This window comes from Urocampus carinirostris, chromosome 12 (assembly GCF_059441175.1).
Source record: "Urocampus carinirostris isolate Australia breed hairy pipefish chromosome 12, RoL_Ucar_1.0, whole genome shotgun sequence".
NCBI classification, from domain to species: domain Eukaryota; kingdom Metazoa; phylum Chordata; class Actinopteri; order Syngnathiformes; family Syngnathidae; genus Urocampus; species Urocampus carinirostris.
Genome location: NC_142360.1, coordinates 24,490,496 through 24,612,391, shown reverse-complemented (window position 1 = coordinate 24,612,391; position 121,896 = coordinate 24,490,496). Strand labels below are relative to the sequence as shown.

At 39.7% G+C, this 121,896-nt stretch overlaps 2 protein-coding genes across 2 annotated transcripts; both read left to right on the top strand.

Moving 5' to 3' along the window:
• The first annotated feature begins 564 nt into the window (after nt 1–564).
• uhrf1 (ubiquitin-like with PHD and ring finger domains 1) lies at nt 565–16,289 on the top strand. Its single transcript, XM_088349160.1, has 17 exons — nt 565–713; nt 4,092–4,254; nt 4,369–4,635; nt 5,184–5,335; nt 5,504–5,719; nt 5,971–6,086; nt 6,173–6,359; nt 6,428–6,551; nt 9,349–9,456; nt 9,597–9,701; nt 11,488–11,594; nt 11,674–11,836; nt 11,915–12,052; nt 13,175–13,271; nt 14,616–14,764; nt 14,973–15,071; nt 15,140–16,289. The coding sequence occupies exons 2-17, from the start codon at nt 4,102–4,104 to the stop codon at nt 15,284–15,286; spliced, it is 2,328 nt and encodes a 775-aa protein (XP_088205286.1). The 5' UTR covers nt 565–713; nt 4,092–4,101; the 3' UTR covers nt 15,287–16,289.
• Nucleotides 16,290–16,503: 214 nt separating this feature from the next.
• On the top strand, nt 16,504–55,101 carry kdm4b (lysine (K)-specific demethylase 4B). The gene is made up of 22 exons (XM_088349372.1): nt 16,504–16,638; nt 25,595–25,989; nt 27,230–27,405; nt 29,761–29,875; nt 30,186–30,379; nt 32,331–32,380; nt 35,004–35,107; nt 36,450–36,587; nt 41,673–41,869; nt 41,940–42,190; nt 42,291–42,451; nt 42,559–42,679; nt 43,205–43,359; nt 43,498–43,699; nt 43,774–43,850; nt 44,407–44,462; nt 44,706–44,814; nt 45,729–45,917; nt 46,510–46,695; nt 48,113–48,232; nt 52,656–52,748; nt 54,394–55,101. Exons 1-22 carry the CDS (start codon nt 16,548–16,550, stop codon nt 55,099–55,101), a joined length of 3,888 nt encoding a protein of 1,295 aa, XP_088205498.1. The 5' UTR covers nt 16,504–16,547.
• Nucleotides 55,102–121,896: the final 66,795 nt, after the last annotated feature.

The following is a 121,896-nucleotide window of genomic DNA, read 5'->3' as shown; positions in this document are numbered from 1 at the left end:
TTTCCCTCTCTCTCACACACTCTTGTCTGTATCTTTCTCTCTCTCTACCTTTGTCACTTTATATGTCTTTCTTTTCCCTCTCTCTTTTTCTCTCTTGTCTCTCATTTTCTCTCAGTCTTTCTCTTTCTTTCTTTGTCTCTCTCTCCCGAAGGCACTCGTAGCTGGTCATTACGAGTAACGGCATCTCGGTATTGTTTGCTTAGTATAAAACAATGTAACATTTAAACTAGGTAAAAGTTCACTGTGTATTGCAACAATAAACGTTCTTGAAATAAAGTAGCATAATACATTTTCAAGATTAAGTTATTTGGTTCCTAATATTTCAGTATTCTTGGGAACATATCATTGAAAAAAGAAAACAAAAAAGCCGGTTCTCGAAAATAGAGCCGCAATTCACCGCGTGATCTCGCGATAACAGCAAGGCAAAGCTGCGCCCACGAGAAAGTAGTTTCGCGCGCTGGAACTGAGCGCCATTTACTTCAAAGATTGACGGGGATGCTCAGCCAATGAAACAAATAGAAGGAGAGACAAACATCCAATAGCGGAAGACATCCTGAAAAATCAGGCGGGATCTCAAAGTCTTGAAGAATTACTCATTGAAAGGAAGCCAACAAACATATGAGTTGTGTTTGTTGAGTCTGAAAGAGAAGTTAGCAGGCAAAAATAAACAAGTTTGCAATTTTCCTTTTTTTTGGACGTGGACGCACAACCAGGTACGCTCTTTTTTAATTTACTTTAGATCACTAACATTTGTTCTCGCTATTTAAATCCCAGGCCGAACACAGTAAGGTTAGCTAACTTGTCACCCGCGGTAACTTGTGATATTATCACCATGTCTTAACACGATGGACGAAAGTAAAACTGAATGCAAGTTTTCCCCTTGTTTTATGCACATTTTCTCTAGTTGTAAGATCGTTTTTTTAAATGAAATACCAACTGCTTTTAAACTTTACGCTATTATTCTTTCGTAATGTTGAGACACTTTATTATGGTGATCGGGTATCCTATACTATCGCACGTTGTTTTATGATGTTTATGGCTATTGTTGACGACGCTAACCGGCGGCCACCGTGTATGCTTGTCGTTAAAACGAAACGGTAAGCTCATCAAAAGGGTGAGTTCACCCCCCCTCAGTCACTCATCAATGCATCCGAAAATTTCTTCTAAATGCACGCTCAAGTCCGTGATCGAGTTATTCCAGTATGACTATTCTTTAGATTGTTATACTTGAATTACTAAAGGCAAGGTGCCAAAGTACACTTTTTAAAATCGTAAACACCATCGGGGGTCCGTACAGAAACGGTCACTCCCTTGATAGTTGTGATAACGTGTTGTAATTAGCATGGACATTTCTGTTTTAAATTCCGTTTCATTGTCAGGGAGACGCCACATTGTTAGCGTTCCCTCCGGATGTGCTTGGCTTTAAAAGAACTGGGCGTGGCCTCGGCGGTTTCCCGCACTGTATTTAAATGAGGTTGTTCCCTCCCTTTGTGATATGCACGAGCGATAACCTTTTTTCCTTTTCTCTTTTTCACTACTCACTTGCGTAAAACATGTTGTCCAATTATCAAGCTGGGGTTGCAATATCTCGATATGCAATTATCTTGGAGAAGTTACTGGCTACTGATCGCTGCATGACTCTGTGGCTAGGACCTTGACTCGGCCTCTTGGCTGAGAGCAAGTGTCTCGGCCCCTTGGCTTTGTAGCGTATTATGATTTGGCCGATAACGGATGATGGATAATTGATAAAGAATACAGAACAATAAACCGCTGCGTCTATCCTCTTTTATCTTGCTTTGACATGCTGTGTTTTGGGCAGCACGGCGGCGCAGTGGTTAGCGCGTGTGTGGCACAGTTCTGGGGTCATGAGATCGAACCTTCCTGTGTGGAGTTTGCATGTTCTCCCGGTGCTTGCGTGGGTTTCCTCCCACATTCCAAAACATGCATGTCAGGTCAATTGGCCAGTCCAAATTGTCCCTAAGTGTGACTGAGCGAGTGAGTATCTGTGTGCCCTGCGACTGTCTGGCAAGCAGTTCTGGGTGTCCCCTGCCCACTGCCTAAAGATAGGTGGGATGGGCTCCAGCACCCCCGCGACCCTACTGAGAATAAGTGGTGCAGATAATGGACAGATAGATGCTGTTTTTGGTGCGGAACACGGAAGGAAGAGGAATGGGTTGACGTCATGTTCGTACCTGCGGATTTTTTACCTTATTATTTGTAGCATTCTACACTGCATAAATGCACAAGCAACTTTCATCAATCACGGAAAACACTAAAAGCAAGAAAGGCCTGCTTCAAGAAAAGCCGAAAGTCCAACTCAAACCCCAAGAAAGACAAAAAAAAGGAGTTTATTAGAGCACTACTAAAAACGATGTTGGAATATGGTCGACAAAGGAATCCAGCAAGAATATGCATTGGACAGGCTATTGGGCCATGGAGAAATAAATAAATGAAAACTTTATTTCGAACATTAAAATAAAAAACAGACAAAAACAATGAGTCAACAACAAAATAATGTCACATAACATGTTCGAAAAAGGGTAGTCAGAAGCAGATGCTCTTTTTCCCTACCCCTTTATCTTCCCTATTAAATACATTTTACAAATCCCCTTCTCCTCTTGTGTCTAATATAACAAAATCTCATGGATATACTTATTACATAGGTCAGATATCAATAATTATAATAATTACAATAATCACATATTTTATACACGAATCTTCGTAATACCCATCCCTCAACGTCATAATGCCACTAGTTACCAAATATCACTGCGTCACCAATAATAATAACAACAATAGAAATAAATATAACATTTATGATAAGTTATGATTTAATAATAGCAACAATAACAACAAGTTAACCATAGTTTTAAACGCAGTATTTCCAATCTCACTCATATCCCATTTTCTTCATCCCTGTATTTCGCCAGTAATGTTTTTTTGTATTTAAATTTGAACACCTTTGAACACATGAATAGTTGGACATTGTTTGATCTCATCTTGTAAATTATTCCAAAGTTTGACTCCACACATACTTTTCCTGGTTGCTCTCACCTTCGGGATGGTGAATTAACTACAGCCCCTCTATAACAATAATTTCCCTCTTTCCGAGTGAATAATTTTTGGATGCTTTCTGGCACCATCTTTTTGTTGACCTTAAATAACGGTTGTGAAGTGAAAATTTTTATTAAATCGTCCAATTTTAATAGTTTGTACTGCATGAATAAAATATGAGTGATCCTGATATCCTACCTTGTGTATGGTTCTTATTGCACGTTTTTGAAGGATAAAAAGGGGCTGTAATTATTGAAATGCTCTTAGAAAATCTTGATTTGTCTTGCGATTACCAAAGAATATTACTTTGGTTTTATTTAAATTTAAAGATAATTTATTTATATCCATCCATACTTATAGGTTAATTAATTCACGATTAATGCAGGTTACCAAATCAATATAGTTATCATTTGAATAGAAAATGTTAGTGTCATCTGCAAATATTACTAATTTTGATAGTTTTGAAATATTAAAAATATCATTAATATATAAATTAAATAACTTTGGACCCAGGATAGAACCCTGTGGTACTCCACAACAGATGTCCAAGTATTCAGATGACAACTCTCCCATTTTCACATCGCTTCCTTCCCGTCAAATAACTTTGAATCCATTGCAAAGCCAAGCCCCTGATACAATATCTTTCCAGTTTTTGTAATAGTATATTACACCCTGAATGTTGGGCTCCGTTCCAACACTCTGAATGTTTACCTTGAATGTTTAACGTAAAGCTAACTCAGGCTAATCGTACGTTCGCGTTATCGTACAAAAGATTACGCTAACATGAACGTGTAAAAATAGAAAAAAGGATAAAGAAAAGAATTATGAATAGGATTTCTTACCTTTGTAGTGGTCAGCAGAAGGTGCAGGTGGACGGTGGGGAGAGGAAAATCATCAAAAGTTTTTCAACCTCTTCCAAAACTTGCGGCTGTTGCTTGCTTTATAGCACCCACTCCCTTAGCCACATCACTAGATTTGTTACTGGGCAGTAAGTGTAAAATATTTGTAAGTTGTTGGTTCTTTTTTCTTTGATGCAGGGCAGCTGCAATGTGGATTCAAGTGCGAACAATGGATGGCAAAGAGACCCACAGGGTTGATTCGCTGTCCAAACTTACCAAGGTGGATGAGCTGCGTCTAAAGATTTTTGAGCTATTTAAGGTGGAGCCAGACAGACAGAGGCTGTTCTACCGTGGAAAGCAGGTGAAACAAAATAACAATACTTCAAGAATTTTTAATTTTAGGTGCTTGAACGCATTGTCTATACTGGATTATTTGGTATAAGTATTTTGCTGAATCTTAAGGTTTTTTCCTTAGATGGAGGATGGCCACACAATATTTGACTACAACGTTGGCCTCAACGACATAGTACAGTTGCTTATCAGACAGAACGTGCCCCATGTTGAGGTTAAGAAGACCAAGGAGAAGGAAGCAGATCTTTCTGACTCTGATTCCGGCTGCAGCTCAACCCAGAGCGAGTCAGACAAGAATTCAACTCATGGTGAAACGGAGGTGCAGACCGCGGGTACCTCTGCCCAGGCGAACTCTTCACAAATCCAGGAACCCGGATTTGGATTTTATAAGGTAGCTTTTAATCTTTAAATTGTATATGTATTCTCTTGATCATAGTCCCCATGCGGACCTCTTTCAACCTCCCCTATAATGGGAGATTGCTTTTTCTAACACATTGCAGATAATGTGCAACATATGGCGATTTTAAAGCGTGGCAAAACATAAATGGTTAGAGAACACTCCAGGGGGATTAAGCTCCATTGGTTAGGTGTTGTGGTCTTCAACAATATATCACATATTCACATTAATGTTGTATATAGCATAATCATCCACACAACTACCTGTAGAAAAAAATAATGTATAAAATGGCAAGAATGTGGGCCTTCTAACACACCTTAACTAAGATTTTTTTTACATTCAATTTGCTCAGTAAATGAGGAGAAATTGTCTTAAAATGAAATGGTTCTTAATGCAGTCTCATACTTCTTTGACTGTATATTGAAATTTACTAATCAATTACTGAATTTTACTGGGCTCTAATCCCCATAAACCTTTTTCAATGCTGTGATCTTCTCTTAAGAATGCAAGTCTAAATCTGGTTTCTATACATTCTTTTTAAGGTCAATGACTTGGTGGATGCGAGGGACTTGAATATGGGGGCTTGGTTTGAGGCCCAGATCGTGAATGTCACCAAGACCCCGAAAACCCTCACAGAGAAAGTTGTTGAGGAGCAGGAAGATGAGGACATTCTGTACCATGTGAAATACGAGGAGTAAGACCAAATATGAAATGTCAACCCTATTGTTTCTAATTAATTCTTCTTTGTCATTAGATTTTCACATTTAGTTTTTTTGAAAACTATATTATCAATAAAAACAATTGTTGTTCTGTTGGGGAGAATTGAACTACCTGTAAGAAACTGTCATATATTCTACTACAGTTACCCAGAGAATGGTGTGATCGAGCTTCTGGGTAAGGATGTTCGCCCAAGGGCCCGGTCTGTGTACGAGTGGCACGAGTTAAAGCCCGGTATGATCGTGATGCTCAACTACAACCCGGATGATCCCAAGGAGCGCGGCTATTGGTATGACGCCGAGATCCTGAGAAAAAGGGAAACGCGTACCCTGCGAGAGATTTACGCCAAGATTATTCTGGGGTGAGTTCAATGACGGAAGTATTCGTATTATGTTTGAAAATGATTGATTCATATTATTTTGTACAATGGTAGAAAATCTGCTCCGCACACAATAAACATACTTAATCACTATAAAGAGAAATGCGGGTTACTTAAAATATCAAACCTGGTTGCTGATCTTTAAGTTGCTACACATGGTGTTTTAAATTTGTACTTTTTTACTTTTTGCAAACAACTGAGATGATGTATATATGCTTTTAATTTTTTTTTAGAGATGCAGGGGACTCCCTCAATGACTGTCGGATTGCGTTTGTGACTGAAATTTATAAAATTGAAAAACCTGGGTCTCAAAGTGACGTAACAGTCGGATCTGAGAGCCCAACGAAAAGTAAGTAGTACCTACTAATTATTTATTTTCTTTTTCTTTCCCCCAATGTATCTGATTTGCAGAGTTAAAATCAATTTGTCTTCCAGGAACAAATGGACCAGAGTGCAAGCACTGCAAAGACGATCCTGATAAAAACTGCTGCTGGTGTAACTGTAGCATCTGCGGCATCAAACAGGATCCCGACAAACAGCTCCTGTGTGATGAATGTGACCTGGCCTATCACACATACTGCCTGAACCCGCCACTCACCACCATCCCAGAGGATGAAGATTGGTCAGTAGAATCAGATATTCTCATATAAATTTGTGTCATTTTGTAATCGTCCTCTTAAACTTTAACAGGTATTGCCCAAAGTGTCGCATTGATTCGAATGAGGTCGTGCGTGCCGGGGAGAAACTGAAAGAGAGCAAGAAGAAAGCCAAGATGGCATCTGCCAGTTCTTCGAGTCAAAGGGATTGGGGGAAAGTGAGTCCATGACTTTTAACCCTAACTATTGGAACCAAAGGTTGCTACATTATTTATTTTTGTTATTTTAAAAACAGTTGTTTGGTGACAATAAACATTTGGTAGGCTACAAAGATTTCTTTTAGGGATGAAAATTTCTCGTGTTTTGGAAAAATTAACCGTTTGAAGTCAAAAAGGGTGTCCTGCCAGAATTGTATAAATTCAAGGAGAAAATGTTTGAAGGGAGGAAAGGGGGGTTCGTGATATTTCGCAGAGAATGAACCGGACGTTCAAGGTGGTGCATTCGGGCAGTCAGTAGTAGTTGTCGTTTGGGCTGTGCAATTGTTACGTTAAAAGAATAAACAAACTAGGATGCTAATTGCTAAGATCCATCATTGCAGTTCATGGAATCCCTACATTGTGCACTAAAATGCCAACACACTTAGTTGAGTTATTTGGAGAGTTTGTCTTTTTAATGTATTGCCATGTGGATCTATATGAAGACGTTACAATAGCAACCAGAACATGTTGCCCAATAAAGAAATCGAGGTTAACTGTATAAGTGCAGCTTGAACTATTCTGGCCGGCACATTTTTGCTTCATCGGGTGCATCTTTGCCAATTCTCATTTTTTTCTTTTGGTGTTTTATTTAATTGATCCTTAATAAAGAAAATACATCTCAGACAAGGGAACAGATGAATGGGAATTGGATCTCAATGTATACTACGTATACTACACTTGTCCAAAACGTCATTGAACGCCATCTTTGCAGGTTGTTGCTTCACTTATTAGCATCTCGGAAATGGCTATAATATACTTACCGTATTTTCCGCACTATAAGGCGCACCTAAAAGTCTTGTTTTTTTTCAAAAGCTGACCATGCGCCTTATAACACAGTGCGCCTTATATATGGCTCAATATTAAATTCGCAAGGTCTCGCAACTACGAGAAACAGCCGCCGACTCCATTTTTCGCGCTGTGCATACTGGGAAATATTAAACGATTGGTAGTTGCCGGGGCTCGTGTTGTATTTGTTTACTAAGTGGCAAAATGGCTACCCCATTAAACTGCTTAATTCATATTCAACAAATACAGTATTTGTCTGAATCCAGGGTTATGACTGGTGAAGATGTAAAGCACAATTTACCTTAAACAAACGCAGAATTATTCAGAATGTCACGTTTGAGAGAGAGAGAGAGAGAGAGAGAGAGCGAGATTCTCTTTCATACGTGCATTTGTATAAGAAAATGGCTCCTGTTAAGAGACACGCGTACAACGCCGAGTTTAAACTCAAAGCGATCAGTCACGCAGCACAACACGGCAATAGAGCGGCAGCGAGAGAGTTAAACTTAAATGAATCGATGGTACGGAAGTGGAGAAAGGATGAAGATAAGCTCCGCCAAGTAAGGAAAACTCAACAAAGTTTCCGTGGCAATAAAGCAAGATGGCCAGAGTTAGAGGAGACACTTGAACAGTGGGTTGTTCAACAAAGAGCGGCAAGCAGAAGTGTCAGTACGATAACTATACGTATGAAGGCAACAGCGCTGGCACAAAAACACCGGACGTGTTGGATGGCCCATTCACTGAGATATGGTCAATTCGAACACAGCAGAAGAAGAATTCGAGGGATTCGTCGATGAGGAGCTTATAGAGTGATCTTTGTTTTTCTTTTGTGTGTTTACGTTTTACATTTTACAGTTATTATGTTATTGCTTTGCACTCGTTGTTTTTGCACATTACGAGTGTCACTTTATTGCGATTGCACTAACGTTTCATTTAAAATAACAGTATCAGACGTTTTTTTCTTTGCGTGTTGACTAAATGGACAAAAAATAAAATGATATGTCGATGTTGTTCAAAGATGTCAAAGATGTGTCACGAAAATGCTTTACCTCAGAGAAAATAATAAAACGGCTGTTTATTTATTTTGGGAGTGAATGGAGTTGTGGAAAGCTTGTTTGTTAATAAAGTTTGACCTTTTTGAATATTTTGTTGACATTCCCTTGAGCGTGGCAACATCTAGAGGTTGCATAAAGTAACTACATTCTCTACTGTAGTCAAGTCGTCACATTTATTTACCGTAAATAGCCCTTAATCCCAAAAATGTAGGACTGCACAGGATTACAATTACAAAATTGCACAATTACCTGATCTTAAACCAGCATGCACTTATAGCGCCTTATAATGGGGTGCGTCTTATGTATGGCATAAGTTTTAAAATATATCATTCATTGAAGGTGCGCCTTATAACATGGTGCGCCATATAGTGCGGAAAATACGGTAATCATCAAAGATCTGGTGGCCATTATACAAACATTCTTAATTGGCATAGCAATAAATCACATTGCCTGACAGCAACAAATTACTACTTGAATGGTCACATGCTGACTTTTAAGATTACACAGTAAACAGTTTAATGAAATGATAATATAACTTTCTCGTAAAATTGTAAGACAGGGTTTTTAAGATAATGCTACTTATTAAAAAAGTCTGAAATGTTATTACTCCATTAATATTTCACATGATACAGAAGAAATGCCAGATGTATCTCTATATCTTGGAATGCTTGTTAGCATGGTCAGGAGCAGGCTAGCTTTAGAGACTAAATCACCACAGTAGCTGAGCTGAGCTAAACGGAACCTGCTCTCATGCAATGGACTTGAGGCTAAATTCATCCAAGATGATGAACATCAATGTTTTGTTGGTTGTTGCGGTATACTGGAACATATCTCCTCCACACCCGTCTCACCTATTTGACCGGTGACCCATTTTCATGGCTGTTTATTTTGACACCCTGTTGACTTTGTTCTCTCGCTAGGGAATGGCTTGTGTTGGTCGAACCAAGCAATGTACTATTGTTCCATCAAACCACTATGGCCCAATCCCCGGAGTACCTGTTGGCTCATTGTGGAAGTTCAGAGTGCAGGTCAGTCCACCAACTCCAACTGAGGAAGTGCTGGTGCACTTTAATCAATAAGTCAATTCGACCCAGAGTTTAGGTTCTAGTTTGTTGTTGTTTTTTTTTTTTTACCAACAGTTGTTGTCCTTCTGTTTGGTTGATTTTAGGTCAGTGAGTCTGGTGTCCATAGGCCACACGTCGCTGGGATCCATGGCAGAAACAATGACGGGGCCTACTCTTTGGTCTTGGCAGGAGGCTATGAAGATGATGTGGTATGTTTATAAGGCTTGAATGGATTTTACAGGAATAAGACTATTATCTAATTATAATTTTATTTTTTATAAAACATTTAATAATTTGAAAATATGCCAAATATATTTAACGTACTTTATTTACACCCAAAACTAACTTAAAATGATTCAAGGGCAGCTTAGCATTAAAAGAGCACTTCCTAAGTTTTGTAGTTGAATGCTGGCAAATTGCAAGGTGGTTGACTTGTTGGCATGTCCATCTCATTGTTAAGAGGTTCCAAGTTTGAATCCAGCAAATGGCCTTCCTTTGCAAAGTATGAATCTTGTCCCTGTGCCTTTGGGGGCTTTCTCTGGGCACTTTTTTCCTGCCACATTCCAAAAACATGCATTGCTGGTTGATTGGTGACTCCAAATTGTCCTAAGGTATGGATGTTTGTGTGAGTGGGTGTATGTCTATTTGTGCCCTGTGATTGGCGGGGATCAGTCCAGGGTGTCCCCTCCCTGATGTCAACTGGGATGGCCTCCAGCGCCCCCTTAATGTTATTTTAGTTAATTAAAATAAATAACACAAACGAAAGCACTAAATGAAGCCCCCAACAACCATTACCAAGGGATTAAAAAGGAGCAATATGAAAATGCCATCAAAGAGCTTTTAAAATTGCTCTGACCCTGGCCTTCAAACAGTAAACATTTAACGATGATTTGATGGACCATTAATGGTAATAAATAAAATAAACTTTTTTTTATATGTCAGCTTTTATAGATGAATAGAAATCATTCAATGAATAAATATTACGTACATCATTTGAATGCACCTCGCTGGTCGCCTTTTGCTTTATTTTCCTATAGCTGACTATCTGATAATGCTGCAGCTACCTTGTCACTAGAGGTGGAGTAAGCATGGGTATTCAAAAAAGGATCAACACAACAAGTGCTAGCTGTACTTGAGCTGCTGCCATTTACCGGCCTCTCGCGCTAGCTAACCACTAATGCTAGCTGTTGTATAAATGAAAGCATTTGCATTAGCTGCAAGGGTTCCCTTCTCTTTATGACGGTGAATCATTAGTTTATTGCACAATACAGACGCTGCCCCACTTACGAACGAGATGGGTTCCGGACGATCGTTCGTTAGTTGAATTTGCTCCTAAGTTGCATCAGTGCTATATTTTATGTTTAATGTTTATATAAGTTCTTTAGGCTTGTATAAGTAACCTGTATTCTTTTGTACTAAAAAAATAAACATTTCATTTAATAATATGCTCTATAAAGTTGAGTTTAACTTACTCTTGGAAGATGAGCTTCAAGAGTTAGGCGACTTCCTACTCCGTGGTAAAAAGTGGCACAAAAAAGCGAGCCAACCATTTTATTTAAATATTTAAATATTAAAAATGTCAAAGATAAAGTCTAGAATGTTTACACAAACACAAAGTAGGATGAAGAACCGTATTTCTTCTTCGGGTGGATGCTTGGTGAACTCTCATAGCGCGACCACATGCCGGTAGTGGCGGAAAGAAGCGCTACAGGAAGGTCAGGTACTCGGAAAAAGTTGCACACAATACAAAACCTAACTTACAGAAATGTCCGGATATTTTTTGACATCCCGTAAAAAATGTTTGTATGTACCGTTATTCGTGAGTCGAATGGTCGTAAGTCGGGAGCGTCTGTACTTATAATCATCACCTTTTTAAAAAGACCGTTTTTACGCCACAAGGACCTGTTAAGCTGAGACTCACTACTAAAAATGTTAATGGCATGTAAGATGTGATTTGATACTGTTTTTTTAAAATATTTTTTACATGCATTGTAGGATGATGGGAATGAGTTCACTTACACTGGTTCTGGAGGTCGAGATCTATCAGGGAACAAGAGAACTGCTGAGCAGTCATGTGATCAGACACTCACTCACATGAATCGGTATGTTGGCTGTTCACTCGTCCTCTTAAAAATATAAATCTGAATCGATCACAATCATAATTGCTCTGCTCCTCTCCAGTGCACTTGCTCTGAACTGCAATGTTCCAGTCAACAACAAGAACGGTGCTCAGGCAAAGAACTGGAAAGACGGCAAGCCAGTAAGAGTGGTTCGCAGCTGGAAGGGTAGCAAGCACAGTAAATACTGCCCAGAGGAAGGAAACCGATATGATGGGATTTACAAAGTAAGTTTTAGCAAGCTGCTTGCATTTGTTAATTATCCAATGAGCTGTCATTGAATATTTGTTTGTCATTGACCTCAGATTGTAAAGTACTGGCCAGCCAAAGGCAAATCTGGCTTCTTAGTTTGGCGCTACCTCCTGAAACGGGATGACGATGAGCCAGCTCCGTGGACTAAAGACGGCAAGGAACGCATCAAGAAACTTGGTCTTGTCTTGCAGGTAATAATCCGTTCATGAAATATCCAGCCAATTTTAACATAGCTTGTGTTGAAAGTCTTTGGATTTTGGGACTAGTAGCTGTTTTTATGTTGCGATTGAAATAATGCACACAATCTGTGAATGTGGTCTCTTTGAATTTAATTGAATTGTCTTTATTGTCATTGATATCAACGTTGTGAAAAATTGTATTCAAAAAGATTAGACATGGCACTCCATGGTAATCGGTGAAGGAGATACAGAAGAACATTTAAATCTTTTTTAATTCGGCTACTTTTGATGCTGATTATTTGTAAGTGTTCTGTAATTTAAAGAAAAATATAATATTTTCCTTTACATTAAAGTATGGTTCGGTGAATGCACATGTGAAACTAAGGGGGTTTGGTAGCTCCAACAGGGTTAAGAACCGCAGGGAATATGCAGTGCTGTGAAAATATTGAGAAGGTTTTTAGTACTACCGTAGGAAGGATTCGAACAGGGTATGATGATTGTATGACATTTATCAGTCCCAAATAAGACTTCCAGAATTGTAATTAACTCAGTGTTCGTACCGGTGCTTTAAATCCTTGAAATGTCTTGAATTTTAAGGTTGTGTTTGCAAACTTTAAATAGCGCTTGAATTTTGGGTGAAGTACCTGTATATGCATCATGGTACAGCAGTAGCTCAAGAAGTCGCAAGTTCGATTCCCCGCTCCTCCGTGTTACGTCGAAGTGCCCTTGGGCAAGACACTGAATCCCTCATGCCCCCGATAGCATAGTTGCCTCGCATGGCTGACGCTGCTATCGGTGTGTGAATGGGTGTGAAGCACCTTGTAAAGCGCTTTGAGGGGTCTTCATTGACTTGAAAAGCGCTATATAAATGCAGACCATTTACATTTCATAAAGACTTCAAAGAGAAAAAAAGATTAAGGAATGTCAAGGTTGAATAAGCAATAAATAACCAATAAATGCTTTGAGGCTGGCCTAAGTTCTAATAATAGTTCCGCCCTGCTTTATTCCTGGACCCTGGCTATTTCAGCTGAAAATGAAAATCTCCATTCTGATCCCTGTATATATAAATGTATGATTTTGTTTTAGTTTATTTTTATTTTGCATTCACGTTGAATCCACACAATTTTGTGACAGTACCCTGCAGGTTATCAGAAGGAGAAGGAGAACAAAAGTGAAGTAGAAGAAGAGACACCCAGCAAGGCAAAGAGAAAAAGACGGTCACAAAGCATTGGTAAGATTTAATTTCTTTCCAAAAAACGGTGTCCAGACATTTTTCTATGGAGCTCACATACAGAAAAACTGAAGAGTACAAATTAGTCTGATCTATTTATGTAATTCTCTGTCTGTAATTCACAAAAGAAAAAACTCCAGTTTTTTTATTTTCTTATTTTTGTGTCTGGTGTTTGTTAGTGCATGTTTGGATTTTTGCGGTTTTTTAATGTTAATTTTGCTAATGTGTTTTTTTGTGTGTTTTTTTTGTCTTCTTTTTTCCTGTTCTGCTCAGTTATTTAACAGAACATTTTTATATATTCTTAAATGCTCCATAATGTCTAAAACACATTTAAAAATGTATTTTCAGTATAAGGATACTGAAATGTGGCTGGCGAGTCAGAGTTGCCTCCACTAGGCGTAGTTTGGATGCCCCTTCTGCAATGACGCTTGCTTGGATTGAGGAATTTTATACATTTATAAAACTATGGTGCAGAGACTTGGAGCCTGAACACAGATTTGATAAGGAAATTAAATGTTTTTGAGATGAAGTGTTTGAAGAGTGACAAGATTGGATAGATTGAGAAATTAAATTGTGAGAGACAGAACTGAGCAAGCGTGTGGATAAGAGAATAGTCTGTTGGTTTGGACACATGGAAAGGATGGATAAGGAGGGAATTTTGAAAGAGGATCTACAGAGCAGAAGTCAATGGAAGGAGACCAAAAGGAAGGCTGCGATTGACATGGATGGATGGTGTTATGAGTGCACTGCAGGAAAGAGGTCGAAATATAGTGGGAGCTAGAACTCTTGTTGGTGATAGGAATGAGTTGGAGATGTGTTGTAAAAGTATAGTGGGATGTTTAGATGCGTTCTAAGGGATGGGCAGGGCACCCGTATGATGGGGCAGGGGTAAACCAGTGAAAGCTGTCGGGCCCTGCTCTTGAACAGAAGTGTTGTGTCATCCTGACCCTAGTGGCATGGCCGCTTTCTTGTGTCCCGTTTCATCTGGAGAACGAAAGCATGACCGACTTAGGTGCCGAGGTGCTTAACTTGTTTGGGTTTTTGGGCATTTGTGTTGGCCATGGTCCAAAAATGTTTGTGTGTGTTTTTTGCTACTTTTTCCCTCTTTTATTTTCTTTGTTCTTCTTCTATGTGTTTATCTTGCTGCCGGTCACCCTTGAGGGATATGTCCAGGGTTTATGGATAGATAAAAATCAAGACATTTACTTGGAATATGTATTGGTGTATCAATAGCTCATTAGGGAACTTAGTCCTTTTTATAAAAACGGTTAGTCAAAAAACATTTTTAGTGCCCCCACATTTTAATGTATGGAGGTAAATAGAATCCTTCTGTTGGTCTAACAGAATCCACAAAGAACTCTCCTGCAAAAAGTCCCAAGAAAGTGAAAGTAGAAGTTTACAAGCTCACTGGAGAGCAGAAGGGACTCATCAAGGACGATACGCAAAACAAGAAACTGTGGGATGAAGCCATGGAGTCGCTGTCACTTGGTCCGGTGAGCATTTTTAGTCATTTCTGATGAATGTCATCTGGGAAAATATGAAGTTGTTATGTCAACAGGACACCTAGGTCCGGTAGTTGGTGATAACAACTAATGGGTTGAGATGCGGATTAAGTTTCTCTTTGACACTGGGAGTTGCAGATTCATTGTAAACCAAAAAATGTGTTTCAATTATATTGACATAACTTTTTGGATTCTGTAGAAATTCCTGAACAAAGTTGAAGAGATATTCCTCTGCATTTGCTGCCAAGAAGTAGTCTATCGGCCCATCACCACTGAGTGCCAACATAACGTGTGCAAGGTAAAAATAAATAATTAAATGAAAGCTTTTAACACTTTACTGACCAAACATTCATTTTGAACATCCAGGAATGCCTCCAGCGGTCCTTCAAAGCGGATGTGTACACTTGCCCGGCATGCAGACATGACTTGGGAAAAAACTACTCTATGACTGTGAACAAGCCTCTGCAAGAGATTCTGATTCAGTTTTTCCCAGGTTACAGCAATGGCCGATGATCAAAAAACCCTCTGACTCAGCCATGATATAAACAAGGAAAATCGTAAGGGCAATTTTCATTACGAGATGATTAAGAATTTGTCTCTTTAATATATTTTAATGATTTACAAATCTACCATTCTTTTGGACTTGAGTATTCCAGGTGGTTCCTAAACAATGTGTTGGTAAGGATATATTTTTCTTAAATCTCCCGCCTGTATTCTTGAGCTGTGTCCTCCTTAAAATGTGATATTTGACAGTTTTTGGGGTTACAAACTTAAGCCACTCAGATGGAAGTATCATACTGTGTTTCACTTGTAGTTTCAAGTTATCTTACCTTGAGGGATGGCTAAATCATCTTCCAAAATATTTCCAAATGTATTTTTATAGCATTTTGATAACCAGGCAATTTTTATCATATAATGTCTAAAGCACAATCATTTCAGAATTGGGTATTTTTTGGGGGGGACATATTTTATTTTTAGACAGTCTTTTCAGGCTGTCAAATACGGTATTTTTCCCTTTTGAAATCACTTGAACTCAATTAGAAAGGAATGTGCTTTTAAATGTGATGTTTAAACTCCTTTTTGCATATATTTTCTTGAGCTGTCTAGAAGTGTAATGTACTTTTCCCCCTCTTTTTTTTAACTTTTTGTGAATTTTTTGATTCTTGTGTCAATCGTGTCCTACAACAACCTGACCAATTTTCAAACTACGAAACATTCTCATTTATTGTTTGATTTCCATACAGTGCTTTCTGTCTTGAATCAATTGTATGCAATTCATGTTATAGCTTTCATGATGTACTGCATTTAAATTGTGGTTTGTACATCAATTAACTACCTGGCAAGATGACCTTTGTCGTTAGAATACACTCTTGCAGAATGGGAATCACATTTTCCCAAATTGTACACAGCAATGTCATTTTAATCTTTGTTTTTTGAAATGCCTGCACGTGTTGCAAGTCTGTCGTTGTATTGTTTTTCAATAAAAGGGGGCAATTTGTTTCCATTGTCTTTGGAATCGTCGAGTGAATTTTGAAGTCTTTATCTTAAAGTGCTTAAGTACGAATTGTGTACGTGCCTACTTTCTTGTTGAGTAGACCCGGAACAAATATGGTATACCACAAAATGGCATATGATTATCGTTTCTCATTGGGTAGCTCTTCTGTCTGTAATCCAGTGGGCCAATCGTATGGGTGGATTTACGATCAACGGGCAATTGGCCTATTGCGAGGTGCGGTTTGTGAAGGGGGCGTTACGCATAGCCATAGCCTTCTGAATGCTAGTAGGAGCTCCTGCCATTAATTTTGTAGAAAAGGACTCAAAATCGACCGAAAACTACGGAAAGGTTCGACACGCCAGTGCAGGAGGTAAGGATTCTCTAAATACGAGTGCAATTTTTAAAGACATGTATCATTTTTCCTCCATTTACTCGTCGTGTAGTCGACGAGGTGTTGTGTTTTTTTCCTCCATTTAACTACTAGCGAAGCGGTGCTAAACGGGAGCTAACCTCCCTTCGCCTACAATACCTTTCATGTTGTCCTTTCATCCCTGTAAATCACAATTCTCGACGGGTATGCGGGATGGGATTAAAATTTTTGGTGTTTGAGCTCGGAAAAACATCGATTTTCCTTGACGGTAAAATGGAGACTATAGTAATTCACCCTGCTAACCTCGTCGTTAGCAACTGGATTAAGTGACGTCTACTCAGCACAATAATCAGATTCTTGGTGCAGAATCCCCATCGTATAGCGCTCTGAATCATTTCACGACGACTACGTAATTCACGATGCATAATAATTGTTAACAATCTATAAAACTAATGGTCTAAGCTATTTGTTTTTTGTGTTAAATATTTAACAATGGTGTCACCGCTGCTGAAGAATACGTGCGGTGATCCACAAAATATGAATGCACTATTGGCTTACACAAAAATAATTGTATGTCTTTTCCTCAGGGTTTGTTTTATTGATTATTGTGGCGTCTTTTTTTACGACTAACGCGTCACGCAATTTTTTCGAAGTTATGAGTGAAACTGGAATTACAATTGACTTTATTGTCATTGATATTAACGTCGAGAAACATTGCATGCAACGAGATTAGACACGGCACTCAAGGGTGAAACTTAATATACTTCCATAAAGTAAGACTATCGGGGTGAATAGGCCCAAAAAATAATTAAGACATAGTGCTTGGATAAACGGGCCTAAATTATGATATTAATACTAATGCAATGAAAAATAGTGCATTGTAACAATAATGCAATGAAAACAAGTGCAATAACCTTGAGCAGCTGCAATTATAAAAACAATAGTATAATACACAAGGTGTATAATAATTTTTTTTTCAGTTTTGTGCAATATTTTTTCAGTTTCATCCGGCAACAACTAATAGAGAAAAATAAAACCACTGAACTGTCATTAAATATCGATCCATTATCTGGACGGCTAATCAGTAGGGTTGCGGGGGTGCTGGAGCCCATCTCAACTATCTTATCTCTATCAGTGGACTGAACTGGTTTCCAGCCAGTCGCAGATCATTAAATATGTTATATCATATTTTTAGACAGTGTCCTTCTTCTACTAAGTGATAAAACAGGGATGTCATACTCAATTTGGCTCTGGGCCCAGATCCGGACTTTGTGTTCTGAGGCTGGCCAGATACATAAAATAATGTCAAATTTTTAGCTTTGTTTTTCAGTGTTATCTATAATCGTTCAGCCTACATTAGTAACCTACCCTACATATTTTAATTATGGACGACGAGTGATCTTTTCTAAAGAATACACATTTAATCACAAACAATGGGACAAATATATTTATGTTTTGCATTGAATGCGTTAACTGGTTTATTTTAGCTGTTGAGTGAATGCAGTTTTACACCGAAACCTACTCACCATGCTATACAAACTCAACACTGCAATCTAGTGGCTGGAGAGAACATTTATTTTTATGAAAATCATAGTTTTTGATCGCAATGACCTCGGGACTCACTTCTTTTTTTGACACACTCAGAAATTTATGGTGGGCCGTACGCTTGACATGCCTGAACTAACGCTTTATTCCGTTTCTGTTCTCGAAGCTATAAACAAAACTGGAAAACAGTCATTAGTAAATATGTTTTATCATTTTTCATACTCCTATTTGTATGATGTGATAAAACCACAACAGTTGTCAGAGGGAATTAGCAGGTTGCTAAAATTTAGTCCATCCATTCGTTGAATCAGACCACAAGCATTTTAGTTTAAAATATTCAACTATTTGACCTTCTGAGAACTCGTAGCAGACATGTAGTGTGATCATATGCTGCTTTAATGTGTAATTGTGTGCTGTCAGATACATTCCTGTGTTTAGCCTTGTAATTTCTTCTCTCTACTGTATTTTATCTTGTTTTATACTTACCGTATTGTCCGCACTATAAGGCGCACCGGGTTATAGGGCGCACCCCGAAAAAATAGTTTTTGGTCCTATTTTTGACATACATAAGACGCACCGGATTATAAGGCGCTACAATGGGAACGTCGACAAAACAGTCGGATAGTTCAGTCAAACTTATTACCCCCTTAACATTCCCAAAGCTTGCAAAGACGCAAATACGTGTCGAGAACACGTGCGGATGCGGTGTCTGTACGATGTCACTCAAATGCATCGTTCCATCATTCGGAAGGTTCAAGTCTTGGGATTCAAGAAATGCCATCCATTCCTTAGTTTCTATTTTCTTTTTCGCTCGCAACTTTACTGTATATATGACAATAAACACTTGAGTTTAATTTAAAAATAGACACTCCATTCCATCCATTATCTGCACCGCTTATCACAGAAACATCGAGTTCAGTCTGAAACAAGATACAGGGATAATATAGAAAGCTGGAGTAGCTCACTGAAGTCGTTGTGTTCATAATAATGTGCAGCCGTGGTCCTCTTATAACCGTGAGTTTAGTAAATCCAGGAGAATAAAATACTTACAAATACAAAATAGTAAAAAAATGCTTTCTGTATGCCGTCAGCCACGTGCTATACGCATTCATCTTTTTCGGCCAATTGCAGGCTTTGTTTTGCCGTTTAAGCCAATGCCAGCCTGTAAATGACAAAAAGGATCCGCCTCTTGACCTCTGAATAACTTTTGCCAATAGTGATCGATTCAACTGATGATTGACACGTATTTTTGGGCCAATTGCAGGCTTTGTTTTGCCGTTCAAGCCAATGGCAGCCTGTAAATGACAAAAAGGATCCTCCCCTTGACCTCCGAATAACTTTAGCCAATAGTAATCCATTCAAATGATGATTGACACATTGGTTAGCCAATGAAACGCCGGTAAATAAATCCCAGCATACACCGCGGACTACTTGGCGTTCGGGGGAAAATCTAGTCGGCGGCGGCAAGTTAGTTGCAAGATTTTGCGAATGAATATTGATCCATAAATAAGGCGCACTGTATTATAAGGCGCATGGTCAGCTTTTGAAAAAAAAAAGGCTTTTAGGTGCGCCTTATAGTGCGGAAAATACGGTAACCAGAATATGTTACGCACGTTATTTCACTTTGTGACCTTGCTTTGGGAAAATTAAGTACAATTTATGGTACGTTTCATACCTCTTAAAAGGCCACTCACATTGCTGTAAAAACAAACATAAATGTACATGAAACACCTGTTTTTCTCCCCACTCAATATTACAGACACTCATGTAACTGAGCAAAAAGTTTGTGCAGGAAAAACATGGCAAGGCACAGTTCAACCATGTTTGGAAAGAGAGCTAAGGGGAAGACTGATACGCACTGATAAAGATGCTTGCAGATGCCCCCAGAAAGGATGGTGCAGCCCTTTTGAGACTTTTTGTAATTAATGGCTATACAAATAAATATGACTTGAATTAACCTGAGTAAATATCTGGGTAAATTAGCTAGCTAACGCCCATCCCAATGCAGAAGCGGTGCCTTGAAAAAAATACAATGATTATGTTTTTCTCATGTGGAAAAAAACTAAGATTAAGGTAAATAATTACACACAAGTTCTTCACACATTGAGAGGTTTTACAACCTATTAAATTCAATGTATTCATCAAGTATTTCTACTAAATTGTGTGCATGTTTCTCAAAGCCCTTTTTGAGGAACAATTTTTTAAAAAATTCAAATAAAATGCTGAGACGCGCGGTCCCTATAAAAAAGCTTATAAAATATAAAATCAACACTGCCCAGAAAAGCATTGGCTGCTCTCTGCCCATTCTGGTGGACATTGCCAGCTCGTGATACATTTTCAACATTATAAAAGACTCTTTTCACCCCGGCCATCACATCTTTGACCTGTTGCTTCATGTCCCTTCAAATCAAGGACTAACAGGCCTCAGACAGTTTACCTCCCTTAACATGCATACAAACGGTGAAAAATGTATGGCTTTCCAGTTAAGAATTTTATCTTAATTTTCTCTTTAATATTTATTATGTGTTTATCCTAGTGCTCATGTCTAATCTCGTTGCAAACAATGTTAGTACATTTTTATGAATGTCAATAAAAACAATTACATTTTAAGCAAAATGGAAGATAACCGTTATATCAGTAGCAAATAAATAAATTAACTTGCTGAGTAAATTAGATGAGGAATATTTCAAAAGCTTTCACTGCAAGTCCTCGTGGGCATGCGAAATACCACTAAATAGCTTTAAAACTAATGACAAATGGGTCTGCTAATGACATCAGAGGCAAACAGTAAATGACGCTGTGATAATGACAATAAAATCCATTCACTTGAATTAGAGGAATATATTGGGTTTTCATATGGGGTAACTGTCTACAAAAAATGGTAATTCACAACCTGCACTGTTTCTTTAAGCATCACTTCAGATCAAGGTAAGTTACTACTTCTCGGTGGCCTTAGGGCTGGGCGCCCGCCCCGTGGCTGGCAGGTCATGGGTTCAAGCCTCTACCGAGTCGAACCTAAAACTTAAAACATTGGTACCCATTGCCTCTCTGTTTGGCATTAGGTGTTGGAATTGGGGGGCTTGGTTACCTAGTGAGAAAAAAATGATGTCCTTATGTAATCTCTTAAAGGAACATCACGTATCATAGGCAAATTCACACATTACACTTAATGCAAACGAGGTTATGTTTTTTTGTCACTAGATGGAATTAGCTGCACATCTGACTGTGGTTACTGTCACACTATTTGACAAACCTTTTAAACCAAGGGTGCGCACACTTTTTCATCATAGCAACTTACAAAAATACCAAGTCCAAATGATCTACCATCTGCAAAACAGCAAAATATGTTATTATTTTCAAATGTACTGAATATTCTTTTGTTTTTTTGATTACCCACAAAATTAAGTAAAATAGATTGTCTAGAAAAAAACTTTCCTAATTCGTGAGGTTTAATGGTTCCCAAACTTTTGCTGGCTGGCGCCCCCTTGGCTCCCCAGTAAATTACTATTACTATTCTGTTCCACGTCCTCTTTGTCAAAACCAAAAATAGGTCCAAACAAGTGATGTACCGCCCTTTTTCGGTGCAAGCTTCGTTTCCTTCTCATTTGTTAAAACTGGGACCATGTTTACGGAGTCCGCCATGACACTCAATGAGCTCACACGGTGGGTGTGGCATAGTGTGGTGATTGTAAACTTTGAATGGCGTTTATTGGCTAGCACTATTATTAAAACTTGCCTCTGATTGGTTCGCGCTTTTAAAACTTGAACAGTAACAATTCTGGTTGGCCAAAACTCCGATCACTCACTACCTAAACCTTGAAAAAAACACAATGTTTTGCGGTTTCACAACCGCACTATGTCATATAGCGATGTCGATTCGATTTTGGTTAATCGTGCAGCCCTAACATGTTGTGTACATATTGTCAAACAAACGTTATGACTTCGGATTGCCACCACCCTACCGCGCCCTTCCTCCTCACCGCCCCCCCGGATCTTTCCACCGCCCCCAGGGGGGCAGTACCGCCCACTTTGGGAGCCACTAGTGTAGTTGAATGCTGCAGGTGGCACAGTGGATGATTGGTAACCATGTCCGCCTCACAGTTCTGAGATCTGGATTTTGGGGGGCCGGATTTACCCTCCTCTCTGTGTGGAGTTAGAATTTTCAGGTTGACTCGTGACTCCTAAATTTTGTCCCTCGGTGTAGATCTGGTATGACTATGCCTATGTTTGCCCTGTGATTGGTTGGCAGTCAGTCCAGGGTGTCCCCTACCTACTGCCTGTCAGCTGGGATGTGATTCACCACCCCCATGACCCTATAAATATAAAAAAAAACTGACAATATTTCTCAGTGTACACTTAAATTAATCAATCAAATATTATTAATCATTGTGAAAATGCATAAATATCGACCAAAATTGCTAAATTAGAATAAATATCAAAACCCTGACTCAATTCAAGTCATCCTTTTTAGGGATGGTCTATAACTGTTTCTTCCTACACATACCCAACAAAATTGTGATATTTAAAAAAAATAACATTTTTTTTACTGCATGCTATATTTTGAAAAAATAAATAAATTAAAATACACTTAAAATCCAACTATTGTGTCTTTATTTGTATTTACAATTACAATAACATACTTCCTCTGCAGTAATGTTGAAGAGACTACACTTTTACTTCATGTTGCTCTACTGCGTGTGTGAGATGTGGTTTTCTTTACGACATTTTTTCAAAGTATACTCTACATATTTTAATGTGTGCCTCTATAAGATACCTCCATGGCCAAAACCGGCCAAACACGGTTTGCCTGATGTAGATTCCCATCTCTGCATCAGTATATGTATGTACAGTATTTTGTTAATTATTGCACCTACTTATGGGTACAGCTAAGATAATTTTACTTGATTAAAAACTGATTTTTCTTCATCAAAGCATGTGGTACATTTAGCAATGGAGCACGTGTATAATGTTAAGTTGTGACAAATGTTTACAGAATGAACTCTTAATGGTTCATAATGAACCACAATCAAGTGCACTTACTGCAATATGTGTCAGTGTAATGGTGTTCTTAACAATATCCAGTCGTGATAACTATTGCTTTCAAACTAAATATTGATTATGTTAAGCTGTAGTCTCTCCACTACTTTTGGAAACATGTTTACCAAAGTTGTATGGTTTGGTGGTAATTTTTAACAAAATAAGACACTCATGAAAATAATTTGATTTTGGATGTTTTTATTTTGTCCTAAACTTGCCATGCAGGAATAAATAGGCTTCTGTTAGCAGTATCAATCTCCAGTAGCGGGATTTTATCAGTAGGAAAAATTAATTGTTCATCTCCTAAAAGTAATGGCACATGACATGGCCAAAGGGAAAATGAGCGTCTACTTCTTACTACCCCCTTTCGAACATGTTATGTTAACATTATTTTTGTTGTTGAGTGTTTGCTTTTGTCCTGTTTTTATTTTATAATGTTTGAAATAAAGTTTTGATCCAAAGTCACTCCTACTTTTGTCATCCTCACCATGTTTGCACTCTTTGTGTTGTGATAACATGAGCCTTGTGTGCTGAATTTAGTGAGGCACTGCTAGATAGAAGAAACCCAAAATATGTGTACATTCTCACCCAGTTCTGACGTTCCACACAAAACCCTTGCGGGAATACATACATCACCAATAAGATGGAAAATAATCAAGAATTCCTCAAACTTAGTTGAAGTCATAGAATCCTGGTGATCATATTGCAATTTTTATGATATATGGAATTCCGCTAACTAAAAAACTATTCCATTCAACACATTTTCTACTGTGCAATAGAATAGCTCTATAGTTCCATGTTTGTGTTTTTGGAGTGTATGGCCAACCACAATTTTCTGTTTTAAACGGCACCGACCAGTCAGTGACTGGGAATGTTGATCATATTCCAAGATTTAACAAAAAAAAAAATTATGACAAAATTTTGAAAAGTGGGTTTAATTAAAATTTTGGATATATATTTTTTGTGTATATAAATTGTAACACATAAAATGAATTGTATTGCTCTTTCTTTTTTTGTTTTGTCTAAGTATAATATCATCTTTGGATATGATAATATAAAAAAAAGTATCTACTTTTCTTTGTATTTTTGTTATTTGTCAAGTTAATTGACAAACACTTGTTTACACTTATAAAACACGTTTTTTAAAATTGTTTTATATTACAGAATATCCTGTTGTTTTGTGCACTATTTTTCTACCCGTCCAAAACTTCATTATTTTAAAGAGGAGGAAACTAAAAATGTCTTTGAGAAATCTGTTTAATGGGAAAAATAATTGGCCGATTCATCGATTATGAAGTTAATCGTTAGCTGCAGTCCTACTCGCATGCACGCTTTGAAAAATGCCCAGGGCCGTAATTAGCTATTCGCAGTGTTTGCTCGATTAAGTTTACCGTTTGCACATTGGTATGTTTTTTAGTCTTATTCATTTTAGCTCCGAATGTGTACAGCTAAGATAATGCAATGATTGATATATTTTTTAAGGCATATATGTGCCATCAATATTAGATGATTATATATAATGTTTAAAGGTGACATATTTTCACATTTTGAACACATAATATTCACTTTAAATACCTAATATTTTTTACGTACGATTCACTTTCTGCAATATCTATATTTCAGTGTTGTGCTTATTAAAAAATATTTTCTTAGTCATATTTATTACTTACAAAGTAAGAATTCATCAAAAAATTGATAAAGTGAAGCTTTAGTCTAGGCTTGTCAAACTCATTTGGTTCTGGGGCTGTACCCAGACTTACTGTTCCGAGGCAAAAGAAGGTCATTTTTAGCTTTGATTTTCAGTGTAATGCCTTATCATTCAGCCTGCATTAGTAACTTACCCTGCATATTAGAATCATAGATGACAAGGGATCTTTTCTAAATACAACACATTACTTCACAAACAAAAGAAAAAAGATTACCATGTTTGACATTGAACATGTTTACCGGTTTATTTTACCAGTTGAGAGAATGGAGTTATACACCGGAACCAACTGCGCAACTATACAAATTCAAGGATTTGGTTCTTGGTACCATTCTATAGAAGCAAGATTGTATAGTCATAAAAAACAGCAATGGTGCAGCTCGTAAAAAAAGGCTTGGTTAGATTTCCCCCAATTTTTTAGGTGAATTGACATGGAATGACAAAAATGAAAGACGCTCAATTGACAAATTGAGCAAACCTGCTGTAGATTTCAGCTCTACATTTTAAATTTTTTTAAAACTTAATAGAGATTATTTTGACTCAAGGCATTAACTTTTACTATGGGTGTGCTTTAAAATTGATCTTGCATTGGCTGTATTTTAACAAAGATTTATTGACAATTGACTACTTAGAGAAAACAAATCTAAATACCTCCATTTTCTTTTTTAGGTTTACCTGCAATCCTTGAAAGCATTCCAATGGCAACCGACATAGTCATGGATGCGATTCTTCCCCTTCAACCTTTTCCTGCATCCCTACCTACAGCTCAAAATGGGACTCCCATCCAGGAACCTGTACTGGCTCAAGTACATGAGACTATGGCAAACCCCATTCCTGACCAGGCTATTTCACAGCCTCAGCCTCCACTAGCACATAGCTCGGGTGATGTTACCCCTAATTCCGAACTGCCTCAGATTCCTCTGATTCCACCACCACCATCCTGTACTAAGAACCCCGAATGCAAAATCATGACCTTTCGTCCGACCATGGAGGAATTTAAAGACTTTGCTAAATACATTGTCTACATGGAAAGTGAAGGAGCGCATCGTGCTGGCCTTGCCAAGGTGAGCGCAACAAACTAAATTGTTGGATTCCTTTGACTACTATAACATTTTGAACATCTAGGGCTGCAACCAATGACTATTCTACTAGTCGGCTAGTCACAGACTATGAAACAATAAGTCAAGTAATCCAATAGTTATTATTTTTCTTAAATTTAACATGACTGTGACTTAATAATGTTGAAAATAACACAAGAAAAATGGGTATCCTGATTGAACATACTGCATATTCGTACAAAAAAGAAACATAAATGCAGAAAAAAACAATTGGGTACAGTGGTCGTTCAGTAGAGACATAAATCCATAAATCCTGTTAATCTTTTAGGGACAGGCAAAGAAATGATAAATAAAAATCAAGTAAAGGTTAACTATCCCTTTAAACCAAGAATGGGTTTATTATCAGTATCGGTAAAAAAAAAATGTGCGTTTGGGAAGTACATTCAGTGGTAAACTGCAAAGTTTTTAACAAAAAAACAACCACTGTCAACAGTTTGAAATCAAACCGTTTTAACTACTTTTGTTCTTCATGGTGAATATATTTCTGGGACAATGCTTAAGCTCTTTTCTAGCGAAATATATGCAAAAAAAAGGGAAAATGATATGCCATCAAAACAGTATTGGCTTGAACGTTCAATCTTACCAAGGCGAGTCAGACTCCCATTTTCTTTCAGCTAGCTGTCCAGCGTGCGCTTTAAATGTTTTTGAGTCACTGAGCTACTTCTATGATTCGCAAGGTCTGCTTTGCAAACTTTGCTTGTAGTATTTTTATTCTCCATATCCTGGCTAACATTTTCCCAGACTAATGAAGTTTTGATACGTGTATTAGATGTTGATGCCGCTATTTCATTATGTTTATGTTATAGCTCGAGACAGAGACCCTATTGCGCATGAACGGCTCTCAGCAGAAATTTTATTTTTGTAGATTGACTCACTCGGGTGGAAAAATTGGAATGCATTGTTGACTATTTCTATGACTGACTTTTGACGACAACGTCGACTAATCGTTGCAGCCCTAGTGAACACCTATTAAATAATGATGAAATAACTATGTTGCTCCAGGTAGTATATTTTGCTAAAAGAACTGTACTCCAAAATGTTCTGTACTGAACTTGAAGTTGTCCAGGTTTAGAGTATCAATGCATCCTCACATGTAGACGATGAGCAATTTTATTTGTTGCTGTGTGAATATTCTTTCTGCAAAAATGTTTAATTCTGATAAATATGTAAACATTTGAACACCCAGGTGATTCCCCCGGAAGGTTGGAAACCACGGAAAACCTATGAGGCCATTGAGGAAATGGTGATCCCAGCTCCCATCATGCAAGTTGTGACTGGTCAATCGGGTCTGTTTACCCAGTACAACATCCAGAAGAAATCTATGACAGTGAGCGAGTATCGCAAGCTGGCCAACAGTAAAAAGTGAGTAACAGTGTCGCAAACAGGAAGTGAAATATAACTAGATATTCTTCATTGGTTGTGGATACCAATTTCTTTCAAACAAACCTGATTTAGGGTTCCCTCCCTTTTTCAGATTCAGATTCAGATCTACTTTATTGTCATTCTAGTACACGTGTATACAGAACGAAATGTCGATACATCTGACCCGCACAGTTTCCTTGAATGTACAGATATAAATAAAATGTTGTATTGAGTTGTAGTATTGAGTGCTAATAATATACTAAATAACTATGGCTATGTATAGTATTTTACAGTAGCGCAAATAGTGCAAGAGGAGTAGCTAACCAGATGTGCAAAATGTGTCGTCAGGTAAACAAGTCAGATAAACAGAACAATAACACTGTAACAATAACGCTGTAAGTACAATAGTGCAGAGAAACAGATGTGCAAGGAGTGGCTAGCTATAAAGAACTCCCAGTAGTGCAAAAAGTCAAACAAAACCCACAGATGTACAGATTAGCAGCAGTTTAGATTTACTATGTGTTTGAGTGACCATTTAACAGTCTAATGGCCAGGGGGACAAGACTATTGTGGAACCTGGTGGTCCTGCACTGCACACTGCAGTACCTCTTCCCAGAGGCTAGCAGAGTGAACAGTCCATGATGTGGGTGAGAGGGGTCCCTGATAATGTTCTTAGCTTGGGATAGGCAGCGCTTCTGGCCAATGTCCTGAATGGAGGGAAGAGAAGTCCCGATGATTTTCTCTGCTGTCCTCGTCACCCTCCTCACACTACCCCAGTCGGTAGCGCTGCAGCCTCCACACCACACAGAGATACAGCTGGTCAGGATACTCTCTATGGTGCCCCTGTAGAATGTGATGAGGGAGGGTGGGGGCAGGCGGGCTCTCCTCATCCTCCGCAGGAAGTACAGGCGCTGCTGTGCCCTCTTAACCAGTGATGCAGTGTTCACGGACCAGGTGAGTTTGTTTGTGATGTGCACCCCTAGGAACTTGATGCTGCTGACAACCTCCACAGCCTTGTTGTTGATGAAAAGTGGGGCATGGTTGGGCTGTTTTTTTCTGAAGTCGACAATGATCTCTTTAGTTTTGTCCACATTCAGGACCAGGCTGTTGTCCCTGCACCAGCCCACCAAATGCTCCACCTCCTCTCTGTAGGCCAGGTCGTTGTCGTCCCTGATGAGGCCCACCACTGTTGTGTCGTCCGCAAACTTCACGATGTGGTTTGTGGCGGACCTAGGGACGCAGTCGTGTGTCATCAGGGTGAACAGCAAGGGGCTCAGGACACAGCCTTGGGGGGAGCCCGTGCTGAGGTTGATGACATCGGAGATGTTCTGACCAATCCGCACTGACTGGGGTCTGTCAGTGAGGAAGTCCAGCAGCCAGTTCCGCAGGGGGGTGTTGAAACCAAGGAGTCTCATTTTGTCTACCAGGTGTTGTGGGATGATGGTGTTGAATGCTGAACTGAAGTCCAGGAACAGCATCCGCACATGGGTGTTCTTCTTCTCTAGGTGTGTCAGGCTCAGGTGAAGCGCAGAGGAGATGGCATCCCCGGTGGAGCGGTTTGTCCGGTAGGCGAACTGAAAGGGGTCGAGTGAGGAGGGGAGACTGGAGGTGATGTGCTCTTTAACCAGTCTCTCAAAGCACTTCATTATGATGGGAGTCAGTGCAACGGGCCGGTAATCGTTGAATGATAAGATCTGGGGTTTCTTTGGCACTGGGATGATGGTGGCAATCTTGAAGCATGATGGTACTGTGGCTTGGTCTAGCGAGGTGTTGAAAATGTCTGTTAGTACACAAGCCAGCTGATCGGCGCACTCCCTAAGGACCCGCCCTGGAATGTTGTCCGGGCCTGGAGCCTTCCGTGTGTTGACCCTTCTCAGGGTCTTCCTCATGTCAGTTGAGTCCAGGTGGAGCGCTCTTTCGTCCTGATTTGGAACCGCTTTCGCTTTTAATGGGAACTATAAGTTATAAGTTTTGAGTTTATCTTTATTTAATTTGTTTGATGAAATTAATATGTTTTACTTTTTACCCAGGACGTATGTTACACATTCCTGTGCAATTTTGGCACACAGAATGTTACAGAACAAAGTTTAAAGTATGATAAATATGAACCTACTGACGTATTATTTTGGTGACTGAATAATAATCAATTCATTGGTCCACTTTTAGTTAAAAGCAAATTCCCTTTTAGGTGTTTCCCAAACAAAAGCATTCTATAGTCTTGTTGCAATAGAATACATGTAATTATTTGTTTGCCATATTTACACACCCATTATATACTGTACATCTTGCCGTGACTCCTGACTGTAAGAGACCGTTTAAACCATCTTTCTTTACATAACTTTTCTCCTGGTTTAGGTACTGCACACCACGCCATAAAGACTTTGATGACTTGGAAAGGAAGTATTGGAAGAACCTAACTTTTGTGTCACCCATTTATGGTGCGGATGTTTGTGGATCTATCTATGATGAGGTTTGTAATGGGACAATGGGAATCCTCTGTAGATAATGGTTTACCTTCACACTGGTCTTGGGTGGCTCATAGGGCGGCTTGTTGTTTAGTGGGCAAATATTTATAATCCCTTCATACACACAATTCCTCTATTCAGAACCCACTCTTTATTCGATTCCTGGCAATTAGCACCACCTTGTGGTGTATTTCAAATGTGCATGGTAGAAAGTGCTCGTATGACCCGAACTACATTTAAAACAAGATAATTTATTTACTTTATTTGCTTAAGATTTGTTTGAGTGTATTTTAAATTCATTTTGTTCCTAATTAGGATATTCAAGAATGGAACATTGGCCATCTGAATACACTGCTTGATATGGTGGAGCAGGAGTGTGGAATCGTCATTGATGGTGTGAACACTCCTTATCTGTACTTTGGCATGTGGAAGACCACCTTCGCTTGGCACACTGAGGACATGGATCTCTACAGCATTAACTATCTACATTTTGGCCAGTCCAAATCATGGTTAGTACCTTTTTCTATAGATTTTATTCCTACACATTTTGTAAAGCTGGGTTATATTTAACGTTGTTATAATAATCTAGTAATTGGTCCATAGCAACACAATTAGATCCCTCAGAATTTTTCGTATTTACCAGGTAACATTTTGACCCCCCGTCTTATCTAGTGCTGTCCTCACAAATGTAAACTGCCTTTGACATTTGAAATATGTCAAACTATAATCATCATAAATCTGCCACACTCTTTCTCCTCTTTCATGGTTTGTCTCAGGAAACAAATGCACAGTGAACCATTCCTCTTCGCGGTTAATGGCGGGTTTGAACCCTGAGTGAATGTTGAAAACAGCGATGTGGACTATGACATTACTGTACATCACATGTATTAGTAGATGTATTGAATCATGTAACAGTTTCCTTATGGACGCAAACTCTACGGAATGTACACTTACACGATGTCTCCCTGTGCATGGCTGGAAGAAGAGACAAGGGAGAGCTTTACTTCTCTCTTAAGAAGACTTTTCCACTTTGTGTGCACGCAACTGCGGCCAATGATTTCCGCATTTTGAAACCATCCAGCAGTTTAACTTTATTTGTCATTTTACAATGCTGTGTCCGCGTAGGCAGCGTTTGGGATAACTTAAACAAATTAAGCACTGAAATGGCTAGCGATATTTAGAACTGACTAACCAGAAAACACCAAGTGCTAGTGTCACGAGTGCTGTCAGGGTCACCCAACCAGTGTACAGAGCACCAACCTAACATTACGTAATGTGACATTCATAGGGGTCCTGTTAAGGCTTTTTTTCTGCTTCCTGATGGTTGTTCTTGGATCTTTCAAAAGTATTTTACTTAATTTTAATGATTGCATACACTGTATGTTTTAAATGTTATTGAACGATTTAAAAAAAAAACGGGATTAAGAAACATGGAAAGCTTTCGATACAATAATTCACTAAATACTTAAAAAAAAGCAATATTAAAAGGAATTGCTCAACACTTCCTAAAGTAATATCTTTCAAATAAATTTTAACTTGTATATAGTTTAAGATTTAGGAGTATTAAATTTTGAGGTCCTCAAATTGTCTATGTTAGGACTTTATTGTTTTTATTGTATATAAATAATTAGTGAACTGTATCAATAAAACTGTATTATTGGCAGATGACACCATAATAATCTGCTCTGGTATGAATTTACAAGGACAACAGGCAAGAATTATAGTAGATCTTGAAAAGTAATGGTTTGATTAAAAACAAACTACCATAAATATATCAAATACAAGAGTGATGGTATTTGGGGAACCCCAAAAAGGTTGTTGAAATCCAAATTAAACTGGGTAAGGTATAAAAAGAAAAGAAAATAGTCCAAGTTTGTGGGAGTGATTCTTAGCCATAAAATTAATTGATGCCTCATATAAAACGTATACTATCCAAATTAGAAAAGAACATTGCAGTGACGAGTAGATACAGCCGTACAGTATATTCAACAAGAAAACCTTTCATATATTATATAAACGCTTCCCCAGAAAATGTGGATTTATTTAAAATAATATAGAAAATAATAATAATTGCATCTAGGTGGCTTTGCAGAAATTTAAGAAGCTTTAGCTACATTCTACAATTATATAGAATCTGACAGCAAAGTTCCCATATTCATTTGAAAAACAGAAAGACTTGTAAATTATTTAGTATATCATTTAAAAAAGTATTTGTAGGCTATTTTTTACATCCCTGAATCAAAATTAAGGCACACTTTTTATGCCATTAATTTATTAGTCCGGCCCCCGTGAGAAGCTTTTTTTTTTCTACCATATGGCCCCCTTCTTAAGATGACTTTGACACCCATGCACATTCTTCTGCTGTATACTGTTTACAGTATTTAATCAACAAGCATTGAAAAAGGATGAAGTTAAAGTGGTTTAGCAGCTCATAAAAGTTTTGGTCTCTTGTCTCTGCAGGTATTGTATCCCGCCAGAGCATGGGAAAAGACTGGAAAGACTGGCATCGGGTAAGGCGACATATGTACATTTTGTTCTTATTCTTAAAAGTCTAAAATGTGTGACGAGTCAGGAAGTTACTGCATTGTGGATTGTAAAATGTTGAAATAGTTTTGTAGCTACTAAAAAACTTTAAACTAAGTAGTTAGTGTTTGGGCTGATACACACCCATTCCTAAGAATATATTTAATCTCACATAAATGTATCTCACAGCTGGCTGATGCAGTGCAACAAGTATATATTATTTGGTAAACATGCTATAAAAACGTTCCCTTTTTTGTTTTGTGTCATTGAGGAAGTTGCATCTATAATAACCAAAAATATATTTGGAGTTTGGAACAAAGACACATCCTCGAGTCTTTCTGTGTTTATAATACCTGCTCTGTGTTTAGCACTGAGATATTGAAAAAAAAAAAGTGTATGTAAAAACTGTCATCGCAGAGGCAACTAATAGGGAAAAGTCATCCATCATCTTAATTGTGACATGTAGTCCTGCTTTAGCAAATCATACTTTTCATAAATTTGCTTCACATGTAAGTAAGTAAACTTGTCTTCTGTAATTTTATTCCACATTTAACTACAAATGAATTATTTGTGCGTTTTAATAGTGCGTTTCGGTTTCGAAATGGCAACATTGCAACTGTCCTCACCGTATTGTTCTTCCAATATTCATGTTAGCTTGCTTCGCTTACGAAGCGAGCTAACGCTGTTTGCATTTCGTAAGGTCAGTATGCGAATAGTTTGATTCGTAAATATTTTTTTTGTTGTGACTAAATTGAACGCGCTGAATGTGTTACTTTAGTAATATTTTTCTGTTTTTTTTATTATGTTAATATTTGGAATACTCAAAAAGCCATAATAAATGGGCGTGTAGCCATCATGCTAAGTTAGGCTACTAGTAATATTCTTTTTGTCAAATGTCCCTTAAGAGTAAGTGGTTACGTTCAATTTGTCAACTTATACGTTTAATAGTATGTCAACAGTAATAGTCTGTGGTCTGTGCAGCCCATTGAGACCTCTTGTGATTAAGGGATATACAAATAAACACGACTAGACTAGAAATGTCATCTTTTTTCAACTTGTAGTGCCCCATCACTTTTGACCTGAGGAGTAGCTTATGTGTTCCATGTCGCGCTGGAGATGACATGAAGGGGAAACGTTAATTGTTGCGAAGGCCAAATTACTTTTAACTAAGCATCGACCGATATGGGTTTTTTCAGGGTTGATACAATACTGATTTAGTATTAAGAGACCAATATTTGGAGCGTATATTCATTTGCTCTTAAAAGCTTTAAAAATTGGTATAATCAATTTTTAATAATGCAAAAAGAAACAAAGAATATTTATTATAAATTCATTTAAAACGTAAATAGCGCTCTAAAACCTTTTACACTAAATAAAATAGAATTTCAATACAACACAACTAACATGACTAATAAGCGTGTTATTCCTATGTAGTCTCCCATAGCCGCAGAACACAATATGTTTTAAGTGTGTCTTACTTTGCAAACAGAAGTTAGTAAAATTTTAAATTAAATTCAAACATTTGTTTACACCTGGAAATCCAATAAAACCAGGGTCTCATCAACAATTATTCTCTGCTTACAGCAATCAGTGAATAACTGTGTACAATAAACACGCTTTACAAAAAGTCTACTATAGCACGCTATATAAAGCCTACGTGTGTACAACTACTTGTGGTTGTAGATATTTTGGCGTTAAGCTATATTGGGTCGCCTTCAGTTTTGCTGAGGTTCGCAGAAATATGTCTCAATAAAGTCATTATATAGACAACGATCACATTTTTGTTTCAATCACGTTAATCAATATTTCTTAATAAACACATTGTACCGGCTACGATAGCGGCACTCGTTCTATCAAAAGCGACCTATTGAGAAGCATAGGAAAATCAGAGCTCCCGTTTATATGAAGGGGAGTAAGACACAGGTTTTGTCTTTTTCCGTGTGTGCGTTGCTGCACATTGACGACATTACTTTGATATTTCAACCAAGGGTACTCACAAAGGGGGTGGAGAGAAAAAAGGCAGTAAATGTGAATGTGAAAAATATTTGCGAATATAAAAAATATTAGCGAGCCCTAACTCTCACTCCAGTCTGCAGTCTGTGACTGCACACTGTACAAAATAGGCTTCCTGCTTCTGTGGCTCTGCCCCCAGCAGTTTATCCAATCAGAAGGCGTTGGGATGTAGCGACAGTCTTGATACTTGAAACACCTTTTTGAGATTAGCTGTAATGGCATTTATTGCTTTGTTCTTCCTCCTTACATTTTATCTTCCTTCATGTTGACTCTGTCCAATCAGTTGGCTGAATTTCACAGAAATTGGGAATTGGCGCTGGTGATTTTCCTCTTTTGCTTTTAGGCCCAGGTGAACAAAATGTGAATCTTCATTTAAAAGTGATGTAAAAGAGAGGAGAATATTCTCGTTTTAGAGTGTTTGCTTTATGGTCTCACAAATACATGTTAATCCCCTATGGAGGAGGGAGCATAGGAAGTGCAAGCAAAACAACTTCTCACATTTGACTAGAACTTGTATAATAAAAATGTTGTTTTGATTCATTAATATGTCCATTGTAGATCTTATTTTTTCATTCTAATATTTCTGCCTCCTTTTAGGTTTCTTCCCTGGAAGTTCCCAAGGGTGTGATGCATTCCTTCGCCACAAGATGACTTTGATATCTCCATCAATCCTGAAGAAATACAGCATTCCCTTTGACAAGGTGAGCAGAAGACATTATCAAGTTACAGGTACATTTAGTTAAAATAAGGGGTATTTTGCAGTATTTTTTTTAACTATATATCTTATACATAGTGCACCGGTAACTTTAATCACTGATACAAGAGAGACAGAGAGAGATTAGGTTTACACACAAGCAGGAGTTACGTGCGTGAACCATTTGCTGCGTAGATTCTACATACAGCACCTTATCCATCAAGACATGTTTCTCAGGATGTGCTGCAGGTAAAAGCACTTTTCTTTTTATTCGAGGTCGACTATTAACGAGCGGGCAGATTATCGGCACCGATATTGGGGAATTTTATGGATATCGGTATCGGCATATTAAAAAGCCGAGATTAGGACGATATTTAGCACAACACCGAGCAACAGCCGAGCCTTTTGTCCTGCCTTCTCTCTTTGACACCATTCACCCAGTGCCTTCTTTTTGGATAAGCCAATGGGGGCGGAGCCTCCAAGCAGAAAGTCCCCACTCTGCACTGTCTGCAGTTGCAGATTGGATCGAAAGTTAGGGCTGTCGTGAATATTTATATTTGTGAATAATTCTCACATTTCCTCTTTGTGACTCCCTTTGACTGAAATGTCGAGTACCAAGCACTCAGAGTCTTATCGCTCTCCCTTTTCAACAACAACCACTTACAAACACCTTTCACCTATTAAACATGTTAATTCAGTCATTTAAAACAATAATAAATAATAAAATAATAAATAATTGTCATTATATGATGAAAATTAATTTAGCTTAGCAAATATGTTCTTTTAATAGGTTTAGCATCCCCATTTCAAACAAGTAAAAACGTTTGTCGAAATTAAGAATGTGAACTATTGGTGTGTTTTAAGCAAAATAGGGTTCTTAATGTCTTCTAATGTCTTCAGAGGATATTTTTTCTGCCATGTAAAAGAGAACGTTTTATTTTTGTTTAACAAACAAGACCATATGGTTAAAATTTGAGCACATTTTTGTAGGACTACAAGACACTACCCAACATTGGTTTTCTCCAATTATTTTTCAAGGTTACATTGTTCATATATGAAACACAATTTAGTTATTTTATTTAAACTGCTTTTTTACTAGCATATTTGGTATCTTAGCAATCCAAAAGTAATTAAAAGTAACCCAGGTACATTACTTCAATACTACAGTATTCGTTTTACGTTCATGATTACATTTTTCAGCAGGTAACTAGTGACGTTATTACATTTTCAAAGTAAGCATCCCGACCCTTTATATACTTGTACCCTTTTTGGTTAATTGTGTAAATATTTTTGTTTTGTTACGCTATGTACAACCAGACATTGTGAATACATTGCCTTCCTGTAAACAGGTTACACAGAATGAAGGGGAATTCATGATAACATTTCCATATGGCTACCATGCTGGCTTCAACCACGGCTTCAACTGTGCTGAATCCACAAACTTTGCCACTCTTCGTTGGGTCGACTATGGCAAAACAGCTACTCAGGTGGGATGGTTCAAAATTCAAATAACTACTTATAGGTAGGCGGCACGGTGGCGCAGTGGATAGCGTGTGTGCGGCACAGTTCCGGGGTCATGGGTTCAAATCCAGCTACCAACCTTCATGTGCGGGGTTTGCATGTTCTCCCCGTGCTTGCGTGGGTTTCCTCCGGGCACTCTGGTTACCTCCCACATTCCAAAAACATGCATGTCAGGTTAATTGGCTGGTCCAAATTGTCCCTAGGTGTGAATGAGCGAGCGAATTGTCTGTCCCTGTGTGCCCTGCGACTGGCTGGCAACCAGTTCAGGGTGTCCCCTGCCCACTGCCCGGAGATGGCTGGGATGGGCTCCAGCACCCCCGCGACCCTACTGAGGATAAGAGGTGCAGATAATGATGGATGGATACTTATAGGTAATCCACACGCGGTGACGATAATATGCAATGACATGTTCATGGGTCAGCTGCAATATTTTCCACATAGGGTTAACGATGGTGACTTTGATCCAAATTAATTAAGAAACAATGATTTGCAAAAACAATTTAAACTTTATGCGGCAAGCTTGCATTTACCATTCAAAACTTTTTTGATGCGTGTGTGTGCTTATTATGAAATGAAAAAAGTATTTCTACTGTTTATGTCTAAAGTTTTTACCTTAAAACACAAGTCATCAAACTGACATTTTCTTCACTTTGTAATGGGAAAGGTGAAATGGGTATTAATAATCAAAATTGCACTGGGGCAGGCTCATGAGATGCGTTACAGCCCAAAGGCTTCTGTGGTCACACAGAAGTCAGTAAATTGCAAATTTCACTTGAAGCAATTTTAATTTGCAGTTTCCAAAATGAAACGGTCCATGAGATCATCTCATGAGAAACCACGAGGTCTGCAGAGAAATCATTTTAGTTTCTAAAATTTATCTGGATTGGGGACTAGGGATACATTTAAAAGTCTTATTTGAGGTGTCAACTCTTTAAGAGAAATAAGTTTCATTTGCGTGGCCTACAACCCCATCATCCCCAAGACAATATATTAATTATGTTCCCATTCAAGTGGTATGCAAATGCAATGTAGCATGTTATCTAACCCCTAAACGTTCTGATGGCCTGCCGTCGGAATGTTTAGAGGTAAATGCATGTCTGTACAATGTTAACAGTCACTGAAATACATCATGCCACATATCATTGGAAAGCCCAAACTCTTGGGGTTCAAGATTTTAAAAAGTATACATCACAGAAACATCACGATCTGTCTGAAACAAGATACCCAAAAACTAAATGGCTCATCAAAGACGTCATCTTGCTGCCATCAAATTCGATGATAGTACGTAACCATGGCTTCCTTACAGGGAGTGCAGAATTATTAGGCAAATGAGTATTTTGACCACATCATCCTCTTTATGCATGTTGTCTTACTCCAAGCTGTATAGGCTCGAAAGCCTAATACCAATTAAGCATATCAGGTGATGTGCATCTCTGTAATGAGAAGGGGTGTGGTCTAATGACATCAACACCCTATATCAGGTGTGCATAATTATTAGGCAACTTCCTTTCCTTTGGCAAAATGGGTCAGAAGAGGGACTTGACAGGCTCTGAAAAGTCAAAAATAGTGAGATATCGTGCAGAGGGATGCAGCACTCTTAAAATTGCCAAGCTTCTGAAGCCTGATCATCGAACAATCAAGCGTTACATTCAAAATAGTCAACAGGGTCGCAAGAAGCATGAAGAAAAACCAAGGCGCAAAATAACTGCCCGTGAACTGAGAAAAGTCAAGCGTACAGCTGCCAAGATGCCACTTGCCACCAGTTTTGCCATATTTCAGAGCTGCAACATCACTGGAGTGCCCAAAAGCACAAGGTGTGCAATACTCAGAGACATGGCCAAGGTAAGAAAGGCTGAAAAACGACCACCACTGAACAAGACACACAAGCTGAAACGTCAAGACTGGGCCAAGAAAAATCTCAAGACGGATTTTTCTAAGGTTTTATGGACTGATGAAATGAGAGTGAGTCTTGATGGGCCAGATGGATGGGCCCGTGGCTGGATCGGTAAAGGGCAGAGAGCCCCAGTCCGCCTCAGACGCCAGCAAGGTGGAGGTGGGGTACTGGTATGGGCTGGTATCATCAAAGATGAGCTTGTGGGGCCTTTTCGGGTTGAGGATGGACTCAAGCTCTACTCCCAGTCCTACTGCCAGTTTCTGAAAGACACCTTCTTCAAGCAGTGGTACAGGAAGAAGTCCGCATCCTTCAAGAAAAACATGATTTTCATGCAGGACAACGCTCCATCACACGCATCCAAGTACTCCACAGCGTGGCTGGCAAGAAAGGGTCTAAAAGAAGAAAAACTAATGACATGGCCTCCTTGTTCACCTGATCTGAACCCCATAGAGAACCTGTGGTCCCTCATCAAATGTGAGATTTACAAGGAGGGAAAACAGTACACCTCTCTGAACAGTGTCTGGGAGGCTGTGGTTGCTGCTGCACGCAATGTTGATCGTGAACAGATCAAAGCACTGACAGAATCCATGGATGGCAGGCTTTTGAGTGTCCTTGCAAAGAAAGGTGGCTATATTGGTCACTGATTTGTTTTTGTTTTGTTTTTGAATGTCAGAAATGTATATTTGTGAATGTTGAGCTGTTATATTGGTTTCCCTGATGAAAATAAATAATTGAAATGGGTATACATTTGTTTTTTGTTAAGTTGCCTAATAATTATGCACAGTAATAGTCACCTGCACACACAGATATCCTCCTAAAATAGCTAAAACTAAAAAAGCCCCACTCCAACTTCCAAAATATTCAGCTTTGATATTAATGAGACTTTTGGGTTCATTAAGAACATGGTTGTTGTTCAATAATAAAATTAATCCTCAAAAATACAACTTGCCTAATAATTCTGCACTCCCTGTATATCTGCAATATTCTAGTGAATCCACCCTTGTAAAATATTTACAAAAAAATGTTTTGGGGGCGGCAGTAGCTCAGGAGGTAGAGCGATCGTTTTAGGATTAAGGGATCCCAGTTCGAATCCCGGCTTGTCCGTGTTACATGTTGAAGTGTCCTTGGGTAAGACACTGAATAAGCAGGTTAGCGCCTTACATGGCTGCACAGATCACGGCCGCTATTGGGAAATGTGAAGCACAATGTAAAGCGCTTTGGGAAGTCATTGACTTGAAAAGCGCTATATGAATGCAGATCATTTCAGATCATTTCATTTCATTACTCCAAAAACCACGATAATGCCGACAGATAAAAAATAAATCCGCCTAAAAGCATCTCGGCATCGATGGACGTTCTTTGTTGCTAGCTATCTGTTTAGCCCCATAATTCTTGTTTGCAAAAAAAAAAAAAAAGCGCAGTAAAATTATTTGCTATAGGCTCTGAACTTTTGATTGACACAACTTTCGGCCAATTGGAAGCCTTTTTTCACAGTACGCATTAGCCCATACGGGCCTATATTGATAAACAGGACAACGCCTTCTTTACCTCCAATCAATTTTAGACAATAGTGACCAATTCAAATGATGATTTACACATTGGTTAGCAAATAAAATTCTGAATGAATATGAAGATGTACCTGTTTTACTAAAATTGGACCCTGATTTAAATGTGTGTAACGCCACTAATGATTCATTTTTACGCACCATTTTTAAGATCAAGTGTGCACAACAGTGATCAAGATGGGGAAAGAGAATTCAAACTCTTTCAAAATTTCCAAAATATTGGGCAAAGTAAAATAAACATTTGCAAAGGTTTTAGTGTTGTAAACTGGTCGTCTCCAAATGGCCACTTTTGGAAACGCCTTAACCTACCCTTAGAAAAAGGTTTAAAATACGACGTTTAGCTTTCAGATAGTGATTACATTTGACAAGGTCCTGGCAAGGCTTCAAGCGATTGTCCCATCTGTTTATCAACTAAGATGCCCGTGCTATCCTCATCTGCAGGTATTGAATAGCAAAATAGATCAGGCAATAATAAAAACCTTATATTTTTATGTGTTCATATTCTCCAAATGGTTCAAAAACTGCATTCAATTTACTCTGGGTACGTCTTTGAATGGGACTTTGAATACGTTAAAGGGTTAACTGTTAAAGCGGTACTCATTCTCTTTTTCAGTAATTGAAAATGAGACCTGTCGCAATGCTCATAAAATGATACAAATTCAATATTACTTATTGAGAGCCGGAAATCAAAATATTTTTGTGCACCACATACACTAAGTTATTCAACTTTGACCAGTGCTGAACAATATTTTAATATATATTATGGAGTTAATCTTGATTGAATCAATATCCACTCAATTAAAATACATATTTTTGACTGCTGGGTCAAAATTTGGCTTCCACTAACTTTAACGTGAGTTTAAACTTAATCTTCACCCACAGACGCAAAGACTTATTTCTAAAGTACCATATTAATTTGTTTATAACGCACACTTGTGTATAACATGCACCACAAGTTTTTGATAAAAAATCTCTAAAATGTTGTTTCATTTTGCTACACAGCTCAAACTAAGCATTGCAGGTCCCAAACATGTGGAATATTATCACAATGGTAATCGATATTGAATCGTGGCAGTGAGAGAGCTGAATCTTATCCACCCGACCACTAGGGTTATAGATGACACAGGAAAAAAAGCTTTAGATTGTATCTGATCATCAAACTATTTTACACACGGCACCACATTGCTAGATACACGGGGCCATGATTAAAACCATTTTTCGACACTGAATCAGACTTTGAACGACATCAAAAACATTGTTTTTTTGGGGTATTGTGTTGACAGTAAAGAAAATTAATCAGTGATGAGTAGACATTTTCCTAAGTCGTCTATAACGCTCGTGGTTGAAAATAAGTGCTCTTACCATTGCGATCTGGGTTCAAATCCTTTGCGACCAATGTTGTGCAAATGTGGTCCGTGATATTTTTTGACAGATGAATCATTGCTCAAATACAGTAATGTACTACCATAAAACCTCATGTTGTAATGCGCACCCAAAATTAAGACATTTTTGGGGTACAACAAAAAGCGCATTATACCTGTATTAATATGATAGTTAGTTCAACGGTTTGCTTCTCCCGTCCCCTCTTCCAGTGTACCTGCCGTAAGGATATGGTGAAGATCTCCATGGATGTTTTTGTGCGCTGCCTCCAACCAGATCGCTATGAAATGTGGAAGCAGGGAAAAGACATAATTATGTTGGACCACAATAGGATGACGGAGCTCAGCAGTCCAGAACTGGAGCGCTGGCGACAGAATCGTATCACATATAGAGCCAAGCTTCTGCGCAGGTAAGCGCAACATCTGTTTTTGCACTGAAAAGTCAAGTGGTGTGGTTTAACATGGTTTTTATTATCCCAGGGCCATGCATAAAATGAAACTGTTCCGCCGTCTTAAGTTGGACGAGGTAAAGGTATTGGCAGAAGAGGGCATAGAGTTTAATACTGCTGAATACCAGAGTCGGGTAGAAGAGCGGGAATCCCAACGAAAGCTGGAAAGAGAAAAGCGTCTTGCTAGAGAGACCATGTTGACACTTGCAGCGTTGGAGTGTGAGGAACTGAAGGAGGCTTCTGAAGCTGCCTCTGAAGAAAATGAAACCTCAACTCAAGAAGGTAAGAATTTCGAAAGTTTAAGAGCTCATGATTTAGTTATTTTTTTCTTCTTGTCATGATTTAAATGTGCTGCTGTTTTTCCTCCTGTTATCTATATCAGACCCAGAGGCTCAACATCAAAGCATGACAGAGGATAAGGCCGAAGAGATTGATATAAAGCCACAGAGTACCGCAATCACTGGATTTCAGGCCGCTTTTGAACAGTTTGCTGTGTCACGGTCTGTCATCTCTGATGACACTGAAAAAACTGACTGCAGCAAGGTATTTTACAACTGCAAAATGGAGCAGTTCTTACATTTACTGAATATATAGTATTGTTAAATGTCTTTATGTGGTTGGTCATACTGTACATGAAAACTGTTTTTTAGGAAAGCTACACCGACATAAACGAGCCCAAAGAGGTCAAGAAAAGCCGTCGCCACCCGCTTACAAAACCACCAATGCGCTCTCCTTTGTCTGTTGTCAAGCAAAAGCCCACTGGGTCCAAAGGTATCATGATCTTATCCTCATATGAACCTTTTTTGTTTAATTTTGCTTTTTTTAACATCCTCCACAGTTTTGCTTAAGAAATTGGTATTTCAGCTCTATTGACTCTAATCACTCCCTTACTCCCTTCTTTTATCAAAACCAAGGCAAGAAAGACTGGGCTAAGGCTCCCTTTAGTCATAATAAATTCAGACCTTTCCTTTTTTAATCTTTTTAAAATTTTTGACTGGCAATAGATCAATAGATCTAGTGATCAAAGCTAGTTAAACTCTGACATTGGAGACCTGACTAAAGAGTTGCCCATCACAAAGGGTGAAAGAATTTCGAGAAGAACAGAAAATGTTGGCTTTAGGAAAAGTGTTATTAGAATGAAACGTTTAAGAGCGCCCAGTGTCCTTTTCTGAGCTGACAAATTGTCTGGATCAGGAGTTTCAAGAGATTCACTGAAAAATTGAATTTGAGTTATAACTGCACTTTTGTTGTTTAATCATTGACAATTTACAGATTCTTAACATTCTTTACCATCAGATCTTTCCATACCTGTGAAGCTGGAAAGCGGTTCGGACAAACCCTTGTTGCAGAATCGTTCCTGCAGCTTCTTCACAGAGAAATCTTTCAATTCTACTGTATCAGTGCTTCAGCCATATTGTGCCGTCTGTTCCCTCTTCTGTCCATATAAAAAGGTATCCCCAAAACGTTCTACATATTACATGCTACAAGCAAAATATTTCAGTATCAAATATAGAATATTTAAGTGATGTTCATGCAATTCAGTAGTGTAAACATTTATATCAATGTTCTTCTTTTTTCTGTCTTTTTAGCTTACCTTTGAGTCCAACAAGGCAAATGATAGCCAGCGCACGACCCCCTCCCATGGAAGTCGAACTCGCCCAATAGTCCCTGAAATGTGCTTCAGTTTTGGCACAGGCAATGCAGAGCCTCCCCCTACAAGTGACTACCTTTTCGATGATGGAACCAGCCTCTTGATATGTTGCTCCTCATGCAACATGCAAGTTCATGCCAGTAAGTGTTAAAAGTAAAGCATCGTGAACAACCAGATTCAAATTCTCCTAAATAGTTTTTTTATTTCTTGTTAGGTTGTTATGGCATTAAACCAGAAACAGTTCCCCCAAAATGGACGTGTTCTCGTTGTGTGGCAGGTGCCTGGGCGGTGGTACGTTGCCTGTCTTACTTCATTCCTTATGTCAATTTAAACTATCCCAAGGGTTTTCTTGATAAAGTCAATTTGTAAAACATCGTATCAGTGGTTCTTAATCTGGGTTCGATTGAACTTTAGGGGTTCGGCAAGTCAGTCTCAAGGGTTCAGTGGAACCTTTGCCATGGAAGTCAAGACACAACCGATTCATGTTTATATGCAATGACATGTCGCACTTTCAACGGATACTTCCTTGTACGAGATCGTATGCAGCGTGAGTGAGACGGGCATTTACGTTTGATATTGAGGCAGCAGAAGTCAATTATGAATACTTTGAAAAAAATATTGAAAATCAGCAGAACCAGGTTAAACAGCGACTCTTCGGAATAACAACTTTGTGCACCAGTAGAATATAATTTTAAAAAAACTAATAATTTTTTTTTACACTAAAGTAGGGTTACGTGAATACACACATGAAACTGATGGGGTTCGGTAGCTCCAACAAGGTTAAGAACCACTGCATTGGATGTCACATGTCGATACATTTGCCCTGGTAATGGTTTGTTATTTTCAGGAGTGCTGCCTTTGTAATTTGCAAGGAGGAGCTTTAAAGATTACGACGGACAACCGGTAGGTTGTGGCTTTTATTGTCCCATCTAAAGCACTATACACTTCTAGGCGTAAGCTTTTAATAACAGTACTTTTTGCAATGGTTAAAAAAAGAAGCATTTTATACTGTAAACCTCTTTGAATGGATAATGCAATTTCAAGCTAGACAAGGATGTTAGCATCAGTTGTTACAGAGCCACACTATCTTTTTCCATATTATAGTCTGTTGTTAAAGTTCTATTTCTTTGTCTGCATTTGAACCAGATGGGCGCATATAATCTGTACAATTGCTGTGGCTGAAGCCCGCTTCATTAATGTCGCTGAAAGGGAGCCTGTGGACGTCAGTGCTGTTCCTGAAAAACGAAAAAACTTGGTAAGTTAATGCATAAATGCAGAAATTAAAACAATTGCAACAAACCAGGCAGAGGGTGGATAATCCCGATGTATAATATAGGTTCTCTGCACTCATTGCTCACTCGTTTTTTTTTCCCCGGTGTTAGTTTGCTTTCTATTTCTTGCCTAAACAAATGCCCACTCTGCCCACTTTAGAATTTGATCACATTTACCATGACTCCATCTATTCATCAGGTAACCTTTTGGAGTCCTTAAACTGTAGGAAAGATAGGAGTTATTAGATGTACTTAAGGATGACAATTTTCCTAAAGGACATGTTTCAATGAACAAAAGCAATCTCCTTTCTTTCGTTTGTGATCCTGCTTGTTGCTCTTTTTCCATTAACATTAATCCACTCACACAGCACATGAAAATGACCAAAAACTGGTGAAATGATTCATTTAATCGAAAGGCATGCCCATGCTGTAACACAGATAGTAAAACAAGTGTAATGGATGGGCTGTATTAAAACAATTTTTTTTGTCGGTAGATGTTTATTTATTGCAATGTCCTATTTCTATCTGTTTTGAATGTTTTAAACCATTCAGTTCACACGGCATGTGTGTTTTGAGCTAAAAATGATGCGTTCAATGCGCCAATAGATTTCTGTCGATTAGGAATAGGGAGTTATTACATGCATACAGAAATTGCTATCGCTGAATTCATAATTGGGGCAGACAATATTGGACGGAAATGAAGCAATTTGCGGGAATGGACACTCTCTAAGGGGTGTTTGCAAACTTGCGCAAGTGCTCTGATCGGGCAAGTGATGCAAGGCTCCCAAATGAACGTCAAGATAAGAAAGCTTTCCCTCCATTAAATTCATATAGTGGCCCTCAAAAGTCCTTTCAAAACATCCGCTGATATTGCGTCTTTGTTTTTGTCTTCCCCAAGCTGTGCGTGTTCTGCCACAGCAAACGCGACAACAAAGATCGCGGTGCATGCATCCAGTGTTCCGAGGAGAACTGCACCACTTCGTTCCACGTGACCTGCGCTCAGATTGCTGGCGTTGTCATGACTCCAGCTGACTGGCCCTACGCTGTGTCAGTCACCTGTCTCAGTCACCGAAAAGGGATTCAGAAGGTTAGTGGAAGCAAATGCAGCAGTTTACCTTATAACCCTCATGTTGTGTTAGGAATTGGCACCACTAAATGTTGTTAGCGCGTCAATTTTGACTCAGGGTCTAACTCAGTCTTGACCACCAAAAAGAAAGTAAAACCCCTAATATAGTTAATACAATACTTTAACTATCATTATATGCATCCATTACCATATACCTTGATTGTAATTTGACAGATTATTTATTACATTTTATAACCTTGTAACGTGTCACTGGGGACCCCAACACAGCACAAGGATTTATTCAGTAGAAGGGTTTAAGGGACTATGTCACATCGTCATATCGATTCGATTTCTGTTAATCGTGCAGCCCTAAAGAATACCTATAATTACTTTGTGCATTTTCAATCTTCTCCACCGTATTTTGTGGTACATACGGCACACCAGGTTATAAGGCATACTTTCAAATTTCTGGCCAATATGAGTTTTTAGATGCGCATTATAATTGGGAAAATTTGGTACAATCAAAGGAGATGCAGAAATAAATGACACATACAAGACAGGTTCATTAAACGAAGTGAATATTGAGGATTGTGTGTTTTTGTCTCTTTTTTAGCAACTACGGACACCAGCCCCAAAACCACCAACTACCCCGTTGACCCTGGGACAAAGAGTAATTGGCCGCAACTCTGATAACTGGTTTTACCACTGCATCATCATTGGCATGGCCACACAAACCTTCTACGAGGTCAACTTTGACGAAGGTTCATACTGCGACAACATATACCCGGAAAACGTAACAGTGAGTGCCTCATACATTAATGTTAGATCCAGATATGTTACAGTGTCTTGCAAAAGTATTGCCCCCACCTGAGAACTTTTTATGATATTGCCACATTTCTGGCTTCAAACTTAAAAAAAAACATGTGAGACACAAGTTACTTTAACATTTTATTTACAATGAAAAAAAAAACAATATCGGAAAAGTAGGTGCCCCTGTTCTCTCAGCTCAGCCAACTGACTTGATAGGCTTCCTGATAAACAATCCAATGCTGACCTAAATTATGTAAAATGACCCAGTGCAAGTGTGTGTCATTAAGTCTGTTTAAATGTACCTGCTCTATGATGTGGGCTCAGAGGTCTGTGAAAGAATTCACTGGAGAACAAACGGAATCATGAAGACCCCAAAAAAAGTTGTAGAAAGGTTCAAAGCTGGAATGGGATTCAAAATTTTGCTACATTTACACATCTCACGCTTACTCTGCAATAATAATATAAAAATGGAGAGAGCATAAAACCACTGCTAACCTACCACCACCTGGTCGTTCCGCTAAAACTTTGGGCTAATCAGAGAAGCAACCAAGAGGCCCCATGATCAAATCTAATGACTTGCAGGCATACAGAGCTAAGGTGGGTCAGTCTGTGCATAAGATAACTATTAGTCGTAGTTTGCATCAATCTGCCCTTTATTGAAGAGTGCTAAGAAGAAAGCACTTTCTAAAAGAATAACATAAAAAGGCCAGTTTGGCGTTCGCAAGAAGCCACATTGGAGACACAAATAACCTATGGAACAAGGTGTTCTGGTCAGATTAGACCAAAATGTGAACTTTTTGGGCTGATAGTGAAGCTTAAATCCCTACTGTCAAATGTGGTTGTGGCAGCATCATGCCTTGGAGTTGCTTTTCTTGTTGATGGAAAGGTGGATGAGCCCAATACAGGGCAATTCTGGTTGAAAAAATCAGTTGGTATCATCCAACAGGACGACTCTAAACATAAAACCAAATCTACAATGGAATTGTTTAAAACTAACAATATAAAAGTGCTAAAATGGCCAAGCTAAAGTCCAGACCTCAATCAACCATTTGTGGAAAGATCTGGATAAATGCTGTGCACTAATTTTTGCAACGCCTACTTTTCATTATTCCATTTGGTAGCACAATACAAAATGTTGTATAAATTAGCTTTCTTTACACAATTGTGTCTCACATGTTGTTTATTCTTAGAAAATATTTTGAGTTTTCTATTAAAAGGTTTGACGCCTGAAGTATGGCAGTATATGAAAAGGTTCTTGGAGGTCCTATACTTTTGCAAGGCACTGAGTGTGCAAAATAATATTGAGAAAAATATATTAATCCGACTTGTCGTCAAATAAATGCAAACTGTTCACTTCTTGTTAAAGGTGACCCTAATCAACCGATCTCTCTTTAATTTTTCTCCAGAGTCATGACTGCCTGAGCAAAGGTCCCCCTGAATTGGGGGAAGCAATCGTGGTCAGCACGCTTGACGGTCGAGACCTCAATGCTTCATTTATAAAACAACACACCCACATTGTTTACCAGGTAAACAGGGAGGAGTAAATCGTGTTCATATTATAAAATTCATTTTTTGAATGATCATAGAAAATCGAAGGTTCATATTTGTGAGGTAGAGTGAAACGTTTCCTGGCAATAGTTTATTTGCAATGTAATGTTATCGGCACGTTGTATGAAATGAAATGAAATGTTTATTGAAGGTATTGTTGGATACATTAATCAAAACATGACACAAAAAGAAAAACTAATGCTGAGAGTGAGCATGGCCAAATATGGTCACCTTACGCCCCCTCCCCTAAGGAAATTTGACAGATCTGTTTCTGCCAACCTTTGCTTAAAGGTTTGCACCGTATTTGCACTAATAACCCGGTCAGGCAAAAAATTCCAAATTTTTGGTATCCTGAAAGAAATATAGTTTCCGTGCAAGTTGCTGGCAGGTCTAGGCACCCGTAACTTATATCTGTGGTAGAGCTAAGATTCATGGCCCGAGCCCGAACCCGAACCCGAACCCGAGGCAATTTCGGGCCGGGTCGGGCCTGAAATGTCAGTCATACGGTCGGGTCGGGTCGGGTTCGGTCCTGCTTTTTTTTTTTTTAATTTTTTTTTTATTTTTATTTTTAAATTAATTAATAATTATAAATATATGTTCATTAAAAATATATACTTAAACTATGTATGGATACTAGACCAAGGAATACTTGTTATAAAATAAATAATTTGGATAAAACGGAGAAGGAGCTGTAATTGCTTTTAACGGAGCCAGAGCATGCTCTGTGCACGTGACGTGACGTGAATGCTGTCCTCTTAATAATCTTCCCCTCCGCAAATTCGCGTGATTTTGGCCTGGTATCCCCGATATGGAGTCGGACCAACAAGAAGTTAAGGATAAACTCAAGAGAGGAGAACTGACGAGGAAAACGCACTCTGGTAAGAGTTTTAATAAGCGTTTTATATAGAATACGATCAGGGGGGGGGGGGGGGGGGAATTTGCATAGGAGTCGGAAAAGGGCACAACACGTCAACACCCCCTCAATGATAGTGCCGCGCTAAAATCTTAAGGACGTACTACTACTGCTGCTGTGGATTATGGCCCAATGATCAAGTCGTCAAAATGTCGGACGCCCTTAAATGTTTTCGCTACCTCAAAAAAAAAAACCGTCAATGACAGATTGTCGCTTAATGTAACATCTGCAGTGCAGACACAGAAATATAAAAGATGTAAATGTTTATACAGTTTTATTTAACTTAGGCCTATATGTTGTAACAAAAGGCAGAGTTTAATTTGTTATCATAAATCACCCCTCCTTATAAATAAAATATGTAATTTCGGACCCCCTCGGGCCGGGCCAGCAAATCCAGTTAATTAGTCGGGCTCGGTCCGGGTCGGGTTTAATACCCCTCGGGCCTGCGTCGGGCTCGGGTGCTTTTTTTGGGCCCGATCTTACCTCTAATCTGTGACCACGTAAACCATCAACACGACAGAACTCGAAAAATTGATCAAAAGGCACATCGATCATTCCATGCAGTACTTTGAACACAAAAATTAAATCAAATCGAATTCTACGGAGCTCCAAAAAGTCCAAGTTCAGTCTTTGTAGTCTTTCCGGATATGACAAGCTGTGCATCCCAGGTATCCGCTTCCTATACCGTCGTTGAACTCCTTCCAGTAGGTTAATGTCCTTGAGTAAGTAAGGGTTCCACACAACGCTGTTATATTCTAACCCGGGTCTAACATAAACGCAAAACATTCGAACTAAGAATGCTGGGTTCTTTTTGTAAAAGTGTCTGTAAATGTTTGATGCTATGTTATTGGCTTTGTTGGTAATTTTGGCGATATGCGTGATAAACTTTAGGTTTGAAGTAAGAGTGACACCCAGATCCTTATGTTCAGTAACAACATGCAAATCATGATCATTAATGTTATGCAGCGTAAAAACGACTGTGCTAAGCATTTATGAGATGACAATTGCAGTTGCCACTTTTCGGACCAAAGAAAAACTGATTTAATGTCATTTTGGAGAGAATCAATTGTTCCTGTCACCTGGGTTTTTGGTAAGAAAGCCGACAGTTTAGCATCATCGGCAAAAATTGAGATGTCACTACTTTGAATGGCCTCAGGTAGGTCGTTCACAAAAAACAGAAATAATAATGGTCCTAGTACTGAGCCCTGCGGTACCCCACTACAAACTTCCGACCACGCTGAAAGAACATCATCAATTTTTACGCATTGTTTACAATTTGACAAATATGCTGTTATCCATTCAAGCAGTTTTCCCCTCTAATACCATAGCATTTCAGTTTTTGTAAAAGCTTGTTATGAGACACTTTATCAAAAGCCTTGCAAAAGTCTAAGTAAACAACATGACCAGCCATATTGTGAACAAAAAACATACTGGTAATATTATTCAAATGAGCTATTAAGTTAGTCATGGTAGAATGTCCGGACCTAAACCCATGTTGTTTAAACGTAAAAAGATTGTGCTCCTGTATAAATTTCCATATGGCATCTGAGATAATTTTCTCAAACACTTTACAGACGCAGCTAGTCAAGCTAACTGGTCTATAGTTGGCTGCACTTGTTGTGCTCCCCCCTTTAAAAATCGGTATGACAATAGCACTAAGCCAGTCCTCAGGCAGCTGTGAATCCTCAAAAGATCTAGAGAACAGGTAAAATAATGGTTCACATAAAAAGTCAGCTAGCTTTTTAAGCAAGAAATTTGGAATTTTGTCATAGCTCTCAGTTTTCTTAGCTGCAGAGCCAGTGATGTACAGTAATCCCTCGGTTATTGCGGTAATTGGGGACCAGAATCCCCCCGAAAAGTGAAAATCCGTTAAGTAGCTTTGCACCTTCATAAAAGCCCCCAAGGGTTAAACTTACCATGAGATGACATCCTTATCACTGAGAGTTTATGACTGAAACAAAATAAGAACTTAAGATCTACAAATAAAATGGTCTTAATTGTCATTTTGTCTCAACAAAATTGGAGGGCTTCTCCTTTCAGTGGAAGAAAGCCATCTAAAGGGTGGCTAGCTAGCTGCACGTTAGCATTAGGCAACCGCAAGTTCAGCCAGGTCTCCGCCTTGAATGTAGTGGTTTCCCACGAGTTGTAATACCAGGTCATTCGTTTCATTAAAGTATCTATCTATCTATCTATCATTGGTAATAGAGCTGGTGTTGGTTTAAATACAGGCAGGGGTGGCTTAAGATAGTTGTTAGCCCAACCATAGCTGTCCGCCTCGTCAATGCCTCCTTCTGCTGCCGCCTCAGTCGCTTCCCTGACTCGATAACAATCCACAGAGCCCCCCGTGGTAATCACCATTTTTTTGCGCTCTTCTGACTTTCCTCTGAGTTCCGATTTAGTTGATGAATTTTTTTTCAATGTACTGAGCCGGTAAAAGCTAGCTGTCGCTGTTCTTCCCAGTTTGTTTTCGGTGAACACATTGAATTGTGTGCCTGCCCCTCTGTTTGAGTGACAGCACACACCAGCCTATCACAGTTGCGCACACAGACAGTCATGCCCACCAAACACACAAAGCCCTCTCCGCTATAATAGCATTTGCTGTGTGCAGTCTGCTCAGAACACAATGAACGATACATTGATATCAATGACAATAAAGATGATTCAATTCAAAATCTGCAACCGAAAAACGATGTTGAAATGACTCGAAAAAACAAAACAAAAGCGAAGCTCTGCCAATCTTTTACCACTGAAACCGTTTTCTTTGAGGTTCGTTTGTCCCTTATCTCCAGACAGAAGATAATTCTTCATTTATTTCACTGTGTGACGTTTAAGGATTACATCAAATATGTGAAATTTGTCTCCCTCCTGCAGTTACTTATAATCACTGGAGTTTATTTTGACCGGCATTTTTGTTATAAATTACAGTTTCAAAGCAAGGTGTGAGTTAGTTATTTTGTAAAAAAGTCAAGAAAATACTGCAAACAAGAAGGACACAAATGTATTTACCTTCAGCTATGCAACTAGGTCACAGTTCTAAACTTGGAATTCCAGTGGTCATTCTTTGTCTTCCATTCCCGTTTACAGATGCAAATCTTGAGACATCTTCGAAATCTACAAATACTCATCTTAAAAATCTAATTGCCCGTGATTGAGAATTTATCATTTTTTCATAACTAACTACCAATTTGAAATAAAAAATAATTGGGAAATGTTAAAAGGCGGATGTCAAACTTGCATGCGTGTTCTTATAGATCTCATTGGCTAAAACACAGCACAACATTTTTCCTACCAGCCTTAAAGGTAGAAAAGTGCTACAGCGCTCCTGCCGCTAGTGGTAGAAATGCGATATTACACTCTAGCCCTCAAGGCCAAGCCAAAGGTTCCCAACCCCTAATTCGGTGCCTAGTTTTTTATTAAATTAGGTACCATTAACCAGAAATGGAAATTTCAAATGCCAACAGCCTAAGGAAATCTACTTGTATTTGCAGGTTGAGTTTCAGGACAAAAGTCAGCAGTTGCTAAAACAATCCGACATCTATCAGTTGAGCCAGGAGCTGCCCAAGAGGGTCCGGACTCGTCTTGTGAGTATTTTCTGTTCGCCCTTGTTCGTTTGAATTGAAAGGGGATTTATCAAACTTTTTCTGTACCAAAGACCGGTCCATTGTCTGACAATATTTTCGTGACACGGCTCAAGGTGCAGCATTCAACATTTTTGTACTTTTTCTAAAATAACACTACAATTATGATAACGATTATACCATTTATTAAAATAACTACATTAGAAATGACAATGAATGTAAATCCATTGTAGTCATGTGGAACATTTAGATTTCCTCGTAACATCACAACAATATCACATTCATTACCTTCCCTAACCGCTTATCCTAACAAGGGATAAACTGGAATGCCCAAGGTCACAGGGAGAACATGCAAACTCCACACAAGGAAGCCAGTAGCTGTAATTGAACCTGGGACCTCTAAATTGTGAGGCAGACATGCTAATAGGATAACACTGTTGTCGCTATTATTACGTTTAATACAAAATGTCACGATGATCTGCGTGCCAATTAAATAAAAATAAAAACTCACCAAATGAACCAACTCTGAGAAATAATGTAATGTAACAGTGTAATTTGGTCTCTGTGTTGTGTTTTTGACTTAGGGATCCATGCATGGTAAATGGTAAATGAACTTAATTTATATAGCGCTTTAACCAGTCACTGAGGACTTCCAAAGCGCTTTACCATTCATACACACACACACACACACACACTTTGACCATTCTCACACGAATAGCAGAGTCAGCCATGCGAGGCACCTACTTGCATTGATGGGTTCAGTGTAAAGGACCCTTCGACGTTTAACACGGAGGAGCCGGGAATTAAACCTGCAACCGCTTTGGTCCTAAGCCAACCGCTCTACTGCCGCATCCTCCGTTGCCAAAGGTTTTTCCACAGCGGCAAGTGTTCTGACTCAGTTGACCATTCTCCATGTTGATTGGCTAGAAGTGCAAAAGTTTTGTTCGAATTATTCTATACTGTGTCTTTGACCGGCGGGACACCCTGTCACCAACGTTACATCTGCACATATGCACTGCCTGACGAGTAACTATGCCTCCATGAAAACCACACTGATCTTTATTCAAAGGTAAAGCCCTTTTCAAGTCAAGCGAAGCAATGTCGGTAAAACTACAATCGATAAATATTACTCCAAGAAAACTTCTGAGGAAAGGATGCATTTCAAGCAGTACTTTCAACCTTAATTTTATTTGAAACATTTGTGACACCGCCAATATTTAAACAATGCTTTTCCATAAACACAAGGGCACATTGCTTGCAAAATAACAATTTTTTGCAAGAACACTAGCATAGAATAGAATACAATATACCTTTATTATCATTGTTATTATCAAATGGGTGAACATATTGTGACAACGAAATTGGACGTGGGACTCCAGTTGCATATTTAAATATAGGGATATAAAAAGATAATTTACACAATATTTACAAAAGAAAGTGTGGGCATGTAGAGGCAGAAGATATTTACATTGGGTGTTTACTTACAGTTTTGGGTTTGTTCAAACGTATGCATGAACGATAAAAGAACTTTTAAAAAAACTAGATGAACATATTTTTATGTTTTGTCACTCCGCAACAATTCTTCTGAAAACATTTATAGGTAATGGAATTGAATGGGTTAAAGAAATTGTTGGGGTTTGTCTTATAGGCCATCCCGACAACCCAGGAGGAAACGCCACCAGCCGATGGAGCCGGGGCTGCCAAGCGTCGTTGCTTGCCACCCAAACCCACCCCAAAAACCACTGGCGTGACCTCCTCATCTGCCCCGCAAGCCAGCACTCCGATGGTGACCCAGCCTTCACCCCAACCGAGCACCCCAATGGTGACACAGCCCTCACCCCGACAGAGCACCCCGATGGTGATCCACCCTTCACCCCAACCGAGCACCCCGATGATGACCCAGCCATCACCCCAACCAAGCACCCCGATGGTGACCCAGCCTTCACCCCAACAGAGCACCCCTGTAGCAGTACCAGCGGCGACGCTGTTTAGCAATATGTGTAAACTGCCAGCCTCCCAATTTCTGGCCTCCATGGGCACAACATCATCCGCGTCGTCCACATCACTCGTCACCCCCCAGATGCTTTCCGGGCCTCCGCCGGACACGGGCGCCACTCTGTCACAAGCTTTGACGAATGCTAACTTGGCCTCCGACCTGACGCTCATTCCCCAGTCTGCCGCTTTTCAGTGCCAGTTAAACTCTGACCCGCTTTTGTCGGCACAGTCCCTCCCACTGCCTCCAGTAGAGCAGAACATGTCGAACAATTACATACCGAGCAACGGTTACGTTTCCTATATGGAGACTCTGCTGCATTCACATTTCCCCCAGGAGGAGGGGCCGGGAACTATGTTTTAGCCCCCCTTACGAAAATGGTTGCAAGCCCAACGGCGCTCAAAGACATGACGGCACTCTTATAATGCACGCAACTTTTTCTGGGACTTGACTTGTTTGCTGTGGCGCTTTTGCAGCAGGATGAGGCTTTTTTCCCCTTCAATTTTGTGTCTCTTAGTTTTGTTTTTCATGTTTGGTGGTGGATTTTCAGCAGTTACGTTTTCTTATTATTTTTAGATGGTTTCTGTGTTTTTGTGTCGTCTCTGGGTGGTATCAACTCAGTACCTCGTTTCAATGGTTTACATAGGCATTGTCGAAATGTTAATAGTTACTAATTAGGGGCCGTCGTGTACAGATTTTTTTTCCCACTCAAGTAACCAGCAACAAATAAATCTATTTTTCAGTCAAGCCAAGGGGGGTTTTGAAACCAATTCTCGCATGTCTAATATTCTTCAGCAGTACATTTTCACTCTGTGTTTTTACTCCTGGAAGGTTTAAATGAGGCGATGGGATTTGTATATGTATTATTGGTCAAGTCAGTATTTAATTGTCCTAGGTATTGAAGTGTAATAATAAAAATAACCAGATATTGAATAATGTACACAGAATGCATTGTGAAAATAAACAGTAGGTAGTTATGATGAAATAAAAAAAAAAAGATCTTAGCATTTCACAGTGACTCCCAGTTTTCTTGTACAAAAGAGAACATACTCAGGGTTCCTATGTTCATGATATTAAGACTTAGTCGTACATTGTTTTTTTCACCACTTCATAAAGACAATTACTAGAGCATGCTCTTGTAATGTAGCGTAAACTATTTGCTGAAATTGTTCATACACATATTTTCAGTGCGTTTGTTTGTATAACAGAAAGGAACCCAAAGGTATACTGATGTCAAAAGAATAATGTGTGATCTCAGCTTTTGTATTTTTTTTTTTTTTTTTACATTTCTGTTTTTAAAGAAAATGGACTCGCTTTTCATGGCACATCACTCCATCGTGGCACCTGTGCATATGTTTTTGGCGGCTGTGCTCCAGGTAACGCCTGACACTCTTTTTTTTCTCATTTTGTACATGGCACAGGTTTTGCGTAATGTGATTGGAAATTGTAAATGTCAAACACCCTACCCAGCCCTTGTTTTTTAAAATTGAGAACTACGACTTAGTTCATAGGAATTAAATTGGCTTGCTTGTTGCCAGATCTTCTGTCTTCATGTCGCGTTTTGGGTGTCAAATTTGTTTTGACTCAGAAGGGCAATGAGCCTAGTACAGTGGAGCCTTGTAATTAAAATGCAATAAAAGTAGTTAACCTTGGAAATGGACTAACATTTTTTTTCATTGAAATGTGTAAACTGCTTATAAAACGGAGCGATCTTGGGGGATCGCAATGATTTTTTTTATATTGCAATTTACAAAATGGTAGCAGACGACACATTTGTTCTTGAGTAACGTATAAATCATTAAAAAGGTTTCTACTTTGGATTTTCACGTTTTGCGGGGGTTGTGCCCCCTATTAACCACGAAAACTGAGGTATTACATCAAGTTGCAGGCTTCAGCGAATGACAATTAATGGCTCAGCTTTAGAAATCAGGCAAAACACGATTGGTCATTAGCTGAGCCAAGGGGCAACGTCGATATCTTTTGACACTCACAAAATGGCAGCCAACAGTAATATATAAAAAAAAGAACAAGATGATTTTGCTTCTTACCTCCTATTTTTGTAAACACAGTATTCAGTAATCCCTAACTGTATCGCGCTTTACTTTTTGTGGTTTCGCTACCTCAAAGATTTTCATCGTGCGTTATGTTCTGCATTCTGATCAGGTACCCCACCCCTTTTTTGCCTGTGTCTGCCTGTGCGTCAGAAATCTTGTCTAAAGTTGTACGGATACTTTTTCAATTTCGAGTTTCTCTAATAACCATCAAGTCAACAAAATGCTCTGGACTGACAAAAGCACTAAAAGGCAGAGGAAGATACTTTCAATCGTTGACAAATTTGGACTTCTCCACATGCTAATATAAGGTAAAAGCATTTTTACTCATTTTTGTTTTCTAAAAACGTCCACATGATGGTGACAAAATTTCCAAGGAAATAAGGGGATGAAATAAAACAAGATACATTTTCTAATTATAATTGGACAGTACAGAAGTTTTTTTTGTAAGAAAATGCTTACAGAGTTGGGCGGCATGGCAGCTGACCACAGTTCTGAGGTCATGGGTTCAAATTCTGCTACCAGCCTTCCTGTGTGGAGTTTACATGTTCTTCCTGTGATTGCGTGGGTTTCCCCGTGGCGCTGCGATTTCCTCCCACATTCCACAAACATGCATGTCCAGTTGATTTGACCGGTCCAAAATTGTCCATAGGCGTGAATGAGCAAGTGAGTTGACTGTCCCTGTGTGCCCTGCGACTGGATGGCAACCAGTTCAGGGTGTCCCCTGCCCACTGCCCGAAGATAGCTGGGATAGGCTCCACCCACCCTACTGAGGAGCGTGCAGATAATGGATGGATGGATATTTACAAAGTACAGTACTGTAGATGGTGACGGGAATGTTCTTTGCATGTGAACATTTTTGTGCCACATTTTTGTTTTCCAATAACATCCACATAATGGGGACATTTGAAGCAAAAAAGTAGTGTTGGGAAATAATTTTCAATCGTGCAATGTTATTTTTTATTTATAATTTGACAATACATGATATTTGTACGAAAACAAAAATGTTTAGAAAGTATGGTATAGATCTGGCCTGGTGAATGACTTAATCAGGCTGGCCATACATTTCTGAGTATGTAAACAAAACCGAGTCTTTATGTCATTTCTATCAAAAGTTATGATATTTTTTATTCTATCTATCTACCCTGGTCATGTCCCTCGAAAGGGGTTACCGACAGCAAGACAAACACGTACAAAACAAAGAGATAAAAAAGGGAAAAAGTAGCAAAAAACACACATAAATTTTATGGGACCATGGCCAACCCAAATGCCCAAACACCCAACCAAGCACCTCGGCACCCAAGTTGGTCATGCTTTTGTCCCTCCAGATGAAACGGGACACAAGAAAGCAGCCGTGCCACTTGGGTCAGGATGACACAACACACTCTTCTGTTCAACAGCAGGGCCCGACAGCTTTAACTGGTTTACCCCTGCCGCATCATACGGGTGCCCTGCCCATCCTGTGGAACACGTCCAAACATCCCACTAACCTTTCACAACACCTCTCCACTCATTCCTATCACCAACAAGAGCTCTACCTTCCAATATATTTAGACCTCTTTCCTACAGTGCACTCAACACCATCCACCTTCCTCCTGGTCTCCTTCCATTTTGACCATTAATTTTTAAATAAATGCAAAACAAAATGCTCTCCCCAGCAGCTAGAGGGCATTGTTGTTTGTATAGCGTGTTGATTTAGTCAGGTGTAAAACTACATTCTGTTAAAACAAACTGGTTAACACATTAAATGCAAAACTTCTCATTTTTTTCTAAATAGATGTGTTGTGTTTAGAAAAGATCTCTTGTCATCTGTGCTTATCATTTATAGTGTCGATTACGAATGTAGGCTTAATGAAAACGCATAATACTGAAAAACAAAGCTAACATTTTGGAGTTGACATTCTTTTTACGGATCCGGCCTGCCTCAGCAGAAAATCGGGATCCGGCCCTGGAGACAAACTGGTTTTGTCATCCTTGTTCCATGGTTTCAATGTATAATACATGATTTGATAAATAACTAAAGGTTTCTGCTTTTCGGATTTTGGCAACTGCAGGTCCTTTTAGGAATGCAACCTTCAAGAAAAATAAGGTTTTACTGTGGTGTATTTATGGATGAGAAATTTCCATACATGATACATACAGTGGCCTTTTCGTTTTTTATTTGTTCAAAAAGTTTAAAATATCCAATAAAGTGTGTTACTCTTCATGATTGTGTCACAGTTGTTGATGATTCTTTACAAGAAATGAAATTTGTATATCTTTATGTTTGAAATTTGAAATGTGGCAAAAAGTCACAAAGTTCAAGGGGGCCAAATACAGTGGAACCTCGGTTCTCGACCATAATCCGTTCCAGAACCCTGTTGGAAAACCGAATTGTTCAATCACCGAAATCATTTTTCCTATTAAAAATGATGTAAATCGTTTTAATCCGTTCAACACCCTGAATGTTTACCTGAATGTTCAACGTGAACATAAAGCTAACCCAGGCTAATCGTACTTCCGCGTTATCGTAATCTTCCGTACGAAAGATTACGCTAACATGAATGTGTAAAAATAAAAAAAATCAGGTCGTTTACAAGTCATTAAGAACCCGGGTCTTCACAACAAGTGGTGAGCGGTTCATTGGAAAGGGGGCTCCGTTCCAACACCCTGAATGTTTACCTCGAATCATAAAGCTAACCCAGGCTAATCGTACGTTCGCGTTACGAGAGATTACGCAAACATGAACGTGTAAAAAAAAAAAAAGGATAAAGAAAATAATTATGAATAGGATTTCTTACCTTTGTGGTGGTCAGCAGAAGGCGCAGGTGGACGGTGGGCAGAGAGATGGAGGAGGTAGGACTGACATGTCTTAAATGCAATAGTGGTACGCACTACTTTTCTTTTTTCGCACTACTTTTCTTTTTTCACCTGTAGCAACTTTGCTGCTTGCACTGACTTTCTTCGGAGGCATAATTAGGGGCTAAAACACTCCGTACACCTATATTAAAAGCGAAAGCAAAACGAAGCACGTCCGCACGCGATAACAGTTGGTCACGCCGCTCAGCACCGCACCCTGGCGTACGCACTCACGCATTACCGGCGTTCGAACTCCGATTTTTTGACCGAAGAGCGAAACAAGAATTTCTCGAAATTTTTGGTCGGACTCCGATTTGTTCGAACTGAGAGGCGTTTGAAAACCGAGGTTCGACTGTAGTTTCACAAGCCACTGTACTTTGGGTTGCTTTGTACTGTGAGAGTTTGTAAATTAGGAAGACACTCAACATAAACAAAACTGAGATGTCATGAAGAAAACTAACAAACACCAAACAGACACAAACACACACACATTGCCTTGGTGGGCATATGCCAAGACAGTTTTGTCCTTGACAGCTAAGGGTAGCCAGTAACATTCTGAGGGGCCTGCAGTGTCTTTGCCCAGAAGCTGGGCAAGTGCCAACTCTGCAATTACTTAAACCGGAGCAAGTCAAAAGAGATTCATAGACGTGAGACAGACAAGGTTCGTGCTTGAAATCATAAATGTAATGTAATTTATTTATAAAGCCTTCTACAGCAATCCTTTCGGTGTACCAAAGTGCTTTACAGTAGTTGATGTTAGAGAAGCAATACGTAAAAAACAAAATAAAAACAATAAAAGATAACACCATTTTTGAAATACAACCGTATCGAAATAGATAAAATAAAACAAAAGTGTCGTCATACCACTCAGTATTAAATGCTATGTTGAAATCGTGTGTTTTAACCTGGAGTTAAATAGGCCCAGATCAATAAAACCAATCTCTGATAGGAGCTGATTCCAGAGCCTCGAGGAAGCAACGGAAGCCCTCTTTCCCCACCCCTAAAAATTGTCTAGACACATATTTAACACGAATAAAAGAGGTGGATATATTTGCATACCTGTCTACCTGTACGGTTTTGCCGTACAAAGTACGCTTTTTATGCATTTTAAGATGTGTACGACGTACGAGAAGATCTGTACGGAAAAAGGCAAATTTGTCAATGATGGGTACCATCCGGTATACACCGACTATTACGAAATGGCAAATCAATTAAGTCAAACGAGTTCGCCGCGGAAGCCTCTATCCCGGTATCGTTTTTTTCCGTTGCAAACGAAGCGAGCGGTTTCATGTAGCGAAAGGAAGTCCGTCTCTTTTTAGAGAACCGGCTTTTTTGGCTCACTTGCTTTGATGCATTATATTACGAATGATTATGTTGTATAAAGAAGTTAAGAAAATGAGAAAATGAAAAAAGACAGATTTGTGGTTATCCCTTCAATCAGTATATTACCAACAATAATTTAATGCAGAAAATGAATTCATACATTGAATAAGAAATTTTATTATTCTACTTAATTATATTTGCATGTATTGTTTCCTTCTACAGTGAACGTCCAAGCTACTTCATTTTTGAACTTTTTTTTAATAATAAACCTCATTCATGTCGAGCAACTCAGGATCTCACAACAAAATGTGAATTAACAATATATATGATACAAAGAAACACATGTACAATATAACATGTTAAACTACTTAAATAAACACGTTTGAAAAAAAATTATGGTAAGATTATTTTGTATTTTGTAAGGGAAAATACGACAATTTGTAAAGGCATGGAGCCCTGGAGCGCGACAGGTATGTATTTGTCAATTGCACAGCTGCTTAAATAAATTATATAAATATAAATATTTTTCACTCGTCTCAAATGTAAACGGATGCCCACCCCCCAACTATCACTCACAACAAGCGATCAAGACTAAATCAATTGACCTGAGTGATCTTTTAATCGATTTTGTATCACATATTTAATCCATTTCACACAACTCAGAAAAATGCACAGAAGTTGGCCTGTATTTCCAAAAACATAAATGATGAACGGCATTTGGTAGACAGGAGCCGCCAACGAATACATGCAGTGAATCAGGTAATTCTCCGTACCGTTGCCCCCGCCCATGGCCGTTCACTCTGAGGGCCCTAGTCAGAGGTGTACTGTGACCAGTGTTCCCTCTAAGCTGTGCACGTGCGCAATTGGGCACTGCTCAGCGCACAACAATATCTAGCCAGCGCACAAAAATGAGGGTTCAAAATTACTAATTAAGAAGCGACTCAAGTCAAAGTTAGAGTGCATGAAGGTAAAAATACACGGGTTCCCCTGACGTTGTGTCCCAAATGCGGTATATTGAAGTCGAGTCGAAGGAGAACGAAGTTGAGTAAAGTTAGTAGAGTTTGTCGGGGAACCGGCTTCTTCGGCTCGGCTCACTAAAAGGAACCGGCTCTTTCGGGGTCCTAAACAGCTCTTCGGGTTGTTTTTGCTTCTTTAATCCCAAATATTATGTAAAATTATGCACAAAATGACTTCAAGGAAGGGGGGACTAGAACAAAAAAGAAAAAAATACCAAAATGAAAAAGTAGTGAAAAGCTGAGAAAAAAAGAAGCAAAAGGAAGAGAAAAAAGAAGGACAAATTTAGAAAAAAGCCAGAAAAAAAGAAAAGAAAGAAATGTAGGAAAAAAAGTAAAGATTTTTTTTAAAGGAATTAAAAAAAAAAAGAAAAAAAACACGGAAAAAAGAAGAAAAAGTTTGTGTTGCATTCAAATAATTTCCAATTATATCAAGTGAATCTGGTTGCCAACATTGTACTTTCACTAAAAAATGTGATTAAGTACAGTTCTGTATCTTACAACCGACTAAATAAGTCCCCCAAAATGTTTATATTATGCGACAAAATATATCAGGAAATAAAAAGAAATGGATATCTTGTGAACGAATTGTAAGAACAAACGACGTTTGTAAGCCGTACAACTTTTGCAATAGTACATGAGTCAATTCATTCAAAAGAGAAAAATCCTTTTGCATTGCCGGAAACTTAGCAAAATGTAACTGGATGTCAAGTTTTGGACATGTTTGATATTGACTTAGTTGCCACACTTGGGATTGCCGTTGCTCACTGTTGTTCCAAGCGCTGCTCACCGACTTTGTGTGAACGCTCAGACCCGTGGAAAATTAGAGGGAACATTGACTGTGACTCAGACTTTTGGCACACCTTTTCGGTGCAAAAGACCTGCGAGGCTCATGTTGTGGTTTTGTCCTTGACAAGAGTGCTGAGAGCTCCGGCACCAGCGTACTGAACGGCTTCAAGAGAAATGCTGCGGGTTATAATTACTTCTGGAAGTGGCAATTAAGTTGACAAGGCGCTTGATAGGACGGACTCCATTATGGCCTTAATATCTTATTACATCTCTGCCGTATTAAACACATTACAGAAAGTGTATTACCGAGTCAATCTGTCAACAACATTCCTCCTATGGAGGGAAGCAAAATGACGTGTTCAACCTGTTGAATGTTGCATTCGAACATTATATAACTGACCAATGATTGCCAACACAACAGCTTTAAGCATTGGTATACTGCTTTACGCCTCTTAGAAACGCCTACCAGCTTTTAAAAATCCAAATGATCCAAAAAGATCCGAACGAGTGTTCGAATATGAAAAATGATTGAAAAGTAAAAAAAGGAGAAAAGTTAGAAAAAATATCTTCCGATGGAGAAATCTGCCACACTAAATTGTGGAAATTTGGAGGCCTGCCTCACTGAGATAAAAGAATGGATGTCACTCAACTTCTTGCGCCTTAACTCTGAAAAGACCGAAATGTTAGTTATTGGTCCATCAAAATGCCGTGACTTGTTCTCAAAAACGGCTCTGAACATTGACAAATGTCATATCACCCAGAGTGACTCAGTCAAAAATTTAGGTATCATATTTGACCCCAATCTGTCCTTTCAAACACAGGTTAAAAATATTACTAGAACAGCTTTTTTCCATCTTCGCAACATTGCTAAAATTCGCCCTATGCTGTCTCAGTCGGATGCGGAGATTATAATTCATGCGTTCGTTACCTCCCGTCTCGATTACTGTAATACACTAACTCAGATCACCTGGACCAATCATGTAGCGCCTGGGTGGGCGCCTTCTGATTGGCTGGCAATCTTAAGCGCCCTGCGCCCAGAGGGGAGTGTCAGAGCTTACATTCTTGTAACTCTGTGTGTTTCTCCCGATATCCTGTTCGTTTAGAAGTCTGCTTACCTGATTTTTGCCTGCCTCCGATCCGACCTGTTTCCGTCCCACGTTTTGATCTCTTCTCCAGCCCCGGTAAACACGACCTGCCTGATTTCCGCACTACGATTGATGACTCATTCCGAAGTTATCTCCCCGGCGCCGCTGCTGACGTCTGACGGTCATCACGTCTCCAGCAAGCCCTGAACGCTTCCTTAATAAAAGACTAGAACGAATGCTCTGGGGTCCACTGGTCTGTTCTGGTTTTCTGATATCAGCTGGTACAAAATGCTGCAGCGAGGCTTTTAACTAAGACAAGAAAGTTTGATCACATTACCCCGATTTTGGTGAACCTGCATTGGCTCCCTGTTAGCTTAAGATGTGATTTTAAGGTTCTGTTGGTAGTATGCAAAATCATGCAAGGACTTGCTCCCTCATGTCTTTCAGATTTAATTTCCCCCATGTTCTGGTCCGGAGCCTTCGGTCTGAAAATAATGGTCTACTAGTGATCCCAAGAGCCAAGAAGAGATTTGCAGGTTCGAGAGCATTCTCCATTTGGGCCCCGCTGCTGTGATTCGATCTGCAACCTCAGTGGAAATGTTTAAATCTAAGCTTAAAACAGACTTCTATTCTATAGCATATGAATACCCTATATCTTATGTTGACAATATCTGTGTATTATTTGCCCTCATGTAGGTTTTAGATCAGTTGATGATGTAATAATAGTCTGTGGTTTGTAATAATCTGTGGCCTGTGCAACCCTTTGAGACTCTTTGTGATTAAGGGCTATACAAATATATATGACTTGAAAAGTATGAAAAGATACTAAAAATTAGGGGAAACGTACACAATTCTTTGCCAAGTATGAAAAAGTACTGTTAAGTACTAAAACATATGAAAAAGTACAAAACGTATAAAAAAAGTAAGAGTAAAGACTGAAATGTACAAAAGAAGAAATGTATTGGAAAGTATGAAAAAGTACTAAAAAGAGTATGAAAAGGCATGAAAGAAATAAAATATATAAAACGTACATAATGTATGTTACAGTACTTGAAAGTAGTAAAAAGAATGAAAAAGTTCTGAAAAGGATACCTACCAACACTACAGCTCTCCGTGTTACTACTGCTTTATAAAAGCATGGCAAGAAAAAAAATTTTATACTGGAAAAAAGCCTGTAAGGCATTTGCAAGAAACTTGCAAGGAACAAGGTGCTCTGGTCAGATGAAATAGAAATTGAAATTGTTGGGCTAAATGCAAAGTGTTATGTTTGAGTAACACTGCGCATTTTCCTGAAAACACCATCCCCACTGTGAAACATGGTTTGGTAGTGACATTCTTTGGGGTCGCTTTTCTTCACCAGGGACTTGGAAGATCGTTGGAGTTGATGGCATGGGCGTAACCAGCGCGTATTTATAGCTCGCGAGTACTGGGCCATTGTGATTTTCGAGTAAAATTATTTTTTTAGTGATTGACTGAGTCTATTTAACCCTACTTCCAATAACCTTCTAATAACATAGTAACAACACTGTAGTGTCATGAGTTATTCTAGAAATGCATATCAAACTGGTTAGCGCTTGCGCTAACTAGTAATACAAATTATCTCTTTGAACACCTGCTAAAGAGCATTTGTGGAAAGATCACCATCAAACTTTAAATAACTTGATCTGTTTGGAAGGCGGAACTGGCAAAATGTTTCTGTTTTAAGATGTGCAAAACTTATAGGAGACATATCCAAAAATGACTTTTGGCCCTGATTGCAGCAAAAAGTGGTTCTGGAGTAGTATTACTCAAAGTATCAACTCAAAGGCAGCCAATATTTTTGCAATGCCTATTTTTCAATTCGTCATTTTTAGCGCTACATGCAATGTTGAATAAATTCGGTTTCTTTCTCGATTGTGTCTCACATGTTGTTGATTCTTAGAAAACATAATAATTTTTGGATTTTAAAATTTGAATCCTAAAATATGAGATAATGCCAGAAAGTTATTTGGGGGCACTGTATTTTTTTAAAATATTGTGTAGACCTAGATTTGTCGTGAGGATTAGTATCACCTATGCCCTCTCGTTTGGCGCCATCCTTTTTAAGCTCAGTCCTTTCACTCGCCTGTTGTCAGTCCTTCAGCGAACCTCTGTTTCTACACGGCAAGCACTTTGACTCTGACTCCCGTCGGTCCTGCTTTTTGCACCCGTTTTTCCACCCATCCGGTCCTGATTTCCCCGTTTGTCTCCGGCTACGACCTGTTTTTTGCCACCAACCACGTTTGCTCTCCCGTCCCGGCTTACGACCAGTTTTTGATCCCGGCCACGTTTTTGCTCTCCTGTCCCGGCTATCAACCTGTTTGCGTCTTCAGCACCAGCATCTCCCGCTCCGGAAGATCCACTTCCTGCATTCGAAACACGATCCGATTCTGTGAGCGGCTTGCTTCCCGCGTCCAGCAAGCACTGAATCACGGGTGCTGCTGCCCTTCCTCTATCTCGCAATAAACTTGTGGTTAACGTTACACATCTGGGTCCTGATTCCGTTCTGGTCGTGACAAGTTTTACGCATGAAAATAGACTGCATGATCATTTCAAAAGGTGCCGACCATATTGACACTAAGATGCGGGAAGTTAAATGAATTAATTGGGCCGCTGTTTCTCGACTTGTATGGCTTACATAATTCATGCATGTCCTTAAGAGGCTTTGGACACAAAATAATTTTCAGCATGGAAGAGTTCTTCAAAAAATTATTCAGGCTACAAAAAGGGAAAAATCACACATTTTGCTGTATGGAAAGAAATGTACCGTCAACATTATGAAAAGCTTTTAATTCCCCCGTAATAATGAAAAAGGTGGTACTGTTTTTCTCTGACGTATTATGCATAACACATCATTTAGATGGGTGGTTGAAATGCAAAGTTAATATTCCTCTTCATAGGGGTCAGCACAGACCTAGTAATGGACAGACATATGTAGCATCTATGCTGTTAGGCAGAGAGGATGAATAGCTACTGGACTAGTTCTAGGTTTGATGATTAAGTCAAAATTGATTCGAACGAAAGCCGGAAATTTAATGAACAATGAACAAGACAATAGGCGACATTTCGCATAAATTAAAGCAAAAGAACACTCTTATTTGGTTTAAGTTGTTGAATGAGAAAAAAGTTTGGTTAATCTTGGTTTACTCACCCTGTTTTATTTCTATTTACATTAATACGGACTGATAAGGGGCAGCACGGTGGAACAGTGGTTAGCGCGTGTGCGGCACAGTTCTAAGGTCTTGGGAACCTCCTGTGTGGGTTCAGATCCAGCTACCGGACTTCCTGTGCGGAATTTGTATGTTCTCCCCGTGCTTGCATGGGTTTCCTCCGGGCACTCCGGTTTCCTCCCACATTCCAAAGACATGCATTTCAGGTGGATTGGCCGGTCCAAATTGTCCCTAGGTGTGAATGAGCGAGCGAGTAGTCTGTCCCTGTGTGCCCTGCGATTGGCTGGCAACCAGTTCAGGGTGTCCCCTGCCCACTGCCCGATGATTGCTGGGATGGGCTCCAGCACCCCCGCGACCCTACTGAGGATAAGTGGTGCAGCTAATGAGATGAGACGCACCGATAAGATTTTAAGTGTTGTGAATTTGCGGTGGACCCAAATGCAGGAAGCAGGAAGCATTGCAAGGTGCACTAAACCATGGCATTAAATAACAAAATTGTCACTCAAGTAACAGATGGTCAAAAACAAAAATACAACCGTGGGAACCGGAAAAAAAAAAACCTCAGAAAGCAGGACGGACTGAAAAAGGCGATAGTTTAAAATGAAAGTGGGAGATAAAAATCACCTGACGCAAAGTTCTGGCCAAAAAGTTTATGAAAGTTGAGGTTAATTAGGAACCGGTGTGGGGTGATCACACACCCATCCCAATTACAATCCCCTTAAGTGCCCTCTGGTGGACGGAGCTGCGCCACACCCTAAAATTTGAAATCAACCCAAATCTGTTTTGTGTCAGAATTTAAAGTCACACAATAATAGACTTCAAATTTCAATGACAATTTAAATGAATGACAAAAGGTTAATCAAATAAGCGACTAAAACACATTTTCGATGTTGTCCAATTCAGGGAATCCCAAATCAATGGGTATTGCTGGTTTCTCAAAGTCAAGATCAAAGGAAGAATCCAATCCCTACCGCAACCTTGATGCAGAGCTCCATTATGAATCAGGTCCTTGCTGGTTTCTTGGTTTGGGGTAGTCATGGCCAATATTCTCACAAATTGACAAATTTTCCCTACAGCGAGAAAAACATGTTTTTTAAAAAAACTGCCTCCTGAATGCACGACACTGGATTCGGCTACGATTGAAACTAAGAATTTTCATCCAGAGGACAAAAAACAGGGCTTTATGATTCATAATATGTTCTTGACAAGTGAAATCGTCAAAGGCTTTATTATTGTCTGTATAAGTGATTTTACAATGGAACAGCACATTAAAAACAATCGTATTCCTCCATAAACTGATGACTTTTACAGATAACAGCCACAACAGCGTGTCCAAAGTTCGGTGACACAGCTTTTTCTCGTCTGCCGTGCCTCATCACTTTCTCGTCTTCCTTAATTAATCAGAGAGAGGAAAAGCTTTGTCGAGAGAGAGAGAGAGAGAGAGAGAGAGAGAGAGAGAGATTGAAAAAAAAAAAAAACAAAGCTGGAAAGTGCCAGACCTTATTAATGAAGTGAATCTCCACTTAGTCACACGTGACGTATAAACGCCCGCCCCTTGAAGCTCTTAATCGGCCCATTAGTCTTTGAGCGACCGCGGTCTGTTCCCTTTTTAATCTCCCGGGCGCTTTCTTTCAAAATAGCCCGTTTCCATCCATCACCTCCTGTTTGCGAAGCGTCCCCACCTGCTGACAGCACAGCTAGAGATCCTGCATCATAATCACAAAGTGACTTGCGCATTCGAATACTCATTTGGATCGTACTTTCAAATGGAACACAAATAAAATCATCTGCCTGCCATGTTTAACTTTCGGCTTTAATCACAAATCACACCATCCATTATCTGCACCGCTTATCCTCAGTAGGGTCAAGGGGTGCTGAAGCCCATCCCTGCTATTCTCAGGCAGTGGGCAAGGGACACCCTGAACTGGTTGCCAGCCAGTTGCAGGGCACACAGAGACAGACAACTTACTCATTCCACCACATCTAGGGACAGGATGGCAAAATAACCCGACATGCATGTTTGTGGAATGTGCGAGGAAACCGGAGTGCCATCAGGAAACCCACACAAGCACGGGGAGAACATGCAAACTCTGCACATGAAAGGCTATTAGCTACAGTGCTGCCCCTTATCAAATCTATCCATCTATCTATCTACCTTGGTCATATCCCTCAAGAGGGGTGACCGACAGCAAGACAAACACATACAATAACAAAGAAAGTAAAAGGGAAAAAATAGCAAAAAACACACACAAAACTTTGGACCATGGCCAACCCAAATGCCCAAACACCCAAACAAGTTAGGCACCTCGGCACTTCAGTTGGTCATGCTTTCGTCCCTCCAGATGAAACGGCACAAGAAAGCAGCCATGTCAGGGTGACACAACACACTCTTTTGTTCAGACAAACTGAGTCACGCAGCAGCACCCTCAGATGCCATGAGCTCGTATCTGCAGAAAGACAGGGTGCAAATCTAGGTTCCTTTACAAATGTCCACAAAAATTGGTCCAGTCATTTTGAAGCCTACGAATTAACACACGCACATGCGCATTAGCTCAGGAGGGAGAGTGCTCGTCTTGGGATCAAGAGATCGCAGTTCGAATCCCGGCTCCTTCGTGTTACATGTCGAAGTGTCCTTGGGTAAGACACTGAACCCCTAATACCCCAAATAAGCAGGTTAGCGCCTTACATGGCTGCACGGCCGCTATTGGGAAATGTGAAGCACACTGTAAAGCACTTTGGGAAGTCTTGACTTGAAAAGCGCTATAGAAATGCAGATCATTTCATTTCATTCAACAGCAGGGCCCGACAGCTCTCACTGGTTTACCCCTGCCACATCATACAGGTGCCCTGCCCATCCCTTAGAATGCGTCCAAACATCCCACTAACCTTTTACAACAATCTAATCTGATCTAAATCATAACTTATCCATGCGTGTGTATGAGCATGTGCGTGTGTTCATTCGTAGGCTTCAAAATGGCTGGACCAATTTTTGTGAACATTTGTAATGGAACCTAGATTTGCACCCTATTCTTCTCCAGATACGAGCTAATGGCATCTGAGGGTGCTGCTGCGTGACTCGTCTGAGGCCTGTAGCACGGCTATTTTAGCATCTGATGCAGCCAACTCAAGCTGCTCCTTTCTCCTCTTCAGCTGTTTTGTCCTGCTCTTCAATAGCATAACGTGGCTTGGCGAGCAAACAAAGCTGCTCTGTCAGCATTGGCTGGCACCCTAAGTATGTGCTTGACCTGCCACTTTTTTAGCTGCTATCTGACCCTTTGCCATGTGACCTTTAGCTACTTACATTTGAAACACTGTCATTTGGATTGCTACCAATCTTATATCCAAACTGTTCAGGTGAAACTTGCTCATTTCATCCTCATTTATAAAGACACGTGCATCAATGTTCATGGTGGGTGGAACATCAGTGTAAACATTTCCAATAGAACTCCATCCATCCATACATCTATTGTCTGCACCGCTTATCCTCAGTAGGGTCGTGGGGGTGCTGGAGCCCATCCCAGCCATCTTCGGGCAGTGGCCAGGGGACACCTGAACTGGTTGCCAGCCAATCGCGGGGCATACAGGGACAGAAAATTTGCTGGCTCATTTACACCTAGGGACAATTTGGACCGGCCAATTAACCTGACATTCATGTTTTTGGAATGTGGGAGGGAACCGGAGTGCCCGGAGGAAACCCATGCAAGCATGGGGAGAACATGCAAACTCCGCACAGGAAAGTTGGTTGCTGAATTTGAACCCATGACCTCAGGACTGTGCCGCACATGCGCTAACCACCGCTCCGCCGTGCTGCTCCCAATAGAACTCATGATCACTAATACCTTAATGTCACGAATAGCAATATCATTTGCAATCATTTTTGCTTTAAAACACACGTTTTTCCCTTTCTTTCATAGTTAAAATACTCAACAATCAATTGTGAATACGTTTTGCATCTTTACAATTTTGTCCTGTTTATGTCACGGTTGCCCGTGTGGTGCCAGCTCCTGCTCGTTGACAGATTGGCTTCCCTCCTGTTTAAGCTCAGTGCTCTCACTCACCCTTTGTCAGTCCGTCAACGAACCTCTGCACTTGCAAGACGTGTGTTTTGATTCTGTCCGTTATCCTGTTTGTGTATCCTGTCCGGTATCGATCCCGTCTATTTCATGCTGTTTTGTTATCGGTCTCCGATCTTCAGTGTCTGGTATCGTCCCCGTTTGTCTTGTCCTGTCTGTTATCTGTCTCCAGTCTCCTATTTCTGTTACCAATCCTGTCAGTCCGGTTCTGTCCGGTATCGACACCATCTGCCCCGTATCGGCTCGGGTAACTGGTATTGATCTCGTTGGTCTCTGGCTCCTGTTGTTCCATGCCAGACTGCTGTCTTTCTTCTTTTGCCCAGGGACCGCCGAATCACTGGCGTTTGTGTTAATGTGCATGACTGCCCCATTCCCGAAAATAAAGCTTGTGTGAGAAACGTTACGCTTCTGGGTCCTACCCCTGTTCTGGTTCTTGACAGTTTGGATTATTACCATTGAAAGCACTTTGTAACTGAGGAATGCTGTGGTTTAAACTGTCCGTTAATTTCCTAAAAACACTTGCTCTGTCCACTTTAACCTTTCTCTCCGCTTGTAAAGCCAAAGGTTTGTCAGGAAGCGCACTTGCTTGCCTGCCTTGCTGACCCACATCACTATTAAATTTATTAGCAGCCATCAGTTGATCACGTGCATCTATTATCATAAAATATGTTCCACGAAAAAAGACACACAGCTCAGTGCGCAAACTGATGAAACTGTCCGTGATGCAAATTGCTCACAGTCAGCTGGTCAGTTAAACAATGGACCAATCTCAAATCGTTTTTGATTGGTACCAGTACTTTGTTGGACTCCTTCCTGTCTTCAGCAGTCGGGTAGAATGCATGCAGGTCCCGATTCCCCTTTCAAACAAAGCTCCTTGCCAGCAGCCAACAAATCCGATAAATCCAAAACGAAACGGTTCCTTGCGTCCCTCAATCCATTCTCACCGAAGAGTCCGACATTCCAACAAAAAAAAAAAAACACGATTGCCAAGTTTTTACCAACGCTTACAGCGGTTTTTTTCTAATTAACCATAATTGTCAGGGTTTTGATCAATGTTGAAGGAGTTCTGCCATATACAGGACAACTAAGATATCTAAAACATCCAGTGGAGCTAGGCTGACGCGCCAGAGCTTGCCTGAAATGACTGGGGATACTTATTGTTGTTATGAAGTGATCTGAAGTAATGGTGCTGGCAACAGTCTGCAGGTTAACTTAAACAATTGTCTTCTACATACAGTTAAATACACACAGACTACAAAAGAAACATGGGCCAAAATGGATAACACCACGTAGCGCAGCTTAGCGTAGCCCATCAGTCAAAACCTTATGCCCTTCCACGCCAGATACATAAGCGTTCCCACCTTTATACGCAAACATCTTAATGTGCGCCACCCTATGGACAAAATAGCAGTCAATGAACCTCAAACAGTTTGGCCCGTACACACACTTTTCTACTGGGCAAGGTTGTGAACCACCTCTACCTACCAGTATACACTCTGCAATCAATTGGCTCCTGGAAGTGGTCAATCTGCTGATTACCCATGAGGCTTAGTTTTCACGGACAGCTGCCCAGAGAGAAGAGGTGATCACCAAGCTGTGGACGAAAGAGCACCAGTCCTTCTGGGGTAAGCGGTCAGTGCCAAATCTTTTTGGGAAAGTAAGAAGAGGAATGGATGTTTGCTCTATCTTCCACCTATAACAGGAACAAAACCTCGGTTCGAAGATTAACCTTTGTTTTTTGAAGCTCATCCTCCATTTTCCCGGACCCTTTTATAGTATTAAATAAACCTCATGTTTTTAAAATCTAGAAAGCTGTCTCTTTCTGCATGAGTAAAACCTGCCTTTTAATTTCCCAATATGCCACACCTTTTTAACAAATCACGGCACCAAGAACGTCGCCCAAGGAATACCCGGCAATGCCAAGCCATTTTGCTTGTATAGTACATGTAAAACATACAGCACAGATTAAATAATTAACAACAAAGTAAAAAAAAGTTTGCATTTAAAATATGAAAATATATATAAGGTTTACACTATAAAAAGTTCAAGGTAAAGCTGTAATCTAAATACAGTGGTACCTCTACTTACAAATTTATTTTAGTCTGGGAGTACCTTTGTGATCTGAAACTTTTGTAAGTAGAGGCGAGAAGGGAATATGAAGAGAATGCCGCAATTCACACATACGCACTGAGTTGCCAAGTGGAACTCTGGCAGCGCGTACTGTAAAATGAAATGAAATGATCTGCATTTATATAGCGCTTTTCAAGTCAATGACTTCCCAAAGCGCTTTACAATGTGCTCCACATTTCCCAATAGCGGCCTTGCAGCCATGTAAGGCGCTAACCTGCTTATTGGGGGTATTAGGGGTTCAGTGTCTTACCCAAGGACACTTCGACATGTAACACGGACGAGCTAGGATCCCTTGATCCCAAGACGAGTGCTCTACCTCCTGAGCTACTGCCGCCCTGTACTGTGTTTGTATCCTGAAACGCCTTTGTAACTAGAGACCCTATTCTCCCATTAAGATAATTTGTATCCTGTAACGTTTGTATATAGAGGGACTACTGTATAGCAGTTTTGCATTGATTTGGCAGAAGGGTGAAAGGGGGTAGGGCAGGGAGAAGATTCAGAGTCCTGACCGCCTGGTGGAAGGAGCTGTCCTTTAGCCTGATGGTTCTCTCTTTTTCCTGACGGCAGCAGGTTGAAGAGGTTGTGAGATGGATGGGTGGCGTTTCTTGCAAACCTGGTGGCTTTGCGGATGAGGCAGGAGTTGTAGATGTCCACAGGGTGTGAGAGGGACACTAATTAACTTTTCCGCTGTTCTCGCAATGCGTTGCAGTCTTTCGGCAGGACACCATACCACACAGTGATGCAGCTGGTCAGGATGCTCCCAATGGTGCCTCTGTAGTATGAGGGGTCTCAGGGCACTTGCTATCCTGAATGTGCGGAGAAAGTACAGGTGTTGATGGGCTATTTTGGCCAGGGTAGTAATGTTATGACTCCAGGACAGGTCCTTGCTGATTTACACACCCAGCAACCTGATACTGCTCACCCTCTCCACTGCAACACTGTTGATCATGAGTGGGGCATGAAGTCTCCTGAAGTTGAACCCCATCTCAATATTTATGTGTTTAGCTTTGCAGAATTATAGACAACATTTAGAGCTCATATCTAAATTAGAAGAGAAGCTTCATTTAGTGCAACTACCAGCTCAGTAGCCTAGATGGTAGTGTGCCCGCTTTGAGACTGGGAGGTCGCTGGTTCGCGCCTCGGCCGAGTCATACCTAATTGGTAAAATGGCGGCGCCCTCTGTTGGCTGCGGCTGCTCGCTACAACGGGTCAGGTGTATCGACATTTCGTTCTGTGTACATTGTTACAAAGAATGACAATACAAAGGAAATTATTATTATTATTATATACCTCTGTCCAGTACAAACGTAATCATAATCAACAACCGTAGCCCAAAGCTCCCCTTATAAATGCTTGCAATTACCTTTCTTAACTCACAAACACAACGCTGCACCAGTTTACTCACAGCAAGACTATGTAGAACAGTAGTTGGAAACCACAAGGCCTTGGACCGGTAGTGGTCCGTGGGCCGTTTGGTACTGTGCCTTACAGAAAGAAAAATATGTTCCATTATTTTTTTACCTGTTGTCGTTTTACTGACACTGCTGAGACCTTTGTCAGACATTGAACTGGTGCGTGGTACAGAAAAGGTTGGGGACCAATGCTCTTGATGGCACTCTTAGTTACAATAATATAGGAGATTTTTACATATATGATCTAGCCTTGATAGGTGCTTCATGAAGCTTCAATTTCTTATAGCCTACTGCAGCCTCTCAGTTGTTAGCTGTAAGTGACCTGTGCTTAGGTCCATAAGTTACCTTACAATCCGTTTTTCAACTCCAGTTTGTTTGCTTCAGCTAGCCTCCTCAAATTCAACTGCTTCAAATCTCATTTCAGACACAATTAGCCTTTTTCCCATCCGAGTGCAGTCGCCTGTGGCCTTTTAGCCAGCCTCCTTTCATCCTTTAGTCAGTATTTTTCTTTCATTCCGTTATAAAGATCACTATTGAGGTCAAAGAAAAAGTAGTTTTGATCAAATCAAAGCGGCTTTTAACCAGCCCATTATGGGAGTGTTAAAATATTCGCTACTAAGCTGCAGGACCTTTATTCATTCCTTTGCCAGATTGGTTTTTTTTTAATTACATAAGAAAAATGACTTTTGGAGCAAAGTACACTGTTATGGGCTTAACACATTTACCTTCAGATTTATGCAGAGTACAGCTAATTGCTGTTTTATGCAAAGATTGTCCCACCTCAGCTATGTATGGCTGCAGGTCATACAATGATTATGAGCCTCTTGGTTGCGTCTCTGATGAGTTTGCTCCTTTTTTGGTTTTCTCCAATTCTGCAGGAAAATCATAGAGGCAAAACATTTTTTCCTTTCATTTTGTCCTTCAATGTGACATTCCTCCCACCAGATGGCGCCCTAAGCGACATTTTAACTCACTAATGGCCACCGCTGGACCAGCTATCCTCACTTGTTAATAGCATGTGTAGCTCCCTCTATGCATAAGATAAAAACCTTATTTTAAATAACTCTAGTCTCTGCATTTATGTATGTACATTTCTTTACATTGTACTGCTGCCGGTAATGCTACAGAGAGCGGTTTTGAATAGTCCATCTACTGCATAAACATAAACCCTTAGAGTGTAGCTCTAAAATACATATTAGATCCTGCACATGCTCACCACCATCTCATGGGGGCTGGTGGGAAATCAGAATCCACCTTATACCAAGGATACTTCTCATGTGTATGAATATGAAATGAGACACAATTTGCGTCCAAAGTAATATTCCTTTCCTGGAGATGCGTGTTTTCGCGTTTCCTGCCGCCCGATTACCATGCACATATTAAATACGTTTTATTTGTTTTCAACGCGATCACGCTTCCTCGGCTCTACGCTTTAGTTTATCACTGGCTACAGCAAAAGACATTTGACATAATCCAAACGGGAGGAGAGATTAATCTTTACACCAGCAGCCATGTTGCATGGGTTTCATTGGAATGAACCTGAATTAAATCAGCAAAGTGGAGTTAAGATGAATAAAATGGGGTACATAATATGAAATATTACATTAGTTCTTATGAATGGTAAAAAGCTCATCATGAATTTGAGTATATCTTGGAAAACATTATCACGGCTTTGAAGTAAAGGTGAGCGATATTGGGAAGTTGGGAATCGAGCTGATTCGAGTAAATGCATGCTGTGTCACGGAGAAGGAACGGAGACGGGACCTAATTGCATTCGTTTTACTCAGTTTTCATTAAGAAAGAGAACAGTGCTTGCATCCCCGTTCCGATGATCGTCGGTCGAGGGTAGCAGATAGCAGGAACGCGGAAGTGGTACTTCCGTGTCGAGCGAGGGTAGTCGTTGGCAGCGAGAAAAACAGGTCGATGGCCGGGGCAGAGGAGCAAAACAGAGACAGGTCCAGAAAATAGGTCGGCAACGGGTATCAGGCAGGAAACAGGGCAGGATCGTGTCGGAGAGTACAAAAGCTTGCCTAGCTGAGAGCATAGGTTCGCAGACGGTCTGACGGGTTCCTTTCGGAAGACAGGAGTTTAAAAAGAGTCCAACAGCCAATCAGGTTCCGTGGCTGTTGGCGCCAACGGGGCAGCTGCAGGTGCCCCGAATCAGTAATCATGACGTGCTAGTATTGATCGATACCGTTCTGATACCGATACTTTTGCTTGGAAATTTCATGATCATTAAAAAGAACTACGATTTTAGACACCATCCATCCATTATCTGCACTGCTTGCCCTCAGTAGGGTCGCGGGAGTGCTGGAGTCAATCCCAGCCATCTGAACTTGTTGCCAGCCAGTCGCAGGGCACACAGGGACAGACAATTCGCTCGCTCATTCACACCTAGGGACAATTTGGACTGGCCAATAAACCTGACATGCATGTTTTTGGAATGTGGGAGGAAACCCGAGTGCCCGGAGGAAACCCTCGCAAGCACGGGGAAAACATGAAAACTCCACACAGGGGGTTTGATCTCATGACCTCAGAACTGGGCCCTACGCGCTTACCACTGCGCCGCCGTGCTGCCCCTTTTAGACACTAAAAGGGTTTCGTTTTTTTACTAAACTAATACATCGCAAATTTAAACAAGGTAAAATAATACTGTTTCGGAACAAAAATCAAGAGAATCAAACCAAAAAAAGCAGCAATGTCACAAAAATACAAATATTGTAAAACAATGTCAAGGAGAGAGCTAAAATACTTTTCATTGCAAAATAATTTTAATATAAAGTCAAAAATGAAATCAGAGTGCTAATTGTCTCTAATTGACTCTGTATCCATAGTGACAACTGATTTACAGGTTTTTGTTCAGAAACAGTAACATGTCCACATTATTGTCGTGAGTGTTTTCATGTGTTTATGAAATCTGTGGTGCTGCCACAGTAGCAGACTACTTTACCTCACAAATTGCACCTGGCAAAGTCCTAATCTGTCAGTGAAACAAAGGTCACTACTGTGCTGCGCTTCCTGTTTGCCTCTGTCATTTTTGGCTTATGGTAGGGGTTGGCACTTAGATTTGTCCTTCTCTTCTGCCTGTCCGGCAGGATGCAGCAGCAGGCCGGATAGGGAAAGGTACTTAAGGTTTGCCGAGCTTGGCCTTGCCGGGCATTCATTTCTTTGTTGAAAAAGCGCCAGGGAGCCACTATGGAGTGCCAAGAGCCTCATGGCCGCATTCAGCTCCAGGGTCACCTGTATACGAAAACAGATGTTTAGCAATTTTGTTGGTATTTATTGGGGTTTCCAAGCTAAAAACACTCACGAAGGCCTAAAGTACAACTGTGTAAGTTTTCACGAAAATCGGTTCAGTAGTTTTGAAGCCTATAAGCTACATACAAAAAAACATGCACATACGCATCGGAATATATAAAGTAGTTCAAATTAGATGGGTAGATTGCATTAGATGAGATGGATTTGGATTAGATGGAATTATAGTTTGCTCTCAAACACCTCTCCAATGACTTTTCTAACTATAGGTCATCAATATGCCATCAAGAGATTCTTATCCAAAAAAAACGCCCAAATGATAAATACATGAAATTGTTATCGAGTCAATGCACATTTTTTTTGTCCAGCCCTTATTCAAATAATGTCTCAAAGGACTGCACATGTTACAATGACACCCTTTCCTGATTTTAAACCAACATGCGGGCAAGGAAAAACTCAAAACCTCAACACATGGAAAATAAGAAACCTTGAGAAAGGGCCATCTAATAAATGACTAGGATTGTTTGTTTTGACTTGGACTTTTGTTTGCAATGCATGCTTGTTTTTACATTTGACCGGTCGCTGTTTACAAGGCTACCTTTTGCCTTGAGGCTACATGCTAATATTTAGCTGAAGCTAAGAAAATAACAAGATAATTTGCCGGTATGATAGGTAACCTGGATTTGATAGCAAAAATCACAAATGTTTAATTTGTCTTACCTGATATGAAGCATTTTTGACCAGTGCCAAGGTCCAATCCTTTTGTTTTATTGCATTCAACCACATTTTCTTTTTTTCTTTGTCTGCTGTAATCCTGTAAAACTAATGTATCCACCGTATTCTGCGGTATATAAGGAGCGTTTTCAAATTTCTGGCCAAATTGGGATTTTTAGGTGCGCCTTATAGTCCAGATTATACGATAATTGTATTTGAGAATGATGATAATACAATGTAAAAATTCAGAGTTTGAAAAAATTAAAACTGGAAAACATGACGGGAAATGAGAAAGAGCATCCATCGATCCATTTTCTGCACCGCTTATCCCCAGTAGGGTCCCGGGGATGAGAATGACCTTTAACACTTAAATATAACTATTATATCTATTATCTATTTCATACAAAAATTATAGCTTGGCATTGCCTGACATTCTCCATGAGGGTAGTGGTTTGTTGAAAAAGAGTAAGACTATTGGGATCAAAAGACCGCAGTTCGAATCCCGGCTCCCCCGTGTTACATGTCGAAGTGTCCTTGGGTAAGACACTGAACCCCTAATACCCCCAATAAGCAGGTTAGCGCCTTACATGGCTGCACGGCCGCTATTGGGAAATGCACAATGTAAAGCGCTTTGGGAAGTTTCATTAATTACGGAGTGCCAAAGAGCTGCATGCAGCTTCAGAGCTGCCTGCAGACAAAGGCAGATGTTTATCGATTTAGTTGCTATTTATTTGGGGTGCCTTGACACGAAACCTGGCTACAAACACTAGCAGAGGCCTAAAAAAAAACTTTGTGAATTTTCACAAAAATCTGATTAGCCATTTCAGGCCCTATAAGCCACACACGCACAGACTCACACACGCACGCACACACGCAAATCGGGTTTCATAGATGAGCTTGGATTTCCATGAGGCGGTGACTCACCTGTCTTCCCTGACTGCACCTCAGTTTCCCAAACATCTCTTGTTGGTTCTGTCAGAAAACAAGAAAAAGCAATTTTTCTTGCTTGTCACACATGATCCATCTTGTATGTTGCGACCCCGTGGTTTCGTTTTACACCAACACACGTCGTTATCGGGCATTGACGTCTTTGTATGATGACTTGGAAAATGGAAGGTGCCAGCTCCCATTTTCCGCTAAAACCTTCAAACGTGGCATCACAAACACATTTGTTCTCTGCTTTTATCAAAGCTGTCTTCGACTAGAGCCTTTTCAAATGTCAATCTTTCAGCCTTATAAACCACAGCAAATTGTTTCCCTTATTAATGATTGCAATTCCCCTGATTAAGCGATAATAAAACTTATAAACACAACGCGGCACCTATTTACTCACAGCAAGACAGATCATAAAGAATAAAAGCAAAGATAATGTTTGTACTCAAATGTATTTTATTTTGCAAAAAAAACACATTTCTTTAAGCATCTTTTGTAGTTTTCTCCCCACTTGCAGTACATTCAGTTGATCATTTTTTTGTTTTATATTTTATTTTTATTGTTTGTTAATGCAACATCCATTGCAGCCTGGTCATCCTGGAAGGGGGGTTACTTCGTGTGAGGTCCCTTCTCGAGGTTTCTTCGTTTTCCTCATATTGAGGTTTTTGAGTTTTTCCTTGCCCTCGTGTAGGTTTCAGATCAGGGGATCGTGGAGTCTGAAGTTTGCAATAATCTGTTGTCCGTCCAGCCCTTTGAGACTCTGTGATAAAGGGCGTAACAAAAAAAAAACATGACTTGACTTTTGCTTGTACATTGTAGGCACGATTTCGCAGACTTCTTCTGTTCTACAGTTTCAGAATTTAGTCTAACCCTAAACATAAGTCAGTATCAGTTCCCATTGTCTTCATAGTGCTCTTTTTCTCAGGACAACAATCGGCAATCTACAATGAAGTTGTAGTCTGCTGCCACTGATCGAGACCATCCGAATTAGAGCCGAATTGATATTCTAACAAAAAAAATGGTTAAAAAAATGTTGTACAAAAAATGTTATACATAGTACACAACTCGAAATTGTCATGGTTTGGGGCCTGCAGTCCCTTCCCCGAGAAATGGCAGCATTGCCCCGTTTTCAGGGCTCACCCTCTCTCTTTCCACACCCCGCTCCAAGTGTTCTCAATCATCATTCGTCCCCCTCTGTTATAGATAATCTGGTTTTACACCCCATTGTCCTGGATTGTCATTGCACTCTTCTCAATACATTCCCTCCCCAAGACATTAAACTCTTCACCCTGAGGCCTTGTTCTCAAAGAATTCTCCTCAAGATATTCCTGTCATGACATTTTCCTCACATTTTTTTTCTCAAGACATTTCCCCCCAACACAACCTCTTCAAGATACTTTTCCAAATTCTCTTATTTGGTAGACCCAGTTCCAATCTTCCTCGACATTTATTGAATTTAGGTAAAACTAAGGAGATGATAATAGATTTCCGTACTAAGCCTCCCCCACATGTGCCACTGTCATTTAATGGTAGTGAGGTCGAACTGGTCCATTCATTCAAGTTTCTAGGTACTTACTTGTCAGCTGACCTCACATGGACTGTCAATGCTATTGATATTCTAAAGTCAGCTCTACTTCTTTCGTCAACTCAAATCATTCGGAGTCCGTCAATTCATTAAAGTCAATTTTTGTCGGGCTATCATTGAATCTGTTTTAACTAGGTCAATCACAGTTTGGTTTGGTTGCGTCTATCAGAAAGAATTGTCAAAGATGGAATCAGTAGTGAGGACGGCAGAGGAAATACTATGCAGGGACGGGAGGCCAGTACCTATTATCTACATCGAACGAACAAGAAGACAGACACTAAAAATTATGGACGATCCCAGTCACCCTGCTCACAGGTACTTTGATTACCTGCCGTCACGTCGCCGTCTTCGCTCCTTTAGGATCAAGACTACACGTCTTAAAGAGAGTTTTTACCCTTCTTCTATTCGCATGTTCAATGAGAAATGATTAGGTTATTATGTATAGTATTATTACGACATTCCTCCGACTTATTCTACTCTCGTCTTGTTATTTACATATTCTTTTTTTTTTAACTATTCTATATAATTACCTTGAATTATACACTACAATATCTTTATTACTCTATTCTTTTTACATCTATTTATCATTATTGCGAGTTCGCGTGTCAAATGATTTCTTGTATGTATCATGTTTATGGTTTATACTGGCTGAATAAAGGTTTCCTTCCTTCCTACATTGTTATTAAATAAACACCCTGTGTTGGGGTCTGATTTCACATTTTCCGTCTCCTTGTGTTCTGCATTTGGATCTGTAATAAATTACCTGACAAATGATCAAATAACGTATAAACGTGTACGGGATAAACGTTTGAGTTGACAAGTATGACCTCTGAACTATTTGATTGGGTGTCGCAAAAGCACCGCCAGAAACACCATTTAATTTCCAACAGTTTTTGGACACCTTTTGGTAAAAGCAAGGTTGTTATTTTGTAACCCCATTTACATAACAGGCAAATTCTAAGAGGTTAATGTAATTGCCATCCTACTTTTGTGACTAATGTATTTTTAAACACTGGGCAAAAAGTCTTGGAAGGACCACAGTAAGTCAATCCAATCAAGATGTCCCATGATCCTCTGACAAATCTTAAATCTGACCTTCATTCTAATGTTGCGCTCATCAGACCGCAGACCTTTCGCTCGATAAAGCCTTACGACGTCCATTTAAAATATCGATTCCATCATGGATTCAACATCCTTTTTCTTTTATTACAGCTTGTGATAATTTCTCTGAAAATGAAACGCTTCTGTGCTGTTACTTGAAGCTCAACCGCAAATAGATGTCGAGGCACCATCGATATAGAGGTCAGCGTCCGAATTAGCCTCATTATTTGTGTCCAAACGTTTGTGGAGGAAAAGCCAAAGAAGCACAAGAAGCATGGTTGTTCCAGCCAATTGATCTCATTAAAAAAGAAAGTTGATTTGTTCAGTGCCCACGACATTGATTCATCATTTGAATAGCAAAGCGAGAAAACAATATACAAACTAGCATAGAAAAAAAACTGAACCCAAACGCAGGAGACAGAAAACTCAAAGTACTCAAAAATCATAGTATTTAATGACAAACACGCTCAATAAAATAAAAAACAAATGTCAAAAACCAAAAAAGCTGTCTGAATGAAAAAAACAATCAAACAAATCCTCCATGATGAAAACAATTACTGGATGGCTTGTCTTGCTATTAGCCTGCTAATATTATCACTAATTTTATTTCTTGGAGCCGAGGTGTACTCAATGCTTCATTTCTCAAATTTGATTTCAAAATGTAGATACACTAGTTGTATTTCTCTTTTCAGCTGCTGTTAGAATATTGAAACGTGTCACTATATTGTGCACGTTATATCTTTTCAAATATTATAAATTATGACATCAGTATTTTAATCAAACAAGTTGTAATTATTGCACTTTAGGATTATCTTCATATTTAAAGGTACCTATTTACTTGTTTGGTTCACTTGTCGCCACAATATATCAATTTATCAGGTTTTTATGCAATCTCTAAGTTATTCAGGGTGGTGTTCTGTTTCCCGTTAGGGTTAGGATGGAGGCTTTGTGTCTTCAGCCTGGTTTGAGGACTGGTGTGAAGCTGGGCTTTGGGAATTTTCCACTAACTTCTTCTTAACTCTTATTCTGTACTCACAATCCCAGACGATTCGGTTGAATTCAGTTGACTGTTTTATTGTAATCAAAACCTCAAAGGCTTAGAGGAAGTCTGTCCTTCTTCACTGCCCACCTTTAAATACTTTTCACTTGAGGCAGAAAAAAAACTTGTACGTTAAACATCATATTAATTTCTGGATTCGATTGTTTTGAACTATTTTTGCAAAAAAGTAAATACCATCAAATAGGTTGACAGATATGCACTACACGTGGCAGCTACCTCTCACTGTTTCAAGTGATTTTCGTATGTCGCTTCGAAGGGTTTCCTTCCATTTCATCATCATTAAGCTAAATTCATTACTTCCACCAAAGGCCACAGTCTGTTTTCACTTAGTGCCCTCCCCGCAGTGCATGTCGCCGCAAAGCTACTTGGCGTACGGAGCTGAACATTTCATAATTAAACGTGAAACTCTGGGACATATTTCTCAATTAAGGCTCTAATCTGATGACGTGTGATAGCAAGATTGAAGTTTCTTCGGAGGGGTGGGTTGGGGTGACTGTGTTCTTTGTGTTGAGGTGATGAATGGACTCCGGAGGGATTGCAAATATAATTGGCTAGTACGTCGCTCCAAGCTGCGGAAAACTGTGTGCTTGTTCGCGCCAAGAAATGAAAGCGACCCAAAGGCGTTGCACAATCGATCCTGTTTGTTTGACGCTTTAGGCCAGGGGTTGAGAGACTATGGCTCGCGAGCCATATATGGCTCCTTACATGAGTACATATGGCTCGGTGACAAAATGCTTCTTGCGTCAAATTCCAATGTAGTGTCCCCGTTCTGACAAGCTTTTTGCCAAACTTGTTACATGAATAGCCAAAGCTACTCTTATGCAAGATCTTTACGACAGTTTACATACAGTAAAGGTGTCTCGGCTGTACGTCACTCAAGAATCCTTTATTCATCCATCCTTATCCTCAGTAGGGTCGCAGGGGTGCTGGAGCCCATCCCAGCTATCTTCGGGCAGTGGACACCCTGAACTGGTTGCCAGCCAATCACAGGGCACACAGGGACAGACACCCATTAACTCGTTCATTCACACCTAAGGCCAATTTGGATCAGCCAATTAACCTGACATGCAAGTTTTTGGAATGTGGGAGGAAACCCACGCAAGCACGGGGAGAACATGCAAACTCCACACAAGAGGTTCGCTCTCATGACCTAAGAACTGTGCTACACACGCGTTAACCACTGCTCCGCCGTGCTGCCCAGAATCCTTTATATTTAAGCTAATTAATTAATGTATATCAACTGTTGAGACAATTTATGATAAAAACCCACACAACAAACTGTAATTACCCACAAATACTACCCAAGCTTACATAACAATTTGATTGGTTGAGTTTTTTTGTGACATATTTACAAAAGAACTCTGTGTGCACCTTGTCTTGAATCCATTATTTACGAAAGAAATGAAGGTCAAAATTAGCCTCAATGATCCTAAGTAACTGTGTGAGAGAGACAAGTTTAAAGTGTTTGTTGATTTGGGACACAGGCTCCGGCGTTATTATTATTTCATAAATTCTATCAAATCATCTAAGACGTCACACAGATAAATAAAATGCGCTAAAAATTTACTTTAGTCTGTAGAGCAGGTTTACCGGTTTTGTTCAATTAAAATATATGGTCTCTCTTTCTCCAAATAAACTAAATATTTTGCTACTATGGGTCTTTGGGTCAAAAAATTCCCAACCCCTTCTTTAGGGCCATCGTATTTTATGCAGGTAAACTACCAAAGAAACAAATTCAAATTGTTTTTGTCAAACTCATTCACGATGCGCGAGAAAGTATGTACATTTCTATGATGGGGTCGAAATAACTCTTTTTTTAATTCTGTCTTTCTTGGGGTTTGGTTTGGCGTTTGGACTCTACTTGAGGCAGGCCTTTTCTTACTTTTACCATTTTCATGCTACACTGACAAAAAGAGAAAAAAAACCTGTGTGGACAAGCATGAAGTCGATTTCAAACACTCCCTTCATTCCCCATTCCTTAAACCTAATGTGTTCTGCTCCGAAAAGCTCTTATAGATGTAGAATAAAAACTAAGAGGCAGAGTGGAAAATAAAGCATAGCTCTTTGAATTCAGTTGGGCATTGGTAATACATACTAAATAGCCGAAGTGGGTAGTAACGAGTTGCATTTACTCCGTTTTGCATTTACTTGAGAACGTTTTGGGACATTTTGACCTACTAAGAGTATTTTTTTCAATTCATAGTTCGCAGTTTACAGTAAATGGATCCTGCAAGCCCATGGGTCATGGCACCAATGAGGACGCAACTCTGGACAACCTTCTCCGCTGTTGACTGTTCTCGGGTCATGTCAAAGTTAGCACCAGTCCATTCCTTAATGTTGTCAGTCTAGTTCTTTTTTGGTCTTCCTCTCCTCTTTTCCCCTTGAAATGTGCCCTAGAGAATTATCCTGGTCAGTCCTGATGATCTTGTGACGTGATCATACCGCTGAAGTTTCCGTCTGCGCAGTTGACAAGAGTTCTTCGTCGGGTCCAATGTGCCCTCTGATGGTGTTGCGCACCGTTTCGTTTGTCACATGAGCTACGTATCCAGTGTTCATTTTACCTGTGAAAAGTGATGGGTGCAGGGGACTCGCATGCTCAAAAATCTATGGGTCCCAATAGAGATCTATGGGTCCCCAAAATTTAGTGTTATCAAGATTGAAATTGTAAATCGGCGACAAATATGTAATATAAATCTATATATTCATTCCGTTTTATCACAGTTTATTGGTAATACAAATCAGTTATCTCTTCAAGATTTTTCAGTTCACAACAATATTGTAAATTATACAAAATAATATTGCTGAAATAATTATATAAATCTATAATTTCATTCAGTTTTAATCATCACAAGTTATTGGTAATACAAAGCAGTTATCGCTTCAGATTTTCCGTTCACAATATTGTACATTTGTAAGGTATATTACATTTAGTTATTTGTAATTTTCTCAGTTACTCACATTACAAATGGCTCTGATGGAATATACTTGCTTTCATACTGTTTTTTATTCTCTGTTCTCTATTTTTCTACTCTTTTATATGATTCTGTTTAAAAACACGCATACTTTCAGTCTTTATTTTCAAGGGTACAGGAAACTCATCATGGTATGTTTTTACAACTGCTTGACTTCTTCTAATAAAAAGAATCGCGTCACCGGGCCACGGTGAGAAAGAGGAGTCATTCAGAGGAGGGGGTCCGTTTTTCTCCCCGCGGTAACTGGAGGCCTCCTGGAAATATCAAATCTGCATCTTTCTTGACTCTCATATCAGCCAGAGATTAATATCCCAAATTAATCTGACAACATTGTACAAAATACTGAAAATACTGCCATCCACTTAACTATCTTTAGCAGTGAAAGCATGGCCAAGTCTTCTTTTTGATGTCGTATCCGTTCATACTTGCCTCTCTCTTCCTGCAGCAACAGAATTTCCATAGCTAATTTATGGTTTTCATTGTCGTTGTGCCGATCCAACGTGCTTTTCTGAAAGTTCGTATTGCAAAATGATTTATGCAATCCAGTTTTTTTGTCACGCTGGGTACACGCATCACAGAACATGTAGCCTCCATTATCATCCTCCTCATAGCGTAACCAGGAATATAATTGAGTCCATTTTGGCGGAAAAGTCATTTTTTTGCTAGGAGTATTCTTTTATTTTCTTTCGTGTTTTCCTTGCCTTCGCCATCTTCTGAAGAATTTCTCCACCGTTTTTTCGTGCCGGAATTATTGCCGTTGTTATCACTTTCTGTATTATGTTTCGACTTATAACCGACACTGAAGAAATTACCAATTTTTTGTTGATTTGCACCTAACACCAACTGTTTTTACGGAGGCATACTTCTCTTTCACTCGACAACCACCAAAACAATGACGTCATCTCGAAACAACGAGATCTCGTTTGCCGAGATCGGGGCGAGACCAAAACAACAATGGCGGATCTGCCTGACGAAAAGTTTGGAGTGCGGTAAATCTTTGTTAAAAAAAGAAAAAGTAATCGGGTAATAATGACTATTTGGTGTCAAAAAAGTTGCGTCCCGGGGACGCACGTTGATTTGAGACTATGCGTCCCCAGCAAAAATGATGCGTCTAGGACGCAGGGACGCGGGCAAACGAGAACACTGCGTATCTGATGCCTAGAAGTTTCCTGTAGCATTGCATCTCCATGGCCTAGATTTTCTTGATGGAAGCAACCAACGCTCGCATGAGTCTGATCTTTGATTTCTCTTTTATGTTCTCTCCCCCAGATGGGTTTAAATCTGGCAATTGTATCTGTGGTTTGAACTATCCTGGCCACGATTTCTGGTTCTGACTTCTTTTCTGATATGACAGCTCCAAGATATTTAAATTTGGTGACAGGTACGTGCTCTCTGTGGTTGATGGTGATGTTTGTGGTGATGCCTTGGGGATTGTTGGTCATTACTCTTGTTTTTTTTTCTGTGCTGATTTTCATCCCATACTGGCTTGATGCTTTGTCCAGACGATGGGCCAGAACTGTGAGTTCCTGTTTGTCTCCTGCTAAACTGGCAATATGATCAGCAAAACGGAGGTTAATGATGTTGTGTCACCCAACACTGACTGTACCCCCATGTTGCTCCAGGGCCTCGGACGTGATCCTCTCCAAGAAGATATTGAATAGTTGGAAAGAGTATGCAGCCTTGTCTCACACCAAATGTGGTTTGAAACCACGCTCCAATGGTACGACCATTAATAAGTACTGCACTGTTGGCATTGGCATACAGTTGTTTATGGTCTGAAGTAGTTTCTGGCCCTTCCATGCATTTTTAAATTCATATGCTCTTAAAGTTTTACTTGAGTTGATTTGTAAAGAAGAAAGTGTACTCTTACTCCGCTACATTAGGCTTCATTGAACCCGTTACTTAAATTCCCCCTCGCATAAGTTTGTGTCTGACTAACTTTGCTAAGGCACATTTATTTTGTTTCTTTTATTTAGATTTACTGATCCAAACAACGATCAAGTGGAACTTGTGAGCAGGGTTGGAAACATATTTTGAACTGTACTGTCCATGTTCATATATATATATATATATATATATATATATATATATATATATATATATATATATATATTTAGTTTAATACTATATATTTTTTTCTAATCTAAACGCTTCACCCAAACAAACTGAGCAACTTGCAATTATACAGACGTATATTCTATTGTTGATCGGATGGACTTTCATGATTTGATGATCTGAATGACTGGTTGTTTAAAAATAATCAATAAATACGATGTTGCTATAGTTACTCAGTACGTGAGTATTTTTTTCACCAAGTACTTTTTTTTTTAACTTTTACTCAAGTAATGATTTACATGACTACTTTTTACTTCTGCTTCACTCGTATCCTCCTATACCTGTCAACCTGTACGTTTTTGCCATACAAAGTACGTTTATTATGCATTTTAAGACGTGTACGACGTACAAGAAAATATTTACGAAAAAACGCAAATTTGTCAATAATGGGTATCATCCGGTATACACAGACTATCACGAAACGGCAAATGAATCAAGTTAAACGAGTTCGCTGCTATCTCGGTATCCTTTTTTTTTTTTGCAAACGGAGCGAGCGGTTTGATGCTACTGTGCGCATGAGTCTGCAGCCTCGGATTTCATGTGGTAGTTAAGTAGTGAAAGGAAGTCTGTCTCTTTTTAAAGAACCGGCTTTTTCGGCTCAACTCATTAAAGAGAGCCGGTTCTGAAACGGCTCATTTGCTTTTGATGCATTATATTACAAATTATTATGTTGTATAAAGAAGTTAAGAAAAAAAGGAAGTATAAAAGGAGAAAATGAAAAAAAGACAGGTTTGTGGTTATCCCTTTAATCAGTATATTACCAACAATAATTTAATGCAGAAAATGAATTGATAACTTGAATAAGAAAATATATCATTCTACTTGATTATATTTGCATATATTTTTTCCTTCTATGGTGAACGTCCAAGTTACTTAATTTTTGAACCTTTTTTATAGTAAACCTCATTCATGTCGAGCAACTCAGTATCTCACAACAAAATGTTAATTAAGAATATATATGATATAACGAAAGACATGTACAATATAACATGTTAAACTACATAAATAAACACGTTTGAAAAAAAAATATGGTGTAAGATTTTTTTTGTATTTTGTAAGGGAAAATACAACATTTTGTAAGGAGCCGTGGAGGTTGACAGGTATGTCATCCTGAAATAACAATCATTTTACTCGAGTCCATGTTTTGGCTATTCTACCATCCACTGCCTCATCAAACTTTCAAACGAAGCTCTGCACCTTTAAATTCAGACGCCTACTTCGTTCTGGTGAACCTAGCTACCTCAAGCAACAATCTGAAATCATTTAAAAACATTAGCAGCTCGAGGCTCAAAATGTCCTTTTTATAACGTCATGCCTGCAGCTTCTCAGCTTGTTTTTTTTCCTCTCTTCTAATTGTTTTCCACCCCAAGACACTCATCACATCTATTTTTGACTTGACAATTTCAAGAGACCGCCAGAGGGCAGTGTGACTCCGCTTGTCCTTCAGTATTAGGCGCTTCACACCCTTCAACCCGGAATAATATTCTGGCAAAATTGTTTCCCTCTCATTTTGAATCGTTTAACTCAGTGTTTCTCGACTGGTCTGACTTGGGGACCCACTGTCCCACCGTAATTGCAAGCTGCAACCCAAATGAAGACACAAATGTCTGCTTTTAAAATGTATTGAATTAAAAGGATTGTGCAGTTTAATACTGAGATAAGAATATTATATCATCATATACCACAGCCATATCCCCCTAGTGGGAGGTGGCTAGAGTCATTTCTGACTCTTTTTGGGAGATTGATTCAGAGGAGGGGATTCTCAGCCCCCTCGCTCAACTCAACTGAGATGTTGGGAGTCATTAGGTGACCAAACCCCCCAATTCCAACCCCTAATGCCAAACGCCAAGCAGGGAGGCAATGAGTACCAATGTTTAAGTCTTAGGTATGACTCGGCCGAGGCTTGAACCACAACCTCCCAGTCTTGGGGCGGGCGCCATACCCCCAAAGCCACCGAGATAAGGATATAGTCGTGTTTAAAAAAAACAACAACCAAATGACCATCAAAACCAAAACGACTTCAGGTACGTTAATAATACTCTCTTATCGCTCAATTAGCTGCATTTTTCTAAAGAGACAGTGTGTAATATTTGACCAAATGATGCCGCTGTATTGTTTACTGCAGTGCTTCCCAATTAATTTCTGCCGCGCTCCCCACCAGAAGAAGAAACCCTCTCCCACCCCCCAGAAGATAAACAGCCAAAAAAAAAAGAAAAACAACCTCCAAACACCTTATGGATATTTTAAGTACACCAGTGTCCGCTGCAAACACTCTATCCTGGTTAACAGATAAGATTATTAAAAAAAGAAAGAAATATGGAGCAACTTACAATAAAGAATAGCTTTATTACCTGCAAGTGAAAAGATTAAAAGTGCATTTAAAAAAACAAAAATAAAATACAAATTATTTGACTAAACATGTCAAACCGTATACTAAAAAATGAAATTACTTAAAAAAAAAAGAATAATGCCTTCAGACTGATCACTAACCCTATTAACGCAAATGCATAATATTTAAAGTGCAAAAAAAATATATAAAAATTTTTTGTGCTGAATTAAAAAAATATTTTTTGTTTTTAATCAAACATCATATAAATGGCAGAGCATAAACTTGCAGGGGATGGGTGATAAGTAAGGGTGGGACAACAAAAATCGCTTCATGTATCTATCGTGATTTTATTCTTGCCGATTTTTAAAATCATTTTTCGCCTGAATCATTTTTAAGTCATATCCGGTACTTAAAAATGTGGGAAAACAAACGGAAGTGAAAAATGGCGGAAGAAAGCAAGCAACGAGAACTAAGCCCGGCGCCCATAAATTTAACTGATGTGCATTGTTTGAAAATTATTAATAGTTTTTTGGCCCAGAAGTGCACAATTTAACTAAATCGCAATAATCGATTATATTAAATCGCAATACTTATAACCACAATTATCGAGAATTGCAATATAAATCGAATCGAATCGTGACCAAAGCATATCGTCCCACCCTAGTGGTTAGCCTGCAGCCCCACGGTGCGGGGGTCTGGGGTTTTATTCAAGTTTACCACAGCCTCGCCGTGTGGAGTTTGCATGTTCACCCCTTGCTTGCTGCACAGAAAATGGATGGATGGATATGAATGAATCAGCAAGTTTTGCAATACGCTACCCTATTTGCGACCATTCGACTAATGCAAAACGATAGATACGAAAATATGTTTTGGGGATGTCAAAAAATATCCGGACATTCCTGTCAGTTAGATTTTGGATTTTGTGCACCTTCTTACGAGTACAGGACAGCACTGTAGTTCTTCTTTCCACCACTACCGGCGTGTGGTGGCGCTGTGAGAGGTCACCCAGCATCCACTCGAAGGAGAAATCCAGCTTCTACTTCCTGTGTACTGTATCTCTCGCGCTCTAAAAACTTTGACGTTTTTATTGTTTAATGTCTCGTGCATCCATTCTATATGCTTGGTGTAAAGTGTAAAGAAGAGGCGAGCCGTTTCTTTTAAAATGAAAGTGAAATACGACAGCTTGATGCGGTTGAGAAAATGGTTAGAATGCTTTTTTTCGGCCACTTTTTACCACAGAGCAGAACCTCTCGAAGCGCATTTCCCAAAAGTAAGTAAAACCTCACTTTATTTATCTTTCATAGAGCATATTATTTTATGAAATTTTTAAGTACAAAACAATACACGTTACTTATACAATCTTTAAACATTCTTATATAAACCTTAAACATACATTCCATGCAAAATATAGCACTGAAGCAACTTACGAACAAATTCAACTTACGAACGATCGTTTGTAGGTCGGGCAGCGTGTTAACACAGTTTTAGGCTGCTCCCTAGTGTAATGAAAGTGAAATTGCACATGATTTTGGGAAGGTTAAAAAAAAGTTTTCCCATGTCAAACGCGCCCGCACTTCCTTTGATGCAGCCTCGTGCCCCACTGTTTGAGAATCGCCGGTTTAGTACAACAGAAAACAAGTGATAAAAAGCACAAGGAAGAACACAAACTATGGAGACTCAAAGTGACCAAACGGCAACATTTGGCTTATTATTATATATGTTTTTGCCTTTCTCAAAGTTTTTGGGGTACTCCTAGCAGCAGGCTGGTAGAGATTTGAAAAGAATGAAAAGTAGGATGAAGAAGGAAAAGAGCAAACAAAGCTAGAAGATAGAAAAAATAAAGAAAAAAGGGAACAGGCAAGAAAACAAAAATAAAAAAAGAAACCAACAATAAAAGAATGAGAAAAAGGACCAAAATAAAAAGGAAAAAAGGTGGTGTGAAATGACAGGTGTCAATTCGCATTTCCAACAAATTATCACTGACTCACTATTGTTGTTGTTTTTTCTGAGCATTATTTTGTGACCCAATTTTGGTTCCCCACCCACCAGTTTTCAATTTTTCCTTCCCATTATCACTAAACTTCTTGGGATTCATTAGATAGATAGATAGAAAGATAGATAGATACTTTATTCATCCCCGTAGGGAAATTCACACTTCCAGCAGTCTACCCCGTTGTTTATTAACAGATGAACATGATGCCCTAGGGGTGCTTGTAGAGAAGTGGATGACGTCACGCCAGTCCAAAAATTCGACATCCCTGCGGCAGATGGAAAACTTTTCTTTGTGAAAATACAGGGATACACCACCTCGTGTTAGCAAGTCCGCCTCCTCTCCGATTCCCCCCGGCTTTCGTGTCACTGTTTAGCGGCGTTGAAGCCGGATTGCTCCGGGTAGCTCCGGGTGGCTACACGTTAGCGTCCGGAATGCTAAACGTGAGCCACGTTTCCGCAAAACACAGCAACTGCGCTACCTGTGCGCTTCGATGTTTTCCACCAGCACTCGATGATCTTATTTGGTCGTGAGTTCGCATTTACCATGATTACGGATGGTACCGAAGACTTATAACGCCGCTAGCCGCTTCGCTAGCTCCGGCTTTTCTTCCACGATAGGCCCCTTCATCACGCCGGCACGAGAATTTTTCAGGGCAAGGAGTTGAAATTCCTTGAATACACGCATTTCTTGTGCGTTAAAACCCATGTCCATAGGATAGAAGTAATCCATAGTGTAGTTGTCAAAACGGGAAGAAAAAACACCGAAGATAGGAGCAGACAATAAAACAATAGGGCAGCTGCTGGAAAAGGCAGCCGCTCGTGGCAGCGCCGGGCATTATTTTGGGCAGAAAAGGGAAATAAAACCAACAAAACCACAATAGAAAGCGATATGATCCCCCTTAAACGTGCTGATTGCCTTAACAGAAAGAAGAGATTAGGAGCGTATTATCGCCATCTTCTGTTAGAGAGTCTAATTGACCCTTTTCCTCTTCCTAGCATTTTTCTCCAAGGGAAACGCTTATTAACCCACTGAAAACTAATCTGCGACACATTTTTGAGTTGAGAAACACTGGTTTGAAAAAAGGACGCTAAACTAAGTATTAACCATTAACTCTCTTCTTGTGTTAGTTTTCAAGTAACACGGCCCTATGTTAGCGGGTCGGTGGCGATCGGTGTCTTGAATTAGCTTTGAAATACACTAAAAACAATAATGGGATGGGTGTATGTTTCCCCTAAACACTAGGGTTGTAGGGGCATCATTTCCTGTGGTGTGTCTTGGGCAGGCTGGTGGCGCCCATCCCGCTTCAGGCAAAAAAATCTTTCCCTCAAATTTTCCTTTTCTGTTGGTTACCTTGTTAGGCTTCCTTATCCATGAAATGAATTTTTATCTTTTCTGTTTTGTTGTAGCCTTTTCTCTCTCGGTATACCCCTCAAATTAAATTTTGAAAAATGTTAAAATGAAACTTAAAAGACTTATATAATGAACTAAAAGGTTCTTATGTTACCTATTACTTTGGGTTATTACAACACATCTACTAAAACATGTTTTTATGGTAATATTATTAACTCATTCAGGGCTAGAAGTTCCTATCAAATGGGAAGTGCCGGCGGCAGACACTTTTTGGCATTTTAAATCATTTTTGAAGGCCCCTAAAATTGAACCCTCATTTTTCATTAGAAAAAAATTAAGTTTTTAGCTTTTATCATCATTTACTGAAAAAATAGTTGAACATTGCTAAGTTTTTTGAAAATATTCGTTTCCAAAACTTTTTTATTTTGCATTTGTGTCACCTCCAATATGTAAACAATGCTTTCCATTAACACAAGGGCGCTTTGCTTGCATAGTACCATTTTACTGTGAGAACATATAACTTATACGTAAATGATGCACGAGTTTTGCAAGAACTTTTCAGTGCCAGATGTTTCTGGTGACGTGATCACACGATTCGGGTCTTCATGGCGATGGTGGCCGTGGACAAAACGTCTTCCTTCTATGCCCTGACGATGAGGCAGGACTCCGTCATCTTTTTTTAAGAACAAAAAAAAAAAAATCATCATTTTCAAGTGTTAACTGTCTGTACATTTCCATATCTTCAATTTTCTCACCAGACTACTTCAGATGGGGCCGCCTATACACTTCAACCGCTTGATACCGCAAGCATCACTAGGAAGTGTTGCCTTGCCTCGATATGTAGACATGGATCTGATTGAACCTACTCCCAATGGTGATTTTTCATACTGAAATCATTCACAGAGGCATGATACCTACTGATGAGCCGCGCCAAACCCTTTGTAATATTTAATATTTAAAATAAACCAATGATTTTACGATTTGGCACTCAGGGACACTGGTTCTGAATTTGTATAAGTTATGGCATTGGATGAGTTACAATTCAAACACTTTCAAGGATTTTAAGCACCCGTACGAACCCTGTAAAATAGACAATCCTGAAAAAGTCAAGAAGCCTTGATGCAATAAACAAATGTATGTGGTTTATGTAGTATTTTAAATCCAAAACACAAAAGAAGGGTTAAAAAAACGGCTTTGTTATGATTCCCCTCCTAAAAGTTAATCCCTTATCATAAACGAATGTCAAAGAAACATCCCAGTAAGCTCAGAATTTTCTTTTTTCACTTTTGACTTATTTTTGAAAGCAAACCTAAAACAGCTTCAAGGAAAAAATAAGAACTAACCTCCAGAATCCACAGATATGGGCACCTCGATTGTTTCCATGGAAACCAGCGATGGTGTGGTAAACCTCTCTGATGTTGTTTTGGAGCTCATGCTTGTATCAGGGGTCACTAACCTTCTTCAAATGCGAGCAACTTCAGAGGATTCCTGGTTTGATACGCAATTTTCAAATAACATTTGCTCGAACTAAGCGCTAATGTTTGTGCACTTCAATGCTGACCTTTGAAACACTCAGAAAAAAAGCGAACGAAGATGAGGAAAAAAATAAAATCTGGCCTTCCCCTTCACACCCCTGGCTATCAAGTCTATATTGTAAATGTATTGAGTCAGGGGTCGCATATTTGCCGCCTGGGGGCCAATTGCAGTTCAGGATGATAGTTTTAGGCCCCTGCTTTAATAGGAAAATTAAAGGGAAAATGTGTTTCAGGGGCGGTTTTAGGTGTGCTGAGCACCCAGAGTTTCTGGTTGGTTCATTTCTTTTTCCATTTCCCTCAAAAAGATTTATTATCATTCAACACTGTTCAGAGGTGTCGCTTGCCATCGGTGGACATCACGTTACACTTTGTGGTTAGCGAAAACACTAATTCTACGTCAGGCCCAGTTTTGACTCACTTATTTTACAGTGGAACCTCGGTTCTCGACCATAATCCGTTCCAGAACCCTGTTCAAAAACCGATTTGTTCGATCACCGAAATCATTTTTCCCATTGAAAATAATGTAACGTAAACTTAAAGCTAACCCAGGCTAATCGAACGTTCGCGTTATCGTAATCTTCCGTACGAAATATTGCGCTAACATGAACGTGTAAAAATAAAAAAATCAGGTCGTTTACAAGTCATTTAGCACCCGGGTCTCCACAACAAGTGGTGAGCGGTTCATTGGAAAAGGGGCTCCGTTCCAACACCCTCAATGTTGGGCTCCGTTCCAACACCCTGAATGTTTACCTTAAATGTTTAACATAAACTTAAAGCTAACCCAGGCTAATCGTACGTTCGCGTTATCGTAATCTTCCGTACAAAAGATTACGCTAACATGAACGTGTAAAAATAAAAAAAAGGATAAAGAAAATAATTATGAATAGGATTTCTTGCCTTTGTGGTGGTCAGCAGAAGGTGCAGGCAAGATCAGACACTTGCACACCTCCTTCATATTTTGCTATTATTTCTTTCTTAAATGCAATAGTTGTAGGCACTACTTTTCTTTTTTCACCTGTAGCAACTTTGCTGCTTGCACTGACTTTCTTCGGAGGCTTAATTATGGGCTAAAACACTTCGTACACCTATATTAAAAGCGAAAGCAAAACGAAGCACGTCCGCACGCGAAAACAGTTGGTCACAAAAAAAGCGATCTACACCCGTACGCCGCTCAGCATCGCACCCTAGCGTACGCACTCACGCATTACCGGCGTTCGAACTCCGATTTTCGACCGAACAGCGAAGCAAGAATTTCTCGAAATTTTTGGTCGGACTCCGATTTGTACGAACTGAGAGGCGTTCGAAAACCGAGGTTCCACTGTAGAGTACACACACACAAACATACAGATAATAAAGTCATGGTATTGTGTGGTAACAACAGAGTTCAACATAAACACTGTATAACACACTCTCATCGTATTACACCTGAGCCTTTACAGACTCCACTGCGATGCCGCAAGTAAACCTAGAAAAGATGAGTGAAGGGGGGCCAGATCAGTGCTAGGAATCAAATGGAATGAACCATTTCAAGACAGTGGAGTATTTGCGACGCTGCGTTCCTCACAATATTGTTTAGTTTTACTTTTTTATCTAGCTTTTTAAAATCATATATAAGCTCTTATCATCCTATATTAAGAAAACGAAGGTTTTAAAAATGCTATAATATTGGGGAGCTCGGGTTGAATTTGGGGATTCTTGAGCACCCTCCAAAATGGGCTGATTACGCCCATGGGGTGTAGTATTTGCCCATTATTGATGTTTGCTATTGAAAAAGAATAGTGCATTGCATCAATAGTGCAACAAAAAGAAGTGCGATGTGATTTGGCAGCTCCAAAAAAACCCAAAATAAGTCACAAGGTATATATTCTGACTTTCTTGCAATAGCGTTTAGCAGCAAACAAAAAGAAAAAAATCCAAATTAAGTCAGAAGATGTTTTTACAGTTTTGAGTGTCTCGTGTAGGGTGCTGATGGCCCCGAGGAAGAAGCAGTCTCTGAGCCTGTTTGTCCTTTTTTTGAGGGATCCAGAGAGCAACAGGTCTTTTTCGCCAAAGAAAAATTCAAGCGTCTAATCACTGTGATTGGGTTATCATTTCTTTAAGTGACAACCTAATTTATTTGGCTTTGTGCTGTTTGATTTCAACATCTTTGCTCATCTCCCTTTCAGGTCACAGTGAAGTGCTCCGGGGTAGACTTCTCCTTGGCTCTTTACCCTGTCTCTCTTCGCCTGTTTCCGCATCCGTGTTAAATATTTTTTCATTGGGTCACTTGTGGGCATGCTACACTTTGTGTCTACATTTTATACTCAATGCTTACACTTTGTGCTTAATGCACTGCGTGAAGGCTAAATGTAATCGAAACACACTAAGAACGCCACTGCCCCCTAGTGCAGTGGAGGTGAACTTGTAATTTATACTGGGAGATTCCAAATAACAAGTTCCCCGAAGTCAAATGCGCCTCGTATTCGCCAACTCCACCCAAACAACCCACTCCCCACGAAGGCTGGCTCTATTTGAGAACCACTAGCTTAGACCAACTTTAAATACGCAAATAGTGTTTGATGATTAATTGACCCCACCCGGACAGCGGGGGGATTAAGAGAAAGAAGAATATGTCAAGTACAAGCAAGGGAATGTCAGGATGAGTCACAAAAGTTAATTGTGTGTGTCCCTTCTTTTCTTTTTTTAGAGGCCATTTGTTGACTGCTTGTGTGAGGGGAATTAATTTAGATCCTACAGCAGCATTAGACACCACTATGCATGTGCTTAAGGACATTGCAAAACAAAATTGATTCTCTAGGCTGACTAATGTTTTAAATGTGTAGATGGTGGAGATGGATCCTTAAGACAAGAAAGTTTGACCATATCACACCAATATTAACTAAATGGCACAGGCTCCCAGTCCACTTAAGATGTGACTTTAAGGTTCTATTACTAGCATACAATAGTTTGCAAGGACTTGCCCCTTCTTATATCTCTCTGATTTGATTTCTCCCTATGTTCCTGCCAGGAGCCTCCGCTTGGAAATTGCCAGTCTACTTGTGACTTTAAGAGCCAAGAAGAAGTCTGCAGGCTCGAGTGCCTTCTCCACCCAGGCCCCGGTGCTGTTGAATGCTCTGCCTTTCGGAAATAAGATCTGCAAACTCAGTATAAGTTTTTAAATCTAGACTTAAGACCCACTTCTGCTCAATAGCTTATGATTGATACCCACCTCATACTTTTCTTTCCTGTCTTTTTCCGACTGTCTGGCTGGTGGCAGAAGGACGATTCGAGATGAGTCAGCAGACCAGCGTCTGGACCTGAAGCATGTCAACATCTGCATTGACCAGCTGGTGTAGATGGGAGGCTGCGTTGTTGCTGTAATGCACTTTTTTTTTGACAATTTTACAGGCTTAGGGCGTTGTTGCTGTCATGCACTTTCTGGAGAAATTTCAACATATTACCTATTGTTTTCTTTTTAGGATGTTCACTATGCATTGTGTACTGTTACCCAATGCTAACTCTATTGGTCATCCTGGAAAGGGGATTACCACTTGTAAGCCCCTTCTCAAGGTTTCTTATTTTCCTCATGCTGAGGTTTTGAGTTTTTCCTGGCCAGCATGTTGGTTTAAGATCAGAGGATGGTGTATTTGTGACCTGTGCAGTCCTTTGAGACATTTTGTGATTAAGGGCATCACAAATAACTGGGACTTGACTTGACTTGGGCGTTGTTGTCTTTCAGTGTAAAGCGTCATCCCACTCTTCAGATATGAGCCGGAACTCAGCAGCGACGCATAAATTCACATCAAAAAGACGTTTTTGCAAACCACTTGCAATGGATGTTATTCTGTTTTTCCATTTTACCTTCCTGAAAATGAAAAATCAAGCGATAAATGTTTGTTGTGAAAAGTTTTGATTTATGCTGCTGATTATTATATGTCGCGTTTGCCCAACACGGTTCCCTGCAATAATTGAAGTTGTGTCACTCGGAGCGGAAGTGTTCGCCTCTCCAACCCTCTAATTTGTGTTCTTAGTTGCCTTGATTCTCATTCTGTCAATAAATTGCATATTCAGAGAGAATGAAAGCAAGTGAGCGAGACGAGGGAGTGATTATTCAATATTAACATGCCGGAGCCTTCGGAGACGTCCCGGCAGATGATTGTATTGGTAATGTAGCTTGCCTCGCGTATAGCCGTGAGTGCGAAGGCCGCCTCAGACGAGAGTGGAGGGAAGCAAATCGATTGGGCGTCTCTACAAGCCTCTGAAATTGTCTAGCTGCTGTTTGTGTGTTTGTTTGATTGTCCAATTTTCCATCCTCTCATTTTACGTTGTGTTTCTATACATCCAATGCGCCGGCTTACCCACAGACAGCACATGATCAATTCTCTCTGTTATTTTTCCTCTCCTCCCCCCAGTTCTCGCTCTCCGCCGCCCACCTCGCTCCTCCAGCCCTCTGGAGAATCGCTGTTTTTATGAAGAACTTGGAAGCTTTTTGCTTGGTGGACGGCCAAAATCGGTCGGCCAAAATTGCAGTTTCTCTGGTCTAGGAAATAATAAGTAACAGATTTCCTTTTATGGTGGAGTACTCTATAAACTGCAGGGATTCTTATTGATCTGTATTTTCTCTAACTTAGGTAATACCGCGGTTATCGCTGTTAATCGGGAACAGAACCCATCTTGAAAATTAGAATTGTAGCGTCACCCCTTCATAAAAGCCTCCAAAGGTCAAAAATACCTCACATGTCCTTATTGACTGAGAATATATGCCTCTAAAAAAACAACAACTATAGATCGACAAATACAAAGACAGAATTGTAGTTGCTCTTTATTGTCATTATACATAAATGCAACACAATTGGAGGGCTTCCCCTTTCATTGCAAGAAAGCGATTTAGAGAGCGGTTGGCTAGCTGCACACTAGGATCTGGTAACCCCGGAGTGAGGCAGGTCTCCGACTTAAATCAAACCATCAGAATGTTTCACACGAGTTGAAGCTTCAGGTTATCCGTTACATGGGTAATTGATCTTGGCGTTGTTGGGATATAGGCTAGGCAAGGGTAGGTTAGAGGTAGGGCAGAGTTTTTACGTATCTTAGCCGTAGCATAGGTCCAACCTGCAGTCTCACTTTTTCTCCCGACTCCACTCCAGTCGCTTCCTGGACCCGACAACAATCTCTGGAGCACCAGTTAGTGATCACCATTTCTTTGCGCTCGTCTGACTTTCCACAGTCTCTGATTCGATCTAAGAATTTCTTTTCAATGTAACGAGTAACATTGGTTGTGTCAACCTTTCCGTTAAGGCAATGTATGTAAATTGAAAAAAAAATCAGAACTTGCTCCTTTCACAACCAATTTTCATACAGATTACTTTGATCAAAGTCAACACATGCTGTCATTACGGAAAATTAATAAAATGATACAAAACTGAAAAAGGCATTTAAAAAAAAACATTTATCAAAACAATTATACCTATTACAAACAAAAGCGTTGAAATGTTATCACTTTATATGAAACTGTCATGAACCAGAACGGGATCAGGACCCAAATGCGTGACGTTTCTCACGCAAGCCTTTTATTCACGGGAAATGGGGAGTCATGCACGTTAAGCAGCAGTCTGGTGTGGAAAGACAGAAAGCCAGAGACCGACGTAATCTGCATAAATTGTCCGACCAGATATTGGACAGATGGGGTCGATACCGGACAGGACGGACAAGATTGATACTGAAACAGGATATCGAAATTAAACACGACAAACTAGACGGGAACAAAAACTGGAGGGAATAATAAACAGGACAAAAATAGACGGGAACAAAACTGGAAAGCGATATTAAAATGGACAAAATGAACGGGAACAATACTGGACAGGAAATACCAACAGGAAACAGGACCGAGTCAGAACCCACATCTTATGAGCCAGAGGTTCGTTGACGGACTGACAAAGGAGAGTGACAGGACAGGGTTTAAATAGGGAGAGGGAGCCAATCAGATAGCCTGCAGCGACTGGCGTCAAATGAGCACAGGTGATTCAAATCGGTCATCATGACAGAAAATCATTGAAAAAACGTATTACTGTACAATTCAAAATCATGTGAGAACGGATATTTTAGGACATTTTAAAAAAAACTTGTGTAATGCTTTAAAAATACGAATATATCTATTTTAGGGGTTAAGAATACATTTGTTTGCATTATATAAATCTGGCTGCAATCATGCGACAGTCTCAACATCACCTCGGAAAGCTGGGAATCATTATTTATGTGGTAACATGACAAAAACACAAAGTAAAATAGCATCTCAAGCAGGGTTGGGTAGGGTTACTTTAACTTGATTACTTTCAATTACTTTTGGATTACTCCAATACCGAATATGCTAATAAAAGACAAAAGAAACTAAATATGAATAAAATTACTAAATTTCTGTGCAGGCTTGGGGAGTAACGGAATACATGGAACGGCAAAAATGATGTTGGGAAGCTGTTTGGATTTATTTTCATTTTGTTTCTGTCGCATTTTACGTTAGTTTTGCCGGAGATCAAAGAGATCAAAGCCAGGAGCGACTGCTTACCACGTGTTGTGAGTCATAATTTCATTCATATTTAGTTTCTTTTGTCTTTCATTAGCATATTTGGTATTGGAGTATTCCAAAAGTAATTGAAAGTAATCAAGTTAAAGTAACCCTAACCAACCCTGATCTCAAGTGACTATGATGTCATTACTGAATGCATGCAGATCGTTTTGCTTGTCCAACTTGGCTTACTTTACCCAAGCAACCTAAAGACGTCAATTTACTGTCAAGTCACATTTGAGGAAACAAAATTAACTTGTTCTGTTTCATTGCTGGCAATCAATGTTAAAAAATTGATTTAAACCGGGCTGGGAGTGATTTAGTTCAGATGAACTGAATACAACATGTAAACTATTATATGGAAGCTAAGGATTATACTTGATCTTATAAAAAAAGAAAAGTGTGTTATTTCAAATGCATCCCAAAGAGATAACGCAAACCCACACACTATCCCAGGGATCGACAAATCATTTTCTGTGAGGGCCACAAAACTTTTGTCTTCTTCTGGGTGAGTTTGTAAGAGAAAAAGTGTGACAACTGCCTTAATATAAAAATGTATTGCTTTACAGAAATGCACAATTAAATAGTCAAGTCAAGTCAAGTCATTTTTATTTGTATAGCCCTAAATCACGAAGAGTCTCAAAGGGCTTCACAGATTGTTACACTATATTACACAAACTATTTTCAACCGACAAGAGGAGTAGGTTATTCGTATGCAATGGAGTAGAAGTGAGTTTTAAGTTTAGATTTAAACATTTCCACTGAGGTTGCAGATCGAATCTCAGGGGGAAGAGCATTCCACAGCACCGGTGCCCGGATGGAGAACGCTCTCGAACCAGCAGAAGACTTCTTTGCTCTCGGGATCATCAGAAGACCAGCACTCTCAGATCGTAGGCTTCGGACCGGGACATAGTGGCAGATCAGATCTGAAAGATAAATAACCCTTCTTTATTCTTCACAGAACCAAAATCCGAAAATGAACAGTAGCAATTTAAATGAAAAAAATAATATCCAAATAACCTTTTCTGGATTTTTCGCAGAGCAAAAGTAAAAAAATAAATAATAGTATTTATGAAATAAAACATAAACAAATAACACTCTGCGTCATATCTTAAGTACCGGTATCATTTTACGTTCAATTTGCCGGCTGTTGTTTTTGGACTGTGTACTTCATATTCAGTTGCAATTGCAGGACTCAAAGTCAGATTTGGGTTAATTTTGTGATTGTGATTCATGTTTTAATGTGGGCGCATGCGGCTTATATGCAGGTGCGGCTTGTGTAAGTATAAAAGCGGTTATCCTCTTAAAATATGGTGGGTGCGGCTTATAATCAGGTGCGCTCTATAGTCCGGAATTTACGGTATCTCATTATCAGACTATTTTTAGTCAGTACTGGAGACAATTGTTAATTTCTTTGAGCATTTCACATGTTATAATGACAATAGATTATATTCTATTTTTCAAATATATTCTAAGCATTGTGCAAGTGACACATTTATAGTCATTGTAACATGTGTAAAGTATTATTCAATCAGTATCAGAATCACGTTTATTATCATCGTATTTCTACAACGAGATTATGGTTTCCCTCCACTTAGCAAAAGAATATACAATATAAAGACTCATAAATAGAAACAAATATATATAATGTGTTCACCTCTGATATAAAGTATTTACATAAGAAAGAAGAACCATGCACAACCAGGATATTGCTCTTGAACAACGAAAAAATCTTCACTTGCACAAATTTATGGAAATGAAGTCAAACATAAATAAGTAAACAGTACAATGAAAAACCTTTAACAGCACAAAAACTTTCTTGCAATAAAATACTTCTTCTGCATAACTGTTTTATAATTAAGTCAAGAGCTTTTAAAGTAAAAACTGCACAGAACCAGAAAATTGCACTTGATCGGGATATTGCACTCAAAAACAGATATCTATCCATCTACCCTGGGCATATCCCTCGAGAGGGGTGATGGCCAACCCAAATGCCCAAACACCCAAACAAGTTAAGCACCTCAGTACGCGTAGTCATGCTTTCGTCCCTCCAGAGGAAACGGGACACAAGAAAGCGGCCATGTCACTCGGGTCGGGGTAACACAACACACTCTTCTGTTCAACAGCAGGGCCTGATAGCTTTCACTGGTTTACCCCTGCCGCATCATATAGGTGCCCTGCCCATCCCTTAGAACACGTCCAGACATCCCACTATCCTTTCACAGATACTGTGATAATGTGATAAAACCCAATGCCTTTTCATGTGTCATCTAAATCACTGGTAATCCAGTGGTAAGTGCTCTGCAATTTTACGGCCGTGACCATTACAACCAAAAACGCATATCTAGACTTTACGTTCCTTTACATGTGAAGCTCTTTCATTCAAAGAGCCATAAAACCAAAATATTTCGATTTTTTTTGAGAGACAGCCACACCATGTATTTTAAAATTTGACAAAACCGTCTGACCCGCTCCCCATACAAAGCTAATTCTTCAGCACATTTTATTTCATAGTGTGTCATTTGATGATTTGGTCAAATATATGAAATAATAATAGCACCAGAGCCTGTGTCTCATATCAAAATAAATATACCGCTTAAAATGTGTCTCCCACCTGCAGTTACTTGAGTTTTTACCTTATTGTTCTAAAGAATAGTTTCAAAAGAATGTGCGAGCAAAGTTCTTTTGTTGAAATGTCACAAAATACTTCAAACAAGGATTCAGTGCAAATCACGCTGGGCAGGGAGAAGAAGAGCACGTGCCCTATAGCCCCGCCCATTCCTACCGCTCACCCAATTGAAATTCTCTAAGTGCTTCTGGGTGTATAAAAATGTTGTGTTTTTTCAGCCTAAAGTGTCCCAACAATGAACATGAGCTTTAATATAAAATATTTTAAGCGATTTACAGGCAAAACAGGGTCTGTTGGTGTAACACCTTGTCTGTTATAATTGTGTCTTATATATTTTGGACTTAACCTATTTCCCAGCAAGCATAGTCTTGACTTTGTACATGCGACACCCGGTTTTAACTGTCGCAATAAATTAAATATTTGTGCAAGTTGTATTTTATCTCTGATTCATATGTACTCATTAAATGGGCAAACATGACTTGTGAGCCATAGGTTTCCAACCCTTGCTTCATAGGCTAAAAAAGGCTTCTGATTAACCCTTTTCGAACATCTCATCTCATTAGCTGCACCGCTTATCCTCAGTAGGGTTGCGGGTGTGCTGGAGCCCATCCCAGAAATCATCTGGCATTGGGCAGGGGACACCCTGAACTGGTTGCCAGCCAATGGCAGGGCACACAGGGACAGACAACTCGCTCGCTCATTCACACCTAGGGACAATTTGGACCGGCCAATCCAACTGAAATGCATGTCTTTGGAATGTGGGCGGAAACCACAGTGCCCGGAGGAAACCCACGCAAGCAGAGGGAGAACATACTAACTTCGCACAGGAAGTCCGGTAGCTGAATTTGAACCCACACAGGAGGTTCCCAAGACCTTAGAACTGTGCCGCAAACGCACTAACCACTGCGCCGCTGTGCTACCCCTTTTCGTATTATGTAATATTATTTTGTTGTTGAGTTATTGTTTTGTTCTGTTTTTATTTAAATGTTCGAATAAAGTTTTCATTCATTCATTCATTCATTCATTCATTCAAGGCATCAAAATACTCTCTGTTATTGTACAGGGGGTCAGACCAAATGTGTTTTTTGGACCACTGCACTATCCTGATATCCACCCTCTATCCATGATCATTTCCTTGGATGGTGGCAGGGTTGTATTTGGAGCTAAAACACGATCTTTCTGCTCATTAACCTTGGACAGAGCTTCCATTCCGCTCGCTCGGTTTCCCTTCTCAGCCACCTTCGACTTCACCTCCATTTCCTCCCTTCACATCGTCCCTGTCCGCCCTATTTGTAGAGGCGCTCATCCAGATGAGACGGGACCCCTTTAAAACGTCCGCTGATGCTTCACAGCGCCGCTCCTCATCGCAGGGGGATCGACTTATCTGGACAATTTGTTCCAGAAAGTTGTCGCAGCGCAAATGAGATCATCCACCAATGGGTGTGTGTGTGAGTGTTGGGGGAGGGGTGCTGTGTACTGTTATTTTTGGGGGGCTAAGCAGTCATGCAGCAGTGTGCCAGGGCACACTATGGTGCCGCGAGACCTTGTCTTGTGTCCCACAGGAAATTGTACAATTTTATCTTTGCAAAAAAGCATGCCATTGTTCATTATCTTTGCTGTTTTACAGTGTTCATCCTGGTAACTGTAACAGTATCAGTGGGCAGCAGATGACATTGTTTTCCCTGTTTATATTCTAATTATCTGCTTGTGAGGTAGTATGATACCCCTCGCTACTTCTTAGTCGGTTATTGCTGGTTTACTGCTTTACAGATTTTAAATTAAATTGTCTTTATTTTCATTGATATCGACATATCAAGCATTGTGTTTTGCAGCAGACAGCAGACAGCACTCAGCAAATGTTATCATGAGGGCAGGTTAGGGGGGCTTTGTGTGCATCAGACTATTTTTAGTCAGTACCGGAGACAATTGTTAATTTCTTTGAGCATTTCACATGTTATAATGACAATAGATTATATTCTATTTTTCTATTATATTAAGCATCGTGCAAGTGACAAATTTATAGTCATTGTAACATGTGTAAAGTATTATTAAATCAGTATCAGAATCACGTTTATTATCATTGTATTTCTACAACGAGATTATGGTTTCCCTCCATTTAGCAAAAGAATATACAATATAAAGACTCAAGAATACAGACAAATATCTATAATGTGTTCACCTCTAATATAAAGTATTTACATAAGAAAGAAGAACCATGCACAACCAGGACATTGCTCTTGAACAACGAAAAAATCTTCACTTGCACAAATTTATGGAAATGAAGTCAAACATAAATAAGTAAACAGTACAATAAAAAACCTTTAACAACACAAAAACTTTCTTGCAATCAACTTCTTCTGCATAACTGGTTTACTGCTTTACCGATTTTAAATTGAATTGTCTTTATTTTCATTGATATCGACGTATCAAACATTGTGTTTTGCAGCAGACAGCACTCAGCAAATGTTATCATGAGGGCAGGTTAGGGTGGACTTGTGTGCAGGGAGGGCATGTATGTCCGTGTGACTGTGATAGGCTGTAGCAGGATAGTGTGTACTGCCAAAGAACAGGGCAGGTGCACAAGTCAATTTGTCCAAAACAAAGTGCAAAGAACGGCGTCAGCTAGCTTTTAGCCGCTCGTTATATTGAAAAAAATGCAGTACTATATCGGACTTGAAGAAAAGTTTTAAGAGTGCAAAGAAACGGTGATCACCAGCAGGTGCTCCTAGGATTGTTATTGGGTCTGGAAAGTAATAAATATTTATAATCGAAGAACTTACAAAAATTAAAATAAATACAGTGAAACATTTTAACTTTCCAACAATGCTTCGCTACACTTTTTACCTAAACTGGGCTTTTTCATTATGGGAATGTTTTTTCGTTTTTGTGTATTTCCCACAAAACTAGCTGTTGCTTTGGGCCCCTCTGTCACAGTCTGACAATCAGGTTTGATTGTCTCTTTTTACTCCTCTTGCTTTCCCTTTCCTTTTTTGGTCACTTCCTTCTCGGCCCTAACTTCCACCCTCATCTGGTGTCATTTGCTGTGATTCCTCTCTAATCACCTCTCATGCTTCACTTTTTAAACACTCCATTTTCCAGGCTCCATGGTAGTTTGTTGCCTTTTATGTCACGTTCCAAGCCTTCTAAGCTCACAGCCTTGATTGTTTCTAGTGTACTGAAGCCTCCTTTCCAGACCACGAGTAATGGCAAAATGTAGCACTATAAAGTATTGAAGCCCTGCAAGTGAATTTTTCACCCACACGAAGGGGCTTCAAGATGAATCATTTCCTCGAATGCGCCATTATGTGAACAGAATAATGTAAAACATGCTTGGTGCATGCAATAAAATAATGGGGTGTAAACCATTTTCTGAATACCAAATATATATGTACTTGAAGAGTAATTTAACAATAATGGTTCTGTGTTAATTTGTCTGGATGTATGCTTATTCAACACTTGAAAATGTGAAATAAGCAGATAAGATACAGTGCTTGTTCATTTTAATTCAACCCATTCAATGTCAGACAGTTTTTCCAAAGTTTGTGGACTCTGGCAAAGTTGGGGGGATCCATACTTTTCCGCTTTTATTTTGAACTACACTTAAACAGTGTTTAGCAAATCATTTTCAAAATCAGTCACGTGGTACACCAGCTTCGCGGGGCTTCAAACATCAAACATGTCTGTCAGTCTGTCTGTCTGTCCGTCCGTCCGTCCGTCCGTCCGTCTACCCACCCTTTTATTGCATGTTATCTCTATTTCCTTTTATTTTATTTTTTATTATTTCTATTGAAGTGTTTAGGGGTGTGATGTTATGCTTTTATTCTATTAATTTTGTATTTAGTTTTTCCCCATTTTGTGTGTGCGTCTATATTTGATATTCCGTTATGTTGGGTGGGTAGTGGTGATTTTCTCATTGTATATTTAATGTTTTATACAGCACTTTGAGTTGCATTTCGGTGTCCGAAAAGTGCTCCACAATTCATTTTGTGATGTTGTGAAGTAATATATTTTTCTGTTCACATGATGTGGTGAAAATAGATAATCTCAAAGTGCCTATATTTGTGTGAAGCATTTCCCTGCAGAGTTTTACTGCTTTATGGGGCTTCACTTTGCCTTCACTCCCGACACCTTGTCTGTTTCTTGGACTAGGATTGATCTTCCCTGACTTCCTTTGCACTGAACCCTGTGTAGACACAAACATCTATTGATACACGAATCTGAGTTTCTGAGCTGTGCCTTTGCAGTACCAGGCCCTTACAGCCTCCTTTGACTCTTTGACAAAATGACTGAAATTGAAATGGTTAGGAATTGTAATAAATCAAGCATTCCAGTTATGTCTCAGAAGCAAATTTGATGACATTCTTATGAATTGATACAGTCATGTGGTTTCTCGTACCAGTCTAGTGTGGCAGAAATAGTCTGCATCACTGCCGACATTATATGAAGTAATTTCCCTATAGGAGGATTTGCATCCAGCCTACGGGAGATGGAGGCACACCAAACAGTCATGTTTTATCTGTTGACCACAGAGGCTGGAATAATTCATAAATTAAGCCCAAGATTGGGGCAGGAACATTGGAAATTGGGCTAGCGTTGATGTGACGCAGCAGGTTTGGGATACAAAAGAGAAATATGTCGGGAAAAAGGATGGCTAAGGGTGGCCTCTCTGCTTGGTGTTTTTTTTTAATTTGCAGGATAACACACTAACAAACCTCAATTCAGATTCATAAAATCCATTGCCATTGTCAAAGAACAACGAAACTTCGTTTGAAGCATCCAGTCATCCGGTCACAGTTAAAAGAACATGCAAGTTCCACAGAATAAAACACATTTAAAGTAAAAATGCAGACATGGTACCATCAAAACTCAATAGCAGCATAATTAAATCAGTCAAGTTCAAGTGCAATTGTGTCCGACAGTCATCATCGTTCACTCGGGAATAATGACGGAAGAAGTGGTGAGTAATGATTGTAAACTGCAGTGGTGCAACCAATTCAGTTATTGTCAGTTGGTGGGTGTGATTGATGTCCTAAGTGTTTGTGTCTTCGGGTGGGGGGAGGTCTGGTGTCAGCTGTACAGACTGTGCAAATAGACTGTAGGCCAGACTAGATGTTCAGGCCTGTAATGACTGGTATCTCCTCCCTGAGGGCAGCAGGTGGAAGAGGTGATGAGCAGGATGATGCTGGCCCTGCAGTATCTTGTGGACTCTTCTCAGACAGAGAGTGGTGCAGGTGGTGAGGATCTCGGGAGAGTTGTTGCCATAATTTTCCCGGCAGCTTTTAACTCCCGCTAGAGCACCTGCTGGTCAGGCTTAGTGCAGCTGGAGAACCACACTCAGCATCCGTTTAGAACCAGGCTGTTGTTTTGAAACGATGACTCTCCAGTAGTTCGTTCCATCATCATTGGAGATTAGCCCGAGCACCGTAGTGTCATCTGCAAACTTGATGATGAGATTGGCCGTCGAGAAGACGAGGCAGTCATAGATGTTCAAGGACTAGACTAGCAGACTTAAGAAGCACCTTTGGAGAACTCTGATGTTGATGACCAGGGTGGAGGAGGTATTTGTCCCCCCATACTCTTTGTGTGTTGTCTGTCAGGAAGTCCATAGTCCCATTGCAAAGGGCAGTATTGAGCCCCAGTTGTTGAAGTTTAGACCGGAGTTTGAACGGCCGGATGGTGTTAAAAGCCGAGTTGTAGTTCACAAATAGATTCAGATTCAGATTCAGATTCAGATCTACTTTATTGTCATTCTAGTACACGTGTATACAGAACGAAATGTCGATGCATCTGACCCCCACAGTTTCCTTGAATGTACAGATATAAATAATGTTGTATTGTATTTTGGCTACGTATAGTATTTTACCATAGTGCCGATAGTGCAAGAAGAGTAGCTAACCAGATGTGCAAAATGGGCAGTCAGGTTAACAAGTCAGGTACACAGTAACATTAACACTGTAACAATAACGCTGTAATTACAATAGTGCAGAGAGCAATGTGCAAGGGGTGGCAAGCTATAAAAAAAACTGCCAGTAGTGCAAAAGTCAGATTAGCAGCCGTTTAGATTTAAGTTAACTATATGTTAGATTGACCATTTAACAGTCTAATGGCCAGGGGGACTAGACTATTGCGGAGCCTGGTGGTCCTGCACCGCACACTGCAGTACCTCTTCCCAGAGGCTAGCAGAGTGAACAGTCCATGATGGGGGTGAGAGGGGTCCCCGGTAATGTTTTTAGCATGGGATAGGCAGTGCTTCTGGCCAATGTCCTGAATGGAGGGAAGTGTAGTCCCGATTATTTTCTCTGCTGTCCTCGTTACCCTCCTCACACTACCCCAGTCGGTAGCGCTGCAGCCTCCACACCACACAGAGATACAGCTGGTCAGGATACTCTCTATGGTGCCCCTGTAGAATGTAATGAGGGAGGGTGGGGGCAGGTGGGCTCTCCTCATCCTCCGCAGGAAGTACAGGCGCTGCTGTGCCCTCTCAACCAGTGATGCAGTGTTTACGGACCAGGTGAGTTTGTTTGTAATGTGCACCCCTAGGAACTTGATACTGCTGACAACCTCCACAGCCTTGTTGTTGATGCAAAGTGGGGCATGGTTGGGCTGGTTTTTCCTAAAGTCGACAATGATCTCTTTAGTTTTGTCGACATTCAGGACCAGGCTGTTGTCCCTGCACCAGCCCACCAACTGCTCCACCTCCTCTCTGTAGGCCAGGTCGTTGTCATCCCTGATGAGGCCCACCACTGTTGTGTCGTCAGCATACTTCACGATGTGGTTTGTGGCGGACCTAGGGACGCAGTCGTGTGTCATCAAGGTGAACAGCAAGGGGCTTAGGACGCAGCCTTGGGGGGAGCCTGTGCTGAGGTAGATGACATCTGAACTGTTCTGACCTATCCGCACTGATTGGGGTCTGTCACAGAGGAAGTCCAGCAGCCAGTTCCGCAGGGGGGTGTTGAAACCCAGGAGTCTCATTTTGTCTATCAGATGTTGTGGGATGATGGTGTTGAATGCTGAACTGAAGTCCAGGAACAGCATCCGCACATGGGTGTTCTTCTCCTCTAGATGTGGCTCAGGTGAAGCGCAGAGGAGATGGCATCCCTGGTGGAGCGGTTTGTCCTGTAGGCAAACTGAAAGGGGTCGAATGAGGAGGGGAGACTGGAGGTGATGTGCTCTTTAACCAGTCTCTCAAAGCACTTCATTATGATAGGAGTCAGTGCAACGGGCCGGTAATCGTTGAGTGATAAGATCTGGGGTTTCTTTGGCACTGGGATGATGTTGGCAAATTTGAAGCATGATGGTACTTTGGTTTGGTCTAGCGAGGTGTTGAAAATGTCTGTTAGTACACAAGCCAGCTGATCGGCGCACTCCCTAAGTACCCGCCCCGGAATGTTGTCCGGGCCTGGAGCCTTCCTTGTGTTGACCCTTCTCAGGGTCTTCCTCACGTCAGATGAGTCCAGGTGGAGTGCTCTTTCGTCCTGATTTGGAACCGCTTTCGCTGCAGGGGTGCCGTTTTGTGCCTCAAACCTTCCAAAGAATTTGTTGAGGTCATTCAGAAAGTCCATGCTAGTGTTCTGCACTGGGGCGGTGGTTGGCTTGTAACTGGTGATGGCCTGAATGCCTTTCCACATATCCCTGGTGTTGGTTGTGCTGAGGAAACGTTCCTGGATCACGTTCCTAGGAGCCGTGAATAGGTGTTTCTGTGCTCCAGGTGCTCCAGTACCGTATTTTCCGCACTATAAGGCGCACCTAAAAGTCTTAATTTTTTTCAAAAACTGACCATGCGCCTTATAATACAGTTCGCCTTATATATGGCTCAATATTAAATCGCAAGGTCTCGCAACTTACGCAACAGCCGCCGACTCGACTTTCCCCCGAACGTGGAGTAGTCCGCGGTGTATGATGGGATTTATATACCGGCGTTTTATTGGCTAACCAATGTGTCAATCATCATTTGAATCGATCGCTATTGGCTAAAGTTATTCGGAGCCTCGGATAGGCTAGAGGGCCGAAACAAACCCTGCAATTGGCCGAAAAAGATGTGTCAATCATCCGTTAAATCGATCGCTATTGGCTGAAGTCATTCGGAGCCTCGGATAGGCTATAGGGCCGAAACAAACCCTGCAATTGGCCGAAAAAGATGTGTCAATCATCCGTTAAATCGATCGCTATTGGCTGAAGTTATTCGGAGCCTCGGATAGGCTAGAGGGCCGAAACAAACCATGCAATTGGCCGAAAAAAATGACTGAATAGCAAGCTTGCTAAACTACGCCATAAAGAAACATGTTTCATTAGTCTGTATTTGTAAATATTTTACTCTCCTGGATTTACTACACTCACGGTTGTAAGAAGACCATGATTGCGTATCATTATTGAACGTGAGAACTTAGGTGAGCTATGCGGCTTTATATTTTCCCGGTATCTTGTTTTAGAACGATCTTGATGTTGCTGTGATGAGTTGAGTGAAATCAACTCAATTCCAAGTGTTTATTGTCATATGCACAGTAAAGTTGCGAGTGAAAAAGAAAATAGAAACTAAGGAATGGTTGGCATTTCTTGAATCCCAAGACTTTAACCTTCCGAATGATATTTGAAATGATGCATTTGAGTGACATCGTTCGGACACCGCATCCGCACGTGTCTACGACACGTATTTGCTTCTTTGCAAGCTTTGGGAATGTTAAGGGGGTAATCAGTTTGACTGGATCATCTGACTGTTTTGTCGACGTTCCCATTGTAGCGCCTTATAATCCGGTGCGCCTTATCTATGGAAGATATAGGACCAAAAAACTATTTTTTGGGGGTGCGCCCTATAACCCGGTGCGCCCTATAGTGCAGAAAATACAGTAATTTGTGCAGCACCATGGCAATGGCATCCTCAGTTGACCGGTTCTCCCTGTATGCAGATTGGTGTGGGTCCAGGAAGGTTGGTAAGGGAGCTTTGATATGTTTAATTACCAGTCTTTCAAGACATTTGGCAGGTATGGAAATAGATCCACAGGCCTGTGGTCATTAAGGCATGTGAGATTTGACTGTTTGGAGACAGGAATGATGGATGCTGATCACTGCACCTAAAACATCAACAATATTAATTAGTAATATTTAATTTAATTATCAATATATATAATTAGGGTTTTATGCATGTCTATGCAGGTTGATATTCCATCATACTTTGACTGCTTCCACTTGTCATTGAACTTCCTATTTTGGTAATAAGAACAAAAATATGATCTTTCTTTCTCTCTCCTACTTTTTTTTATTGGTCCAGTTAAGCTCCATTTCTTGGAAGCAACCCCGAGTGATGGATGCCAAGCAGTGCCGCTCATCTGCTCTAATGTGCTTTCTCACTCATGCACACCATCGAAAGCTTCTTCAAACGAGCTGTTCAGATAATCGCCGGGCTCTTTCGCTCGGGCAAAATACATTTTTAATTTTGAAGCGCACTGTAAGTATTTCTTATTTGAAGCAGTTGGAAATTGAATTTTTATAATAACATTGCATTACAACCTGTGACGCGAGGTGAGGTTTGCATATGGTGTGGCACCGTCAGATTTATAAATAAATGAAACTACATCTGAATTATCCTTTAATTAGCAGAGAAAGAAAGCGATATAATGAGTTCATTTATTTCATGTTGGAGAAATGTACGGCATGTGCATGATTTATCAACTAACCTGTTGAAGTCTATATATGTTATATATGTTTTGTTGTTGTTACTGTTTTGGTAATAACAAGCACAATCCATTGTCGGGTATTTAAATATACCAAAACAAGAAGCCTGAAAGAATTAGGCGTATTAAAACACGCTGATAAACATCTCCCTGTGTACAGATGGCAAAATTGAAACATTGGAAGGATTAAAACATTTCAAACAAATGATTCAAAATTAGTAAACATCTTGCTTGAAAGTTTGAAAGTCTAAATCAGGGATGTCAGGGATGGCTTAATCATGCCTGCCAACATATTTAATCCGGCTGCAGACAATGAGAGAAGCACAAGAGAAAAATCAGCAAATTTTAAAGATATGAGTTGTAGTATAGAAAACAAACATATTTTATTGTCTTACCCTACCTGATAAAGGAAGTCTACATACTGCTCTTTTTTTAAATAAAAGCATCAACAATTGTGGAAAGAACAATCCATGCAATGAGAAAAAAAAATAAGGATGGCTTGACTTGCTAATTCTATCATAAATTCTATTGCTTAGGAATGAGGTGATCACAAAATTAGAATCCTGAGTGTAACCATCACCCTCTGCCATAAGGCAAGAGAATAGAATAGAATAGAATAGAATAGAATAGAATAGAATAGAATATTCCTTTATTATCATTGTTACAAAATGGGTTAAACATATTGTGATAACGAAATTGGACGTGGCACTCCACTTACACATTTTGACTGTGAAGATAAAAGACTAAAAAAGATAAAAATAATTTGGATATTTATGAACACAAAATACTTACCCAAGAAAGTGTGGGCATGTAAAAGGAGAATTATGTGCCTTACTGCATTTTCAGAAGCTCAGCTAAGTAATGTCATGATTACTCATTACACTCACCTGTGCCTGCTCGTTTGGCGCCAGCTGCTGCTGGTTACCTGATTGGTTCCCCGTCCTACTTAAACTCAGTCCTTTCACTCGCTTGTGGTCAGTCCGTCAGCGAACCTCTGTTTTCACAAGGCAAGCAGTTTGACTCTGGCTCCCGTCGGTCATGTTTTGTCACCCGTTTTCCACTTGTCCGTTCCTGATTTCCCCGTTTGTCTCCTGCTACGACTCGTTTTTTGACCCCGACCACGTTTTGATCTCCCATACTGGCTAACAACCCGTTTTTTTGACCCCCACCACATTCTGATCTCCCGTCCCGGCTAACGACCCGTTTTTTAACCCCCACCACATTCTGATTTCATGTCCCGGCTACAACCTGTTTTTCCGTCTGACTACGCTATGTTCTCCCGCTCCGGAAGATCCACTTCCGCATTCGGAACACGCTCCGATCCAGAGAGCGGCTTGACCAATCAGAGCGAGCTAAGGATAACTGCAATATACACATAGCCAATAGAATTATGCTAGGATGTATTTTTGCTGTGCTATTTGCATATTGTATATTATACATTAATGCTGGGCTACTCGGAGACCCAGTTGCTTGTATTATATTTGTGTGTTAGGAATAAATCCACTCGTGTGTGAAATGCCGTCTATTGGAGAACGAGCGCGCGTATTGTTGGATGAGTGGCGTTTGGGGAAGGTCAGAAATTGGAGTCAGATTACTAATGTAAGTGTGCATTGATAAAATAATAATTCCAACAACCCCGACCACATTCTGATCTCATGTCCCGGCTACAACCTGTTTTTCCGTCTGACTACGCTACGTTCTCCCGCTCCGGAAGATCCACTTCCGCATTCGGAAGACGCTCCGATCCCGAAAGCGGCTTGGTTCCCGCGTCCACCAAGCACTGGGTCCCACTACTGCTCTGGTCATGACAAGTAATGCCTTACTTACTAATTGTATTAATAATATTAATTTTAGAATTTGAAAATTAATCTATTTTCAATAAGAAACTTCAAAAAATTACGAAGTTAAATGAGATATGACTATTATAATTCAATATATTTTGATCTTAAATTGAGACGGTGCCTAACCTGCCTCCCCTGAGTGCTCACCGCTGGTATAATTCGTTTTTTGGGGTTGTTGATTTTTAACTACTCAGTAGCTTTTTGGAAAATGAAATGATTGGTAGCTTAGTAGTACTTAATTTTAAATCTATGCATTACAAAGTTACACAATTACCATTTTGGCTCCTTTAAGTTTGGTACAGCATCGAACGAAAGGAGTACAAACTTCTAAAAGGACTTCCAACATCTATTCTCAAGCCACTGCTGCAAGGAGAATTAGCCAGTCAGCAGAAAGCAAGCGGAGGGATTGCTTTGTGGCGTTGCTTTCTGTGATATGGAAAAGGGGGAGGGGGTGTGGGTCCATTTTCTCTGATAGCTTGCTGTTCTTTCATTCTGGTGACAGATAGCAGTGAGGCACAGAACAAATGCCTCACTTATCTGGAAAATACTAGAAATGGCCGAGTATCAACATGCTGAGCTTAGAAAACGGATACACTGTACCTCACCTGCTAAGTCTTGTAGGTTGTGTACGGGTAGTTTGTAGACACGATTTATTATAATGGAAAACAAAACATGTCATCAGAGAGTTTGGATGATTTTTTTCCTGCTTGTTTCCACAAAAACAATCAAAAACTTTCACCCTTTGATAATAGAATCAAGATAGAAATATTTTAAAATAAAAAACAGCGTATCATTTGTTGTTTTGCTAAACTGCAATAAAATTAAAAGGTAGGCGTGGGCGGATCACTAAAATAAGATAAAAACAATCTGAGTAAATGGCGCACCCAGCTTCTCAGCCACTCTTTAAGTTTATACCTGAGTGTGTGACTTGTAGCACATCTCCCTACATAGCTAGCTGCTGCATCCTGCTTGCCAGACAGAAAAGAGAGCAAGTCTATGTGTGGAGCCAACCGGAAGCTAAAAAAGACAGACGCAAACAGGAAACACAGGACAGTGTAGATTTTTTTTTCCACCTACAGAAAAGGACAATGCTAAGTGTCATTTGTGTGGTAAAGTGGAATGCAACTGTGGCAACACCACAAATTAACATAAACCCTTGAAAAAAGCTTAACCTGTAGAGAGCAACGAGCTGCAAAAAAAAGTAAAGATTGTACCAAAACTCGTAAATCCGTGGTCACTATGGTAACAGAACCAAAAGAGCTTCTGACTTTATTTTCAAAATATTGTGCGAAAGAAGATACTTTAGTTGTCTTGTTGACATTGTTATGTAGTATTTGTGTTTTTGTTGCATCGCTGTATTTTATTGATTGATACTCTTGTTTTTTGTTCTGGAACACATGCAATGGGAATATTTATGTATGTTTAATGCTTGTTATTTGATTAATAATGAATCAGTATAATGCCTATTTTTTGTACTGTGTTTATTGTAATTATAAAGGGGGTGGGAGTAGGGGTCTATTATTCAATAATCATGCCGTTTCCAAGCGAAAACTATTGGTATCGGAACATTGACGACCAATACTATCTATATTTACTTGGATCGGACCAGTACAAAAATTCCCAGTATCCCCACCCCTAGTAAAAAGTGCACACAAAAGAATATTTGCACATTTTTAGCTAAAAAATACATAGAAATTACATCAATAATAAATGATTTTTGTATTGTCATCAGCATGTCCCATTATCGAAAAGCAGCGTATCTGTTGAAAAGAATAGGTTCCATTACATTTGTAATGTATTAGCACATTCTGGTGGTTTATTCAAAATCACAGGGCTGGTTAGGAACGTTTTGGTGTATTTTCCAGGGGCACCTAAAAACCTGAATTTGTCCAGGAAATTGAAAGTGCTTGTTATAAACTGGTGCGCCTTGTATACCAGAGAAAAGAGTGGATAAGATTGGTATTGCAGAGAGCAATTAAGGGTATGTGTTACCATACAAGGCTTTACTATTTAATCAATGAATAATCGATTGATAATTATCATCGGCAGTGTTCCCTCTAAACTGCGCGCGTGCGCAATTGCGCACTGCTCGCACATTCTCAACGCACAAGAAAATCTAGCCAGCGCACAAAAATGAGGGCTCAAAAATACTAATTAAGAAGCGACTTAAGTCAAAGTTACAGTGCATGAAGGGAAAAATACCCGGGTCCCTTGACGTTGTGTCCTAAATGCGGTATTTTGAAGTCAATGTCGAGCGAAGTCGAAAAGTAAAGTCAGTAGAGTTTGTCGAGAACCGGCTTCTTCGGCTCGGCTCACTAAAAGGAACCATCTCTTTCAGGTCCTAAATGGCTCTTCAGGTTGTTTTTGCTTCTTTAATCCCAACATGACCAAATATTATGTAAAATTATGCACAAAATAACTTAAAGGAATGGGGGAATAGAACAAAAAAGAAAAAAATACCAAAATGAAAAAGTAGTGAAAAGCTGAGAAAAAAGGAAACAAAAGGAAGAGAAAAAAAGAAGGAACATTTTTAGAAAAAAACAGAAAAAAAGAAAAGAAAGAAATGTAGGAAAAAATAAATAGATAACAAAAAGAAAAAAGTAACGGCCCGGAAAAAATAAACACAATGAGATTTTTTTAAAGGAATTTTAAAAAGATAGGAAAAAAGAAGAAAAGGTTTGTGTTGCATTCAAATAATTTCCATATATATCAAGTGAATCTTGTTGCCAACATTTTACTTCCACTAAAAAATGTGATTAAGTACAGTTCAGTATCTTACAACCGACTAAATAAGCCCCCCAAAATGTTAATATTATGCAACAAAATATGTCAGAAAATAAAAAGAAATGGATATCTTGTGAAAGAATTGTAAGAACAATTGACGTTTGTAGGCCGTACAACCTTTGCAATAGTACATGAGTCAATTCATTCAAAAGAGAAAAATAATTTTGCATTGCCGGAAACAAAATGTAACTTGATGTCAAGTTTTGGACATGTTTGATAATTAATTATCTTGCCACACTTGGGATTATGGTTGCTAACTGTTGTTTCAAGCGTTGCTCACCGACTTTGTGTGAATGCTCAGACCCGTGGAAAATTACAGGGAACATTGATCATCGGTCTAAATCACAATTCATTGAAAGCAACAGGATTCTAACCCGGGTTGTAACAGTGAGGGTGCCTACACCTTACCATTAGACAACCAGAGTGACAGATGGGATGGGAAAGGATATTAGAGCTTATGTAATCATTACACTATTTTTACTCTCGATGTCAGAAACACTGGTTTGCATAGTGCAGTTTAATTTGTTAAACAGTCTTTCCATTTGTTCACCAACAAATATTAAAGAATGGAGAAAACAGAAACTCTTTCAACAAAATACGTGCATACTGTATAGTGACACCTAGATAAATAAAAAAATATCAATTTGGGTGTTTCATGAAGCTTTATTTGTCTTTTTAATGTTTATTCTACATTTTAAGTTATGAACTTCACCGCATGTTCAATATATTGTCAAATCACAGTAATGTGTCACCTAATTATCCCAAATTCTGTCACTGACACAAGTCACATAACAACAATGAAGTCAGGCAATAAAAGTCAGGCAGATGCGATAATGAGGGAGCACAGGACGCACTTGTTTTCTTCTGGAGGCTCTTCTGCTTTTTAGAATCAGTGTTTGTCTGTTTTGTCGTCCTATCCACTTAGAGCTGGGAAACAAATACCAGCAATATATTTAATACCCCCCCGAGACCCTCACGCCGCTGGCCGGAGGCGCCTAATCGTTCATGGGGACTTACGGGCTGCTGTGGAAATAAATAAATAATTCAATATCAAAGGGGAGTGGAACATTATGCTTTAGTGGCCAATAAAACATGCGTTGCATCAGCCGAGGCGACGGCTTCGGGGGTGGATGAGTAATACTGAAAATGCAACAACTCTGGGGAGGAGCAGGCATGACTGAACGACAAGGGAAAAGGGGTCATTCTTTTACCGATCTTTTTGCTTTATAACACCACCTCAGACTTTCAGAGCCTACTTCTCATTTAAGGGACATAAAACAAGTGTTATTAACCTGAGGTGTCAAGTCAGAACATATTCTATCCCAAAAATATTGAAATGAAGAAAAATGTTATTTTTTACAAAGGCAAACTCAGGAGTAGACACACAGCTTGGCGTCCAATTAATTGGGGAAAAAAGGGAATAACAAAAGGCGCTCTTCACATGCGAGCAGGGGAGCAGATATTAACGAAAAACACAGTCTTGACTAAACTCATGGCTGTCAAGGTACAGGGTGTCATGAAGGACAGGTATGAAAAGGTCAGGAAACAAGTGCAGGCAGGAACATCAACATGGAAAGCAACAATCGGAAAGCTTCTGCTGGCACTGTCGAGATATACAGTGTTCTGGCTGATGAAAAGCAGGTCCTCCTGCCCGTCTGCCTGCTGGCGCCAACTGGAGGATGGTGGTGTGCTGGGTTTTAACAAAAAAATGATACTGTCACGAGACCGGACCAGATCGGAGGCAGGAGGCAGGAAGGGTGAACTCATTCGCGTAACGACCAGTTACTTTTATTTAGCAAAATAAAAGTTGTCCAACACTCAGGCACAAATAAAACAAAAACAGGCTTACAGGCAAACAGGAACTCAGACTAGGAATACTCACAAAACAGGCTTTTACTCAGAACGGGCAAACACAGGTTTCCTCAAAGTCAAACAGAACAGATTAATGCAGAACAGAAAACGCAATCAACCAGCCACCGGCAATACCCAAAACCCCCTCAAGAAGCACACACGCAAATTAGGCGATCTGCTACAGACGGTGCCCAGGGGGCGGGGCAGGCCGGTCGCCACGGCGACCATGCTGGGCATGACAGATACGGCTGACATTTGCTGAAGATTCATTTCGAAAAGCTACAAGTTTTCTGTGACAAGAATTAACTTTATTTTTTTTATATGAAAAAGCAAATCTTGAAAAAAACAATCCCTTAGTATAAATTCAAACATTTACAAAAATACAAAAAATATACATTCTTATTGTTGATCTGTTGTTGCACTTAAAAATAAATATTTTTAGTTTACAATTTGTTCTGTCATGTACTTTTCATGGATTCCGTGTTGCTTGACCTTAAAATTTCATAGTATAAAAAGAGCAAAGTGAAAATTATCTAAAAGTTCACGGTAAAGTGGAAAAAATGCTAATATAATGTACAAGAAATATAGCAACTAAAAACATAAAGTGCAGATTTTTTTATTGAGCTGAACCAAAAACAAGTCTGTTCTCTAAAAAGAGACGAGTTACATCACTAGAAGAGAACAAATGCTGTTATTTTAGTCACTCGATATTTAAGTACATGGTGTGGTCCACATTTAGTTACCGTGTCATAGTTTGGATATCCCTTTTCCAACTTAACCTTGTAGTTTGATGTTCCTTTGCTGAATTACGCTAACATTTATTTTGTGTGAAGACAGACTATTTTATATATTTAGCTTGCTCTTTTGGTCTTCTTCCCCCCTTTTTTTAATCCCTGTGTATTTGTTGTGCGACCTGACATATTAATTAGCAATACGTGTTTAAATCATGACATGACTAAAGGGAAAGCCCAAAAGCGCATGGATGTGATCCAAAGGCGTTGCA

Coding starts and splice junctions, on each gene's coding strand:
- uhrf1 (XM_088349160.1), top strand. CDS start 4,102: ATGTGGATTCAAGTGCGAACAATGGATGGCAAAGAGACCCACAGGGTT. Junction 4,255..4,368: donor TGTTCTACCGTGGAAAGCAG/GTGAAACAAAAT, acceptor TTTTTTCCTTAG/ATGGAGGATGGCCACACAAT. Junction 5,336..5,503: donor TACCATGTGAAATACGAGGA/GTAAGACCAAAT, acceptor ATTCTACTACAG/TTACCCAGAGAATGGTGTGA.
- kdm4b (XM_088349372.1), top strand. CDS start 16,548: ATGCTAGTAGGAGCTCCTGCCATTAATTTTGTAGAAAAGGACTCAAAA. Junction 30,380..32,330: donor TTTGGCCAGTCCAAATCATG/GTTAGTACCTTT, acceptor TTGTCTCTGCAG/GTATTGTATCCCGCCAGAGC. Junction 43,700..43,773: donor CAACATGCAAGTTCATGCCA/GTAAGTGTTAAA, acceptor ATTTCTTGTTAG/GTTGTTATGGCATTAAACCA.